A 144,179-nucleotide genomic window follows, 5' to 3' on the forward strand; every position below is an offset into this window, starting at 1 on the left:
TCCACGTAAAAGGCCCCATTCCAAAAACAACCCAACAGCCGTTGCTTTCTGGATGCACCGGCAACAACCTGAACGCCGCCTCGATGTCGGTTTTTGCTAGCAGCGCCCCCGGACCCGCAGCCCGCACTAACCCCACCGCCTTATCGAATGAGGTATAAACTACGGAACACAACTCGTGATCAATCCCGTCATTTACCGACGAACCTTTGGGATACGATAAATGTTGAATCAAACGAAACTTTCCGGGCTCGCGTTTAGGGACAATACCCAAAGGGGACACAACTAAATCTTTCACCGGCGACTCCACAAATGGCCCCGACATGCGCCCCAACGAAACTTCTTTTAACAACTTTTCCGACACGACTTCCGCATGCAAGTAAGCCGATTTTAAATTTCTCCGCGTAACCGGAACCTCATAAGGAGGCGGAGGAATAACAAAACCAACACTAAACCCTTCATAAAGCAACTTAGCTGCCGCCCTATCCGGATACTCATTTAGATAAGGGGCCATCCTTTCCACCCTCACCGGCGACACCCCCTTGACCAGCCCCGTGCTGGTTCCCGGACCTCTTTTTCCGCAGACATTTTGCCGCCCCGTGTGATGCCCCATTACACTCGGAGCACACGTGCTTGAACTTGCACGTGGCCCCGAACTTGCACTGGCCGTCATTGAATTGCCAGCAAAACCCCGCCTTTCCCCCGCCGCTTGGTCCACTCTGACTAGTCTGGCCTCCCTGGCCACCGCTCCCGGGAAAGGGCTGCCTAACCGGAGCCGTAACCCGTAACCAGAGAGCAATATCCTTCTGGTCCCACCGAATCGCCGGCCGAACCGCCTTCCGCTGACGGAATTGCTCATCATATCGCAGCCACGCCTGACCCCCATACGCCCTATGAGCCTCCCCAATAGCATCAAAATAACAAAATAACGCCGAACAATTTTCCGGCGCCTTTTCCCCTATCACACTAGCCAATATGGCGAACGCCTGCGACCAATTAACGAACGTCTGCGGGATAAGCCTATACCGCCGCCGTTCCTCCTCGTCCTTTTTACTCTCATCCCGCTTGCTCTTATCCAAATTGAATTTAGCCAGCGGCAAGAGAGAAAAAATTTCAACATATTCATCTTTCCAGATCCGATCACGCACCTCCTGCTTTAAATGCGCCCCCAACGGACCCTCAAAACAAACATACACCTCCCCCCGAGCACGATCGTCCATGCGCACTCGATCGCCGTCCTTCTGTGCCTCAGTCTGCACCGACACCGCGACCGCCTCTCTAACCGCCACCACAGGACGCGCCTGCAACGATCCCACTTCCCTGGGGCCTTCCCAAACTACCGCAGGGGACACTTCCGTTACTACCGGCGCCGCGGCCCTATCCAGGCGCCCCACCAGCTCCCGTAAGCAACCCACTAAATCTGCCAAACCCGCTCCGTCGCGTCCGCCCGCGCCACTACCGGCCCCCGATGCTATGCTAGCAGCCCCCCCGCCGACACCCGACATAAAAATCGCTGGATAAGACAATAATGGAGTTATACACTCACCGGGCTGCACAGGCGCTGTGTTCCCGTCAGCCGGACCATCCTGACCTCGACGATAGACGTCCAGTTCACCTTCCTCCAGTTCTTCTCTCGCCGACGACTGTCCCTCCCAACGACCTCTTCGGAAAGGGGATGAGGACGCGCTGACCGATGGGCCGGCAACCTGCCGCCCGACCGCCGGGACCCAGACTTCCGACCGGACCTGTTGCCTCGACGTCGCTGCAGATCTAGTCGTCCGTCTAGACGATCCTGACGAAGCCTGCCCCCTGGCCGGAACATCACCATGCGGGGCGGCCGTACCTTGCTCTCGACATCTTACATCTGATGGGGGAGGGGTGACAGGGAGCCCGGCCTGCGACTCCCTGCTTACCGCCGGACCCCGTCGCGGCCTGGGATTCCTGCCAGGACGCAGGGCCTGGGAAGGGGCGGTCCTCCCAGCTGCCTGGCCTGCAGCGTCCGGGATCGGGCTCCCTCTGCGACGCCGTGTCCGCGGGACTACCTCCGGACTCAGGCGCTCTGGAGGTCGGGACCGCCGAGAGGGACGGGTCGACACAGCCTGCATCGCCGTCACCCCTGCTACCGCTCTCTGCCTGCCCAGCGCAGGAGCGGTTGTTGCCGACTCCCCCCCCGCCGCCATAGCCATGCTCGTAGGGGGGCCGGGGGAGGGGAGCCTGTCCCTTACAACAGACCCCGAACGCCGTGCCCGACGTGGCGAAACGGCGTCCGGGATCCGCGTTAATGCAGCCACGGTCTCCTCCAGCCATCCGGGACCGTGGTGCACAGCAGCGGCACGCAGCCGCTCTAAAATCAGGGCCTCTGCCATACTAAAAAGCCGGGCAACGGGGAGCTTTGCTTCTTGTGTATTACTCCTCCCGCTGCTTCCGGCTCAATGCCGAGAAACAGCGGGAAGCGCAGTAACGGCCCCCCCGTCCCCCCTAGCTCCTCCCCGTCCCTCCTTCAGCTCCTTCACCTTTCCCTCACCTCTTAACATTAACCCTTTCCCTACCAGGACGGTCATGTCGGCTTCCCTCAAGCCTGCAGCTGCGTCCAGCCTCTTCTTTACTGGCTGCCCTTGTTGTCAGTCTCCTCGTATATTTAGTTCTCTGTATGACTATCACCCGTTTTGACTGGTGTGCGCTTGCGCCCAGCTCTCGTGGTGATTGGATGCCTGACCACGGCGTCCCATTGGCTTGCTGCCATGCCATTCATCTTGGCGTGGGGGCTTGTCATTTGTGATTATCTGATTGGCCCAGAGGAGGGTGTTTGCCGCGACACGTCATGCGGACGTCATATACACGAGCCTTTATAGGGAGCAGTTTTTCAAACGCGCGCTCATTAGCCCCGTGTTATCCCCTGAGGACGCTGCTTCTGCAGCGAAACATGTCGGGGGGGCTAACGCCATCTTAATCCATCATTGACGGTCTAGTCATTGCCTATACCCGTGGGGGACTGTCTCTATGCACGGCAGTCTGCAGCTGCCGAATCAGTCTCTCCCACTGCGTCCAGCGTTGTACTGGGTACATGCACACTGACTCCTTGACACACACTGGCCGTCTCTTGATATAATTTTAACTCTTTAGTGTTGTCTGTCTGTTTGATACATAATAAAATTTATATTTTAACTGACTTTACTGACATTTATCGACTAGTCGACTGGTGGCTGGGAAATTGGGACTCTGTGCCCTGGCACATTTCTCTTCATTGTCTAATTATCCCTGCCAGCCACTAGAGGGTCTCCTTTTTGCCTTTTCATTATATTGCAGGGCCCGAACCCTTATCTATAGTAACTAATGCTGGGCTCTTCTTCACAAGACTGACGATGTCTAACATCACAACGTTATGTGCCACAGCATTTATAAGGTCCTGCCCCTGGTATCATGACGTATGCGCCACCGCACACAACATTCCGAGGCCAGCCTTCAGTCTGACGTCAGTCTTCTGAAGAAGAGTCGAGCGTTAGTTACTTTGGAGACGGGAACGAGCCCTGAAACATAAATGGGGCCCGTTCCTTTCTCCAAACAAACTTTAGGCAGCGGTGGTGGACACTGCCAGGAGGCGTGCCCTTGTTCTTTCTTTTTTTTTTTTGCCCCAGCGCCCAAGGAGAATAGGTCCCCCATGTAGAAGAGGCACCCAGACGAAAGTGGAGGAAAGAGAACACGGGAGCGGTAAGAACATAGGGGTCTGAATTTTTTGGAAGGGTCTGGTCTGGAGTGTAAATTAATTTAGGGGTCTGATTGGGGTGAAAAATTAAATTAGGGGTCTGAATTTAGGGGTCAGGTTGGGATTCTGACTTCAGTTAGGGCTCTGGTCTGGTGTCCGAATTAATGTAAGGGGTCTGATTGGGGGTGTAAATTAATTTAGGGGTCTGGTCTGGCGTCTAAATTATATTAGGGGTCTGGTCTGGGGTCTAAATTAATTTAGAGGTCTGGTCAGGAGACTAAATTAATATGTGGATCTGATAGGGGTTTAAATTAATTTAGGGGTCGGAATAAGTTTAGGAATCTGGTTGGTATCTGAATTAATTTAAAGGTCTGGTCGGGGGTATGAATTCATTTTTGTGTCTATGTAGGTGACATGTGTGCGATGTGTGGGAAAGAGATGAAGACTTAATCTAGACGTGCCGCGGCGGTGGTAGATCGCAGAGTCATGAGTGACTGCTGTGGAAAAGTAGCAACTTCACGGCAATGATTTTATTTATGTTGCCCCCCCTGCACACCTTCTATCTCCCTTTTGGCCTTCCACAGAGCCTCTGCCCATCTGTCTCCCCCCTGGCCCCACTCACATTCCTGACACTTTCTGCTCTCTTAGCCATCTCTCCCCTCACAGAGCCCCTGCCCCCTACTTTCTCCACCCTGCCCCTTCACAGAGCTACTTCCAGTCTCTGTCCCACCAATTTCCGTTGCCACCCCACTGAGGCTTTGACCTTCATGGTACCGGTATTCCCTAATAGCAGTGGCCTTTTTTAGCAGGATAATGAGACTACTACACTGCTAAAATTGTATTCAGGAATCGTCTGAGGAACAAGGAATCCGATTGAGCATCTATGGGATGTGCTGTAAAAACAAGTTCCATCCACGGACACCACACCCTGCAACTTACAGGACTTAAAGGATCTTAACGGGTCACAACTGTTTTGGCAGCACGAGGGGGACCTACACAATATTAGGCAGGTGGTTGTAAAGTTTGGGCTGAACAGTGCATGTACCACATACACTACAAAGCCAGGGGCAAACTGTAAAGGATCTGCCAGACACAGCTTCTGTGTCGACGCCCGTGGGTAATCAGTCTGCACCTGCTCCTAAGTCTGAGAGAGTGACACGATCTTCTACCAGTCAGGCTGGGAGGCTGAGGAGTGGGAGAGCCTATCACAGCCTGGCCAGACGGAGCTAGCTCCCGCCCTCTGTTTATTTATACCCGCATTTCCTGCTCCTCTTTTGCCTGTGATTCTTTTCTGTTTCCTGGCTCTGCTGCTCCTGCTATGATTATTGACCTTGCTTCATTTTTGACCCTGGCTTTACTGACTACGCTCCTGCTCTGCGATTTGTACCTTGTGCACTCCTGGTTTGACTCGGCTCGTTCACTACTCTTGTTGCTCACTGTGTTTCCGTGGGCAACTGCCCCATTTCCCTTAGCTTCTGTGTACCCTTGTCTGTTTGTCTGTCGTGCACTTATTGAGCGTAGGGACCGTCGCCCAGTTGTACGCCGTCGCCTAGGACGGGCCGTTGCAAGTAGGCAGGGACTGAGTGGCGGGTAGATTAGGGCTCACCTGTCTGTCTCCCTACCCCGTCATTACACAAACGCACAATTATACTCGAAGTGCCAACTTTGTACATGTACTGCATCACACATTTTTGCTTTGGGTAGTTTAGAGGTTACTGATAGTATTCCTGTAGTATTCTCGGTGGAATAATGGGTAATTCCCAGTATATCTGGTTGTCTGGGGTGGTTATGAATAAATATCTAATATCCATATACTACATCTAACACCAGAGAAGTGGATCCATGTATCATAATCTGAGGTGCGGAGTCTAAGGGATCTTCCTGTTTTTTTACCCTAGATCTCTGCAAGGAGGTATGGACTATTCAGAGCGAATTTTCAGGTTGAGAACCTTAGAGCAGTCACCGATTAGTGGCCGGCAGGAGAAGGCAAGGATGTAACCAGGAGATGGATCGATGCCAGGAGGTCGATCAACAAGTACAAGCGACGAATCCGAAGGAGCAAAGACAAAATCCAGAGTTAAAGGTCAAGATCAGGATCAATACAAATAAGTAGGTAGACAGAAAGTACCTTATACACACAGGCAAAGATGCTCCAGTGAATCTTCCCTTTTAAACCTGCTGCTTGCATGACGTCATCAGAGTGGGCCAGTCGCGAACAGGAGACTGTTACTGGATTGGGATGAGGTGAGTAAAACCCTGGAGGCCTAGGTTAGTTTAGCGGTTAAGACCTAATATTTCTGGTGATTTGGGATGTGCAGGGTTTAATGGAGGTGGGGTATAGCAGGAAAATGCACCTAAAGAGTAATATATTATATATTTCATCTAAGTAGTTCGCAATTTCTTTGTATGGGTCAGAGATTGGTCTTGATACAGAAATCTGCGTTTCCTGCTTCTCTTCACACAACTATGGAATGAAATTACGAAATTCTGACTGCTTGCAGTTGCCACTAGGAGGAGCTCACTGCATTGGGATTTATATAGCTGCCACTAAATTCTTTAATAAATCCATATGGAGTAAGCTCCCCCTAGAGGTGGCAGAAAGAATATTATCATTTAAAGGGGACTACTATTTCTTTATATCTTGACCATTTTACTATAAGTAAAAATAAGTTTCTAAATTAGCTTTATTAAAAATGATGCCCTGTTTATTACATTTTATATTTCCCCCTGGCTAGCCACATGTAAATATTGCAGCCGTGGCTCATCCCGTACATTGCTCCTGTATGGCATCAAGTCATCACTGTATGGTACTTATATTTGACACAGAGGATGTGCACTGTTAAACCAAATGTATAGATGAGGCAGTGGCAAACTTGAGCAGCATATGTGACAAATGTCGCTGATCACGTGATTACTTACCACTCCACTCTCCAGCACACACTTCCCTTGTAGCGGTTGCTCCATGTTTCTAGGTGATCGGTGCGCTCCCCTGGTGTCACAGACAAATCTCCATTTGACCCTGCTGGCATCCTTAGTAAACGTTATGCTTCTCTGACTTCCTTGGCATCTGACCTACCCTGCTGCTCCAGCTTTTGTTAATTAACTCCTTCTGTGCTGTGTTGATCAGGTATCTAGCAGCAGTGGCTGCTTCTATGGTGAGGTCATCAAGGGTTCCCAGCTAGTCTACTCATTTAGTGTGTGAGTGTCTAGTCTGCAGCCTGAGTATGACCTGGTTCTGTTTCTGACTTTGCCTATTCCCTAGCCCCTTGGATTGTCTGTCTGGTAACTCTTCTTCTACAATTGGATCCTGACCTCGGCCTACTTCTGATTTCGTTCCGGCTGTGTCCTTCAGTTTCCATGCCTGGTTCTTCTGATCATGACTTGTGGCTGTGACATCTGGCTCCATCTGACCACGCTCCAGTCCACATTTCACTTCTGCCTTCAGTCCTGTTGTTGCTGCAACGTTCCGCTGCCAACTGGGGATGTTGACTTGGGGACTGCCCTGCAGCAAAGATCATACCTCTTAGAAGGAGTTGAGGGTGAATACCAGGGATCCCTCAGACTCTGCAACCCAGTCTAGCCAGCGTCAAACCAGTAGAAGCCACAATGATCCATACTTCAAGTCTCGTGATATGTGACAACAGAGAGGTCTAAGCAAGGCCGGCATTAGTATAGATGGCGCCATGTGCGAAATTATCTTTAGTCGCCCAACCCCATCATAAAAAAAAATGCCCCATAAAAAGGTATAATGCACCCCACAGTATAATGCCCTATATAGTGCCCCCACACAGTATAATTCCCCTTTAGTGTCCCCTATACAGTATAATAATAATAATAATATTTTAGAATATAATATATTATAACACCTTTAAGGACACAGTATTTTGTCCTCTAATTGTGCCCACACAGTATTATGCCGCCTAAGTGCCACACACAGTATATTGCCCCCTGTGGTGCCCCTACACAGTATAATGTCCTCTTAGTGGCCTCCACACAGTATAATGCCCCCCTCCCCTGGCTGCCACATACAGCCCCCCCCCTTGTAGATAGTGCCATACAGCCTCCCTGTAGACAGTGCCATAATCCCCCCATCCCTCTTGTAGACAGTGCCATAATCCCCCACCTCCTCCTCCTTGTAGACAGTGCCATACAGCCCCCCACCTCCTCCTTGTAGACAGTGCGAAATAGATCCCCACACCTCCATCATGTAGACAGTGCCATACAGTCCCCCACCTCCTCCTTGATCGTGCCATATAGCCCCCCCCCATCTCCTCCTTGTAGACAGTGCCATACAGCCCCTCACCTCCCCCTTGTAGACAGTGCCCCCCAAACAAACATTTTTTTACACACCTAGGCCCCGTTCCCACAACGAACTGAACTGCCCCACCTTCAGGAATTTTGAGGCAGTTTATGAATCAACAGCGTTATTTGACTTTTTTTGAGCGTTTTTTTAAGCCGTTGAATGTAATGCAAAAGATGCAGGCAAAAAAGCACTCCAAACGAGCGCCTCAGTTATTTTCTGCCTCCTATAAATTTCAATTGGAGGTCAGAGGTGGAAACCACTTGAAGACCATCAGCCCTCACTCACAGTAAAATGACCATCAGCCCCCCACTCACAGTAATGACCATCAGCCCATCATATATGGACAGAGACATAAAGCACTCCGTTCATCCATTAGAGCCCTACGTCTGGGCATACGCCAAACATATCTAAAAACCACTATTCACTCGTTGCATTGCAAAATTGAATGCGCTATTCTATTCAGAGGGATACAGTACAAAAACGTATACCGTTTTGTGTCTTTTACTATGGAAGCCTATGATTGACATATGCCACTGTATGCCTTTACGGTGGCATATGTCACATATTTGCGTTGAAGGTATACTCATCAATATGTCACATCCATAAACTTTTCTCATCTAAATCGTTGACAAGCAGAAAGCTCATATGTGGCTAGCTATTGAGTTAAAATATAGCGTGGCTACGGGTCACTGGGTGGGTTTAAGGGTGTGGTAGACAGCATGGCACACTACAACTTTGTCTCCCAGGCCCAATGAGCCAGCCCTGCCATATCAAACTACAAAAAACTGGGTGTAGGGCTCTGCCATAGGTGTAACTTGAAGCTCCGGGGCTCAAATGTCATATCTGTAAAAGGGCACCCCTCCTACCATGATCCATTTGTAATACTGGTGTATTTTTATGTGGCAGAGAAGTCTATGGGCCCCTTTAGACGACAGCAGGGCCAATGTGCAACTGCTACATAGGGTTGCCACCTTTTTTACCACGTGTAAACATATCCTAACATGGGAAAAGTGGTTGTGGTTTTGGAGGGCAAGGGCATGACATCACACTGAAGGGTACTCCCTTTCCCACTGCAATCTCCCACCAGCGCTAATCCTATACTTGACAGTCTTAAAGTTGTTGATGTCCCTAGGGCTGGGCGGGCCTGGCAAACAAAGAGTATCCGATCCAACTAAAAAGTTATTTGAATTAATGTCACTTGCTATTGCCTTAAAACATTTTTTACAGCCACCGGCCCTCCCAATATAAATGCAGTCTGGGTTAGTGGTTTACCGGCCTTACGGCAATCCTACTACTACCTCTGCACCCCCTGTAGCTATGTCCGTGAGCCTTGCTAATCTGTATTATATGCATTTGACAGACAAATAGAACACTGTGTAGTCCTGCATCTTATCCAATGTGTTAAAAGATCAGTCTGATGAGGACTCGCCTCCGAAGATTTTCACAAACATGAATCTTTTTTAACATCTTCCTCTCAATTCTCAGAAAAGAAGAAAAGATGCTATAGAAGGAAACCAGTTACTAGATATGGATTGTCTATTATAAATAATAGGTAAGACTGCCATCTAGTGGACAGAAATTCATAGACTATACATAAACAGATATGATCTCAGATTCAAACTTTTTAATTTGGAAAATAAAGAAATAGTGATTAGGTTAGGTACTGTGACATCCTGGGGACCACTTAGCTCATGGGATCGCCATCTCCCAGGTGAGATGGTTGGCACACATAGAAAGTTCACTCCAACTCCTTGAGTAAAAGGTTTAAACCAGCCGCAGCTAGCTTTATTGTCTTCACAACAGCAATCAGTGGTACAACAATAAACATACAAAATAAACCCTAGGCCGTCCAGCCTCTAACTAACACATTCAGTGTCCCTCACTACGAGACACTGAGTCTTGTGCCCAGCACCTCAAAACCTTCAGTTTTACCTCACACGGTGGTGGCTCTCACAGGCTAGCATGCCTGTCTTCCCCAGACTGAGAGCCCTGTGTGAACTGTACACACCTGAATTAAAGAGCCGTCTCAGGTGAAGCCTAACTAGGCTCATCAGACAGCCCAAGACATGCACTGTTTGTATGGAGTGGAAGCCGCCCTTCTCCTTCACACTCCAGCAAACCAGGCCCTATTCCAGGCTTTACACCCAAGCAATAGCAGAGAAAACCCTCTCTGCTGTACATGCTCCCTGGTTGCTTAAAACCTGAGTTTCTGCACTGTCCAGTAGCTGTACTGCTACAGTACTTACTTCTTTTAGGGTGACTACATGTCGCTGTTCAGTTTGTTTATGACTGCAAATCTGAGCAAAAAACTGTGCAGACATCAATGAGCATGCTGGACCGGTATTCGGCTGCAGCACGACTGTTATGTGTGGCCTCATCCTCAAGCCAGGGCTGCACCTAGACTTTTTGTAGCGCTACTGATTAATTTCAACTATTGAGCTACAGCTGCAGTCCAAATAAATACATTGCGTTTCATGTAATCTTGTGGACTGCAGCTGTCACTCAGTTGCGCTACAAAAAGTCTAGGTGTGGCCCGGGTCTAAAATCTAGCAGGACATCAGACAGGCTCTAACAGGATTGTTCACAGTTAAAGGGAAGCTCTATAAAAAATAAGAAGCTTTTCCCAAGGGTAAAAGAATAATGTACATAAATATGGTCATTTATTACAGCGTCTTTATTTTATTTATTTGTTTTTTTGTTTGGTTCATTTGGGCTATTGTATAGCAACAGCCCTATTATACATGGGCTGACTTGGCTTTATTAGTCAATTGGGATACATTGGTAATCCTGCCACGTTAGGCTCTGTTTACATTACGTTTGAGCCTTCCATCCGAGGAATACATGGGATTTTCTGCCCCTTTCCCTTGAAAGCTGGAAAAATGCAAACCAAAGAGGCCTAGCCGAGTGATTCTACTACTTCATTCTTGTAAACAGTCAAGAGTGTCAGCCCCTGGACACCCGCTAATATAAACCTATGACATGTCTCTAGAACCTTATTGAAATTACAGTAATAATTGAATACATTGTTCTAGACTAGTCATCGGGGCCAGGGTGGGGTGGAGTGCGGCATTACTTTGCTGTATAACAGTCATACTATTTTTCAAGGGGCCAAGCTGGAAGTGATGCATAAAGTGCATATAATCTCACTTTACAATTCTGTTCAGTTTCATTTTATAATATATCTTTACAGTCCCTTGGTTTCCATTGAACCCGCTGATCTCGGTTGGATTGTTTGACATTATTATGTGTATGGGGGTCTCCCAACTCTCAACTAACGGCAGACCTCGGGGGACAGAAGGATTCTTCTTGCACACTTTCCCCATTGAAATAAACATGCACACTCGACTGAGCCAAGTATGCATGTTATTGGTGACATCAGGAGAAATAGTAGCATGGCAGCTTTATTTGCTAAAATTCTGGCAGCCTGTAGTCACCACTATTGCAAATGGATGTAGCGCCGACGGGCGCAGGCCACCGGCATCTCCCCTCCCCCGAGTGGCTGCAGCCATCAGTTAGTATATACTCACCGCCAGCGTCTCCCTCCTTCCCTGGGATGCGGCCTGACCTGCCACCTGCTTCTGGTGCCCGTAGGGTGTGCACTCTGGTGGTATCTTAAAGGGCCAGCACATGCACCAGTAAAGTGTCCCCGGCATATCTCTGTACACTCAGGGCTATATAGTTGGACATTCCCACCGCCCCAGTGCCTGAGAAACGTTGTACTAACCTTGTGTTATCCTGCAAAGGTTCCATATCCTGTGTCTGTTACCAGTCGATATCCTGTGTCCGTTACCAGTCGGTATCCTGTGTCCTGTATCCTGTGTCCTTTACTTGTGGGGCCACTGCCTGTATCCAGTAATCCAGCACCAGCCTGAGTCCAGTAATCTGGTATCAACTTGTATCCAGTATTCCAGCTACCTGTTGCCTACCTGTATCTGCTGCCAGCTACTACTCTCCTCTGTGGAGTAGTCAAGAGGTTAGACAACACAGTGGACGTTACAATGGATTTATGCAGCTCCCATTGAACTCAATAGGAGCTAAATAAATAATTATGCACTGAGCTCTCCCTAGTGGCGTCTTCCATATGATGTAGTTGGCAGTACACAGAGTTTCTCTTGCCGCCATGAGTCATGTTACACACATGGGGTTCCCTCAACCCTCCACCTCCAAACTGTTAATTCCCGTGACCAACATTGCTGGCGAGAGGCACCATCCGGTCTCTGCCTACCTGGACTCTGGCTCTGCAGCCAATTTCATCTGCCAAGACCTTGTGAATCTTCTTCAGTTGCCCACTGTCCTGCTGGAGAGGCTGTTGATCGTTGCCTCGGTAGATGGACTGCCATTGCCTGCCCCAGTTTTGTCAGTGACCAAGCCATTAAGACTTCAAGTGGGAGCTTTGCATTCGGAGCTCATCTCCCTGTTTGTCCTGTCCAAGGCCGTCAACCCTGTGCTGCTGGGTTTGCCTTGGCTCCGTCTACACGTCCCAGTCCTGGACTGGAACTCTGGAGAGGTTCTCCAGTGGGGTCCCAAGTGTCTCGACCGCTGTCTGGGTCATATCCAGCCACCACAGCCTCCCCCGCATCAGTCATTGGCAGGATTGTCTTCTTGTTACTCTAAGTTATCTGATGTCTTCAATAAGAAGGAAGCTGAGACCTTGCCGCCACATCGAGCATATGATTGTCTGATCGACTTGGTTCCTGAGTCGTCCCCTCCTCGCGTTAGAGTGTACCCTCTCTCTTTGCCAGAGAACCAGTCTTTGTCCTACATTAAAGAGAATTTGGAGAGAGGCTTCATTCGTAAATCCTCATCCCCGGCCGGAGCCAAGTTTTTCTTTGTCAAGAAGAAGGATGGATCCCTCCGACCCTGCATTGACTACCGAGGCCTCAACCAGATCACGTTGAAGAACAGGTATCCATTGGCGAGTGGAAGACTGCTTTTTTTTTTTTTTTTTATTATATATTTTTTTATTTGTATTGATGTAAAGAAAGCAGTATCAAATACAACAGTGTAAACAAAATTGGATAGGAAAATAAAATTTGTACATTACAGTGATCCTCCATACAAAGTTCAACACAGTATAACAACAATAGAGAATGAGGACACATTTAACTGAATTTCTAAGGATGTCCTTTGTGTTATACGAACATTGATGTGGCTATTTTCAGCTCGGAATGTACAGTAATGAATAAGAAGCTTCACTTTATGCTACTTCCCACCGGTATCCTCTGCATGCATAATGTAAGAAAAGGTTTAAACAGTTTTAACATGACAATAGACAGATATTCAAGGGTAAGGAGAAGGTAAGGGAAAGAGGAACCTAGGAGATATCATATTCTACCTATTGTATCCAAGAAGTGTACAGTGAGAGCATTGAACCATATCATGGTGGGCTAGAGGAATCATACATGTTCCACGGCTTCCACACACTTGTAAAGCATTCCATGCGATTGTTCAGTGAGGCTGTCAGTGATTCCATTCTCCTAACTTCTCTAATTCTGTTATGAAGGGCAGTCAGCGTAGGAGGAGTAATGCGTTTCCAATGAGCCGCAATAAGACATTTTGCGGCAGTGAGTATATGAAGAAGCAATCGGGACCGGAGTTTTCCCCAACCCCTGGGTGGCACATTGAGAAGATAGGTCAGAGCTTGCAATGGGAGTCTATCCTCCATAACCTTATGAATATGGTCTCCAACCTCCCTCCAAAAAGGGCGCAACAATCGACAGTCCCAGAAGATGTGAGGAAGGGTCCCCATGTCGCTGCGGCATCTCCAACATCTATCCGATACCAAAGGAAAAATTCGATGGAGGAATTCCGGAGTGTGGTACCAATGCATCAAAATCTTATATTGGTTCTCTTTATAGGCAGCACAGAGGGATGACTTCGCCGCTTGGGACCAGATGATTTGCCACAGCGACATGGGGAGCTCCCTACCCAGGTAAGTCTCCCACCTAACCATGTATCCATGCTTGGCAACTGCAGGAGACGAGCTGGAGAGGATAGCATATATCGCAGATATTAAACCCCTAGTTGAGACGGTCATTTTACAGAGCATTTCAAAGGGTGTGGGTTTAGAAAAACAAGTGTCAGCTAGCAGAGAATTGGCATAATGGGTAATTTGTATATAACTAGAGTTATCTGGTAAGTTGTATTTAGATTGCAACGTTGGAAATGGTAAAATAGTTCGCTGACAGTGGTCTACAATGTCGGCAAAATAGAATAGACCAGCTCTTGACCAAGGTTGGGTCATTCTTGCAGTAAGGCTCTCGGGTAAGGAGGGATTAAATAAGAAGGGTGTCATTAGGGATTTTAAGGAGGACAAAGAATACTTCATATTAGACAGTTTCCAAATATTCCTAGTGAACGTCATTGAGTTAAGGAGGGGCATCGACAGAGTATCTGCAGCTCAAGACCACAACAAAGCATTCGAGTGTGTAGGTGCGATCCATAGCTTCTCAATCTCAGTCCATTTGTTATATGCTCGTAACGAGGTCCAGCATCGGATCCTACGTAGATGTACCGCTAGGTAATATCGATAGACATCTGGGACAGCTAAGCCACCCGATGTAACAGTCGAAAGCATGACTGAGCATGAGATTCTATGCCGTTTACCCGCTCAAATGTATTTCAAGAGAGTCGTTTGAAACTTGCACATATCCTTTCGTGGTATAGATACCGGAAGCGTTTCCAAAAGGTACAGGTATTTTGGCAAAATAGTCATTTTAACCGCAGACACTCTGTCGAAAAAAGACAGGGGCAGGACAGACCACCTAGATAAAAAATGTATGTCTTGAAAAAAAGGGGCATAGTTATATTTATACAGGGAGGAATAGGAGCTAGAAATCTAAGTACCTATGTATTTTATTGTGTCCGTTTTCCAAGTATACTTAAAGGAGGACTGCAGGGTCGATATAAGTGACGGGGTAAGATTAATCGGCAAAGCTTCCGTCTTAGAATTATTAATCTTATATCCCGAATGGAGACTATATTCCCTTAGGACCGAATGTAAGTTGGGCAAGGAAATTTGTGGGTTGCGTAGAGTCAGGAGGACATCATCGGCAAATAGGGATATTTTGAATTCCCTATCTCTTACCATAATTCCCTGAATATCCGAATTTCTCCTGATACAGGAAGCCAATGGCTCTACGCATAGCACAAACAGGAGGGGGGTTAGAGGGCAGCCTTGACGGGTACCATTGAAGATAGAAAGGTGGCATGTGGTAATTTTACCATTGCATTCGGGGAGGAGTATAATGCACGTATCGCATTAAGAAAAGGGCCAGAGATACCTAACGTTGCTAAGGTAGCGAAGAGGAAGGACCAATCTAACCGATCAAAGGCTTTCTCGGCGTCTAGACTTAAAAGTAGGCCCGGTGATTCTGATTTATTGAGAACGTTTATCAGGTCTATAGTACGTCTAGTGTTGTCTCCCGCTTGTCTATGCATAACAAATCCCACCGGATCCTTGTGGATCAACCCGGGTAGAAGGGAGCCCAGCCTATTAGCCAGAATCTTGGTAAATATTTTTAAGTCCGCATTCAGCAGAGATATCGGCCTATAGTTAGAACAATCAGAGTGGTCCTTCCCCGGTTTAGGAATAACCGTGATAAAGGAATGAAGCATAGAGGAGGGGATCTTCTCCCCCGACAGGAAGGAATTAAAGAGATCTAACATGTGTGGAGATAGAGAGTCCTGAAAGACTTTGTAATATAAATAGGAGAAGCCATCAGGGCCCGGGGATTTACCATTAGGGAGATCTTTGACAGTATCCTGTAGTTCTTCTAATAAAATAGGTGCATTGAGCATAGCGGCATCCGGCGCTCTAAGGGTAGGGAGAGAGCAGGATTTTAAATATTCCGAGAAACGCTGGGTTCGGGTACGGGGTCTGTAGGGAGTTGAGACGGGAGAGAATACAACTTTGTATAATATTGGTAGAAAATATTGGCCTGCTGGGTAGGGTTGAAGAGCAATTGATCTTGCGAATCTTTAAGCGCTGACGGGGCCGAGTGTGATTGTTTATTACGCAGTTGTGCTGCAAGCAACAGTGTGCCTTGTTCCCCCGTTCATAGTACCATTGTTTAGTGTATAATAGTAATCATTCCACCTTGGCTACAGAGAGATCCTTCCATTTACTCCGTGTCTCAATAATACGACAGAGAGTGGATGTAGAAGGAGACAGGGACATTTTGTGTTCTAGGGTAGCAAGAGTCGCTGTCAGGTCTACCTGCTGTTGTTTCGTGTACCGTTTGAGGCGAGAGGAAATAGAGATACAATGCCCCCGGAGAACTGCTTTATGGGCTTCCCATATCGTGGATAACGTAGGGACGGAGTTTTTGTTGAGGGTAAAATATGAGTCAATGTGAGTTTTAAGAGCCTCCCTATGTATCGGGTATTTAAGTAACCTTTCGTTTAGTCTCCAGTGACATTGTCTAATATGCCGTAAATCTGCACGGAGGTGAAACACAATCGGTGCATGATCCGACCATGTGATAAGGCCAATGTCAGCTGAGGATGTTGAGTGTAGGCCCGGTATGTTACCCAAAAATAAATCTATCCGAGTATGAGTATTATGCGGGTGGGAATAGAAGGTGTATTGTTTAGCCGAAGGATTAGTGACTCTCCATAGATCATATAATATATATTTATGGATCAATCGGCGAAATGCTGATGTATGTCGGCGTAAATCCGATGGTGGCATGGGCGTAGTGAGGGACTGCCTGTCCATCACGTCGGAGAGGGGGAGATTAAAGTCTCCACCTATGATGAGAGTGCTGGACGGGAGGCGGGAGAGTTTGGCGAATACTTTCTCTAAAAAAGGGACCTGTAAGGTGTTCAGGGCGTATACATTACATAACGTAAGAGGAACACCTCTCAGTGTCCCCACAAGAATAATATACCTTCCTAGCGGGTCCACAATGGACTTACTAACTTGCAACGGGCAATCTCTAGAGACCAGAATTTCAACCCCGGCCTTCTTCTTATTTTGCATAGCCGTATATACCAATGGAAAATGGGGCATGGCAAATTTAAAAGAACCCGATCTGTCATGGTGCGTTTCCTGGAGGAAGGCAATATCCGCCTTCAAATATTTCAGTTTTCAGAGCGCCAATCTCCTCTTGACATTAGAGTTTAGGCCCTTAACATTCAAGGAAACTATATGCGCCATGACAGATCCAAAAGCAGTAAATCAAACATTAATATAAATCCCGAAGAAGGGGCCAACCTGCATCTATAGCGGGATGGTAGGAGGCTGCAGCTCATCTCCAGCAATCCAGTTCCATGCTTACAAATATATCTCCTAGTAGAGAACCAGATTCCAAGGAAAGAAGGGGAGGGATAGGGGAGACACAGACAGAAAAAAATAAAAATAAAAAAAATAATAGCAATAAACACATATAGTGACATTGCGCTATCAAGTCAATCAAGTGACTATGAATGGAGATTACATTCCATATGAAGACTAAGAAATTCAAGAAATTCCAATGCAAAACCAACAGTGAGAACACTAGATGCATGAGATGCACTAGGAAAATGTATCGTCTCCATAGGGGATAAGAACCCCTAGAAGTCGATGTAGTCGGAGCCAAACTTATCAACCCTTGCTCCAGGAGCGGCCAAATCTGATATGACTTGGTGTGATGGCCCTCCACAACAACCTACATGAGTAAAATACAAAGCAAAAGGAAATAACACACAACATAGAAATAAAGAAAAAATTCAATGCGGTCTGTGCACTGGTCAGTGCAATTACGAGTAATAGCCTCCAGGAACAAGATCTTCATCTCCGGGATGGAGACTTGCGTACGCTGTCGAAAGTAGAGCCCCTTGGTATGGTGGATTTCTTCTTTGGTGATACTTTGTGGCAGACAGGCGGGGGAGGTGGCGGGGGTAGGGTAAGATCCCAGCTAGGTAGCTTCGGTGCTGGAATATCCAGAGTGGCACAGAAGGCTTGTACATCCATAGGTGACCTGAGAACTGCAGAGCGTCCATCTCATCTGGCTGTGAGACTGAATGGGAATCCCCAGCGATATAGGATGTTAGTATCTCTCAGGATGGAGATCAGCGGGAGTAGTTGTCTCCGCTTGTGTAATGTAATCCAAGATAGGTGAGGTAGCAGTTGGATAGTAGAGTCTCTATATTCAATGGCACGTTGATTTCTGGCTTTAGCCATAATGGTTTCCTTCAGCTCAAAGTCCGTAACACAGCAGATGATATCTCGAGGTAGGGTCGAAGCCCCTCTTGGCCGCAGGGCTCTATGAGCTCTGTCTAACTTGATAATATGATCAGCAGGCGCTCCTATAACAGTATTAAAAATGGTCGTCAGAACATGTTTCACATTTTCATCATGTGTAGCTTCAGGTACACCTCGGATCCTGATGTTATGGCGCCGACCCCTATTGTCGAGATCCTCCAGATGATTATGGTAATCAGAGAGAGCCGTGTTTTGGGCCACAACCACGGATTGTAGTCGGGAAATATATTGGCGAGTGGAGTCATGATCTTCCTCTAACGTCTCCATTCTATGTGTGACTTGTACACTACCGTTCAAAAGTTTGGGGTCACCCAGACAATTTTGTGTTTTCCATGAAAACTCACACTTAGGGTATGTGCACACACACTAATTACGTCCGTGATTGACGGACGTATTTCGGCCGCAAGTCCCGGACCGAACACAGTGCAGGGAGCCAGGCTCCTAGCATCATACATATGTACGACGCTAGGAGTCCCTGCCTCTCTGCAGGACAACTGTCCCGTACTGTAATCATGTTTTCAGTACGTGACAGTGGTCCTGCAGCGAGGCAGGGACTCCTAGCATCGTACATAAGTATGATGCTAGGAGCCCGGCTCCCTGCACTGTGTTCGGTCCGGGACTTGCGGCCGAAATACGTCCGTCAATCACGGACGTAATTAGTGTGTGTGCACATACCCTTAGGGTATGTTCACACGGCAGCAGGCTTTTACGTCTGAAATGACAGACTGTTTTCAGGAGAAAACAGCTGCCTCGTTTCAGACGTAATTGCTCCTCCTCGAATTTTGCGAGGCTTCTCTGACAGCCGTAAATTTTGAGCTGTGCTTCATTGAGTTCAAATTACGTCTGAAAGAAGTGTCCTGCACTTCTTTTGACGAGGCTGTATTTTTACGCGTCGTCGTTTGACAGCTGTCAAACGACGACGCGTAAATGACAGGTTGTCTGCACAGTACGTCGGCAAACCCATTCAAATGAATGGGCAGATGTTTGCCGACGCATTGTAGCCTTATTTTCAGAGGTAAAACGAGGCATAATACGCCTCGTTTACGCCTGAAAATAGGTCGTGTGAACCCAGCCTTATATTTATCAAATGAGTTGCAAAATGACTAGAAAATATAGTCAAGACATTGACAAGGTTAGAAATAATGATTTTTATTTGAAATAATAATTTTCTCCTTCAAACTTTGCTTTTGTCAAAGAATGCTCCATTTGCAGCAATTACAGCATTGCAGACCTTTGGCATTCTAGCTGTTAATTTGCTGAGGTAATCGGTAGAAATTACACCCCATGCTTCCAGAAGCACGTTCCACAAGTTGGATTGGCTTGATGGACACTTCTTGCGTACCATACGGTCAAGCTGCTCCCACAACAGCTCTATGGGGTTGAGATCTGGTGACTGCGCTGGCCACTCCATTACAGATAGAATACCAGCTGCCTGCTTCTTCCCTAAATAGTTCTTGCATAATTTGGAGGTGTGCTTTGGGTCATTGTCCTGTTGTAGGATGAAATTGGCTCCAATCAAGCGCTATCCACAGTGTATGGCATGGCGTTGCAAAATGGAGTGACAGCCTTCCTTATTCAAAATCCCTTTTACCTTGTACAAAGCTCCCACTTTAACAGCACTAAAGCAACCCCAGACCATCACATTACCTCCACCATGCTTGACAGATGGCGTCAGGCACTCTTCCAGCATCTTTTCAGTTGTTCTGCGTCTCACAAATGTTCTTCTGTGTGATCCAAACAACTCAAACTTCGATTCGTCTGTCAATAACACTTTTCTCCAATCTTCCTCTGTCCAATGTCTGTGTGCTTTTGCCCATATAAATCTTTTCCTTTTATTAGCCAGTCTCAGATATGGATTTTTCTTTGCCACTCTGCCCTTAAGACCACCATCCCGTAGTCGCCTCTTCACTGTAGACGTTGACACTGGCGTTTTGCGGGTACTATTTAATGAAGCTGCCAGTTGAGGACCTGTGAGGCGTCTATTTCTCAAACTAGAGACTCTAATGTACTTGTCTTGTTGCTCAGTTGTGCAGCGGGGCCTCCCACTTCTCTTTCTACTCTGGTTAGAGCCTGTGTGTGCTGTCCTCTGAAGGGAGTAGTACACACCGTTGTAGGAAATCTTCAGTTTCTTGGCAATTTCTCGAATGGAGTAGCTTTCATTTCTAAGAAAAAGAATAGACTGTCGAGTTTCACATGAAAGCTCTCTTTTTCTAGCCATTTTGAGAGTTTAATCGAACCCACAAATGTAATGCTTCAGATTCTCAACTAGCTCAAAGGAAGGTCAGTTTTATAACTCCTCTAAACAGCAAAACTGTTTACAGCGGTGCTAACATAATTGCACAAGGGTTTTCAAGTGTTTTCTAATCATCCATTAGCCTTCTAACACAGTTAGCAAACACAATGTACCATTAGAACACTGGAGTGATGGTTGCTGGAAATGGGCCTCTATACACCTATGTAGATATTGCATTAAAAAAACAGACGTTTGCAGCTGGAATAGTCATTTAGCACATTAACAATGTATAGAGTGCATTTCTGATTAATTTAATGTTATCTTCATTGAAAAAAACTGTGCTTTTCTTTCAAAAATAAGGAAATTTCTAAGTGACCCTAAACTTTTGAGCGGTAGTGTATGTCCTGACGTATGGCTGCAATGGCAGCACTACAGGTGTCTTTCACCTCTGCTATAAGGGATTTGAAATCCTCTCTAGTAGGAAGCTGGCAGAGGAGGGAGTGCCAGTCTTGTCTTTTAGAAGAGAGCCATGCCTGAGAATCTGAGTCCCGGCCACATGGTGGTGGCAGGGTCAAGATGGAGGGAGTTTCCAGCTCCGAGTCACGTGCCGATCTCCTCCGGTCTCTAGAACGTTTAGAGGAGAGGGGGATCTCGTCCCTTTGAGGTCTCGGAGGTTTAGGTAAGAGTGGAAAATTCTCTAGGGTGAATGGTAAGTCACTGACCTGAGAGTCTCTGTGCTGTGAAGAGGTGTCCGCCAGGAAAGCATGCGGTCCCTCTGAGCATGTTAAGGGGACATCCAAAGATGGCGGCCGGTCGACCACGCTGTCATCTCCAAGTCCCAGGACGGGGAGCTGCGCAGCGGACGGAGACCTATTTAGCTCCGGTGAGAGGGATCGTGCCGAATCTGTAATGGGGTCCCCCTCCAGAGGTTCCGACGGACACCAGGAAGCCTGTGAGGCCATATCCAAAGGAGGCTCTAGTAATGGCGTCTGTTCCGCCTGTGGGTCTGAGCGGAGGAATGCGTCCAGAGTCCCAGTATTTAGCACTCCTGAGGGTGCCAACTTACTCTCTGGCTTCTTAGATGTGCGTTTCACCATCTTGCGGGTGTATTGGGAGGCTAAATCCAAGATTAACCGCAGTTGTGAGGTTGATTAGTGGAGGAGCTCTGAACCGTGCGTCCTACTCCATCGACATCCGGGAACCTGTGATGGGCATTATGAATACCTAGTTATGCCCTTCGGCTTGTGTAACGCCCCCGCGGTTTTTCAAGAATTTGTCAATGACATTTTTCGTGATCTCCTTTATGTTTGTGTTGTGGTGTATATCGATGACATTGATTTTTTCCTCAGATCCAGTAACTCATCAGAGTCATGTCTGCCAGGTGTTGCTTCGTTTAAGAGAGAATCATCTTTATGCCAAGCTGGAGAAGTGTGTGTTTGAAAAAAAGTCTCTTCCCTTCCTGGGCTACATCTTCTCCGATCAGGGTCTCAAGATGGACCCTGAGAAGGTAAAGGCTGTCCTTGAGTGGCTACGCCCTCAAGGCTTAAGGGCCATACAACCCTTCCTGGGATTCGGCAACTTCTACCGGATGTTCATTCCCAACTTCTCATTTTTGACAGCTCCTATCCCTACCCTCACTAAAAAGGGTATGAACGCCAAAGTGTGGACTCCGGAGGCAGAAGCCGCATTTGAATCCTTAAAAAAAGCCTTCACGTCAGCCTCTATTCTTCACCACCCTGATGTGTCCCTACAGTTTTCGTTAGAGGTGGACACTTCCTCTGTCGGTGCTGGTGCATTGTTGTTCCAGAAAGGTTCGAAGGGCAAGACTGTGGTGTGTGGCTACCATTCTAAGCTGTTTTCTTCCGCAGAGCGCAACTACACGATTGGGGATCAGAAGTTACTGGCCATCAAGCTGGCTCTGAAGGAGTGGAGACACCTACTGGAAGGCGCATTCCATCCTATCCTGGTCTTCATGGATCACAAGAACCTGACCTGACCTACATACGGACGGCCCAGCGGTTGAATCCTCGTCAAGCCAGGTGGTCGTTGTTCTTTGCTCGGTTCCGGTTCGAACTCCACTACCGACAAGAATGAGAGGGCCGGTGCCTTGTCTAGAGGACACTGTAGAGTCCCCACAGAATATCATTGATCCTTCCTGCATCTTCTCTGTAAACCCTCTGCAACTTAGAGACATTCGTCTGGGAAGGACTTTTGTGCGTCTGGCAGTCAGAGGAAGAATCCTTCGCTGGGGTCACAGTTCCAAGACCTGGTCGTAAGACCCAAGATCTAATCGCCCGCCAGTTCTGGTGGCCCACGCCGCACAAAGACGTCATGGACTTTGTCTCCTCATGTACGGTATGCACAGCAAATAAAGTTGCCCACTCCAGACCAGCTGGTCTGCTCCAACCACTGCCTGTGCCCATTGCTCCCTGGCAGCATGTTGCAATGGACTTTGTCACGGACCTCCCTCTCTGCGGGTTGCAGTGTGATCTGGGTGGTGGTGGATCGATTTCCTAAAATGGCTCATTTTTTCCCTTGACTGGTCCGCCTTCTGCTGCGCGATTGGCCGATCTCTTCATTCAACACATCTTCCGTCTGCACGGCTTGCCCCTGCATATTGTCTCGGACCGAGGGGTCCAGTTCACCTCGAAGTTTTGGAGATCACTCTGCGGTCTCCTTGGTGTAAAGTTCGACTTCTCTTCAGCCTATCATCCCCAATCCAATGGGCAAGTCGAGAGGGTTAACCAGATTATGGAGAACTATCTGCGTCACTTTGTTTCCAGACGGCATGATGACTGGGTGAAGCTGCTCCCGTGGGCAGAGTTCTCCTACAATAGCCACACTAGTGAGTCCACCACCTCCAGTCCATTCTTAATCGTCTACGGCCAACACTCTCGAATACCTCTTCCTGTCTCTACTATGTCCCAGGTACCTGCAGCTGACTCTACCTTCAGGGACTTTCTGCAAATATGGCAACAGACCCGATCTTCTATTCTGCTGGCGGTGGACCGCATGAAGAGAAAGGCAGATACAAGAAGACGGGCTCCTTCTCAGTTTCTTCCAGGTACGAGGGTCTGGTTGTCTTCGAAGAATATCTGGCTGAGGGTGCCGTCCTGCAAATTTGCCCCTAGGTTCCTCGGACCCTTTGAAATCCTGCTACAGATTAACCCGGTGTCTTACAAGCTGCGGCTGCCTCCTACCCTCAAGATCCCTAACTCCTTCCATGTCTCTTTGCTGAAGCCCGTGGTCCTGAACCGCTACTCCAGGACTCCTAGTTCTGCAGTGGCCCCTGGCGGCTCGTCAGGGACTTTCGAAATAAGGGAGATTCTGGCCACCAAGAAGGTGGGAGAAAGGACGTTTTGTTTGGTGGATTGGAGGGGGTTCGGTCCAGTAGTGAGGTCTTGGGAGCCAGAGGAGAACATCGATGCACCTGTCCTCATGATGAAGTTTCACTCCCGCTCTGGTCTCAAGAAGAGGGGGGATACTGTAACGTCAATGGTCACGGCCAGTCGTTCTAACTTACCCCTCGACGGCCGTGGCCATGGAGATCTGTGTTCTTTGCAGCGTCGTCCCCCAATGAGGCACCGACGCTTACTTCCTGGTATCGAGACGGTCTCCCGCAGGGCGCGCGCGCCCGCGCGTGCACGGTCTTAAAGCGCCAGTGCGCGCATAATTGCAGGAAGTCTGCAATCTAGCCCAAAATGCCACTGGACTATAAAAAGGGCTCTGCCTCTTGTTCTTTGCCTGACCGTTGTTCGTTACCCAAAGTTTGTCTTGCAAATGTCTTCTAGTGTCTTCCAGTTCCCAAGTGTTCCCTGTTCCTGTATCCTGTATCCTGTATCCCGTGATATCCTGATCTAGTGCCGTGCTGAGCGGTTGTCATGTTGTGCTGTATTCCACGCCTGTTTCGCTACTCCACGCCTGACGTCTTCCTGCTGCCTGGTCCCAGCCGAGCCTGCCTTGCTACTGTCTACATTGCCTCAGGTACCCTTTCTGGACTATAGACTCTGTACTATACCTGTTGGGCAGCTGCCATCCCGCTTCGCGTTACGGCCCAGTGGGTCCACACCCCGCATTGTGACACAATCCTGGCTGCATTAATGTTTTGCTATCTGGTCGGAATTAAATCTCAAATTCTTGGATAATATACACATAAGTATCCAGATGGAGCAAAGTCAGATTCTGTCAGTATTTGGTGGCTGTAAATGCCTATGACTAAAGGCTCCATTGTGTACAGGTGTTAAATTCCCAGCAGAGACAATGTCTATTATAAGCAGTGGTTACTTGTGTTTTGATTTGGATGTTCCCTGGTGAACTACAGTCAGGTGCCCATAAATCTGCGGCACGGTTACTACATGATTAACCGCAGATCCTCATCTTACAGCTCGCTATGCATGAATTATATATCTCTATGCAGCTAAGAAAATGAATCTTCCTTCAGTTAAAGACAAGTCGAAGACCTTAAAGGGGTTATCGGCTTTGGACAATCCCCTTTTGTTAGAAGGGTCCCCAGAAGATAAGCTGATCACAGTGTGATCCATTGCAGCTGGAATCTGTGAGGGAAATGACGCATTACACAGTTCCCATTGAAACTAATTCTAAACCAATCTGTTTCAAACTGATTGACGTTTGCTCCATTGTTGTAACACATATAGGACTGGTTGTCCTATCGGTACAAACGCTTTCCATATACTTTATTAGGGCATAAGTATGTCAAAAGGGGCAGTTCTCCACATGGGACCCCTCTATGTGTCAGAATGCTCTGGCGGTCTCGGCACGTCCTTGAATTAAATAGACGGCCTCTGCAGGGAAATGCGTGGCTCACCGCTGCTTCCCCCAGTGATAACAGCTGATCGCCGAGGGTGAGGGTGAGGGTGAAACCGGACCACTTCTTTTTTAAATGGGGTTCATGAGACTGCAACATTTAAAAAACAAAACAAAAACTGGTCGGATGTGGGCAAATTGTCCAAAGTATAGATAGTTGTGGTTACATAGTTACATAGTTAGTACGGCTGAAAAAAGACACATGTCCATCAAGTTCAACCAAGGGACGGGAAAAGGGAAGGAAAAATTTCTACACATAGTAGCTAATATTTTTTTGTTCTAGGAAATTATCTAACCCTTTTTTAAAGCCATCTACTGTCCCTGCTGTGACCAGCTCCTGCGGTAGGCTATTCCATAGATTCACAGTTCTCACGGTAAAGAAGCCTTGTCGCCTCTACAGCTTGAACCTTTTTTTTCTCCAGACGGAGGGAGTGCCCCCTTGTTTTTTGAGGAGGTTTTACAAGGAACAGGATTTCACCATATTTTTTGTATGTGCCATTAATATATTTATATGAGTTAATCATGTCCCCCCTTAGTCGTCTTTTTTCAAGGCTAAATAGGTTTAATTCTTTCAATCTTTCCTCATAACTTAAATTCTCCATGCCCCTAATTAGCTTCGTTGCTCTTCTTTGTCTTTTTTCCAACTCCAGGGCATCCTTTCTATGAACTGGAGCCCAGAACTGAACTGCATATTCTAGATGAGGCCTCACTAATGCTTGGTAAAGTGGCAATATTACATCCCTGTCCCGTGAGTCCATGCCTCTTTTAATACACGACAATATACTGCTGGCCTTTGAAGCAGCTGATTGACACTGCATGCTGTTATTGAGTTTATGATTTACAAGAACACCCAGATCCTTCTCAACAAGTGAATCCGCCAGTGTAGCTCCCCCTAGGACATATGATGCATGCAGGTTGTTGGTACCCAGATGCATAACTTTACATTTATCTACATTAAACTTCATCTGCCAAGTGGACGCCCAAACACTTAGTTTGTTTAAATCTGCCTGCAATTCATGAACATCTTCCATAGACTGAACTATATTACATAGCTTGGTGTCATCTGCAAAAATAGAAATAGTGCTATTAATCCCATCTTCTATATCATTAATAAATAAGTTGAATAATAGTGGTCCCAGCACTGAACCCTGGGGTACACCACTTATTACCGGGGACCATTCAGAGTAGGAATCATTGACCACAACTCTCTGGATACGGTCCTTGAGCCAATTCTCAATCCAATTACAAACTATATTTTCTAAACCTATAGTCCTTAATTTACCCATTAGGCGTCTATGGGGGACAGTGTCAAATGCCTTTGCAAAGTCCAAAAACACTAAATCCACAGCGGCCCCTCTGTCTAGACTTCTGCTCACCTCTTCATAAAAACAGATTAGGTTAGTTTGACAACTTCTGTCCTTAGTAAAACCGTGCTGGCTGTCACTTATAATACTATTTATTGTCACATAATTCTGTATATAGTCCCTCAATAGCCCCTCAAACATTTTCCCCACGATGGATGTTAAGCTTACTGGTCTATAATTACCCGGGGAAGACCTAGAGCCCTTTTTGAAAATAGGCACCACATTTGCGCTGCGCCAGTCCCTTGGCACTATACCAGTCACTAGAGATTCTCTGAATATTATGAAAAGGGGGACAGAAATAACTGAACTAAGCTCTTTAAGAATTCTAGGGTCTTTAAGAATTCTAGGGTGTAACCCATCTGGTCCCGGGGCCTTGTGCACATTTATTTTATTTAATTTAGCTTGGACCATATCTACATTCATCCAATTCAGTATATCAACTGATATATTAACAGCACTGGCACCGGCTACATCAGCTGGTCAGGTAGAAAAGTATTGTACATGATATTGTTGTATTGTATTTGATATGGCTGTATTGTACTTGGTACTGTTGTATTGTACATTACATTGTTGTATTGTACACAGGGCCGCCATTAGAAATTTCTGGGGGACTGGGATGAGACACAAACTGGCAGTAGCTCCGTGGAGGGGCAGGGCAGGGACAGTATGTGGGCAAGGGCTCTGTCAGGGAACAAGGGGAGAGACTAGGTGGCAGGGGCTCTGTGAACCTGGGGGAGATGGCTAAGAGAGCAGAAAGTGACAGGGCGGGAGTGGAACCAGTGGGGGATATACAAACAGACAGGGGCTCTGGCTCTGTGGAGGGGCAGGTGGATGGGTGGCAGCATAAATAAAAGCATTGCACTGAAGCTGCTGCTTTTACACAGCAGAGTCACTCACAAAGTTGCAGTGTGGACTGCTGCTTATGGCTCCTGCAGATGCAACGATCTTCCACCGTGGCGTCACACCTTGACCAGACCCCTAAATTAATTCAGAATCCCAACCTAAACCCCAAAATTCAGACCCCAGACCCCTAATTTAAACCCAGAATAAGACCCATAATTTAATCTACACCCCCAATCAGACCTCTAAATTAATTTGAACCCGAGGCCACCCCTTTTCCACCACTTCAGTCTCTGGGCGCCTCCTCTTCTCTTCGGGCGTCTCTTCTTCCTGGGCGCCTCTTCAAACCGCGCACCAGGGCCCTGCTTCACAAGCCCAGCCAAAAAAAGAAACAAGGGCCTAGCTAAAGATAGAAACAGGGGCCCGCACTGTCCATGGCTCAAAATTAAAGGTGTTTTCCCATCAGGGACATTTATGACATATCCACAGGATATGTCATAAATGTCAGATAGATGCGGGTCCCACCTCTAGGTCCCGCACCTATCTCTAGAACGGGGCCCCCTAAAAACCGTTCTACCGCTCTGTGCTCCCGTTGACACTTGTGATTCCCGACCATGTAACAAGAAAATAGCGTCACTCGCTGAGCTACGCTGTTTCCGTAACTCCAATATTAGTGAGTGGCAGTTACAGAAGCAGCGTATCATGCGAGCTACGCTGCTTTCATAACAGCCATTCGCATCTATGGGACTTACGTCACCATACATGGTCGGAAATCACACGCATCAGCAGGAGCACAGAGCGGTAGAACGGAGTTTAGGGGGCCCCTTTCTAGAGATAGGTGTGGGTCCTGTGGATATGCCATAAATGTCCCTGATAGTAAAACCCCTTTAATATGGAGAATGGTACGGGCCTCATTATATTGCTGGGCCTGTTCCCTTTTCCTAACTAATGCTGGTCTATTTTTTAAAGGACTGATGCTGGGTAGCGCCACGACGCTATGTGCGGCAGTGCATATAACGTCATGACGCCGCACATAACGTCATGACGCTATCTGGCATCAGTCCTGTGAAGAAGAGACCAGAGTTAGTTAGGAGAAGGGAACGGGCCCTGTGCTGATGGCGGCCCTGATTGTACTTAATATTGTTGTATTGCAAATTTGCTATTGTCGTATTTGCTATTGTATTGTACTTGATATTGTTGTATTATACTTGATATTGTCCTATTATACTTTCGACTGTTGTATTGTACTTGATATTGTTTATTGTACTTGGTATTGTTGTCTTGTACATGATATTGTTCAATTGTACTTGCTACTGTTGTATCGTACCTGATATTGTTGTGTTGTTTTGTACATAATGTTGTCGTATTGTACTTGGTATTGTTGCATTGCACTTATTGTTGTTTAGTTTGTCTTTTTAGATTCATTCCCTGCTATAGTGGAGCTCCGTCCTTGGTTCTTCGTAGAGTAAGGGTATGTTCACACGCAGTGTTTTTAAACGTAATTCGGGAATTTTACGCCTCGAATTACGCCTGAAAAAACGCCCCTAATACGCCTACAAACATCTGCCCATTGCTTGCAATGGGTTTTACAGTGTTCTGTTCCCACGAGGTGTAATTTTACGTGTCGCTGTCAAAATACGGCGCGTAAAAAGACGCCCGTGAAAAAGAAGTGCATGTCATTTCTTGGGACGTTTTTGTAGCCGTTTTTCATTGACTCCAGTGAAAAACAACTTCAATAACGGCCGTAAAATACGGAGCGAAAAACGCGAGTTGCTACAAAAACGTCTGAAAATCAGGAGCCGTTTTCGCCTGAAAACAGCTCCGTATTATTAGACGTTTTTGGTCACTGCGTGTGAACATACCCTAAAACTATTATATTTTGGAGTTACCTCTGGGAATCTCTACATTTAGTGAAATACTGTGCAGCGGCTGGAAAATTGTAGGGTTGATGAACGAAACTATATCTGCAGAGAGATGAGCTTATAGATAAAAATAATGAGGAAGAAAGGGCATCTCTTTTGGTACCCAAGTCAGTTGTTTAAAAACGTTTAGTCCCTGAAGTTACACATGACAGCTGTTGGATGGACATTCATTTAATTGCCCCCCGCCTCTTCCCTATTTATCCCTAAAATTCCTATAAAGAATTCATACTCCCCATGTCCCTTCCACACACATGTAATTCTCAGTGTAGGGCCCTGTGTACCTATTGGGAGGCATGCAGTGATTTCTAAACCTCGTGTGATTCCTTGCTGCTGACATGGTCCTGGCCGGCAACTTTTTCCCCCATAGGGAATCATTGGGGTTGTGTGATGGTAATGGTAACCAATAATTTTACTGTGACCATCGCATGACCAAAATTTGCCATGGAGCCCTAACCTAAATGTTTCTGGAGGTTCTCAGCACTGGAGATAAAAAGGTAAGATCCTGGAAGCAGGAATTGATCTGTTTTCCTGTGAGATTGAAGAACACTACATTCAACCTAAAATGGAAATTCCAAATTTCTTTCAGGATGTGGTAAAGATCCAATGTATGATAGAAGACTCGGCCATGCTGGAATTCAGCATACTAATTTTTTGGGTATCTTGGGGACTTACTCCTCTTCGCTTATTGAAATAAACATGCACACTCGCCTCATCTCAGAAGTCAGGAGAGATGACTTCAACTATTTTACGTGTGTGCCCGTCTTATAATAAATAATAGGTGCAAAGTACACCCATAGTGGTAACTCCGATGGCCACTCACTTGATTAGTAGGGTGCACTTGTGTTTCTTCTTTCACTCTTTTGAGTGCACTCACTTCTGGCTGAGCACTAATATAGGGAATTTTTGGAGTGCATTTACATGACTTGTTTTTGGCAAAACCGCGGCCAATGACCAACCTAGTCTTATGGCTGCCAATGCAAGCTTTAGTGAAGGGAGGTCACTGGTCCCTGACCCTTGCAATACCTTCTCGCTCAGAGGGTTGTGGCATAGCTCGGGGGCCCTTTTCCTTTTGGAACAAGATTTCGTTGTGCACGCTGCATTTTTTATTTGGCACTTCAGTGTATAAAAGCAGAATTTTGGTCCTTAAATAAAAAAAATAGACTTTACTGAGCTGCATAGTAAAGGGTGATAAGACAAGTTTTATTGAAAAAAATGATCAAAGTCTAACTTTTCCCGTTTTTATTGTCGCAATCATTAACCGATCGCATGCCGTGTATATGTGTTCACCAGTTTGTATTTTTATGGGTAATTTAGATGTGTTTACGTATTGTTCTTATGGCTTTTTCCATTTTTTTATACCATGCAATATAAAAGACCCGGATGTCAAATACCTAGAGGGTGCAGTAACAGGGAGATTCCTAGGCAATCCCTTTAATGATCTCACTGGATTTACCATTCTCCCTGGCAGCGTGCTAATAACGTCAGGGAGAGTGATTCCTCTTCTCCAGCATATAAATAGCAGTTGGGTGTCCCGATGGATATCCATTCTCTATTCCAGTTTCTCTTTGTTTTCACTGCCATGATGAATGTATTATATTATGTCCTTTGCAATGAAATGTTACTACTGCATTAATCATTAGCAGGGTGGCACAGTGGTTTGACCTTATTCACACGACAGGGTTTCCCGGCCGTTTGACGGCCGTTCATAAAACGGCCGTCACATGGCTGCAGTAGGAACAATAGACCGCTAATGGGGCTATTCACGCGACCGATTTTTTGATGGCCAGGGAAACCCGGCCGTCAATAAATGGGACATGCCCTATTTTCGGCTGTTCTCCTGGCCACCCGGCTCCCGTAGAAATCTATGGGGCCAGGTAATACATGGCCATCACTGGCCGTGTCTTCCGTCGCTCACTCTCTCTCCTTCTCATCCTCACAGTGTGAAGTGCATGTGAGGAGGAGGAGGGTATTTTTTTGCTCCCTGTAGGAGCGGAATCCCCAATCCCTGGCCACAGCTTCGGCAACGCTGTGGCCGGGGATTGGGGATTCCGCTTCAGAAGTGAACGTCAGGCACTTCTGAACCGGAATCCCCGACCCTGTGGCCGGTGTCTCCGCTCCAGGAGAAGTCCCTGACTTCACTGTCCATATAAAACGGCAACACGGCCCGGAACGGAATCAGAACGGATGCAAAAAAGCCTGGAAAAACGGTCCAAAATGGCCATTTTTATCGTCCGACACTCGGACCCTGTCATGTCTATAAGGCCTTAGTCCTGAAGTCTAAGGGTATGTTCACACGTAGTCAACAAAAACGTCTGAAAATCCAGAGCTGTTTTCAAGGGAAAACAGACCCTGCTTTTCAGACATTTTTTTACCAACTCGCATTTTTCGCTGCGTTTTTCGCGCCGTTTTCGCTGCGTTTTTTACGTCCGTTTTTGGAGCTGTTTTCATTGGAGTCTATGAGAAAACAGCTCCAAAAACGTCCAAAGAAGTGTCCTGCACTTCTTTTGGCGAGGCTGTATTTTTACGCGTCGTCGTTTGACAGCTGTCAAACGACGACGCGTAAATAACTGGTCGTCTGCACAGTACGTCGGCAAACCCATTCAAATGAATGGGCAGATGTTTGCCGACGTATTGGAGCCGTATTTTCAGACGTAAAACGAGGCATAATACGCCTCGTATACGTCTGAAATTTGGCCGTGTGAACATAACCTTAGGCTTACATCCAACCATGGCTACATGTGTTTGGAGTTTGTGTGTTTTTTCCAATGCTGCTAAATATGTTAATGGTTTAAATAAAGGGTATAAAACATGGGCAGGACAAGCTCTTTATTGCCCAAGGTAAGGGTTTCGGTATGTGCCCCCCACTGTTGTTGCTCACCCTTTGATGCAGTCTTTGAAGCCACAACTAGGAGTGGATACAAAAGAAGCAGAATCTTTTATCTATATATTCCCATCCTTGAGGAAATTGATAATGCTTAATGTGCTGCAACATTTGTGTTAAAACATTTTTTTTCTAGTCCCGAGAGTAACAAATAACTCCATAACAGTGTTTGTCTACCGCAGATGCTCCCATACCAGTGTTTTCCTAATACAGATGTCCCCATAACATTGTGTGCCTGCTATAGATGCCCTCATATAAGTTTTTGCACCTGCTATAGGTGTTCCATAACAGCGAATACCTCCCGCATATGACCCCATAGCAATGTGTGCCTGATGCAGATGCCCCCACAACAGTCTGAGCCTACCACAGATGACCCCATAACAGTGTGTAACTGCAACAGACGGACGTCACATCTGTCTTCAAAAGCACCCTCATAACAGTGTGTGCCTACCATAGGTACCCCCTTTACACCACAGCAACATATTTTGGGCCGATAATTGCACAAGCACATTCAGGTTAGAAGGCAGTGCAATATCTCCTCTAACACAAATCTATTGGGGAGCACGTCAACGCATGGGATTTTTTGTGATTATAGCAGAAACCCAAATAAAGACGCTGCCCCTACTTTCTACTATCACAGCCAGCATATTGCATGTGAGCTTGCACTGCGATCTCGCCAGCGCAAGTTAACTGCATGGCGTATTCTACCTTAATAGGTGTCTTTTAAACCGATATGTTCGAATACAAAATAATATATATATATTTTTTACCTCAGATACTATTCGCAGACCGTTTCATCCATGCAACCCCCACCCAAAAAAACACACACCTGAACCGCACCATGTAACTATACCTTAAGGGTATGTTCACACGGCCTATTTTCGGCGGTTTTTCATGCCGTAAAAACGGCCGATAAATGGGAAGCAGAACACCTCTAAACATCTGCCCATTGATTTCAATGGGAAAAACGGCGTTCTGTTCTGACGGGCCATTTTTTTACGCGCCAGTTTTGAAAAACGGCCGTGTAAAAGAAAAAACGGCCGCGAAAAAGTGCAGGTCACTTCTTGGGAAGCTTTTGGAGCCGTTTTTCATAGACTCTATTGAAAACAGCTTCAAAAATGGCTGCGAAAAACGCAAGTGGCTTAAAAAACGTCTGAAATTTTCAGATGTTTTTGAGTTTGCGTGTGAACATACCCTTAGAATGGATTCACACATAGCATTTTGCTGCGTTTTTGGTGGCATTTTATGTTGCATTTTTTGTAGTGCGGCCAGATGTTACATTTTTTTAACAAAAACAATTCATTATAGTCTTTAGTGCAACTTTGTCATTTTTTTAATTAAAAAAATGTTTAATTTTTGAGATACAGCTTCTATGTATCCTGGATACACAGCTGCTGTATCCTGCGCTGAAACCAGAATCTGTCAGGTCAGCGAGACTGACGATTTCATACTTACCAACAGTCCCAAATTTGACGGGACTGTCCCGAATTTACAGAAACAGTCCAGGCAAACTACTGTCACGGGACTTGTCCCAGCAACTGCTACATTCAATTGTGTCTGCGTCCTTAGGACACAGATACAAATGAATACTATGGCAGAGCAGGAAACAATCTGCTTTCTGCTCGCCATTCACTCCTCTTGGAGCACCAGAATCCATGGCCAAAGCGTTGCCGATGCCCTGGCCAGGGATTCCGCTCATAGACGGAGCACCTGACTTCACTGTCCATATAAGGGCAGTGACGTCAGGGCAGGGCACCTCCTGCAGCGGAAACCCCGGCCAAAGCATTGCCGATGCTCTGGCCTCGGATTCCGCTCATAGTCAGAGCCCCTGACTTCACTGTCCATATAAGGGCAGTGATGTCAGGGCATCTCCTGCAGCAGAATCCCTGGCCAGAGCATTGCCGATGCGCTGCCTTGGATTCCGCTCATGGCCGGAGCCCGACTTCTCTGCCCATATAAGGGCAGAGACATCAGGGTACCTCCTGCAGCGGAATCCCCGGCCAGAGCATTGCCAATGCTCTGCCATGGATTCCGCTCATAGACGGAGCCCCACGACTTCACTGTTCATATATGGATAGTGATGTCAGAGGCTTTCCCAGAGAAGAAGTCCCAGAGCAGAGACTATACTAGTGCTCTGCTCCGAGACTCCTGCTCTGGGGAAGCCCCTGACATCACTGTCCATATATGGACAGTATGTCAGGAACAGAGCAGGAGTCCCAGGCAGAGTGCTAGAAGCGCCTCTGCTCCGGGACACCGGCTGGGGAAGCCCATGACATCACTATCCAATGTAATGTCCGTGGCTGTGGGCTGTCAGCTCCAACCTCCCCCTGACAGCCGCAGCCACGAGTCGGCAAGCGCTGGCCCCAGCCTCCTCCTCAGGAGACGCCAGCGCTCGCGTCCACTCACCTCAGTCGGATTCTGTGATTTGACCCGTGGTTACCCTGCACTATAAGAGGGGTCCAGCCCCCTAGTTCTATGCCTGAGCGTTGTTGTGTTCCCTAGTGTGTCTATGTGATGGCCTCCTAGTGTGTTACCTATTCCAGTCCCTGTCCCTGTTCCTAGCATTTCTTACATTCCCGGTCTAGCACTGAGCTGTGCCAAAGTCGTGCCGTGCTGCATCGACGTCTACCTGCTGCCTAGTCCCAGGCGAGCCTGCGCTTCTGCTGTCTGAGCTGCCACAGGTACCTATAGAACTATAGACTCTCACCTGCTCCCTATTGGCCAGCTGCCTTACCACCAAGGCAGTACGGCCCAGAGGGTCCACAGACCCTTTGTGACAGTACGCTCAGGCCATGGACCGCACTGGTCGATTCAAGACTATGACGACATCCCATGAGATGCGAGCGGATATGCTGGACCCCCGGTCTCGACAGGACCAACTCCTCCAGGCGTTGAACATTCTTGCACGTCGGCAGGAGGCACAAGCTGCTGTTCCTCCTACTACACGTCCTGGCAATGTTGATCCTCAGACTCTGTCTTTATTGCGGTCTCGATGGCCATCTTGTGCGCCTGTGCCCCCAAAGATCCCAAAACCTAGGGTTGCTTGGAGTGACGACCTTGGGTAAAAATGGACTTCCATCTAAATTGTCCATACCTGTGACCATAGTGTCCGTCGAGAAAACGCATCAGATCTCTGCGTATCTGGACTCTGTATCCGCTGCTAATTTCATCCGCAGAGATCTGGTGGACCTTCTGCAATTACCCACCACCCCTCTGGAGAGCCCGTTGACAGTTGCCTCAGTGAATGGACTACCTCTGCCAGAACCAGTTATAGATGTGACCAAGCCGCTGAAGCTCCAAGTGGGAGCCCTTCACTCCGAATTTCTGTCATTCTATGTCCTGCCCAAAGCTGTTAACCCTGTGTTGCTGGGCCTACCTTGGCTTCGACTGCATGCCCCAGTTCTGGGCTGGAATTCTGCAGTGGGGCCCTGAGTGTCAAGGTCGTTGCCTGGTGTGGATTCGTTCGGCTCAGCCCTCGCTGCCTAGGTCATTAGCAGGATTGCCGGGTCATTATGCTGCCTTTTCGGATGTCTTCAGCAAGAGGGAGTTGGAGACATTGCCCCCACACCAGGCGAATGACTGCCCTATTGAACTGATTCCTGGTGCATCCCTTCCCCGTGGTAGGATATATCCTCTCCTTGCCAGAGGCTCTGTCCATGTCCTCCTATGTGAAAGAGAACTTAGAAAGGGGCTTCATACGAAAGTCTTCCTCCCGGCAGGAGCCGGGTTCTTCTTCGTCAAAAAGCATGATGGCTCTCTTCGTCCTTGCATCGACTACCGTGGTCTAAACCAGATCACGGTGAAGAATAAATATCCGTTGCCACTGATCTCTGAACTGTTTGATCGTATATGTGGTGCAAATTTTTTTTCTAAACTAGACCTGCGTGGGGCTTACAACCTAGTATTCTCCAGGGTGATGAATGGAAGACTGTATTTAACACCCGTGATGGACACTATGAGTATCTAGTAATGCCCTTCGGCCTGTGCAATGAACCCGCGGTCTTCCAGGAGTTTGTGAATGACATTTTCCGTGACCTCCTCTATGTTTGTGTTGTAGTCTACCTTGATGACATCTTGATTTTCTCCCCAGATCCTATGACGAACCAGAGACATGTCCGTCAGGTTCTGCTATGGTTAAGGGATAATCGTCTGTACGCCAAGTTGGAGAAGTGCGTGTTTGACAAGGATGCTCTACCCTTCCTGGGCTACATCGTCTCGAATCGTGGTCTCGAGATGGATCCTGAAAAGGTAAAGTCTGTCCTGGAGTGGCCATGTCCTCAAGGCTTGAGGGCCATACAGCGCTTTTTGGGATTTACTAATTTTTACAGGCAGTTTATTCCGAACTTCTCACTGACTTCTCCTATCTCTAACCTTACTAAGAAGGGTATGAACGCCAAGGTGTGGACTCCCGAGGCAGAGTCCGCATTCAATAGCCTGAAGAGTGCCTTCACGTCAGCCTCTATCCTCCATCATTCGGATGTCTCTCTGCAGTTCTCGTTGGAGGTGGACGCGTCCTCTGTCGGTGCTGGTGCACTCCTGTTCCAGAGAGGTCCCAAGGGCAAGTCAAGGGTATGTGGATACTTTTCCAAGCTCTTCTCTTCCGCAGAACGCAACTACTCGATTGGGGATCGGGAGTTACTGGCCATGAAATTGGCTCTGGAGGAGTGGAGCCATCTACTAGAGGGCGCAGTTCATCCGATCTTGATTTTTACGGACCACAAGAATCTGACCTACCTCCAGACGGCCCAACGGCTGAACCCTCGTCAGGCCAGGTGGTCACTGTTCTTTGCAAGGTTTCAGTTTGAGCTTCATTATCGCCCGGCCGACAAGAATGTGAGGGCCGATGCCTTGTCCAAGTCTTTCGAGACAGAAGACTCCATAGAGAGTCCACAGAACATTATTGATCCATCTTGCATTGTCTCGGTCAATCCCCTGCAAATTGGAGATATTCCTCCAGGGAGGACTTTTGTGAGCCTGGCTGATCGTGGAAGAATCCTCCGCTGGGGACACTCCTCTAGACTGGCAGGTCACGCGGGGTTACGTAAGACCCGGGATTTGATTGGTCGTCATTTCTAGTGGCCCACACTGTCCAAGGATATTGTGGACTTCGTTTCTTCCTGTGCTGTATGTGCAGTCAACAAGGCCACCCACTGATCGGGGGGTTCAGTTTACCTCGAGGTTCTGGACAGCCCTCTGCGGACTTCTTGGCGTGAAGTTGGACTTTTCCTCTGCCTACCATCCTCAGTCTAATATTCAGGTTGAGAGGATCAACCAGATTTTGGAGAACTACCTACACCACTTCATCTCCAAGCAGCTTGATGACTGGGTGCAGCTGCTCCCATGGGCGGAGTTCTCCTACAATAATCACACCAGCAAGTCTACTAGGAATACACCGTTCTGCATTGTCTACGGCCAGCACCCACGAATTCCTCTTCCGGTGCCTGATACTTCTGAGGTACCCGCAGCTGACTCCACGTTTAGAGACTTTTTGCAGATCTGCAAGGCAGCCAAAAAATAATAGAATATGTCTCAATAAAAACTATTTTATTTTGAAAATGTTTTGGTCATTTAACACTGATTTTCTGCATATGTGTTTAATCATTTACAGAGAGGCTGTATGGCATCATCTACGGGTTGCTGTGTGGCATCATCTACAGGGAGGGCTGTGTGGCTCTATCTGCAGGGAGGGCTGTGTGGCTCTATCTACAGGGGGCTGTGTGGCTCTATCTACAGGGGGCTGTGTGGCTCTATCTACAGAGGGCTGTGTACGCCACTATCTACAAAGGGGCTGTGTGCCACTATCTACAAGGGGGCTGTGTGGCACTATCTACAGGGGGACTGTGTGGCATAAAGTACAGGGGTCTGTGTAGCATCATGTAAAAGCTAGGGCTGTGTGGCTCTATCTACAGGGGCTGTGTGGCACTATCTACAGGGGGCTGTGTGGCACTATCTAGAAGGGGGCTGTGTGGTACTATCTACAAGGGGCTGTGTGGCACTATCTACAGGGGGGCTGTGTGGCACTATCTACAGAGGGTACTGTGCTATCATCTACAGAGGGCACTGTGGCACTATTTACAGGAAGGCCTTGTGGCACTATCTACAGGGGGCACTGTGGAATTTTCTACAGGAAACAGTGCGTGGCAATAACTACAAGGAGCAGCATGTGGCACTATCTACAGGGGGTAATGTGGCATTATCTACAGGGAGCAGTGCGTGGCACTATCTACTGGGGGCAGTGTGGAGCACCATCTATAAGAGGCACTGAGTGTGGCACTAATCTATGCTGATTTTTACACTACCAGTAGTGGTCAGCACATATCGCCTAGCCCCAGTGATAAACTGAGACATCATCTGCCTGTATACAACCGGAAAACCAGAGAGATACCGGCTACCAAAATAGTTGTCAGTCAAACTAGTACAGAAATTTTTGTTTGTTCATTTGTGTGCAGAAATTCTGGTAAGCCACGCCCCATCAGATAAGCCACGCCCCTGGAAACATTTCAAACGTTGGCAACTCTGCAACTTCGGTGTCAGCGGGTCCTGCGTGTCTTCAAAGGTGTACATAGCCTTCAAAGTCTATAGTAAAATATCAAATGCACGACAAACACTGTGTTTTGGTTTGTGGGGTTTTTCGAGGCAATTTTGTAGACAGTGGTGTTTTATTCAAAAAAACCGCATGTTACATTTCAATAAGGACCATTCACACATTCACACACAGACGCCGTACACTGAAGTCAATGGGACGGGAGCCGTTCGCAGTCCCTATGGGACTGTGGCTGCCGTATTCCATGTCTGTATGTGTCGTTAATTGACACAGACAGAAATGGAACAAAAAATGGCAGCCCCCATAGGGAAGAAAAAGTGTAAAAATAAGAAAAAGTAAAACACAAACACACAAATGAATATAAACGTTTTTAATAAAGCACTAACATCTTTAACATATAAAAAAATAATTTGTGATGACACTGTTCCTTTAAGATGCAATTAGAACTGATCCGAAAACCGCATGTGTTTTTACTGCGATTTAGTGCGTTTTTCCATGCGGTTATGGTTCCTACCAGAATTGCATAAAATTGATAAAATGCACCATATCGCTGTAAAAACGCATGTAGTTTTCGGGCACATTTTTTGGTGTGGTTCTAACTGCAACGTGTGAGTGGACCCTAAGAGTGAGTTCACACAAAAATGGATTTATTTGTGGAAAATCCGCAGCATAATACAGTAGCAGCAAAGTGGATAAGATATCAATAAGTCTCATCCACACGCTGCGTCAATGATGAGCGGAAAAAAACGCTCAGAAATTGACCTGCGGTGCATTTTTTTTAATCCACAGCATGTCCATTGTATTTGCGTAATCGCTGCTTATTTGTTGTGGGTTTTCTCCATTGAATTCAATGGGAAGGTAAAACCTGCAACAAATATCAGATGTTTCGATTTTTGCAGCGGAAAAGCAGCGATTCCGCCACAAAAAACGGAACCCAGAAAAAAATATTCTTATACTTACCCAGAATTCTGTGCATCTTTGTCCAGGTCGGCGGCCTGGGATGACGTTTCATCCCTTGTGACCGCTGCAGCCAATCACATGGGATGAAACCTCATCCCAGGAGGCCGGGCTGCAGAGGGACGCGTCGCTATGGCTTTGGGTAAGTATGAAACGTAAAATTTGGTACGTTTTTTCTGCTGGAATTCTCTGCGGCGACCAGGGCGGATACGCTGGGTGCTTTTACGCTGTGCATCCGCCCAGTGTGAACATACCCTAAGAACGCATGTTACATTTCAATGAGGGTCCATTCACACAAAATGAACAAAAGCCGTATGTTTTTACCGTGTTTTTCAATGCGGTTGCGTCTCCTACCGCAATTGCATTGATAAAACACACAAAATCGCTGTAAAAATGCATGTTGTTTTCTGGTGCGGTTCTTTAGGCGTGTGAATGGAGCCTAATGCTTGCGTTCTTAGAAGCGGTTTTTGATGCAGTTTAAATATTCTGTGTGTCGGAAAAAAAACAACACAAAAATCAAATTAGGAAATGGAGATAAAATATCTGAAAAATGGTCTCACTTTACGGCCAGATAAGTAAAGTGCTTGAAAAGCAATTCCCTCATGTAGGATACATGGCGCGCACTTTACTACAGTACAGTAAAAATCTACTGTACGTGCTGTGCCCGCAAGAGAGTGCAGGGACTGGCAGGAAGGAGGAGGTGAGATCGTCAGGTAGAGGCCGCAGTGAGGAGGCGCCCAACCCCCCTCCTTCCCTCCCTTTCTCTCCCAGGCTGCAGTGCGCAGGAGGAGGAGGTGTAGTAGTAGCAGCACTTGGGCCGCCGCTCTCCTCCTCGCCATGTTGCAGTGACTCGGGCCTCCAGCAGCTTCCACACTCCGTCTATGCGGCCCGAGCCTCGCTCTGGAGCTGTCACCGAACCAGGCGGTGAGTAAGCGGCGCGCACAGTACGTGAGCCCGGGGATTGGGGAGGACGGGTAGGCCGCACTGGGCCCGGCATGTCACGGGAGGGGGCAGGCTGGTAGTGTGTGAGGAAGCCCGGGAGTCTGCGCTTCATAGGATGGGCATTGTGCTGTATTATGGGGAGGGGTCCCGGGGTGAGCGGACATAAGAGTTGTGTGTGAGGACTCCGCTATATTGTTCTCAGGGAGCCTCCATTATTACTTTGTCTGTGGCCTGCATGGCATCTAGTGGGGAGGGGGCTCCTGCTCAGAGGATGGTGCTGCCAGGAAGGCACTCGTGTTAAGGGTAATGACTGGGAGAGAAGTTGTGATTGATACGGAGTGGGCATCAGCTGGACAAGCTCTGACCTCAATAGACCCCTGGCAGAGAAGGGTGCCCGGTCAGAGGGGCGTTTTGTGGTGACTGGTGCCCGGCCAGTGGGGGTGCTTTCTGTTGATGGGTGTTTGGCTTCATTTTGGGAACGTTTTTTGGCACATAATGGGTATCTACCTTGCCCTCGCTGGGCATCTAGCGGGAATGGTCCCAAGGTGCGTCTTGCCCAGTTTCTAGGGGTGCCAGGCAGTTGGCGGCACAGTTGTTGTGTCTCATAGGCTCCTGCCTGTGATTGCCGATACTTTTTTCTGGAGCGGCCGCAGTCGTGGCAGGCGCGTTCTGACCGCTTGAATTTGGACTTCATTTAATTTCTTCTTCGTGCAGTCAAAATTGAACTGTGATTCTCTGACTTGGTGCCCCGGCTGCCCATCCTCCTGGCGCCTCCAGAGACTGACATCACTGTACTAGCCCGCTGAGGGTTGTAGTAGGTGATTGCACCCTTGGGCACTAACACCTTAGCAGGACATAATGATAAATAATCCCTAACATGAGGCTCCTACAAGCCGCTCGTGTCTGCTGCCGCATTCGTCGTCTGTCTTTTATACTTTTAGTATGGACGTGGATCACAACTTTATGTCCACCATTACAGCTCCTGGGATTGGGGGGGGGGGGGTCACTCTGCTTTCTCAAACTCCTGAATACCAAATCTACCTGGTGGTTGTTGCTCTGTAGGTAGCAGGGGAGCATATTATGGAATACCGTGGCAGATTTGCTTTTCAGGAGTCTGGGAAAGTAGAATGACCACCTTTCCTGAGCTATTATGGCAGTCGGTTTATCACCCAGCTTTCCTGGATGATGGCTGAATAGATTAAATATCTACACGACAGAAGGGGCGAGTGAGCGGTTTATATTTCCTGGCGGTTTTAGAGCGACGTGCTCTTTAACGTAAGGAACATCTGACGACGTCTCGGTCACATCACAGCCGTGCGCGCTGAATAAACAATGTACTCAGGAAAGCCATTCATCCTCTGTCTTCCTGTGGCAGCGCTCCCTGTACTTAATCTGCAACTCCCAACATTCCCGAACCGCCTGGGAGTTGTAGTATCCCAGCAGCTGGAGAGCCACAGGTTGGAGACCGCTGTTGTATATCATATCGGTCACACCTGTGTATGAAAATGTCTCTTAGGCCTTATTCAGACGAGCGTGTCCATTCTGCATCCGCAAAAAAACCATTTAATGCGTTTCAGTTCCGTGTGGTATCCGTGTTCCTTTTTTTTTTTAAATTTTTTTTTTCCTCATAGTTTCTTTAGCAACTGGTGCATGAAAAACACGGACAGCACACCGTTGTCGTCCGTGTGCTGTGCGTGTTTTTCACGCACCTGTTGACTTCAATGGGTGACGTTGTCCGCAAAAACGGACCAAAATAGGACATGCCGTGAGTTTCACACAACTGACGCGCTGCATGAAAAACCACAAACAAGTAAATAGCTTCATTGAATCGCATAGGTCCTTGTGCTGTCCGTTTTTTTTCATGGACAGCACACGAACGTATAATATGCTCGTCTGAATAAGGTCTTAGGACTGGAGAGATGGGGTAACGTCATGTGGGGGCAGGGATCTGGGGACTTTTTGGGCACTTCTATACGTATTTTAGTGCGTTTTGTCCATTGCGATTTTCATGCATTTCCTATCCGTCACAGTTTTCTCCCCCGAGGGGGGAAAATGACGGCCTTAAAAGTAACTCTTGTGACCTTATGGTGATTTTCCTTCATCCAGTGATCACTTGTGCGTGGTAGATGTTAGAGTTGACATCAGACAAATGTACAGTCAGACAACAGATGGGTTAATCATCTGGCATCGTGTTTAAATCTCATGTTTATGGTTCGCTTTAATCCGGCCTACACATAAGATAGCCGTGTGCCTGCCGAAAATCCAGCACGTCTGGACCTTGCTGCCCCCCTTCATGCGAGAAACAGCAGTCTGCACTCAGACACTAGTACATCGTCCGATCCCACCAGGCAGGTTCTGCGGACTGTAATTACGGCCAGTCATCCCATTGAAGAACACTATAGTCCCTCCTAGCGTGGAATCGTTGATCACAGGGAACAATAGATTGAATTCACTTGTCCCTTTAGGCCCTGTTCACACTGAGGTTTTTTTGACGCGGAAACCGCGCCGCAAAACTTCTCAAAAACCGCCCGAAAATGCCTCCCATTCATTTCAATGGGAGTTGGACGAGTTTTTTTACTGCGAGTAAAAAAAAACGTGTCGTGGTAAAAAGAAGCGTCATGACCCATCTTGAGGTGGTTTCCGCCTCCAAAACCCCATTTCAATCAGTCAGAAATAGGAAAAAAACGCCTCGACGAGTGTTTTGACGAGTTTTTGTCAAACCACTGTGCAAAAAACCGTCTGGAGCAGTTTTTGCAGGAGGAATTTTCCTCCTGCAAAAAACTCAGTGTGAACACAGCCATGTTCACACGCTTACTAAAAAAACGTCTGAAAATATGGAGCTGTTTTCAAGGGAAAGTTGTAGAGTCAATGAAAAACGGCTCCAATTTATGCTGCTGAATTGCTCTCTTCTGTTTCAGGATTTTCCGCATTGAATTCAATGGTGAGTTAAAACCCACAAAAAATAGCAAATGATGCGATTTTTGCGGCGGAAAAGCTGCGATTCCGCGTCAAAAATTGTAAATCAGAAAAAATTATAATTTTTTTATTTTTTGTTTCAAATTAATAAGGCCTCATGCACACGACCGTAGTGGTGTGCGCGGGCCGTGTCATATACGGCTCGGACGGATTGTTTGTGTGCATGGGGCCTTAAAAAGTCAATACTTACCCTCCAGGTGTTGCCATGGTGATGCGTTTCTCTGTGCTGCCCGGCCTCCTGGGATGACGTTCCATGCCATGTGACCGCTACAGACAATCGCAGATTGCAGCTTTATCACAGGAGGCCGGGCTGCACAGAAAACCGGGACCATTCACTACGACAATGCGTGCGTTGTAAGTATTGTAGTTTTTTTATTTTTTGTGTTTTTGTTGTTTTTTTTTACAGCACTGTTGTTGCAGCAGAGATTCTGCCTGAAAATCTCTACCACAATTTGGTGCTGTTTCTCGACAGGCAATTCCCTGCAGCTTCTAGGACGGATACACTGCGTACTTTTATGCAACGTATCCGCCCTGTGTGAACAAACACTTAAGCTGGCTATAGACTGGATAGTTGTCCACTGTCCTCCCAGCGTGCCAATAATTTACCTTCACATGTGGTTGGTCAGTAATGGGGCATGCACATGTAGCAAATTAAGTTTTATATGTTTCGACCGAGGGTGTATTCACACTGGGTGTTATTGATGTGGCATAACCACATATAATTACAGATTTGGCTGTGGGTTTTACCATAACTGGCAAAAAATGAACATACTGACGTGTATATTGGCTGCACACTGCGTTGTAAATGCATGCGTTTTTTTTTCCCCGCAGTGTAATAATGTGGCGCTCTGACGCACAAATACCGCCTTGTATAAATACACTGTTGTAGATAAATTCCATGATTTATCTTTACGTCTTTGAGCAACTTTACGTCGTGTTGACTTCTCAGGCTCATTGGTCACCTGGCTCCCGGGATTCCTCCAGCCCTGAGCTGTGGTCTATGTGAGGCAGTCGGGGAAGATCTGGACATTTTCCATTACACTGTTGTGTCTATGAGGTGAAGCACAATTCAAGGGTGGAGGAGGGGAACGGGTGTTTAACGATTGTGTAATTAGGGGGGGGGGGGTGGGGGTATTTTTCCTGCATGTCGTGTTTGCTTGCTGTGGTATGCACTTTAGGTAGAAACTTTTTTTTTTTTTTTTCTTGCCTTCCATCCTTTATGGGTATTTTTAAGAAATTCAATTCTAAAATAGATGTTTTTTTTTTTAAAATTCTTTTACTACGCCGGTTCACATCATCGTTTGGGTGCCGTTCAACCTTTCCGTCCGAGTAGCCGATAAACGGAAAGCCGAACGGAAACTATTGCTTCCGTTTGCATTACCATTGATCTCAATGGTAATGTTTCCGTTTGTTTCCGTTCCGCAAAGCGTCTTTTTTTTTTTTTGTTTTTTTTTTTCACGAAAACGATAGTTCTGTCGACTGTACTATTATTTCTATGGAAAAAAAACCCAGACTCTTTACGGAACGGAAACCAACTGAAACTGAAGCATTACCATTGAAATCAATGGTAATGCAAACGGAAGCGATAGTTTCCGTTCGGCTTTCCGTTGATCGGTTCCCGTGACGGAAGGGTTGAACCTAACCCGAGCATGATGTGGACAGGCCCTATGGCCGGATTCACACGAGCGTGTGCGTTTTGTGCGCGCAATAGGTCCATAAAAGCGCCGTGTGTCAGCAGCATATGATGCGTGGCTGCGTGATTTTCGCGCAGCCGCCATCATTATGACACTATGTAAACAGAAAAGCACGTGGTGCTTTTCTGTTTCCAAACATACTTTTTACTGCTGTTGCGCAAATCACGTGTGTCACACGGAAGTGCTTCCGCGTGCTGCGCGTGATTTTCGCGCACCCATTGACTTCAATGGGTGCGTGATGCGTGAAATACACACAAATATCGGACATGTCGTGAATTTTACGCAGCGGACATACGCTGCGTGACAATCGCGGACTGTCTGAACGGCCCCATAGACTAATATAGGTCCGTGCGAGGCGCGTGAAAATCACGCACGTTGCACGGATTTATTTTATGTTCGTCTGAATAAGCCCTAACTGACATTCTGCATACCGATTGTATGCACTTGGGCTCCCTGCACATGTAGCGGATTTTGTTGCATGTTAGGCAACATGCACACGACCGTATATTTGTCCTGGCGTAAATGCGGGTCCCTGGTCACACGTATTCGACCCGTATTGCACCAGTATTCACGGGCACATTTTTGGCTGCAAAATTGCACTGCAGTAATCGGCAGCCCTTCTCTATCAGTGCAGGATAGAGAGAAGGGGCAGCCCTTTCCGTAGTAAAAGAAATTGATACTTACCCGGGCGTTGTCTTGGTGACGCGTCCCTCTCTTGACATCCAGTTCGACCTCCCTGGATGACGCGGCAGTCCATGTGACCGCTGCAGCCTGTGATTGGCTGCAGCGGTCACATGGGCTGTAACGTCATCCCAGGAGGCCGGACTGGAGCAAGAAGCAGGGAGTTCTAGGTAAGTATGAACGTCCCTTTTTTTTTTTTTTTTTTTTTTTTTACAGCTTTATCTATATTGTGATCGGTAGCCACTGTCCAGGATGCTGAAACAGTTACTGCCGATCGTTTAACTCTTTCAGCACCCTGGACAGTGACTATTTACTGACGTCGCGTAATTACGGGTGCACACACTTAGTCACCCGTAATTACGGGAGCCCCATAGACTTCTATGGGCTGCCCGTGGCGTAATTACGGCCTGAAATAGGACATGTTCTATCTTTTTCAACGGCACAGGCACCTTCCCGTGGCCAATAGAAGTCTATGGGCCCGTAATTATGGGCCGTAATTACGGGAGTTTTTACGGTCGTGTGCATGGGGCCTAACTTGCAGTTTTTGATGTGGATTTCACCTACTGGGGTATGTTCACATTTGTTGTGCACGTTGCGGATTTTCCTTCTGGATTTGCAGTGTGGATGTCATCCACACGTTGCAGAAAAATCACACACAGAACATGCATGTTAGTTTATTATGCGGATATGCCGCACATTTGTTTGCAGAGATTACGCTGCGTATTCGCAGAAAATTCCACAGGTTAAAAAAAATAAAAGCCTATAATTACCACTTGTGGCGCTGCCTTAGTAACGTGTCCCTGCTCTCCCGTCTGCTCTGTGTCCAGACGCCCTCCTGTGATGACGTTCAATAATATGTGACCCTTGCAGCCAATCATAGGCTGCAGCGGTCACATGATTAAACGTCCCCACAGGAGGGAGTCTCCATTGATTTCAATGGTGAAGCATCCGATGCAAATGGTTTCCCTTTATCCCCGTTGTGTAATGTTTCCGTCATTGTGACGGAATGAATTGCGCAGTCGACTACTATATTGATTCCATCAAAACGACGGAACCCTTGCACAACGGAGACAAACAGAAACCATTTGCACCGGATCCATCAACCATTGAAATCAACCTATGGTTTACGTTTGTTTCAGTCAGGGTTCCGTTCTGAGGGAAAGCTCCGATGGAACGCCTAAACGGAGCCCTGACGAAGCCTTTCAATGAGTCATTCAGACGTGCGTAAAACTCGTCCATGTGCTGTGCATGGAAATCACACACAGCACACTGACCCATTGATTTCAATGGGGCTGTTCACACATGCAGGAGTTTTCACGTAGCGAGAGTCCTTTGCGTGAAACTCACTGCATGTCTTATTATATTGGTGCGTTTTCACGCACCTACGCGCCCGTTGATGTCAATGGGTGCGTGAAAACCGCGGACAGCACACGGATGCACGTTTGGCCGACCTTTTATGTAATGTGAATGGGCACCCTAAGATAAGCAGTTAGAGATAAGAGAAATAGAACATTTGGAATTGGATTTTAGCCCCTTCAAAATACATCTTCATTCTAGGAAATAAAAGAGAAATTTTGAAGACATTAACTTGCTCAACTATACAATGGCTGGGACACTGCAGTCCACTCTACCTGCTCTTGAAAGGTGATAGTGTTCAGTAGGTGGGAGATAACACCTCGCTACTGTTTACTGTCCAGTCTCTACAGGAGCCCACGTCCCTCCAGTTATTGGGATAACTAATAGCAGTATAATATGTTGCTTATAGCCGGCCTTTCGGGGTGGGGGACAGGGATCCGTTTCACGCCTATTTAATAGGAATAATTCTTTAGCAGGTCCTGACTACCCACTTTCTGATTATACCATCTCCCTCTTTTGGCCAATGTTGTGGGCGGATCATGTCACAAATTGTCTGTGTAAATCATTGCTTTCCTGTGGACCCGATATGTTTGGCTATAGATGCCACGTTTCTCTCCCATCTCTTTAAGTGATTTAAAATTCGTGTATTGCCCTTCAATGTGACAAATCTTAGGGTATATTCACACGCTGAGCCAAAAACATCTGAAAATACAGAGCTGTTTTCAAGGGAAAACAGCACCTGATTTTCAGATGTTTTTTTAGCAACTCGCGTTTTTCCGGCCGTTTTTGGAGCTGTTTTCAATAGTCTATGAGAAAACAGCTCCAAAAACGTCCCAAGAAGTGTCCTGCACGTCTTTTGACGAGGCTGTAATTTTACGCGTCGTCTTTTGACAGCGACGCGTAAAATGACAGGCAAACCCATTGACCGCAATGGGAAGATGTTTGCCGACGTATTGGAGCCGTTTTTTCTGGCGGAATTCGAGGCGTAAAACACCTCCATTACGCCTGAAAATAGGTCGTGTGAACCCAGCCTTACACTGATGGGTGTTCTGTCTGAAATTGGAGCGAATTTTTCCGTTTTGGAAAGTGGCAGATTCCTAAATCTTAGTACATTGCAATCGGGTCCACAAGCCGAGACCTCCGTGGGTCCTTATATTCTCTGTAAAAACGTATGTGTTTAAACAATCAAAGGACACACAGCTGTGGTCCATCTCCACTAAGGGACTGAATTGCGGTGGCTGGTTAGGGAGAATTTACATGCGACACATGAAGCTGCTCCATTCATCTGAATCCATTACACGCTGCAGAAACGGCCTCATCCAGATGTATAGGATGGGAGACAAATCTCCTGCGTGTGAATTCACTAAAACAGCTTTAGCACCTTTTGTGCTAAAACCAGTGCCCCAAATGTATGAGAACCTCATGAAGGATGTATTTATTTTGTGCCGCGGTTGGTGGGTTTACAGAAACTTTTTGCCAACCTCTCTCATTTTGGTGGACCTGGTATGTGATGTATGAGGGTATGTTCACGTGCAGTGGTTTCAGATGTAATTCTGTCAGTTTACGCCTCGAATTACGCCTGAACAAACGGCACCGTTACGCCTCCAAACATCTGCCCATTGCTTGCAATGGGATTTACGGTGTTCTGTACCCACGAGGCGTAATTTTATGCGTCGTTTTCAAAATATGCCGCGTCAAAAGTAGTGCAGGTCATTTCTTGGGACGTTTTTGGAGCTGTTTTTCATTGACTCCATTGAAAAACCATTTAAAAAACGGCCGTATAATACGCTGCGAAAAACATGGGTTGCTACAAAAACATCTGAAAATCAGGAGCTGTTTTCACTTGAAAACAGCTCTGTATTTTCAGACTTTTTTGAGTTTACGTGTAAACTCCTGAGGAGGCGCTGCAAGAAAATTGAGCACATGCGGTTTTGTTCCCCCACAGACCTGTAGTCCGCTTAATGTCGGGGACAAAGCGGATCAGGAACTAGTGGTTTTTGTTTTGTGGCTTTCTGCTATGTTTACCATGCTGTAAACCCCACTAGCAGCTCTTTTTCAGAAGCACATGTAGTGTATGTGTGTCACAGGGCAATATATAGAACGACGTATACAAGTTTTGTACTGGTTTCTCTGTAAGCTGTTTTTTTTCAGCCGTTTTGAGGTTCCTCCCTCTAGTGTTTCTCTTTTGTGTACTTTTAGATGATTTATGTACGTCTGACTTACTCTTGCTGCTATTTTATTGAAGCTTTGGGCAGAATTGGAGCCTCTGATGCCATGGATACCTGGGTTTGTGCATTGTTTGGATCTGTACCTGCATCTGTCTGCACATCAGGGTTGGCGGCTTCGCTGGCACGGTTGTGTAACGTTATGTTTACCTCTGTCAGCTTTATTTCTGGTGATATTGTGTGCGGAATATCTGCATCGTTTCCTCTGTCTGGCCGTGGCTCTTCTGAGAGGTTGTAATCCTGTGTGGCTTGAAACAAAGCATTTGTAGAGAAGGTTGACTTGGTTTACAAGCGTTTTGCCTCAGTATATGTGGCAGTGACGGGATTATCCCTTTTTTATTTAATTTGTGGTTTGGTTTTTTGTAAACGTTCTGTTTTTTGCTGTAATGCTCTTACACGTTAGGCCTCGTTAAGAAATGCGTCTGTTCTGCTGCGTCAGAAGAGCAGAACAATGAAAATACTTTAAGCGCTGATTCCGTTGCATGACTGACGCCATCGGTGCCCGACGGAACCCATTTATTTTAAGGGGTTTCGTCGGGTTTCCGTCATGGTGTCTGTCACTTTACTGGAAACACTAGCGCAGCATGCTGTGCTATGGTTTCCAGTATTTTCAGCCGTATCTGTGCTGGAGCCTCCAACGCAGATGTGAACAAGGCTTTAGCCCGTTGAGCTGCAGTGTAAAGCATGGAGAGGGACAGCACCCTCATCCTGGTCAGAGATGGTTGGTGGTTTTCAACCTACCTGTGACCTACCCATGCAGCTAATTTTAAGTGCTATGTATACTTCTTTTTATTTATTTTTATTGATCCTATGTATCTGTATTAAAAAAAATCAAGCAATATTGTTAACCCTTAAATGACCAAGCTATTTTTTGCCGTTTTGTCAATGTTGCGTTCTAAGTGGCATAACTTTTTTGGTAAATACGATTTTTTTTTTTTTAACTTCATTCTTTTTAGCGCTATGGTGTCCAAAAAACAACGATTCTGGGGTTTAAAATTTTTTTGTTACGCCGTTCACTGTGGGTCAAATAATGCTATATTGTAATAGTTTCGGACTTTTACGGACGCAGCGATACCAATTTTTTTTATTTTTACATTGTGCTTGGGAAAAAATGGGAAAAGGCATTTTTTTTTTTTACGCTCCTGAAAATGTATCTAACTCCCGCTCCAAACATCATCTCCTCCCGCATCCATGATGTGCTGGCATATCACGGGTCGGGAAGGGGTTAAGTAAGAAGCGGTCAGGGAGCCTGGCACGGCCGGGTCCCTTGACTGCCTATAAGACGCAGGGACTTTTTAGAAAGATTTATTCTTGCTAAAAACTGCTTCTTTTATAGTCGGAAACATACGGTAACTAGTTTTAGGGTGAATAAAAAACCAAAACACAATTCCGCTATATTTTGAATTTATGCCGTTCACCATGCGGCATATAGAACAGGTTGCCTTTATTCTTTATTCAATACGATTATGACGATACCAGATAGGTTTAGTTTTTTTTATGTTTTACTACTTTTTGTACACTAAAAATGCTATTAAAGGAAATACTTTGGTTTTTGCTTCGCTTTGTTCCGAGAGCCATAACTTTTTTATAATTCAGTCCATGTAGCCATATGTTGGCTCGTTTTTTTTTGCAGGACGAGATGTAGTTTTGTTTACTTTTGTACAATTTTGGGGTACATGGGACTTATTGATTAACTTTTGTTATATTTTTTGGGAAAGGGGATGGGGAAAAAAAGCAATATCATCCACCATGTGGTTTAATTAACGGTGAGTACATTATTTATTTTGTTCGTGTCTTTTATATATATATATATATATATATATATATATATATATATATATATATATATATGTGTGTGTGTGTTTTTTTTTCTTCTTTATACACTTTGACAAAATATAACTATTTATAATGGTATTTTTTATTTTAATTTTTTTACTGTGCAAAGGTCCTGAAGGAATTTTGAGGCAGATTTTGTGTTCCTACAGTAAACTCAGTGTGAACAGGGCCTAATTAATTTGTAATCCCACTGGGAATTTAAAAGGCCATTGTTTGTTATACTTCGCACAATGCCCAGCATCAGATGGAGTGGTGTAAAGCCGCCGCCACTGGACTCTGGAGCAGCGGAAACGTGTTCTGTGGAGTGATGAATCACGCTTTCCTATCTGGCAATCTGATGGATGAGTCTGGGTTTGGTGAATGCCGAGAGAACGTTACCTGCCTGACTGCATTGTGCCAACTGTAAAGTTTTTTTAGGAGGAGAGATAACGCTATGGGGTTGTTTTTCAGGGTTCGGCCCTTTAGTTCCATTGAAGGGAAAACTTAATTCTTCAGCAGGCCAAGACATTTTGGACAATTGTAGCTTCCAACTTTGTGGGAACAGTTTTGGGAAGCACATTTTCTCTTCCAGCATGACTGTGCGCCAGTGTACAAGGTCCATAAAGTCATGGTTGGTTGGGTGAGTTTGGTGTGGCAGAACTTGACTGGCCGCACAGAGCCCTGACCTCAACCCCATCCAACACCTTTGGAACTAACTAGAATGAAGATTGTGAGCCAGGCCCCCTCCTCCAACATCAGTGTCTGACCTCACAAATGCTCTTCTGGATGAATGGGCAAAAATTCCCACAGATGCTCCAAAATCTTGTATAAAGTCTTTCCAGAAGAGTGGAAGAGGTTTTAGCTGCAAAGTGAGGAACCAGCGCCATATTAATGCCTATGGATTTAGAATGGGACGTCATAAAAGCAACTGTAGGTGTAATGTGTAGGTGTCCCAATACTTTTGCCATGTACTGTATGTCTCTCCAGGGTTACAGATTACAAACAAACCCCTGTGTAATCATTTCCTTCGGTCATGTGATACTCCATTCTCTCTCTCTGCCCTCTCTTCTTTCTAACCTACAGACATTTGAGAACAGCCTGACACATCGGTCTACATTGGTTAATAGCTTTGTCTATTTTAATATGTTAAAATGTATTTTAGTAAATGGCGGTCTGCTTTGGACAATGCCTTTTTGTTAGGGTTCCTTGATGGAAAAACTGCTGCAGGGATCCCCTGCGATCAGCTGTAATCTGTGGTGGCTCCTGGCAGCAACCGTTTTATTCCGCTGCAGCGCCACCACAGGTGAAATTAAAGAGGCTCTGTCACCACATTATAAGTGCCCTTTCTCCTACATAATCTGATCGGCACTGTAATGTAGATAACGGTGGTTTTTATTTTGAAAAACTTATTTTTGAGCAAGTTATGAACATTTTTAGATTTATTCTAATTAGTTTCTTAATGCCCAACTGGGCGTGTTTTTAAACTTTTTACCAAGTGTGCGTTGTAAAGAGAAATGACCAATCAGCGTCATACACTTCTCTTACTTCATGTTTAGCTGTACTCGCAGCACAGCGTGATCTCGCTGTGCTGTCACATACTCCCACAGTAACTTTACTGAAGTGTCTTGAGAGTGAATAGGCATCACCTCCAGCTAGAACGCGATGTCTATTCACACTCCCGACACTTCGGTAAAGTTTCAAAAATGATAGTTTTTCAAAATAAAAACCACTGTGATCTACATTACAGCGCCGATCAGATTAGGTAGGAGATGGGGCACTCATAATCTGGTGACAGAGCCTCTTTAACCCGTTAGTGACCGGCCCATCGTGTTTCTACGTCGGTCACTAACGGGCCTTATTCCGATGCCATATACTTTTTACGTCGCGGCATCGGAATAAGTTAACTGAGCAGGGAGCTGTCAAATCTCCCTGCTCTCAGCTGCCAGAGGCAGCTGAGGGCTGGGAGCGTCCCTGCTCTGCCGGGTGAGATCGATATTAGTATCGATCTCACCCGTTTAACCCCTCAGATGCGGTGCTCAATAGCGAGCACCGCATCTGAGTGGTTTTGGAGAGAGGGAGGGAACTCCCTCTCTCCCCCACCGACACCCGGCGATACGATCGCCGAGTGTCTGTGTCTCCAATGGCAGCCGGGGGTCTAATAAAGGCCCCCAGGTCTGCCTGGAGTGAATGCCTGCTAGATCATGCCGCAGGCATGACCTAGCAAATGCCTGTCCGTGTTAAACGGACAGGCAGTAATACACTGCAATACAAAAGTATTGCAGTGTATTATAAATGCGATCGCAGAATCGCATATTATAGTCCCCTAGTGGGACTAGTAAAAAAGTTTAATAAAGTTAATTTAAAAAAAAATTTGAAAAACCCAGCTTTTCCCCTTACAAAATGCTTTACTGTTAAAAAGTTACATATTTGGTATCGCCGCGTCCGTAACGACCCCGACTATAAATCTATTACATTATTTAACCCGCACGGTGAACGCCGTAAAAAATTGAATAAAAAACTATGGAAAAATTGCTGTTTTCTGTGAATACTGACTTTAAAAAAATGTGATAAAAAGTGATCAAAAAGTCGCATCTACTCCAAAATGGTACCAATAAAAACTACAAGTCGTCCCGCAAAAAAAAAGCCCTCATACAACCGCATCGGCGAAAAAATAAAAACGTTACGGCTCTTCAAATATGGAGACACAAAAACAAATAATTTTGAAAAAAAAGCGTTTTTACGGTGTAAAAGTAGTAAAACATACAAAAACTACAAATTTGGTATCGTTGCAATCGTAACAACCCGCTGAATAAAGTTATTGTGTTATTTATACTACACGGTAAACGGCGTAGATTTAAGACGTGAAAAAGAGTGGCGAAATTTCAGGGTTTTTTCTATTTCCCCCAAAATAAAAGTTAATAAAAGTTAATCAATAAATTATATGTACCCCAAAATGGTGCTATTAAAAAATACAACTTGTCCCACAAAAAACAAGACCTTATACAGCTATGTCGACGCAAAAATAAAAAGGTTATAGCTCTTGGAATGCGACGATGGAAAAACGTAAAAAATGGCTTGGTCATTAAGGTCTAAATTAGGCCGGTCACTAAGGGGTTAAGCATTCGGAGACACACTTGTTTTATTTTATTTTTCATTGTCTTTAAACGCATGTAAAAAAACACCACAGGGATTTTGCTAAGGCTATGTTCACACAAGTTTTTTGCACAGTGGTTTGACAAAAACTTGTCAAAACCCTCGTCGAGGCATATTTTTCCTGTTTCTGACTGATTGAAATGGGGTTTTGGAGGCAGAAACCGCCTCAAGATAGGTCATGTCGCTTCTTTTTACCGCGACGCGTTTTTTTTGCTCGCGGTAAAAAAAACTCGTCCGCCTCCCATTGAAATCAATGGGAGGAATTTTCTGGCGGTTTTTGACTAGTTTTGCGGCGCGGTTTCCGGGTCAAAAAACTCGTCCAAAAACTCTGTGTGAACATAGCCTAAGACTGCCGTTTCGTAAGCAATTCTTCATATAAAAGTAAAATGTGCCTAATTTTAGGGGAGCGTGATTAAAATTTAGATGCATCTCTGGCTGCCTGCATGCCACAGTAAAAACTTCAGCTATAAGCTGGTGTAGATTTCTGCTATAATTTGCACCAGTTTCTGATGTAAATTATAGTAAATGTTTCTGGCCACAGAGCACGGTCTCCTATAGTTTTAAGCAGCGTGGACCGTCCATGCTGCTATTTAGTAGCAAAATCCGCTAAACAAGTAACAGAAAATCCTGCTCTATAATCCTTTTTCTATATAATTGAAGCTACACTGTAAGGCTATGTTCACACGGAGTATTTTGGGGGAGGAATATCTGCCTCAAAGCTCCAAACGGAATTTTGAGGCAGATATTCCTCCCCCAAAATACTCCGTGTGAATAGCAATGATCGCGCCGTTTTTCGCCCGCGGCCATTGAGCGCCGCGGGCAGAAAACACGCTTTCTCCTGCCTCCCATTGAAGTCAATGGGAGGTCGGAGGCGGAAGCGCCCGAAGATAGGGCATGTCGCTTCTTTTTCCCGCGAGGCAGTTTTACTGCTCGCGGGAAAAAGACGCCGACGCCTCCCATTGAAATCAATGGGAGGCGTTCTCGGGCCGTTTCTGCCGAGTTTTGCGACGCGGTTTCCGCGTCAAAAAACTCGGCAAAAGACCCCGTGTGAACATAGCCTAAGGCTGGTTCAGATGGTGCCTTTTTGGCATGCGTTTTTTTTGTTTATGTATCAACCAAAACAAGAACCAAGAAATGCACCATGTGAACCCTGGGTTCCCACGGGATGGATACGCTGTGTAAAAATCAAGCAGTGTATCCAACACGGAACCCGCAGGACTTTCCGTCCCAAAAATCGCACCACATTGTGGTGCGCTTTTTCGGACGGAAATTCTTCTGCGTAATTAAGTGCACATACTTACCCCCTCCCTCCTCTGATATCTGCTCTAGCCTCCCTGGATGATGATTCAGGCCATGTCAAGCTTCAGCCTGTGATTGGCTGCAGCAGTCACATGGGATGCAACGTCATTCCAGGAGGCCGTACTGCTGGAAGGAGGGCTTTCTGGGTAAGTATGATTCATTTTATTTTTTTCTGGCTTTACCGCAAAAGTCGACATGCTTGGCTTTCTGTTGCGGGTTTTGCATCTTCATTGAATTCAATGAGGAAAACCAACAACTGAAAATCAACAAAAACGCAAACATTAAATTCCGCACCGCAGGTAAAGTTAACGTTTACGCTGCGTTTTTTTTTCCCAGTGTGAGCATGAGATTTACTAAATCTCGCCCACTTTGCTGCTAAGGTAAACGCTGCGGAATTTCCTTACAGAATTCAGTTGCGGAAATTTTGCAGCGTTAATGCTACGTGTGAATCCGGCCTATTGGCCACAAACCAAAAGGCTGCACATGTAGGCAATCTCCCATTCCACTATAGACTTTAAACGTACATATGGCTGCAGCATTTTGGGGGGGGGGTGCAAAAAAAAAGCAACGAAAACGCTGTGTGTGAACCCAGCTTTACACATTTCTCATTGAAATCGATGGCATTACATGTAATGTGCAGAGATCACGGGTCCACTAGAGTGAGATCCTTGTAGCTGCTTGTCGCTCTGGTTAGTAGATGAGGGTCCTGAACCTGGGTCCCCCCCTATTCAATAATAACTTGCTGGGCATTACCAGTAAATAACGTTATTCTACTCTGCATGTGCCAGCTGTCCTGGGTGTTTGGATTTCTTCTAGTGAGGCCTCTTTCTTTCTCTTTCTCTGCCTCCATCCTCCAGTCTTCTGGGCAGTTCTGCAGAAATCAATACCTGCGTGTACAGTAGACATGAGGACTTTGCACCGTTCTTCGGCAGTTTTGTATATCTGATTTGACCTTCATGCACATTGAGGAATGGTGACTAAAGTTAGAAGCCATCAGTAGGTTTTTATGGGTGAATTCTGCTGTCCATCTTTTAGCTGACAGGCCACACGGTTTTTGTTTTTTTTCATTTAGGAATTTTGAGCCAGATTTTGACCTTCCTGCAAATTCTTGCCGTAATTTTCGCAGCGGTTTCCACGTCAAAATCGGTGCCAGAAAACTCAGTGTGACCTGGGCCTAACACACATCCTCATTAGTATCTTGCATCATAATAGTACTATCAATAAGAATAAACCGTTCTATGATTGTTAAATATACACAATAAAATCCAGGTCACAGATTAAAGTAGATATCGATTTGTAAAACATGAGAAAAAATTGTTGCGAAGTTTGGCTAATAGGAGCGATCAAATAATACACCATATAGTTAGGCGTCCGGTGTTTTTGAGGAGAGTGCTCCCCCTGCCCCCCTCAGTCGTGATTGATGACTGGCTGCTGTGGGTCTGTATGCACCGCAGTCCGTCAATCACTGTGAGGAGGGCGGAGGGAGCGCTCTCCTCATAAAGGCACCAGACTCATAACCATGAGTCCGGATTTAAGGGCCCTTTACACCGGCCGATTATCAGGCAAACAAGCATTCACAGACGCACTTTCCCGATGATTGTCCTGTGTAAACAGTATCGATCAGCCAATGAGCGATAAAAACGCTCTTTCATTGGCTGTTTGTATCGTTTATACAGCTTAAAATATTATCGTTGTTGGCAGCACATCTCTCTGTGTAGACAGGGACATGCACTGCCGACATGATAGAAATGTAAAGGGAACAGTGATTGGACTAATGAGCGTCCCCATCCATAGCTCCTTGTGACAGGAACAAACCAGCACCGATAAGTGAGCGGTCTCGTGGATCGGTGCTCGTTTACACGGCTCCTATTAGCTAAATGGCAAAATATTATTTATTTTTTTGTGTCGTTTTGTCTAAGAGGTTGGTCGTGTCCCCCTACTATGCTACTCTTATATAGAGCAGCATAGTCTGATGACAGTCGCTTTAAAGGGAAGGTGTCGTGAATTATTTTTTTTTTTTTTTTTTTTTTTTTTTAATCATATTGCTTTTAGTATGATATTAAAATACATTTTATTTATTTGTGTTCTACTTTTTACTATTCTCTATGGGGGCAAATACATCCCCATAGAGAATGCGAACGGGAGTCGTTCCATTCACTGCAGCGTACGCCGTCTGTGTGGGAACGGCGCATGCGCTGCTCCCACGCAAACCAAAACGAAGCTCGTTCGCAGAGCGAAATCCGGCGCCAGTTTCATGTGGAACGGAAGCCGCTGCCGGACAGTAAGATGACTACTTCCGGCCGCGGCTTCCATATGTTCAAGGAAGCGAAGGCGCAAGAAATAGGAACAGAGGGTGGCAGGAGAAGGTAATTTATGTTCGTGTATGTGATGTCTGTATTATGTTCGTGTTATACGGTCTGCTGAGCACTGTATCTAATCCTCCTACACTGTGCAGTCGCTCAGAAAATGGCAGCACACAGTGTAGGAGGTTTGAAGATTCAATCCCCCTCCTCCTGGCACTAGACAGAATAAGGGAGGGGGGATTGTGTGAGGACACTAGAGCGAGGGTATCTAGCCCAAATTTGCAGCATAAAGCAATGCGGTTGCTTTACCACATTGACCATGCTGCAATTTTGGGAACTGCTCCCTCTAGTGCCCAGCACATGGAAATGTTATAAATTAGAATCTAATTTATAATATTTCCTGACTTGTGAAAAAAATTAAAACAATGTGTAATCACTCAAATAATAATGGTTTAACTAAAAAAAAATTAAACATTTCTAGCGAAATTAAGGTGGTTGTACACTGGAAGACATAGCTCGTGTTTAACTAGCTTTAATAAGCGGCAAACGACATTACACCTGGTCGTGCAACGCTCATTTGCTCCGTTTACAAGGAGCAACGATTCTTAAGGGGATGAATGATTGTAACTGCGATCATTCGTCCACATGTATTTGTGTCATGTCGGCAGCACATCCCCTTGTTTACACATGGAGATATACTGCTGACGAGTGACACTTTTTTTGGTCGAATTAAAGATGCGATCAACCGATGAACGAGCGTTTGCTGTGCATTGATCGGCTGATCTTTGCCCTTTTTGTACCTGATCATTGGCCCATATAAAAGGGCCTTTTTAATCCTCCCCTATTGCTGTATCTTTACCGGGTTGCTGATGCTTTTACACATGTAGTAATCTAGTTTCTTAATGAATTTACAGCTTTGCTAGTGCTATGCCGGATATAACTAAATAAACACAGGGCTGCAGGCCACAGTCTTTGTCAGGTGTGTGGAATATCACATAGAAGCTATATATGTCATTTATAGCCCACAGCCCCCCATTCATCTGGGGGGGGGGTGGTGTGTGTGTGTGTGTGTGTGTGTGTGTGTGTGTGTGTGTCTATAGATAGATATACCATATATACACTCTCTACCAAAGTAGTATTTTAACAGGGAGCAAATGCAAACCCCATCTTTTCTAAATGACCCATTGGGTCCCACCCACTTTTATCTTCGAAACAATTGATATATCTGTCCTCTGATTGCACGGGTGCTGCCAGCGTACCCACGCGGTCAGCGGCAGGAGCACGGCTGCTATACACAGCCTGGTAACTGCCGGAGTCAAAGCGCGCTCCGTTTCCGGCAGTTTAACCAATTAGATGCCGCTGTCAATAGCGACCGCGGCTTCTGATGTGTTTGAGGGAGGGAGCTCCCTCTTTCACCCCTTCGGTGACCCTGCAAAGAAATCACAGGGCGCAGCCAGGGGCCCAACAAAGGCCCCCAGGTCTACCTTCAGCAACTGCCTATGGCCTAATACCAAAGCATTATATAAGCGATCAGCAGATCGCATGCTGAAGTCCCCTGGTGGGACTAAGAAAATAATGTAAAAGCAGTTAAATAAATTTTCTGAAAAAAAATTTGTCAAAATAAAATCCACTTTTTTCCCCCCCAAAAAGTGGTTTTATTTCGTAAGTGCCAAAACAAATAACACATACACATATATGGTATCCCCGCGATCGTAACGACTCTAACAATAAAATTAACATACTAATTAAACCGCCGGATGAACGGCGTCCAAAAAAAAAAACGCAAAAAGCAAAGGCAAAATTATTTTTCTCTCATTCCCCCCATTAAAAGTTAACCTATTAGTATATGTACCCCAAAATAGTACTAATGAAAACTACACCTTGGCCCGCAAAAATCAAGCCCACATACGGCCACATTGACGGAAAAACAAAAAAGTTACGGCTCTTGGAATGCGGCGATGCAAAAACAAGTAATTTTTTTCTAAAAGGGTTTTTAATTGTGCAAACGTAGGAAAACATATAAAACCCTTACATATTTGGTATCCCCGTAATCGTGCCGACCCATAGAATAAAGGTGACATGTTATTTATGCTGCATAGTAAACGGCGTAAATTTATAACGTGAAAATCAATGATGGAATAGCTGCTTATTTTCAATTCTCTCCTAAATTAAAGTTAATAAAAGATAAGCGATATATTATAAGCCTCTAAAAATGTTGCAAATAGAAAATACAGCTCGTCCCGCAAAAAACAAGCCCTTATACGGCTATGACGACGAAATTAAAAAAAAAAAAGTTACGACTCTTGGAATGCGACCGTGAAAAAACAAAATATAATCCTTGGTCATTAACGTGCAAAATGGCCCAGGCATTAAGGGGTTAATGCTTGTCCAGACAGCAGCCTCATCAAAGTGAAGATCCCTCTGTACAATTTCCAAGTCCCAATGTGGTTTTGCGACAAAGAAACCTGGCGTGTGTCTTGACACGATACGGGAGGCCCGATGCAAGGGACTGGAGGACAATCATCTGTGCAAGAAAGACTTCTATTAGAAAACAGCTCGGAGACTTTGTTTGTTACAGAGCGCGTCCCAAAGATAGCTAGTCAAGGATTCCCTGGGGGGCTAATGTCATTCAAGCCGCAGGGCACACCTCTCGTGTTTCCAAAACAAGGCACCTGTGTACTCTCCCCATAATACCTTATAGCCGTGCCAAAGAAAGAAGAGTCCACAAATAACAGAGTATATACAGTGGGTTTCTTTAATTTGCCACCTAGTGATCTGGAAATCGGCATTCTAGATTAACAGGAGTTTACCTGATAGTCAGGCACATGGATCAGGCGTCTCTCGACTCTCCAGTGAGTTTCGGGCTGGCGCTAGAGAGCTAAGCGCGCACACCATTTATTTTTTTGCACGTGGTTTAATTTTCGAGTCTGACAATGGGAGTATATGCATGGTCACATTGTACAAGAGACATGTTTTTGCGTGGGGTTGGTCGTTTGACTGATTGAAAATGTTACCTCTAGGGCATGTGCCGTCCATTCAATATAAGGGTATGTGCACACACACTAATTACGTCCGTAATGTACGGACGTATTTCGGCCGCAAGTAGTGGACCGAACTCAGTGCAGGGAGCCGGGCTCCTAGCATCATACATATGTACGACGCTAGGAGTCCCTGCCTCTCTGCAGGACAACTGTCCCGTACTGAAAACATGATTACAGTACGGGACAGTTGTCCGGCAGCGAGGCAGGGACTCCTAGCATCGTATATAACTATGATGCTAGGAGCCCGGGTCCCTGCACTGAGTTCGGTCCGAAACTTGCGGCCGAAATACGTCCGTCAATTACGGACGTAATTAGTGTGTGTGCACATACCCTAATATGTATGAAGGTTTAACAGGGTTTTCCCATGTGGCAAACCCTACTTCAATAAGAAGCTTTCTCGATTATGAGCTTATTGCTAGGAATTCAGCTGCTTGAAGCAATGGTGATCAGCGATGCAGCCGAAACCCTGCTCACTTGCGGCGGCTAATGGAAATAAGATTTTGCTGGGAAAATTGTGCGACCATTGGCCACTGCAAGCGAGCAGGGTTTTGGCCGCATGTGGACCCTGCTACCTGGGACTTACCCTACACCAGTGCATGTTGATTCTTTGTACCAGTTCTCTGCTCTGACTAATGGTACCTCAGTCCTAATAAGGCATACGGATAGGTGTTGTCTTGATGGGGCGACTTAGTTAGTCTTGCCATATATAGACTGTATTAATAGACATTACATCAAGGATCCTCCATATACATTAAAGAGGTTGTACAAGGTTAGAAATACACGGTCGCTTTCTTGCAGAAACAGTTGTGTTTAGAATCACAGCTCCGTTAATGTGAATGGGGCACAGCTGCAATACCACACACAACCTGTGGACAGCTGTGGCACTGCGTTTGTAAAAAATCTGCCATGTTTTCTAATCCTGTACAACCTTTAAAAAAAAAGTGAACCCCACTGAAAATCTCATGACTGTTGGGGGGCTGGGTGAATTTCATGCAGGTTTATGGGGTAGTTGGGAGAGATTTTTGGCATAAGTCCATCTAATGTGTGTGTCTTTTACTTATACTGAAAATACAGTGTGTTCTAGTGTCGTCTGTGTTTTGGCCGGATTTAGATGCTCTCCTGGGGATGAGGCCTTATGGGTATAAAGATGATTTTCTTTTGTTGGTCATTAGACGATGATATGAAATGTATATGTAAGTTTTGGCAAATCTCCATTCAGTTGGGTGAAGCAATCGAGGAAAACTGTAATGCGTTAGGCCCCATGTACAGGACTGTAAAAAAAATCTCTAATTGCGGACCGTGGATACCTTTCGTATCGCTACAGATAGGTGTCCGTGCCGTAGAAGCGTGCCGGGAATTATGGAGCATGTCCTACTTTTCGATTTTTATGGGCCATGCTAGCACGGCCCGAAAATGCGTCCCGCGGCCATCCGTGCCCGCAATCGCGGGCCGTGATTACGGGCACGGCTGTTTGCATGAGGCCTTATCGCTGGTCATATCTCGGATGATGTCATGAGGAGTGTGGAATCCAGCGTTCCTGCATGTTGTGACTCTGAACAGGAGGCTTTTGTTTAGTTTTCGGTTTGCTTGTATAAAGCCTTATTGTTCAGTGAAGAAATCCATTGCAAGAATGGCGGGGAGTTTTCTTTCTTTTACCTTGGGTCCTTTTCCAGTCAGCGGCTTCTCACTTCCTTTTTCTTACCTAGTTTTAGGTGCTACATCCTTTTTCTTTCAGGAAACTTGAATATTTGTATCACGCTTTTTTCCCCTCCTGCAGTAAAGCGGGCTGCACATGTAAACCCTTTCTGGCCACTTATTGTGGACTAAGACCGTCCTGCTTAGACTCTTTCCACCTGATGTGGTAATACATCAGGAATCGTTTAGGTATTTTTCCTATTTCGTTGTAGTGTGGTTCTTTCCTTTTTGCATAGACCTTGGTTTATCAGTCCCTTTTCAATAACATATTTTTTTTTTTACTTCAGGTGCCTATGTGGAATGAACATTCAATGCGCCGTAGGCATGAATGAAGTGGCTTGGCAAGAGACGAGAGGAATAATGCATGCCAGCAATGGGCAGGAGGTACTTGGGGTTGGGATCCCCTCTGGAGGAGCAATATCAGGGCCCATGGGAAATAACCCACATGCCATGCCTCCTGGTGCTACTGGCGCCCAGGTGCATCTTAGTGGCCGCTCTCAGGATGATGCCACGGTTGGATATTTCTTCCAGAGACAAGCTGGAGAACAGGTGAATGGCTACACAAATAAACACCGCTGGCCGACAGGGGATAGCGTGGAAGCGTCGGTAAGTCGTTTCTATTCCCCGATTTTTAAAGTGGTTGAATCTGGATTTATTATGTTTAAGGTTTCTGATGGTCTTGCACTACTTTAACACTCTGTCTCTACTGACTGGCAACTAAATAACAAGGGAATTACTATTTATGGCAATCCCGACCAACTTAGGCTGTGTTCGCAATTGCGCCATTGCTTCCATTTATAACAAGCCAGGTTCGTAGTATGGTGACTGACAGACCCCATTGTTTTCTCTAAGGCTTCTGTCATTTTGACAGCAAAAATAGCGCTGCATCCGGTGCTACTCCTACTGCCATAAGTGATGGGAACTTTAATGGAGGCTGGTAGTGCAGAATACCACTGTCATGCAGCAGCAGTAGAATCTTTCACCTGCCCATACATGTGCAGCATGTAACGGGCAGGGCTGCACAAACCCTGGGGCACTATACATTATTTTTTTTCTACCCTCCTCCGTTATTTAGATATTGGTGAAGTTATATTTGGCACCCAATATTTAAATAACCCCTTGAACTGTCAATGGGGCGTGTAACATGGCTGTGACACTGTCACAGCAAGAGCTAGAGAGAGGAGAGCGTGTGTGTGCGCGCGCACGCTCTCACTCTTCAGCTCTCGGCAGACAAGGGCAAGACTGATCTCTCGCGAGATCACGCAGTCTTGTACTTGTCTGCCGAACTGGCAAGGGGGCGTGTAATGGCAAGGGGGTGTTTCACTGCTACGGACAGCGAATGCGCGCCCTCCTTTCTCCAGCTCTTGCACTGTGCGTAGCAGAGACCTGCCCCCTTGCCAGTTCGGCAGACAAGTACAATACTGTGATTTCTCGCGAGAGATCAGTCTTGTCCTTGTCTGCCGAGCGCTGAAGAGTGAGAGCGTGCGCGCGCATGTGAACCCAGCTGTAGAACTGTTTCTTTAAGAAGTGTTTTAGAGCATGGTTTAAAAAGCATGGTTGCGGTTTTCCTCATTGCAGTCAAAATGGCATTTTTTTGGGCAAAATCATCTACCATGTGTACTGCATAAGGAGAGATGTCACATCGCTCAACAGTGCACGAATAGTAAAGACTACCTGCCAGCTCTCCTGTTATGTCTTGTTTTTTGCCCGTAAGTTAACAATTCTGGAGCATCTTTTTTAGCACTCTGCGTTGTCCTGTTCCTCTGTTGTTCCTCCTGGAAATATATGAATACATTGACGACTGGGCGTTGCCATTTTCCTTGTCAATAGGGTGTCTATGCACATGTTGGATCCAGGAGATACAAGCCACGGTACATGTCGCAAATACCGTGGGAAAGCAAGTTTGGCACGGCCACTCTGATCCTGGGATCGCTACATGATTTGGCCTTTGTCGTTCGCTACTGATTTTACGTATTTTGTTCAGTTGTTGCTTAGTTACTTTTTTGAAGTCCTATAGAGAAGTCTTTGAGAATAAAACGCCGTACCAAGAGTATGTTGCATTTTAGACGGAACGCCACTGACCACCAAAAAAGCCACAAACCAAAATACTCTGCATATAGCTTTTATAATAATTCACTATAGATCTTAAAGGGAGTCGGTCACCAGAGTGTCCATGTTAAACTAGTAACCGTGTATTATAGAGGAGACTAACCTGTTTCTAGCGCTTTATTTCATTTTCTGCTTACTGCCTCCTTTGTAGAGAAATATGTTAAGTTTATGCTAATAAGCATTTAGGTGCAACGAGGGTGTTTCTGTTGCCCCTAAATGCTCCTACGTCGCTCCCCAGTGATTGACAGGGACTAGGCAACGTAATCAGAGCGTCCATGCCTGGCTCCGTACCGTCTGTAATGCGTGCGCGTGTCCCTGCTCTTTCCTCGGTGCATGCGCAATATGACGCCCCAACCGGCACTACTGCACATGTGCAGCGTCCTTCTCTTTATTCGGCAGGCACGTAAATTGACCTGCGGAGCGTATTTTAAAATCCGCAGGTTGTAAAAAAAAACAAAAACGCTGCATAGAAACGCACCTATTTCTGCATCAAAATGTCAAAATGCACTATTAGGTGCAGATCTGCGGAATTGCCTGCGTTTATCTGCATTTTTTTAATGCAGATTTTCTGCACCAAATTCCGCAATGTGTGCATGTAGCATCAATGTGCGGCTCATTCACATGTTTGCTCTCTGAGACGTGTATACATGATTCTATGTACTGCTTCAAACGGACCACTAAACCTTATTTTATTATTTAGTCCCTGATTAGTGATGTTGATTTGGGACCAGTCCCACTTCTACAGTTCAGCAGCCAGTATGGACAATTCTGCAGTGGCACATGTAAACTCCCAAAATTCCCTTCTCTGCCTCTTATGTCATCTAAAAACCCCTGTTACTGTTCTGATTAACTGCTAAAGCAAAATGAAAATATCTGCAGATCTTCTCCGGCGCAGCCGCTGTGTGCCCTGCTTCCTATATACTGCTGCCCGGATCATCTGAATTCAGTTTGCTGGGGTTGGGTGAGGATATTGCATATTGATAGTGTTTCTGCTGTAGAGAGACTGAATGAAGTTACAGCCGTGTTTCTCGTTCCCAGGTGAGATCTGCGGATGACATGAATCATGACTTCCAGGCGCTCGCTTTAGAATCTCGAGGAATGGGCGAGGTAAGAGCCGCGCTCGCTGCGGGCTGTGTACTGTGTTGTCCATTGATGCTGCTTGTGCACGGAGAGCTGACATCCATTACTCCAATAATAAAATTATTTGTAAACTACAAGGAACCAAAGCGCCAGTGAGAGAGAGAGAAAAGATTGTCAGATTGACTTGTATACTGGCAGATTCCGGAGGAGCGTTGTAATAGAACCACTTGGATGGTACGGATTCTCCTTGTGGAGATGCAGCAGGTTGGGAATCTTCAAGGGCTTATCCAACTTTTAAACTATATATTTTAATAGTGATGTTATGGCTTTAAAAAAATACACTTACTAAGATACTTTCAATAGCAAAGATGCCCAGGAGCTGTTTTCTGCACTGCAGTCACATCGAGCACTATTTTACATCCAGGAGCAGTGACGTTTCATATTTTAGCTGGGTCCACAAAGTACGAAACGTCTCTACAGTACTCCTCAGAAACGCCCCTCAAACAGATAGTCACAGATAATTTTTTTTGTATCCAGCGGGGCGCACACTGAAGTCTGTATCCTCGGACCTTTCAGCTAATATGTTCCTATCACTGCAGTAGATAGTTTGTGTTTGTATCCTACTGTATAAGTCCTATTACTTGGCCCGATATGAGCCGTGAAAACGAGCGCCCATCAACGAGACGGCTAATTGATCGGCGCTGGTTTTCTCCTTTCGAAAGAAGCAATGATGGATTATGTATGGAGACAAGCGATCGTTACTACGATAGTGAACCCATACGTTTCCATCTTGTCGGCAGCGCATTTCCCTGTATCATAGGGAGATGTGCTGCCGATAAAAATAATATTTATTGCAGCATAATTGACTTAATCAGCTGATGAGCGATGGTTGTTCATCGGCTAACCGTTGCCCTGTTTGCACAGGGCAATGATCGGGAATGAGCGTTCAACTCTCGTTTGCCCGATCATTGGCCCATATAAATGGTTTTAAGTCTCAAGTGTCTGTCTGTCTTCCCCTGCCTCCCTTGCCCTCTCGAGATTCGTCTCTTCTGCTTAGAGTGACCCTAGCAGCTAAACATGGCTAAATCAATTCATAAACATCTGGCATAGTGCCAATCTCCTTTTGGGTTGCCAGGATCGCAGCAAAATGGTGCATTTTGATTGTTTCTTGTGAAACCAGCCAGAGTCTGTAGCTGCTGTGCCAAAGTGGACGTGTTTCGAAGCAGCTCCTGACTGTAGTAGGGGGGGGGGCCTTGAAAGGAGGGACTTGGAAGTAGGGATTCATGGGAAATGTAGCCTCCCCGCTTCTATTCAAAGAGAGGGGGCCGCTCATCATTCGGCAGCGGCACGTGTAAACAATAGTGCCACTGCCAACAATCAAAATACACGGAACAGCAAAAAAACAAAGAAATACTGACACAGTAGGCGTTAAGTAAAATTTTATAGGCATGAAGGTTTTAATCTTTTTTCAACAAGTTGGATAACTCCTTTTTAAGGGCAATGCTCCATGGGAAAAAGCTCTCCTTCAGAAAAAAAAGCCACCTATAGGTGACTACTCTGTAAGTCAATGTCCGAGTCTGTATAGAGACTTAAAGAGGCTCTGTCACCAGATTTTGCAACCCCTATCTCCTATTGCAGCAGATCGGCGCTGCAATGTAGATTACAGTAACGTTTAGTTTTTTTTTAAAACGAGCATTTTTGGCCAAGTTATGACCATTTTTATATTTATGTAAATTAGGCTTTCTAAAGTACAACTGGGCGTGTATTGTGTGTGTTACATCTGGGCGTTTTTACTTCTTTTACTAGCTGGGCGTTGTGTATAGAAGTATCAGCCACTTCTCTTCACAACGCCCAGCTTCCGGCAGTGCAGACACAGCGTGTTCTCGAGAGATCACGCTGTGACGTCACTCACAGGTCCTGCATCGTGTCGGACGAGCGAGGACACATCGGCACCAGAGGCTACAGTTGATTCTGCAGCAGCATCAGCATTTGCAGGTAAGTCGATCTTACCTGCAAACGCCGATGCTGCTGCAGAATCAACTGTAGCCTCTGGTGCCGATGTGTCCTCGCTGGTCCGACACGATGCAGGACCGGGGTTAGGAAGTGAGTGACGTCACAGCGTGATCTCTCGAGAACACGCTGTGTCTGCACTGCCAGAAGCTGGGCGTTCTGAAGAGAAGTGGATGATAATTCTATTCATACGCCCAGCTAGTAAAAGAAGCAAAAACGCCCCGATGTACGCACATAATACACGCCCAGTTGTACTTTTACTTTTAAACACGCCCAGTTGTACTTTAGAAAGCCTCATTTACATAAATATAAAAATGGTCATAACTTGGCCAAAAATGCTCGTTTTTAAAAATAAAAAAAACGTTACTGTAATCTACATTGCAGCGCCGATCTGCTGCAATAGGAGATAGGGGTTGCAAAATCTGGTGACGGAGCCTCTTTAAAGGCTATGTAAATCTTTTGAAAGTGAATATATATATATATTATATACTTTCAAAGTTTCATAGCCTTTAAGGCTCTATGTGGGCTTGGACGTTGACTTACAGGGTAGTCACCTTTTACGTAGCCTTTAAATCATAGTATGGATGCCACTGAAATCCAGTAAACCATCCACAGCATTAATATACAGCGCGGTTGTTCTAGAGTCGCACTGTAGTCTTCCTAAGATGTGCCAGAGATGTCTCTGGGGTTTTACGTTTGTGGTGTTTGTCTTTAGGCCAATTCTGTTTCATGTGGCTCTTTTGTGGAAATACAATAGGCTTTGTATTTTTTGTCCGGTTTATTGAACTGAAGTGCGGCTGTTTACAGTCTCCTAATGAGTTTGCGCTGGCGGTATTTCTACGTAGACCTCCCACTGTCAAATTTTTATATTTGATTAGTGTTTGAATCCCGTCTCTTTGTTTCTTAAAAAAGCTTCTACCGACCAAAAAGTTTTGGGAGCCCGAAGACCCGGCCAAAGATGGACAGAAAGGGATGTTTCTTCCTGATGAATGGCGGGAGAACACGTGGGGAGCGTCTCGTAAGTTCTTCAACTTCCTAAAAGTCTTGTTTTGTGTGGTTTTGGTTATCAATCTGTGTTGCTAATGATTTATTACATTGTGTTAAGATTTGATTACTTGTCCCCAGGTCCCCCTTTTTTTTTTTTTCTCTACTTCTATTCCAGCAATTAAATGACCTTAAAGGGCACCTACCAAGGAAATGTGTGGGTCTGTAGTGTATATTTCTTCCATTTGAGTTATGCTTACAATTATAGGCTCTAAGCCTTAAGACTGAAACCGGAAGTGTTGTCATGAACGCACATCGATTTCTCTAAACTTCAGTGTTGTCTTGGGGCGATGAGACCTGTCGTCAGGTGAGCCAGTCAGTTTGGACGACCGTGGACCTCATTACAGTGTCTGAGATGTCGGCGACCCTTGATACATCTGGTTTTCAGGTCACATATACACTCACATCTGCCACTGTTCAAGGCCGTTTGGGCGTGAACATTGATGTTAATTTTGATTTTGTTTCTTCGCAGGTATATAAATATATAAACTTATGCCAGTTTTTAGGCAGTGAACGGGGCTCCCGTTTTCCCATGTTATCACCTCCGTAATTAAATGAGCTCAAAGGGGATGTCTTATGAGGACCACCATTTTCCTATACGGGCATATGGACATCATAGAGAGGAGTCTCCCGTCTGGGCCCCCCCCCCCCCCCCCCTCGATTAGCCAGAGGAGATAGCTGCTTACGATGCCTTTTCACTATAGTCCGCCATGCAGGACAAATCTGACCAGACCATTAAAAATGTCTTCTAGACTATCACAGTGATCATTATATACTGTATTATTTTAGTCTTGCAGCTACATTTTGGTTAGATTACTCGGTATTAGCGTCACTACTGCTAATCTCTCTTAATGGACTTGGTGCGTCATATTGCCTAGCTCCATTTCCAGTTTTTCTATAAATGCTCGCTATGTATGAGCCTTTTATCCCTGAATACATGTCCCTATGTACAATCTCAGATTCTTCAGATTCCAGATGTTCTAAAATACTGTAGATAAGACTTTGTTGCATTTCTCCTGCATCACTTTAATTTTTAACTTGAAAAACAATGACGTTTATTGAAGCGTTACTTATTTGTTTGGGGTCTGAACTGTATAGTCTGCAGTGTAAAGAAATGACCATCCCTTCCCAATGACTGCTTATGAGATATTACACATCATCATTAGCAATGATTTCTGAGGATGGGCACAGTTTTAAGACTCATTTAAAGGAACACCCCATGAAAAACATTGTGTTATGCCTAATACTGGGTCTGAGTGGGTGGTCCATCACTCAAAGAACCCTAAAGATAGAAATCATGCACCGCCCCTCAGGCCATGCGCTAGGTATACAAGTGTATCCGTTCTTCCTAGGGTGTTCCTTTAAACCTTCCAAAAACTTCTAACGTGACATTTCAAAAGTTTTGATCGTGGGGGCTTCAAGCACTTCTGCCGCTTCGTTTTAGTGATCGGTGAGGGTCTGACATTTTACTATGACATGCCTAAGGTTCTTTGAAAATGTACCCTTTACGCTTTAAAGGTGTTCTCCATGCATATTATATTTATGTACTATCCTTCTGATATTGATTGCCTATCCTATCGGTAGGGGTAGTCTCCAGGCATCCCCACGATTAGTGGATTTTTTTTTATGAACACCGCAGCGCCTTCAGTTAGCTGATCGGGGTACTGGAAGTCAGACCTCCGCCGATCTGATATTGATGACCTATCCTAAGAATAGTCCATCAATATGAATTGTCTGGAGAACCACTTTAAAGAGGCTCTGTCACCAGATTTTGCAACCCCTATCTCATATTGCAGCAGATCGGCGCTGCAATGTAGATTACAGTAACGTTTTTATTTTTTAAAAAAGAGCATTTTTGGCCAAGTTATGACCATTTTTGTTTTTATGCAAATGAGGCTTGTAAAAGTCCAAGTGGGCGTGTATTATGTGCGTACATCGGGGCGTTTTTACTACTTTTACTAGCTGGGCGTTCTGACGAGAAGTATCATCCACTTCTCTTCACAACGCCCAGCTTCTGGCAGTGCAGACACAGCGTGTTCTCGAGAGATCACGCTGTGTCGTCACTCACAGGTCCTGCATCGTGTCAGACGAGCGAGGACATCGGCACCAGAGGCTACAGTTGATTCTGCAGCAGCATCGGCGTTTGCAGGTAAGTTGATGTAGCTACTTACCTGCAAACGCTGATGCTGCTGCAGAATCAACTGTAGCCTCTGGTGCCGATGTGTCCTCGCTCGTCCGACACGATGCAGGACCGGGGTTAGGAAGTGAGTGACGTCACAGATCTGCACTGCCAGAAGCTGGGCGTTCTGAAGAGAAGTGGATGATACTAGTAAAAGTAGTAAAAACGCCCCGATGTACGCACATAATACACGCCCACTTGGACTTTTGCAAGCCTCATTTGCATAAATACAAAAATGGTCATAACTTGGCCAAAAATGCTCTTTTTTAAAAAATAAAAACGTTACTGTAATCTACATTGCAGCGCCGATCTGCTGCAATATGAGATAGGGGTTGCAAAATCTGGTGACAGAGCCTCTTTAAGGCCTCATGCACACGACCGTAGCCATGTGCACGGCCGTGATTTTCGGGTCGGCCTCGGGGCGGAGTGACACCCGCGAGCTGCCCGCAAATTGCGGGCAGTGCACATGGCCACGGCCATTATTTGCTCTGAGCCTGGACCGTAAAACACGGCCGTAATAAGACATGTCCGATCTTTCTGCGGTCCGGGCTCCCGGGCCATGCACAGACCGTGACAACCACGGTCGTGTGCATGGCCCCATAGGAATGAATGGGGCCTCAATTCTCCTGTGGATTTTCGGGGGAATTGCGGCCGCAAAAGCACGTTCGTGTGCATGGGGCCTAAGATCCTAATCTGAGTGGGCCAGTTCTGGTGCAAAGCCCCTTTTTGAATAAGTTTATTTTGGAATTACAGGGATACTGCCATGTCACCTTAGAATTACAAGAAGTATTTCTTTCTCATGGACTTTCCCTCTAGTAAATGTGGAATATTTATTTGCAATACATTTCAGTTTCTCTTCACTGGGAGTTTTTCTTTATATTTCCTCACAGCCGACAAGCATTTACATGGGCAAAGATTGTGAAACTGCATTCTTACGAGTGCTCCTTCACCTGCCCATGTAAAAGACCCTTTAAAGGGGTTGTCCGAGATTTAATTACTTTGCATTAATGCTTTATAATTTATAAATGTAAATACATTTGTAATATACTTACATTTTCCAAAGTGGCCCCGTTTCCAGATCCTGTTGTGGGGTACTTGACTGGTGACGTCACTATCTGCACTGGCTCTAGCCGCTTTGTTGATCTTGAATTATTTGCCTGGTATACGACACGTCACTTGTGACATGCCATGTATGGGCTGTTCTGCTTCACAGCCCATAACGCGCATGCGCTGTCACTGCTGTTCTCGCGGTCCCTGCTGTTCTCGAGATAACAGCAGGGTCCGCGTGTGCGCGTTACAACAAAACAAGTCGATATACACCACGTGACAAATTACGTGTCTTATACCCGGAAAATAATTCAAGATCAACAAAGCGGCAGAGCCAGTGCAGAGAGTGACGTCACCCGTCAAGTTCCCCACAGCAAGATCTGGAAACGGGGCCACTTTGGAAAATGTAAGTATATTACAAATGTATTTACATTTATAAATTACAAGCATTAACACAAAGTCATTAAATCTCGGACAACCCCTTTAAATGCTCTCTGTATGCACACTGACACAGGGAAGGCTTGACCGTCCCTGATTAGGACCGCTCACTGGATTCATAACCAACGTAGAGCAGGAATTCAGGTCAAGAAATTACAAGTTCTATAGATTTTTGGGAAAAGATCAGTGTATAAGTCTGCTCGGCTCCTCCTGCTGTATAACCTACTTCATGCAGATAGAGCAAAGTCTTTAAAGAGGCTCTGTCACCAGATTTTGCAACCCCTATCTCCTATTGCAGCAGATAGGCGCTGCAATGTAGATAACAGTAACGTTTTTATTTTAAAAAAACAAGCATTTTTGGCCAAGTTATGACCATTTTCGTATTTATGCAAATGAGGCTTGCAAAAGTACAACTGGGCGTGTTTAAAAGTAAAAGTCCAACTGGGCGTGTATTATGTGCGTACATCGGGGCGTTTTTACTACTTTTACTAGCTGGGCATTGTGTATAGAAGTATCATCCACTTCTCTTCACAACGCCCAGCTTCTGGCAGTGCAGACACAGCGTGTTCTCCAGAGATCACGCTGTGACGTCACTCACAGGTCCTGCATCGTGTCAGACGAGCGAGGACACATCGGCACCAGAGGCTACAGATGATTCTGCAGCAGCATCGGCGTTAGCAGGTAAGTAGCTACATCGATTTACCTGCTAACGCCGATGCTGCTGCAGAATCATCTGTAGCCTCTGGTGCCGATGTGTCCTCGCTCGTCTGACACGATGCAGGACCTGTGAGTGACGACACAGCGTGATCTGGCAGAAGCTGGGCGTTCTGAAGAGAAGTGGATGATACTTCTCATCAGAACGCCCAGCTAGTAAAAGTATTAAAAACACCCCGATGTACGCACATAATACACGCCCCGATGTACGCACATAATACACGCCCACTTGGACTTTTACTTTTAAACACACCCACTTGGACTTTTGCAAGCCTCATTTGCATAACTACAAAAATGGTCATAACTTGGCCAAAAATGCTCGTTTTTTAAAAATAAAAACGTTACTCTTATCTAGATTGCAGCGCCGATCTGCTGCAATACGAGATAGGGGTTGCACAATCTGGTGACAGAGCTCTTTAAAGGGAATGTGTCGCTAGAATTATATATATTTTTTCAGTTAAACAGTTAGTATTTAAGTGATGAAACATTGTTTTCATTTTTTCACAAGTTAGGAAATATTATAAATTAGATTCTAATTTATAACATTTCCATGTGCTGGTCACTAGAGGGAGCAATTCCCAAAATTGCAGCATTGCAATGTGGTAAAGCAAATTTGGTGGAGACACACGCTCTAGTGTCGTCACACAATGCCCCCTCCCTTATCCTGGCTAGTGCCAGGAGAAGGAGGTGGTTGAATCTTCTAATCCTCCTACACTGCATTCGCTCAGAAAATGGCGGCACATAGCGTAGGTGGATTAGATACTGTGGTAATCATGCAGTATAACACGAACATAATACATACATAACTTACCTGCTCCTGCCGCCGCTGCTGACTCCGATCCTACTCCTCGCGTCTTCGCTGCCTGGAACGTATGGCCGGAAGTCGTCATCTTACTGTCCGGCCGCGGCTTCCGGTCCACATGAAAATGGCGCCGGATGTCGCTCTGCCGAAGACCTTCCTTTTGGACTGTGTGGCGTACGCTGCAGTGAATGGAACGGCTCCCGTTCGCATTCTCTATGGGGTTGTATGTGCCGTATTCCATCTCTGTATGTCTCGTTAATCGACACATACAGAGAAGGAGAAAAAAATGGCAGCCCCCATAGAGAAGAAAAAGAAAAAAGCAAAACACAAATAAATACAATATATTTTAATAACATAGTAAAAGCAAATTTCTATATAGAAAAAATAAAATTTTGTGACACCTTCCCTTTAACGTGACAGGTTACTTTATTAATTGATTGCACTACCTTTAGAAATAATTGCAAACTGACATTTCCATTGGATTTCCGTCACTTTGAGCATTTTAGCTTCAATCTTCTATGCAGGACCGCTTTCATTTAGAGACAAAGGTAGATTTTCATTCCGATAAAAAAAAACTTGTTCTCCTCAAATATCCGGCTCAGATGATGAAATGTGTGCGGATAAAACATTTATACAGAACTGCTTATCAGTTAATAAATAAGCACTTAAAGGGGGTTTTACACGGCGATTATCGGGCAGACCAGTGTTCATAGGACGCTCGTTCCCAATAATTGTCCTGTGTAACCAGGGCAGCGATCAGCAGATGAACGAGCAAGTTCTCGATCGTCTGCTGGTTGTATCGTTTTAATTAAGTGAAATATTTTCGTTGTCGGCAGCACATCCCCCTGAAATCAGAGAGACGCGCTGCCGACATGATAATAACTTATGGGGACGAGCGATCAGAGTAACTCGCTCTCGTCCCCATCTATGTGACAGGAGCAAATGAGCGCAGATCAAAGATGTCACGTAAAATGGCCTTAAGAAAAAAAGCTGCTTCAGAATTCCTCAGAAACGAGCGCCGAAGGTTTTTTTCCTGCCTCCCATTGATTTTAATGGGAACTCAGAGGTGGAAACCGCAGCAAGAAAGGACCTGCTGCTTTTTTCCCCCGCAAGCTGCTAAAAGCCATTTGAAAAAAAAAAGGCCTTCCTCCATTGAAATCAAGGGGGCGGTGGGGGGGCGGTGGAGGGGGGGGGTCAATTTGGGAAGTTTTCTGGCACTGATTCCGAATAGGCCTAATAAAGGATTTTTTTTTTCTTAACCCCTTAAGGACGCAGCCTAGTTTTGGCCTTCCGGCTCAGAGCCCATTTTTCAAATCTGACATATTTCACTTTATGTGGTAATAACGTCGGAATGCTTAAACCTACCCAAGCGATTCTGAGACTGTTTTCTCGTGACACATTGGGCTTCATGTTCGTGGTAAAATTTGGTCGATATATTCAGTGTTTATTGGTGAAAAATTGCAAAATGTAGAGAAAATTTTGAAAAAATTGCATTTTTCAGAATTTAAATGCATCTGCTTGTAAAACAGACGGTTATACCACCCAAAATAGTTACTAGTTCACATTTCCCATATGTCTACTTTAGATTGGCATCGTTTTTTGAACATTCTTTTATTTTTCTTGGACGTTACAAGGCTTAGAACATAAACAGCAATTTCTCATATTTTTAAGAAAATTTCAAAAGCCTTTTTTTTAAGGTACCTCTTGAGTTCTGAAGTGGCTTTGAGGGGCCTATGTATTAGAAACCCTGATAAAACACCCCATTTTAAAAACTAGACCCCTCAAAGTATTCAAAACAGCAGTTATAAAGTTTTTTAACCCTTCAGGCATTTCACAGGAATTAAAGCAAAGTGGAGGTGAAATTTGCAAATTTCATTTTTCTTGCTGAATTTCAATTTTATTCATTTTTTTTTCTGTAACACAGAAGGTTTTACCAGAGAAACACTACTAAATATGTATTTTCCAGATTCTGCAGATTTTAGAAATGTCCCACATGTGTCTCTAGTGTGCTCGTGGACTAAAAGACAAGCCCTAGAAGCAAAGAAGCACCTAGTGCATTTTGAGTCCTCTTTTTTATTAGAATATATTTTAGGCAGCATGCCAGGTTTGAAGAGGTGTTGAGGTGCCAAAACAGTAGGAATCCCCCAATAGTGACCCCATTTTGGAAACTACACCCCTCAAGGAATTCATTTAGGGTTGTTGTTACCATTTTGACCGCACAGTTTTTTCACAGCACGTATTTGAATTGGGCTCTGAAATGAAAAAAATGTCATTTTTTTCCAATAAAATGTCATTTGTGATCAAAATTTCTTATTTTCACAGGGAACAAAATACCCCATTTTGTTGCCCAATTTGTCCTTAGTGTGGCAATACCCCATTTGTGGTGATAAACTGCCGTTTGGGCCCATGGGAGGGCTCAGAAGGAAAGGAGCGCTATATGTTTGTTGGAGTCCAGATTTTGTTGGATTGGTTTTCGGGTGCCATGTCGCATTTGCAGAGCCTCAGCGGTATCAAAGCAATGGAAACCCACCAAAAGTGACCCCATTTTGGAAACTACACCCCTCAAGGAATTCATTTATGGTTGTTGTTAGCATTTTGACCACACAGTTTTTTCACAGCACCTATTTCAATTGGGCTGTGACATTAAAAAAAATGAAATTTTTTCCAATAAGATGTAATTTTTTACCAAAATTTCTTATTTTCACAGGGAACAAAATACTCAATTTTGTTGCCCAATTTGTCCTGAGTGCATCAATACCCCATTTGTGGCAATAAACTGCCGTTTGGGCCCATGGGAGGGCTCAGAAGGAAAGGAGCGCTGTGTGTTCTTTGGAGTACAGATTTTGCTGGATTGGTTTTCGGGTGCCATGTCGCATTTGCAGAGCCCCAGAGGTATCAAAGCAATAGAAACCAACCACAAATGACCCCATTTTGGAAACTACACCCCTCAAGGAATTCATTTATGGGTGTTGTGACCATTTTGACCCCATAGTTTTTTCACAGAACTTATTTGAATTGGGCTGGGAATGAAAACAAAATTATTTTTTTCAAATAATATGTAGTTTTGGCAGTAAATTTCTTATTTTCACAAGAAACAAAATACCCCATTCTGTTGCGCAATTTGTTCTGAGTGCCGCAATACCCCATTTGTTGTGATAAACTGCCGTTTGGGCCCATGGGAGGGCTCAGAAGGAAAGGACCACCATTTGGCCTACTGGGGATTTTCGAGTGCGAAGTCATGTATGCAGAAGCCCCTGAGGTACCAGTACAGTTGATACCCGCAAGAAGTGACCCCGTTTTAAAAACTACACCCTTAAGGCATTCATATAGAGGTGTAGTGAGAATTTTGACCTGAGACCTACACCCCATAAACTGTAATGTGGGTTCTCCCGGGTATGGCAATACCCTACATGTGGCTGTTATCAGCTGCCTGGACACACAGCAGGGCCCAGAGGGGAAAGACGTGGGGGGATAAGCTGTGTGGAGTGCATCAGGGTAAGTAAAATTGGGGTAAATTATAAACCAAGGGATGGATGATAAATTTTAAAACACTTTCATACAGAGCTCTGGTTATTCGGGACACGTGTCACATTGATATATTGCGTCATGCATTATCGCCCTCTTATAGCAGACTTTGCACCTCTTTTGACTTTTTCCCTTCTTGCCAGTTTGGGGAACTTCCGCTGGAAAGTGTTGCCGCCCTGGTACGATGCGTGTGGCCCCGCTTCCAGAAGTACTGGGTGCCCCCCCTTCTTGGTCCCTAAAGATTAGGTTCTTGATAATCACCTCTTGAAATTCCAGGAAAGTTCCCGTCTGGCCTGCACATCGACGTAGCACGTACGCATTGTACAAAGCCATCTGTATGATGTGCCCGGCCTGCTTCTTATACCTCACCGCATGGCGCTGTAGGGCTTCAGGGCTTGATCTTACAAGTCCATCCCTCCCATGTACCTATTGTAGTCCAGGATGCAGTCTGGTTTGGGGGTGGCCTTTCCTTCATATATCCTAAACCTGTAGGTATACCCGGATGCACTCTCACAGCTTATACATCTTCACGCCATACCTTGCCCTCTTACAAGGCAGGTACTGGCGGAATTGAACCCTCCCTTTAAAATGTACCAGGGACTCATCAATAGAAATACACTTCTCGGGGGTGTATGCTTGGGAAAACCGGGCACTGGAATGGTCTAATAGGGGTCTCCGTTTATACAAACGGTCAAAACTGGGGTCATCTCGGGGTGGGCGCGGCTCATTATCAGTATAATGTAAGAAGCGAAGTATTGCCTCATTTATTTATTTTTTTAGGTTCCAGTTCAGTTCTGAAGTTGCTTTGAGGGGCCCATATATTAGAAATCCCTATGAAATACCCCATTTTAGAAACTAGACCCCTCAAAGTATTCACAACAGCATTTAGAAAGTTTATGAACCCTTTAGGTGTTTCACAAAAATTTAGAGCAAAGTAGAGGTGAAATTTACATTTTTTTTTTGTCAGAAAATCCTCTTTATACCATTTTTTTTATAACACAAAAGGATTTATCAAAGAAACGCAAATTAATACGTATTGCCCAGATTCTGCAGTTTTGAGAAATATCCCACATGTGGCCCTAGTGCGGTAATGGACTGAAGCACCGGCCTCAGAAGCAAAGGAGCACTTAGTGGATTTTGAAGCCTCTTTTTTATTAGGCACCATGTCCGGTTTGAAGAGGTCTTGTGGTGCCAAAACATTTGGAACCCCCCAAAAGTGACCCCAATTTGGAAACTAGACCCCTTGAGGAATCCATTGTAGTTTTCTTGGGGTGCATGCGGCTTTTTGATCAGTTTTTATTCTATTTTTAAGTGGCGTGGTGACTAAAAAACAGCAATTGTACGATTGTTTTTTTTTTCGTTTTTTTTTACAGCGTTCACCGTGCGCTATAAATGACATATTCACTTTATTCTGCGGGGCGATACGATTACGGCGATACCAGATGTTTATAGTTTTTTTTTATGTCTTATGGCGTTTGCACAATAAAATACGTTTTGTAAACAATCATTCACTTTTTGTGTTACCTTATTCTAAGAGCCAGAACGTTTTTATTTTTCAATCAATAAATCCGTGCGAGGACTTGTTTTTTGCGTAACGAACTGTAGTTTCCATCAGTACCATTTTTAGGTACATGCGACTTTTTGATCTCTTTTTATTCCATTTTTTGGGATGTGAAGTGACCAAACAATTGTGATTGTGGTACAGTTTATTATTATTTTATTTTACGGCGTTCACCGTGCGGGATAAATAATGAAATAATTTTGTAGTTCAGGCCGTTACGGACGCGGCAATACCAATTATGTATAGTTTATTTGTTTGTTTATATATTTTTATTAATAATAAAGGACTGATAAGGGAAAAGGGGGGATTTTTACTTTTAATACTTTTAAAACTTTTATTTTCTTATTTTTACACATCTTTTTTTAACTTTTTTTTCACTTTATTACTTTGTCCCACTAGGGGACATGAGGGCAGGAGGCCCTGATCGCTATTCTAATACACTGCACTACATGCGTAGTGCAGTGTATTAGAACTGTCAGCTACTCACTGACAGCAAGCATAGTGGGTCCTGACGTTGTCAGGACCCACTAGGCTTCCGTCTATGGCATAGCCGGACGCCATTGTTTGGTGTCCGGTTGCCATAGTCACCATCGCCGGCCGCTATCGCGTAGCAGGCCGGCGATGGCAGCTTAACCCATAAAAAGCCGCGATCTCTATAGAACGCGGCTTTTAAGGGGTTAATCAGCGGGGACACAGCGATCGGTCCCCGCTGTAGGAGCTGTGACAGCTGCTGAACAAGACAGCAGCGTCACAGCTCCTGTATGTGTCGGGAGGACGGCCGAAATGGCCGTTACTCCCGAGACGTACTATTACGGCATGGAGCGCGAACGATACAGCTGCCATGACGTAATAGTACGTCAAGGAGCGGGAAGGGGTTAAAGTGAAGCTCCACCTTGTAAACTCATTTTAAAGGGATGCTCCAGGCAAGATTGACACACTTTTTCTTAGTGTAGGGCTTGAGGGGTGGTGCATGACGCGGGTTTAGAGCAAGAGGATCCCTGTTTCCTGTCCCCACCTCAGGACTTTTTTTTTTTTTTCTCTACATTTTTTTGCTCATGTTTTTGTTTAGGAAGTACAAACAAAACCCCAAAAATACAGACGTCATAAGATGCTATAGACAAGTTCTGTTTTTATTCTCTTGTAGACCATTCCATGTCGCAACCGATTATGGTCCAGAGGAGACCCGGACAAGGCTTTCAGGGAAATCATGATGTCAACTCTGTGCTGTCTCCACGCTCGGAAAGCGGAGGTCTGGGAGTGAGCATGGTGGAATATGTCTTGAGTTCTTCGCCGGCAGATAAACTCGACCCAAGATTCCGGAAAGGAGCCTACGTGAGTGTTGTATAGAGACCTGAAAGTGTGGATTTTCAAGAGGTTATTTGGTTCTTTAAAATGGATGGCCTTACCTCCGGATCGGCCATCCATATAAGACCGGTGGGGGCCCCCCTGCCGATCAGCTGTTTTAGAAATCTTCCGCATGCCTGGAAACCACTGCAGATTTTTACATAGTTTGCGGGTTTGTTAATACCCCATTTATTTTCATGTTGTACTATCCTTTGTTGCGTTATCCGCATACCAAAATTATGCTTCAAATTTGCTATGTACAGCCTTAGATTACAGCTAGACGTATATTTGGGCCTTTTCAGTGGAAACTCCATGCAGCAGTTGACTGAGAGATGGGACTGTTGTTTCTGCTGACTTAAGTAACTTGCAGGGTATATTTACATGGATAAAAAAAATGTGACGCGGATTTGCAGAAATCCGAGTCTGAACCTCATTTGAGCTGCTACTAATCCACTTGCGGGTGCGTGTTTCGCACGGAATCCGCGTCAAGATGTGATGTCACTCAGTGCAGTATTTCCAGCGTGAAAAAAAATTAGTACTGTTCCTCCCAGCTGCACGATTGCCGTGATGAGCATTTTGAATGGAGCGGCGGTTGTGCATTTCCATTGTCGCTCCATTTAATGTCTTTGGGGCTGACGGAGACAGCAGAGTACATTGATTGGCTGTTTCCGTCATTCACATAGACTTTTAAATGGTGCGGCAGCGGATATGCACCACTGCCGCTCCACTCTAAATCCTCCTCACTGCAGTGAGCAGGAACGGGGGTCCTATAGATTAATGCGGGGCCCCCAGCGGTCATAAATGTATCACCTATCCTGTGCATAGGGGGTAAATGATAACTGGGAAAACACCTTTAAAATAAAAAAAAGAATATCTGCATAAAATATTTAGATTGACTTATTACATTTGCATTCCGGTTGTGAGTTTTTTCCCAGTTTACACGACGTGGTTGAATGTTTATCTACAGGGTGCTAGAGACTGTGATCTAGATGGACCAGAGAAAGGAGAGCAGAAAGGTAAAGCTCCATTTGAAGAGGACAAGAAACGTGATCTCATGTCCGCTGATGGTGACGAAGTCTCCAAATTAAATGGCCGAGGACTTCCTAATGGGATCGATGCAGACTGCAAAGAATTTAAGTAAGCGTGAACATTTTATCCTTTTGAAGACTTGCACAAAAATGAAGTATTCCATCTTAGACATTTATGGCATGTCCATGGGATAAGCCATAAAGGTGTAACAGATGCGGATCCCAGCACTTGTTCTCGAGAGCAGGGGTCACCCGACTCTTCCCGTCGCATCCAGTTACTGAATCAATAGAGAGGTGGCCATGCATGAATAATGCAAACAGCCGCCCTTTATAAGACTAGGGCTCAATGTGACACGAAGGAGCTAGTAAAATCACCGGCGGCGTCAATCGTAAAAAAAAAAAAATTCCAAGGAATCCGTCCAATTTTTCAAACTTTATGCCATAGTGAAACGTTAAAGTCGGCAGCAAGACCCAGTAGTGCTACGATTTAATGTTGCCATGGAGCTATGGTTAAAGAGTTCTCACAATCTGATATTTATTTGATGTTAAGTTTCTTCTGTATTATTTGCCGTGATTAGAGACTTTTTTTTTCCTTTTGTGTGTGTGTTACATTCTAGTCGCACTCCAGGAAGTCGTCAATCTTCTCCAACAGAAATAGCTGAGAGAATTGTCCAGAACCAAAATGTGACTGAGGGGTTAGGGCAGCTTTCAAATCCTATGGTCAACAAGCCCCTCACAGATGAGTTTGCAAGTGAAGGACAGAACCTGGATGGCATAGAACAAGTTGGCTTGGATTCTCTGCAATTTGACTATCCTGGAAACCAACTACCAATGGACTCTGCAGGAGGTGGCGTTGGACTGTTTGACTACAACACCCAGCAGCAGGTTAGTCCTCTAGTCCTATTACTATTGGTTGCCTAATTTAACATGGCACTTTTTTGTATGAACTTATCAAAGCTTTCAATGCTCTGCAGGACTACCACTCCTGCAATGTCTTAATTTAGTAATGTACGTTTTTCCTGAAGCGAATGGATAATTGCGGATTTTGTTTTTTACCCCTTAGCTCTTTCAGAGGCCTAATGCATTAACAGTGCAGCAATTAAATGCAGCCCAGCAACAGCAGCAGCAACAGCAACAATATGCATTGGCAGCAGCGCAACAGCAGCACCTTGGTATGTGATTATTATTTTCATCTCCGATTCCATTAGTCTGTTGTATTCATATACATAGGTTACAGTGCCATAACATTAGCCTAAATATATTGTATGTCTAGGCCAATGTTAGACATAGTAGCCATTTTTTAACAATAAGCACTGGGTAGCCAAGGGGTCCCCACTATAACCCAAAGCTGCCCAATCACAGAGGGAACCCTTGGCAGATGAAGTCACCAGGATGTGATTTCTCGGCTAAATATGGTGGTCCGTGCTGACACGGAGGCAGCCTTTTTTTTTTTTTTTAAATGTATTTTAGGATGTATGGCTGCATGTTCTTGTCAATATTTCTCCTAACTCCTGTGGGCACGAACGCTGTGTCTTCAGGGGCATTTGGATGTTAATTTACTTAAGGAGCGGGTCAAGCTGATCACACTTATGAATTGTCCTCTTCATAGGTGATCAGGGTCGAACCACTGGGACCCCTCTCAAATGTTAGAATGAGAAGCCACAGTCCCATGTCCCTAAACCGGCTTTACTGCACTTAGGAGGAGTTTCAGCGGTTGAGCATGTGCGCTGCAGGTTTGCGATGATATTGAGTTCTCCTAGTCCAGCGGTTTTCGGGGATCCCATTGGTTTAGCACCCATCAATCTAACATTTATTCATACTTCTGCACTTGGAGCTTGTATGTGGCGCTGATGATTTGTCATCTAAGATCACGAATGTCTCTGGATGATTAAGCTGTTCTTTGTTTTCTGAATTGACGTGCTTCTGGCCTTTTACTCGTGCTTCATGTGTCATGATTTTAATAAAGCTTTCTTTGTCTTGCAGCAGGTATGTTCTCTGCAGGCTTGGCCCCAGCTGCCTTTGTGCCAAACCCTTACATCATTAGCACTGCTCACCCTGGCACAGATCCATACACAGCCGCTGGTCTTGCTGCATCTTTAGGTATGTAGGTGCATGTTAGGTTTTGCATTAGTCCCCTGTAATTACTTACTGACTAATCCTTTATTTACATGTACTATGCAATTAGGTCTTCTTTATATTGAACCCATTCCCTCAGAACAATTATCACATCAATTTTCTTTATAGAAATTAAACCTGTATTGCTAATCCATACTCCCCCTTTTTATTTTAATGCAATCGGCTAAGTGAGACCTCTATAAAGCGATCCTCTGGTCCCGCAGCAACATTTTAAATATGATGGGGTGTATGCAATAATATTACCTGGTTCCCTCCAGCTGTGCCCCCTCTGCTGTAGAACAGCTGTTTTAATGGCCCTTCTGTGTTCTTTGAACATGGCTGCTTCACTTCTTAGACTAAAAGTCTGAGACGCTCCCACTGTTCTCGTATTGGCTCGAGCTGCTCACGTGAGCAGGTCTTCCCAATCTGAAAACATAGGGAGTGTCTTCGGCTCGGTCTGGAAGCGCTGTGGCCGTTTTGAGACAACAGAGGGCACCAATGGCGGATCCACGGCATAAGTGTGCTGCTGGAGGGCACTAGGTGATATTACTCCATATATCCCATGATAATTTGGGCCTGAGACCGGAGGGTCACTTTAAGTGATAACTAATGCAGCTTTTTATCTGTGCTTCACAGGACCTGCGGTTGTACCACCACAATATTATGGTGTACCCTGGGGAGTGTATCCAGCTGGATTGTTCCAGCAGCAAGCTGCTGCCGCTGCTGCAGCCTCTGCCGCTAACAGCAACAACCAGCAGGCAGCATCACAAGCAAACCAGGGTCAGCAACAGGTAATGAATGAACTGACATAATTTAATCCAAATTAAATGAGTCATGTAAACTGGAAGTAAAACATTCCGCTAATGTGTGCATGCATTAGCATTCTCTGTGCTTTTCTTTGGCTGGGTTCACACATTGCATTTCCCCACCAAAATTCCACAATAAAGTACAGAATAATGTAATGGTAGTTAATGGGGTTTTAACAAAATCATATTGCAACTGGGCGTGTTCTTACTTTTTGCCAACTGGGCGTTGTATAGAGGAGTGTATAACGCTGACCAATCAGTGACTAATCAGCGTCATACACTTCTCATTGTTCCAGCCCAGCTTCTTTCACTGCACAATCACGCTGGAACAATGAGAAGTGTATGATGCTGATTGGTCAGCGTCATAAACATAAAAACACGCCCAGTTGGTCATTAAGAAACGAATTAGCATAAATCTAAAATTGCTCATAACAAGAGTGTCCTTCTGGCCACAGTTGGGCTGTCTTTTTTTTTTTCTTTCTTTTTTTTCCCTCGGGTGTAAAAACGTACTATGCTACGCTGTGCCGTTCTGAGGGATCCTACTAAAAAAAAAAAAAAAGTATACTGCATGGTATACTTTTTTTTTTTTTTTTTTTTTTTTTTTTTTAACATAAGGGGCTTCGTGTGGTGGATGCTACTGGAGTCCCCAGGAAGAGCATGAAGTAGCACTCACACCGGGGATTATATATGGACAGTGATATCAGGGTCTCCCTCTAGGAGTGTGGATTCCCTGGCCTAATTGTCTGCAACACACTGGCCTTGGATTCCAGTATATCAAAGTCACTCTCCATATATGGACAGTGATGTCTATCTCCTCCAGGAGCGGAATACCTGGGCAGAGCGTCGGCAGCGCTCTGGCAGGACATTCTCGCATTACAAAGTCGATAACGTCACTGTCAGTATATGGACCATGACGTCAAGGGCTTTCCCAAGGCAGGAGTACCCGGCCAGAGCGCTAGCAATGCTCTGGACAGGGGCTCTGTAGCTGAAAGCCCCTTGCATCTCTGTCCATATATGTACAGTGTCGTCAGAGGATTCTCCGAGCACAGCGCTTCAAGTACCGCTGTGCCTGGAGAGTCCAAGTGACGTATTCCACTGTAGGCCTATACGGTGGGATACGTCGCTACCTTCCGTCAAAGGTGTTCGTCAGGACTCCTCCCGATGTATACCTCCAACAGAAGGGTTAAAACTCAGTCTGAATCAGGCCTAACTCTGAAATTCATGGAGTCCAAGCCATGAATATTGAGTAAGAATATAAAAAGACTCCCTTCACTCGATGGAGATTCACTATAAGATTATTTTCTATGTAATACGTGGAGCCTTGAAATTATTGAGTAAACGCAAACTTATATCAACACATGCAGTCTTTGGCTATGTTCACACGGGGTCTTTTGCCGAGTTTTTTGACGCGGAAACCGCGTCGCAAAACTCGGCAGAAACGGCCCGAGAACGCCTCCCATTGATTTCAATGGGAGGCGTCGGCGTCTTTTTCCCGCGAGCAGTAAAACTGCCCGCGGGGAAAAGAAGCGACATGCCCTATCTTTGGGCGCTTCCGCCTCCGACCTCCCATTGACTTCAATGGGAGGCAGGAGAAAACGTGTTTTATGCCCGCGGCGCTCAATGGCCGCGGGCGAAAAACGGCGCGATAATTGCTGTTCACACGGAGTATTTTGGGGGAGGAATATCTGCCTCAAAATTCCGTTTGGAACTTTGAGGCAGATATTCCTCCCCCAAAATACTCCGTGTGAACATAGCCTTTGTTTGGGATTTTGAATCTGGTTCCATAGTGTATATTTTACAGTGTGTCAATCCAGCCCAAGTCGGTCACAGAGGCAAGTTACCTTGGTTAAAAATAATACAAGCAGCATTACCTAATATTGTCATGAAACCTGCTAACCTAACACAGTCCCATGTGACCATACAATACACTATTAGATTGCAGGTGAGATGTATAGAGTTGTAGAACAATTATTCTACTATATTTGTAACCAGACTAGTGCTATTATTTAACAAAAATTAATGTTTTTAGGTTATGCGGGCTGCAGCCAACCAGCGGCCACTCACTCCCAGCCAAGGACAGCAGGGACAACAGAATGACTCTCTTGCAGCTGCAAATTCTGCACTTGCATTCGGACAAGGTCTGGCTACCAGCATGTCAGGTATAATAAGTTCATATAGGCTTCTGGCTGTAATATTGCAGTGGTGAAATGTCTTCATTTTTCCTGTTTCAGGGTACCAAGTTCTGGCTCCTACTGCCTATTATGATCAGAATGGGGCTTTGGTGGTTGGTCCGGGGGCAAGAGCAGGGCTGCGCCTTGTGGCATCCACACCAGTCCTCATCAGTCCTGCAGCTGCACAAGCTGGTACGTGTATGTGACAGATTGCTGAAATGTTGCAAGTGTTAATGCATGTATACAAAAGAAGTACGGGTTAACCTGCTTCTGAGAATCAAATGTTATGCATGAAATTATTTGACTGATCTCGAATTCACCTTCTGACCTGCTATTCTTTCCTGACAGCAGCTGCAGCGTCTGCCACTGGTGCCAACAACCTTACAGCAGCCACAAATGGCATCTTCCGCCAACTGGCCCCTCAGCAGCAGCAACAACAACAGCAGCAGCAGCAGTCCCAGCCTAATGCCAACCTCCATTCCAGCTCATTCTATGGGAATAATTCCCTAAACAACACCTCCCAGAGTAGCTCTCTATTTTCACATGGACCTGGACAACCCGGAAACGCATCTCTTGGGTTTGGAAACAGCAACTCTCTGGGTGCAGCTATTGGCTCTGCCTTTGGAGGCTTTGGATCATCAGGTAAGTACCAGACGTTATGGTTAAGTTAACGTTGCGATGCTTTTATTGGAGAGGGTTTTGTAGATGGACACAAGTCCGGTTGTATTTTGTTCTCCTTCTACATGACAATTAGAAGACAGAGGTGGAAGCAAGTAAGCTTTTAAATGTTGTTCTACCCCATTTCACCAAAAGTTATTCTGCCATATATTTGAAACATCCGTTTTTGCTAGAATCTGTACCTTGTAATTGAATATTGTGTTTGCAACAATCATGTATCTGCTGCAAGGATCTGTATAATTAATACTAATTCCTAAATTGCCTATTCACAATAAATTAATCGACTTTTCCCAGAAAACAGATGATGGGTGTGATGGAGGGCTAGGCATTTTGGATTTCAACATGCCCAATCATTTGTTCTGTTAGATGATATGTATTGAAATTGATGGCCTATCCTTAGGATGTAAGGGCGCGTGCAAGTACGCACGGAGAGAAGAACCATGAAGAGGCTGCAATTGTCGTACGAGCGCCACAGCCGCTTCAGTCAGCTGACTGGCGAGGGTGCAGACAGTCAGACCCCCACCGATCTAATATATGAAGGCCTGTCCTAAGAATAGGCCGTCAATTTAAAAAAACAGTTTAATGCAAAGACTTGATAGTTTTTAATAAAATATGGAAATACACAAACTAATATTTATCATGATATGAATAATTTTCCTCATGCATTGCCCCACTGGACTTTTCTCAGCTGGCAGTGAAGAAAACCATGTGACTCTTGATTTTATTTGGTCTTTAGTGGTAAATGCTACAAAGTGTCACACCAGCAGATTTCCATTGGTCAGAACCGATATTTTTTAAAGATACTCTGTGACCACATTATAAATTATAAGTGGCCTATCTTCTACATGATGTGATTGGTGCTGTAATGTAGATTACAGCAGTGTTTTTTATTTAGAAAAACTCATTTTTGGCGGAGTTATGACCTATTTTAGCTTTATGCTCATGACTTTCTTAATGCCCAACTGGGCGTGTTTTACTTTTTGACCAAGTGGGCATTGTGGAGAGAAGTGTATGACGCTGACCGATCAGTGACCAATCAGCATCATACACTTCTCCCCATTCATTTACACAGCACATAGTGATCTTACTAGATCACTATGTGCAGCCACATACACACACACTAACGTTACTCAAGTGTCCTGACAGTGAATAGACATCACTACCAGCCAGGACGTGATGTTTATTCAGAATCCTGACACTTCGCTAACGTTTGTGTGTGTGATTTACAGCACAGCACATCGAGATCACGCTGGGCTGACATTTAAAGCGTAAATGACTGAGATTACGCTGTAAATGACAGCCCAGCGTGATCTCGCTGTGCTATAAATCACACACAAACGTTAGCGAAGTGTCAGGATTCTGAATAGACATCACATCCTGGCTGGTAGTGATGTCTATTCACGGTCAGGACACTTGAGTAACGTTAATGTGTGTGTATGTGGCTGCACATAGTGATCTAGTAAGATCACTATGTACTGTGTAAATGAATGGAGAGAAGTGTATGACGCTGATTGGTCACTGATCGGTCAGCGTCATACACTTCTCTCCACAACGCCCACTTGGTCAAAAAGTAAAACACGCCCAGTTGGGCATTAAGAAAGTCATGAGCATAAAGCTAATATAGGTCGTAACTCCGCCAAAAATGATCGTTTTTCTAAATAAAAAAAACACTGCTGTAATCTACATTACAGCACCGATACAATATAGGTCACTTATAATGTGGTGACAGAGCCTATTTAAGTACTATAGACAAAATGATAATAAAATAGTTTGGTTCACTAATGATAGTTTTTTTTTTTTTTTTTAAATGTTCAGTGTTTTAAGGCTGGGATGTGTTCTTTGCCGTGAAAATGCTGCAGTTTTGCCACTATTCGTGACAACTTGTTAACCCCAGCCTAATTATCCTACTTAAAGGGAACCTGTCACGTCGAACATGGTGTCCAGTTTTTCAGGAATTATGTTGTAGAACAGGAGGAGCTGAGCAGATTGCTATATAGTTTTGTGGGAAAAGGTTCAGAATAACTTGTAATCTATTCATTTAAATCAATGCACCTTGTGGGCTAAAGAGTCTAGTAGCCGGTCTCAACCATTGATTGACAGCCTTTCCTGGATTAGTATGCATACAGAGATGGCTGCTAATCACGGAGTTAGACCGCCCACTGGACTCTTAGTCAACCGTGAGTAGGAGGTTAAATAATTACAGGTTGTCCGGAACCTTTTCCTACAAAGCTATATATCAATCTGCTCAGATCTTCCTGCACTATAATGTTTCCCGCAAATAGGACAGCAGGTTTGACGTGACATGTTCCCTTTTTAACTTACATATGTATAGCTCCACAACAATTCACAGTTTAGATCTACGTTTACCGTGAAGGAACTTTTTTAAGTTTTCCACTTAACATACACGGCTGCATTCAGAATTCTGGTTAAAGAGGCTCTGTCATCAGATTCTCAAATCCCTATCTCCTATTGCATGTGATCGGCGCTGCAATGTAGAGAACAGTAACGTTTGGTTTTTTTTGTTTTTTTAAAACGTTCATTTTTGGCCAAGTTATGAGCTATTTTATATATATATGCAAATGAGGTTTGAAATGGACAACTGGGCGTGTTTTTTTTTTGTTATGTCCAACTGGGCGTGTTTTTTTTTTTGTTATGTCCAACTGGGCGTGTATTGTGTTTTTAACTGGGCGTGTTTACTTGTTTTACTAACTGGGCGTTGTGAATAGAAGTGTATGATGCTGACGAATCAGTGACCAATCAGCATCATGCACTCTTCTCCATTCATTTACACAGCACATAGTGTTCTTACTAGAACGATGTGCAGCCACACACACAAGTGTCCTGATAATGAATATACATGACCTCCAGCCTGGATGTCATGTGTATTCAGAATCCTGACACTTCTGAATCTTTTCTGTGAGATTTCCAGCAAGGGAAACGAAATCTCGTTTACCTCGTAATCTCGCGAGATTACGTGTGGTTTGCTGGAATCTCACAGAAAAGATTCAGAAGTGTTCAGGATTCTGAATACACATGACATCCAGGCTGGAGGTCATGTGTATTCATTATCAGGACACTTGATTCTGTGTATGTGGCTGCACATCGTTCTCGGGATGCTGCAGTGTAAATGAATGGAGAGGAGTGCATGATGCTGATAGGTCACTGATTCGTCAGCGTCATACACTTCTATTCACAACGCCCGGTTAGTGAAACAAGTAAACACGCCCAGATAAAAACACAATACACGCCCAGTTGGACATACGAAAAAAAACACGCCCAGTTGTCCATTTCAAAGCTCATTTGCATATATATAAAATAGCTCATAACTTGGCCAAAAATGAACGTTTTAAAAAAACAAAAAAAAAAACGTTACTGTTATCTACATTGCAGCGCCGATCACATGCAATAGGAGATAGGGATTTGAGAATCTGGTGACAGAGCCTCTTTAAATTTTGGAGAATCTCACTGCTGCCACCTTCTGGTTCAGTGCGTCTGTACAGATCATATCTTGCTACTGGTTATGGTGGTAGTCTACCATAACACTGCATTATATGGTCCCAGTTAGTCATTTGACTGCATTTTTTTTTGTTTTGTTTAATCTTTATTAACTTTTGGGTTGATTTTGTGTTGTTTTTTTTTGGGGGGGGGGGGGGTTTTCATACTCCGCATTTTGGATAAAAATTAAATTTAAAATTATATTTCTCCTAATTATCTTTGTACCATTACACTGATCACATACTGTAAGATCCCCTTAACGACCGGTGTATAGACTTTTTATGTTGGCAGTTCGCTGTAGTTTTTCGGAGGAGCAGCCTCTTCAAGTCAGCACTTCAAAAGAAGTTTTCCTGCATCGGGTTGCTAACAGCCTCGGGCTTCAGGGCATCGATCATAGACCACTAGCAGCGGTCTCGGATCATATTTAACCCCTCAAATGTAGCGGTCAATTGTAGTTTTAGAGGGTGGGGGCTCCGTGTCTCACCCCACCGGCACCCCACGATGCGATCATGGGGTGCCGATGGTTTCTATGGCAGCGAGGGCCTAACAGACCTCCAGGTCTGCCTTTAGAAAATGCCTGTTAGGCCATACCAGAGGCATGGCCTAACAGATGCCTGTCCGTTTTATACTGACAGGCAATAATACACTGCAATACAGAAGTATTGCAGTGTATTATAAAAGCGATCAGAAGATCGCTCAGTAAAGTCCCCATGCAGCACTAGTAAAAAAACGAAATAAAGTTTGTAATAAACAAACAATTAAACACCCACTTTTTCCCTTCAAATAATACTTCATTATGAAAAAGTTACACCTATTTGATATCGCCGCGTCCGTAACTACCTCAACTATAACATTATTGCATTATTTAACCCGCACGGTGAACGCCGTAAAAAACAACAATGCCAGAATTGCTGTTTTCTGTTCATCCTGCCTTCAAAACAATTTGATAAAAAGTGACATGTACGCCAACATGGTACCGTAAATACAGCAGATTTCCCACAACGGAATTTGTTGCGGATAACCCGCAGCATAATACAGTAGCAGCAAAGTGGATGAGATAAAACAAATTCCATCTACACGCTGCTTAAATACTGAGCCGGAAAAAAACGCTCAGAAAGTGACCTGCGGTGCAGAGTTTTATTATTGTATTTGCGTAAACGCTGCTTGTTTGGTGCCGTTTTTTTGCCTAGAATTCCCTGTCGCCACCGAGGCGGATGCCAGATACCGCGGCCCGGTACCAAATAATCTGCAGCCCGGTGTTGGTCCGCCGCCCGGTGGTTGGGGATCACCGCTCTAGAGCCAGAGAGACTCTTTGTAACTTTTCTCTCCACTTTGACCAAGAAATGAAGATCACATGTCCCGTAGATCCTTTATACCATACATTGGTGAGGGGTCTCAGCTGTTGGAACCACCCCACTAATTCTATATTTTGACAAAACTAAGTGATATCCCTTCCCCTTTCAATTTGGATTACAGATCATATCCACATATTTTATGATGTACAAATGTCATACAAATTGTGTGTACAGAACTGTATACTAGGAAACCTCAAGAAATACAACTACAGCGACCTATAATGTCCATGTCGGGCTCTGAAAGACACTTCTGCCTAGTTATGCTCTTGTCACTCCCAACATCTATGGAAGAAATGTATGGTGGCCATGTTGGTTGTCACACACTTTTCTTAGTCTGACACCTGTATATCTTTTTTTTTTTTTATCAGATGTTGAATAAATTTTGCTCTTAGTGTATGTTGGTTTTCTTCACTGTTCCATTTCTGTTAATTGTCTTCCAGATGCCAGTCTGGGATATTCCTTCATTAACACTGTCTCTAGTTTTCAATTTGTGTCTTTTTTTTTTTTTTTTTTGTTTTTCATTTTTTCACCCAGTTGGGAATTCGGCAGGTGGTAGTGGCTCAAGAAGAGATTCTCTGTCTGCTAGTTCTGACTTATACAAAAGGTCTGGCAGCAGCCTGGCACCCATAGGGCAACCTTTTTACAATAGCCTGGGATTCTCCTCATCTCCAAGCCCAATAGGTATGCCTCTTCCAAGCCAAACGCCCGGGCATTCACTAACACCGCCGCCATCACTTCCATCACATGGATCGTCATCCAGTTTGCATTTAGGTAAAGAAAACCTAGACTGTGCTGTTCTATGTGTGTTTGTGGTAGTGAACGTGCTTTTGTTTCGGTGTAAATGTGTCCATTGTTTTGAGGTTTATTTTTTTGTGCTATTGTTCTGCTTTGTATTGTTTATAGTGTATTCACAACATGTAGAGGTTTCTGTAATGTTGGTCTGGGCTGTAAATGACTTCAAGGCGTTCTTTTTTCCATGTGTCTTGTATACAGTGTTACTTACACAATGTTATTTGTAATGTTTTACTGAGGGCGACTATAAAGTTGTATGGCTTTATAGGTAAGTAAAAACCTTTTCCCTACACCCACTGTATGGATTCTTTTTATTTATTTTTCCCAATGCCACTAATTATCACCGTTGCCTTCCTCCTCCTACATGACACGTCACCTAAACATTTTATTACAGCAGCGGGCCGTGATTAGCCGATGCGGTCTGCTGACGTATAATCCGTATGTCATAACGCACAGAAGGAAGCAGGCCGTGACACTAGAATGAAGAATCCGAGAGAGATTTTTATTTTTATTTTTTTAGTGTTACAACTTTATATGTACCTGGAAAAGCAATATAGGGTTAAGCTCTGTTTTAGTCAAATATATGTAAAACTGTCCCATAGCAGTTTGGCTTTCCTTGCTCTGCCCTTTATATTGTGCTACATCCTTCTGAAAACAGGATTTTGCCCAGCAGCCCTCTCTGTATTAGTTCTCAGGTGATCCTATGACAATACTTCCTATAATGGTTGTAAGTGTTACCCCTGAGGACATTTTATGAAGTCAAATCTTATTTACACTATAGTTTGATAGCTTGACTAGTGGATGTGAATGGGGATTTGGGTCCACACATTGTCCCTACCCAGGTAGTAGTTCAATTGTGGTCGTCAAGTCTGTAAAATAAAGTACTAGTAATCCTGAGAAGTAGGATATCTATTTAGTCGAGAAATGTAAACATATTATTCATATGTTTGTGTTCTATTGAAAATGATTCCTTAACTCTTTAAAGTGTAACTAAACTTTCATAAAACCTTTGACATGTTGTAGTGACTTGTCGGAGGGAATCTGAGTGCTGAGACCCCCCACTGATCACTAAATTGAAGAGATGGACGAGCGCTGTGCCCTTAGTTTCTGATTGGCTCTCAGAAAGTCGTGCGAGCGGTGTACGGGCTCCATAGAAAGTCTGAGTCTTTACATTGCTCACTGGACTTTCCGATCAGAGACAAAAGGGGCATATCATTCAATGGCGCGCTTCCGTCCCTTCGTTTTAGAGATTGGTGGGGGTCCCTGTTCACGGATCCCCTCTGATCAAAACTTCTGACATGTCACTATGACAATTGTTTTATGAAAGTTGAATTACACTTTAAGGACCGCCCGTCTTATATTTATGGCGAGCTGTCCTGGTCCTTTAAACCTGTGCCACTGTACATTTATAGCACATGTTTAAAGAGTAACTAAACGTTCTACAAACTTCTGACATGTCAGAAGTTTTGATTGGTGGGCGTCTCCGTGCTCGGACCACCACTCTGACGTGTCACTATGACATGTCAGAAGTTTGTAGAACGTTTAGTTACCCTTTAAGCCCTCTGCTTGGCTGTCACAGACTGACAGAAGCGGATTCAACCGGTACAGTTTACTCTAATTTCCTATACATGGCGCTCAATGACTATTGTGTATTTTTTGAGTAAATATATTTAAAAAAAAAGGATTTTCAATAATTTTGCATCCACTTTTCACTTCGGCTCAAAAACTGCGTGTGAATACAACCTAAGGGTACTTGGTGTGAAGTCAGTTTATCTTTATGAAACCATAACGTGTATATTAATCGAGACACTATGTTCTATAGGAGGGCTGACAAATGGCAGCGGGCGGTACATTTCCGCAGCCCCTGGAGCAGAGGCCAAGTATCGCAGCGCAGCCAGTGGATCTAGTTTCTTCAGTTCCAGCAGCCAGCTATTCCCTCCTTCCCGCTTGCGATACAACAGATCTGACATAATGCCCTCCGGACGCAGCAGATTATTGGAAGACTTCCGCAACAATCGCTTTCCGAATTTGCAGCTCAGGGATCTGATTGGTCACATTGTTGAGTTTTCCCAAGACCAGCATGGATCCAGGTAAATTACTGCACACTAGGAATATTGTATACTGTACATTAGGAAGAAACCTTACAATCTATTATCTACAGCGTTTCCAATAATTGATCTGCAGATGCCTTTTATCCTAAATTCCTGGACTTAAAGGAGTATTCTGATGAATTGCTTTTGTAGCCTATCTGTAGGATATGCCATAAAAATCTCAGTTATACCTATATATCGGTTATACCTCAGGGATCCACACCTTTCAAAAGAATTGGGGCCCCACTTCGGGAAATTGGCGGTTTCCATAGCTCCCATAGACTCTGTCCGGCTTTTTCCTTATCAAGCCCCCCCCCAATCCCCTTTTGCAGGCGAGTTTAAATGTGCAATGGCAATCATGGGACCCCCTGTTCTTTTAGGGGAGATGTAAATAAACGTGGGAATACACCTTTAGTAAACCATCCTCGTTTACAGGATAACGGGTTCTATATCTGCATCTGATAGGACAATCGGTCGTCTTGGGTTGGGATCATGTCCCTGTCAGCAGGCACAAACTGATCTACAACAACCTGCATTTGCTACCGCATAGAAAAGACAGCCTAGCAAAAACAGCAGTGTGTCCCAGTGATGGTGATTATGGACAATGGTGCAGAATTAGATTTTTTTTTTTTTTTTTTTACCACTGCCCGGCTCTTATTAATGGTTTTAGTTCATCCAGGAATAGCCGTGTACATTAAAGCGTTGCTGTATTTGCAATGTCCTTGCTAAATTGCTAAAACATTTTCACGTGTAGACCAGGTAGGTCTGTTCTGTAAATTAATATAGTATTAAGACTCCTATGTTTATTCACCAGGTTTATCCAGCAGAAACTTGAACGGGCCACTCCAGCAGAGCGCCAAGTGGTGTTCAGCGAGATCCTACAAGCCGCCTATCAGCTGATGACGGATGTCTTTGGGAATTATGTTATTCAGAAGTTTTTTGAAGTTAGTGCCTTATTTATTGTCAATCGTGGTAATCAAATAAGGTGACGTTTTAATACAGAACATAAGCAACTCTGGCAATGGTCTATCCCATATCTCAAACATTGCGTCGAAGTAGACCTCCGCTTTGTGTCCTTCCCCTTGCCTATAGACCATAGATTAGACCAGACCTTGGCTTTTAGAGTCAGTGGTCTGCAGCAGGAAACCTCCTATATCCCACTCTCTGCAATGGCAGACCCTCATTTATCTAAGCCTGATTCCAAGTCCGTCCCCTGCAGAAATTGGAGAGATGGAACAGAGAAATCGAGAAAACAGATTGGCAGTAACAGGTTACATGCCCCACTGCCCTTCTCATTCATAAAATAGTATCTTGACTGTGCTCCTGAAGCCTTGTTTGTAGTAGTTTTATTGCAGTCTTTCGCTTTTTAGCTCAGCTGTTTGTGTCCCCGCTTTCAGTTTCAGGGACAGGAAGTAGCTGCCTGACCACTACTATTGTCAGCCATCTTGCCTCAAATGTGGCAATTTTCTCTGGGTGGATTTACTCGCTTCCTGCTCTCCGCTCTCCCTCCAAGGTCCAACCCTTTCCCTGTTAAAAAAAAATTATTGCCAGCCATATCCGCCCCAAGGGACTCTGTCACATGGTCACTCATACCACTTTTAGTTCTCACTGACAGCTAATCACAGTTAGAGAAAACCTCTCTCTACCATCGCTCTTGATTTAAATCTTTGCCTGAGACAGTCCCACACTCCATCCCAATATATAGAATATAAGTTGGTAAAAACAAAGGATGCAGAGAAGGTGTAGTTCAATAGTAACATCAGCGATGATGGAAGTAGCTAGCTTCTCTTTCTACTCCGATTTTCAATAGAAATCAGTATAGCTGGGGCACAACTGCATGATATGAAAGATAAAGCAAAGGAATTTTTTTCACATTAATACATGCTTGAAAGCCTCTTGCATGTTTGATGCAAATCACTTGACGGTATATTTCATTGTTTTGCAGTTTGGCAGTATGGATCAGAAACTGGCATTGGCAACACGTATACGGGGGCATGTACTTCCATTGGCTTTACAGATGTACGGTTGCCGGGTTATTCAAAAAGCTCTTGAATCCATATCTCCAGATCAGCAGGTAAGTGGTGTTCATTATACATGATCTGAAGGTACTTTCAACGTAAGCGGTTTTTATGCTTTTACGTTTCTAGACTTAATTAACTTATGGTATTTCAAATAAGAAAAATAACACTTTTATAAGGACAGAATACTGAATTTGTACCGGTTAATTTTTCTTTTTCTCCAGGTTATTTATTATTAGTTTGATTCAGTTCCGCACAATGTAATCCCCCCCCCCCCCCCTCCCCATCATTGTAAGCAGTGCTGATCGCAGGCTAAATCACATTGTCATGCACTTGACCCCACGGCCTTGTTAAATATTGCTACTTGCATCCACAGTATGTTTCTTAACGCAAACCTGTTACTTTTAGCATGCGGTCTTACCTGAGGGCATCATTCTACAGAGCAGGAGAAGCTGAACAGATTTTATATATATTTTTCATGATAACTTGTAATTTGTTCATTTCAGTTGCTGCTCACTGTGTGTGAGAGTCCAGTGGGCAGTCCGTCATTGGCAGCTATTTCTGTATGCATACTAATGCAGGGTAGGCTGTCAATCATCAGTTGAGACCACCTACTGGACTCTTAAAGAGGCTCTGTCACCAGATTTTGCAGCCCCTATCTGCTATTGCAGCAGATAGGCGCTGCAATGTAGATTACAGTAACGTTTTTATTTTTTAAAAACGAGCATTTTTGGCCAAGTTATGACCATTTTCGTATTTATGCAAATGAGGCTTGCAAAAGTACAACTGGGCGTGTTGAAAAGTAAAAGTACAACTGGGCGTGTATTATGTGCGTACATCGGGGCGTGTTTACTACTTTTACTAGCTGGGCGTTGTGTATAGAAGTATCATCCACTTCTCTTCACAACGCCCAGCTTCTGGCAGTGCAGCACTGTGACGTCACTCACAGGTCCTGCATCGTGTCGGCACCAGAGGCTACAGTTGATTCTGCAGCAGCATCAGCATTTGCAGGTAAGTAGCTACATCGACTTACCTGCAAACGCCGATGCTGCTGCAGAATCAAGTGTAGCCTCTGGTGCCGACACGATGCAGGACCTGTGAGTGACGTCACAGTGCTGCACTGCCAGAAGCTGGGCGTTGTGAAGAGAAGTGGATGATAATTCTATACACAACGCCCAGCTAGTAAAAGTAGTAAACACGCCCCGATGTACGCACATAATACACGCCCAGTTGTACTTTTACTTTTCAACACGCCCAGTTGTACTTTTGCAAGCCTCATTTGCATAAATACGAAAATGGTCATAACTTGGCCAAAAATGCTCGTTTTTTAAAAATAAAAACGTTACTGTAATCTACATTGCAGCGCCTATCTGCTGCAATAGCAGATAGGGGTTGCAAAATCTGGTGACAGAGCCTCTTTAAGTCCACTGTGAGCAGGGATTTAACTATATATCGTTTTGTTGGAATAGATTCAGGATTACCTTTAAATTATTGATCAGTCTGCTCAGTGCCTCCTCTCTATAACATAATGCCCGCAGATTGGACACCATGCTTGACAAGTTCCATTTAACCCCTTAACGATTGCTGCATCGTGTTTTTACGACAGGGGACTTTTAGTGATGAGCCACTTTTTTTACGGCAGCGCTTCAGTAGAGGATTGTACTGCTATGTGCTGTACAATCCCAATGCTCAGGCTATTCCTAAAAGCTATGGGCATCCGGGCACAGATCGGAGACCAATAGAATTTGTCTCCAATTGTTTAACCTCTTAGATGCTGCTGGCAATAGCAACCGTGTCCTCTAAGTTGTTTGACAGAGGGAGGGTTCTCCCTCTGTCAGCCCATCAGTGCCAATGCTTTACTATGGCAGCCAGGGGTCTAGAAAAGACCCCCATGTTTGCCATAAGCATCTGCCTATTAGGCTGTGCTAGAACTAACTAATACTTTAAAATACTATGGTGGAGATTTATTAAAGACTGGCGGATCATATGAGAGTCTTCGTATACAGATCGCAGGAGTAAAGTCAGAAAATTCAATAAATTCCCCACCAAGCTTCTTGCTTATATTGTTGGGGACACAGCACCCTGGTCCTTGCCACTAGGAGACTGATGTTAGGTAGGAAAACAAGTGTTGGCTTCGCCTAGGCAGACCATTCTCTTCACACAGACACTGAGCTAATCCGTTTTGGCCTCGGGTCCATAGAAGGCAGATACGACCTGCTTCTCAGTTCTGCTGCGCGATTTCTATTTTAGTTTTATTTTTCTCCCTCTAGGTTCATGGTGGATTGTCAATCTATTCAACATCCTAGTCCACCCTCTGAGGGTGTTCGGAAACCAGGCAGTATACTCCACTGTGCTTTCTTTATTGCTGGTCACCTAATATTTGCTTCTGCAGATGGCATGCCGGTAACCCTATTATACTGTATGTAAGAGGTTACTGCAAAGGAGACCCTACTTCCTTTTGGGCGGTGTGTCTCTTGCACAGGCGTTAGCAGCGGTAACCACCATTCTCTTCAGACTCGCGTTCTGCCCTACGCCCAGCATTCGCCCCCTCCTGGGTCAGCAAAGCTTGCTCGGTATGGGCTGAACGGCTACATCAGGGCATCTCTGAGGGATCTTCACAGGAAGACCTGACTGATCTGGCTTCTCAGCTTATCCATGCCTTAAAATTCCTATGCGAGGCATCTTGGAGTATGCCCATTTTGCTGTTAGAGCAACGACTAATTCGGTGACCATTCAACGCTCAGTTTGACTAAAATCCCGCTTCTAAAAGGCACACAGTGGTCTACCTTTTACTTTTTTTGTGCACACTCCATGGTTTCGGATGGAGTCCTTGTGGTCAGTGGTGGCCTTGTTGGAGCAAGGCAAGTTCCTTTCCTCCCTTAACATTTAGGATACCTACTTCTACATTCCTATTGCAAGAGCTCACCAGCATTTCCTCCCCATCGCTGATGGTTTTCACTATTTCCAATTTGTCACCCTCCCATTCAGGCTTACCACTGGAGAAGCACCATGAGTCGCCACTATCTTGGTGAAGACCATGAGAGCCATGGTCTTCACCAAAGTAGTGGTGACTCATGGCGCTTCTCAGTATCAGGGGAGTTGCTGTTATCGCTTTCCTGGATGACCTTTTGGTAAAGGCCTTCTCCAGGGAGGAAAATCTTTGCAGCCTACTGATCATCCTGGATGCCTTGAGTTTCTGGACTAGACTTCCTGGGCATGATTTTCGACACCAGGTCATCTAGAGTTCTCCCGGTGGATGCTTCTGCATGGGTGTCCCGGCCAACGTGGTGTCAGCCTTCGAGGCCACGTTCTATTCTCCCTTTCAAACGCGACATCCAGATGACCGTCCTCGCATGATGCAACAAATCCCAGGATTCACTGAAAGCTGATTCTCCTACCTCCATGGGTTCGCTAGGAGTTCCTTTGGTGAGAGACATCCCCAGCCATTTCCATGGGTCGGTTGTGTTTTCCTTCCTTTCTGCTTGCTGGTCATCCCAATGGATGACTGCTTCTGAGGCTTCGGGGTGGTGTACGGCCACCTCACGGGCCTCTGTTCCAGGGACGAAGCACTGTTGGCGATCAATCTTCTGAAATATAGGGCTTTATTCCTGGCACCTTCATTGAACGCCTTTTCTCCAGGGCCGTTTACTCTAAGTACAGTCCGACAACTCCATAGCAGTCGTCTAGCTCAATTATCAGGGTGGCACCAAGTCATTTCAGAGACTTGCAGTCCACATTACGAGTTTGTTCAAATGGGCAGCAGCTCAATCGAGAGTCGAGAGAAGCTCAATCCGGGGAGAGCATGCTTCATCCAGATATTTTCATCAAAATCTAGCAACGGTGTGGCATTCCAGACGTTGACCTCTTCGTCTCGACTCAACCACATGCCAGCCTATGTAGTCAATGCCCTGGTCACTCCTTGGGACAGATTCTCTCTTATACCTCTTCCCTGCTCTTCTGATCCTGCCCAGAACTCTCAAGCGCATCAAGGCGAAGTGCATTCCAGCCATCCTGGTAGCCTCAGACTGGCATCGCTCAGCTGGACTGGTCCATCTACTCCCGGACGCTCCTTGGCACCATCTGCTGCGGCATGACCTACTTTCCCAAGGTCCGCTATTCCATCTTACCTAAGCTATGTTTATCAACTTGAAGCCGCTTTTCTAGGATTCCGTGGTCTTTCCAAACTTGCTATTTAGACTGTTGAAGGCCTGAAAACCTCAGTTTGCTGAAGTGTACCATAGGATGTCGAAGGCATATTTTTTTTTTATTGGTTTCAGCAATGTAATTTCCATCCCTAGGATAATGTCTTTCCCTCCAGAACTCTGTATAGAGTAAGGTTTGGGTCTGGTTTCAATGAAGGTTCAGGTTGTTTTGTTGTTCTCCTTGTGCTTTTGTTTTGTTTTTGTACACTTTTATTGAACCAGCTGATTTTCTCATTGTCTGGGAGTAGCAAGGCTTGACTGGGCGTAACAACATTTTTTTTTTTTTTCCTACCTAGTGTTAAAGAGACTGTCACCACATTATAAGCGCCCTATCTCCTACACAAGGAGATGGGCGCTATAATGTAGGTGACCGTAATGGTTTTTTTATTAAAAAAAGATCTGTTTGCGCCACTTTATTAGCGATTTTAGATTTATTCTAATGAGTTGCTTAATGCCCAAGTGGGCGTGTTTTTACTTTAGACCAAGTGGGCATTGTACAGGGGAGTGTATGACGCTGACCAATCAACATCCTTCACTCCTCTCCATTCATTTACACAGCGCATAGGGATCCTGCTAGATCCTTATGTGCTGTCTTATACTAACACATTAACGTTACTGAAGTGTTTAGACAGTGAATAGACATTCCACGGGATGTCTATTCACAATCCCTGCACTTCGTTACTGTTTCTGTTTTAGTTACAGCAGAGGACGCGTAATCTCGCGAGATTACGCTGTAGATGACGGGTTACAACGAGATTACGCTTCCTCTGCTGTAACTATCACAGACAGAGTAACGAAGTGCAGAGATTGTGACTAGACATCCCGTGGAATGTCTATTCACTGTCTAAACACTTCAGTATCGTTAATGTGTTAGTATAAGACAGCACATAAGGATCTAACAGGATCCCTATGCGCTGAGTAAATGAATGGAGAGGAGTGCATGATGCTGATTGGACAGAGTCATACACTCCCCTGTACAACGCCCACTTGGTCTAAAGTAAAAACACGCTCACTTGGCAACTCATTAGCATAAATCTAAAATCGCTAATAAAGTGGTGAAAACAGATCGTTTTTTAAATAAATAGCATTACTGTCACCGACATTATAGGGCCGATCTCCTTATGTAGGAGACAGGGCACTTATAATGTGGTGACAGAGCCTCTTTAATCTCCTAGTGGCAAGGGCCTATACCCATTGTGCTGTGTCCCCCAATATATAGAACAAAAAAGGGATTTTATGGGAAGTACAGAAATCCAATTATTTCAAAGCATTATAGAAGCGATCAGAGGACGGCTGCTACAAGTCCCCTGGGGGGGGGGGGTTAACATTTTTAATAAAGTTAAAGCAACCATCTGGTTTTAGGACGAAATTATAAATGCTATGTGGAGTAATATCTGGTGCTCTCTAGTTGTGCCGTGGATCCGCCGTTTGACTGTCCCCTCTGTTTTCTTAAAATAGTCTGAGACTCTCTGGTCGAGTAACACACACCCTCTGTTCATGGATTGGACAGAAATGCTCATGTGGTCAGCTCTGACCAATCGAAGAAGATGTGAGTGTCTTAGGCTCTTAATTTAAGAAGCGCTGTAGCCATTTTGGGACAGCACAGAGGGGACCAAAAAACAGCGGATCCATGGCAGGGGGCATAACTGGAGGGCACCAGGTGATCCTACTCCATATACCCTATCATATTTAAAATGTTGTTGTCCTGGGAACTGAGGGTCACTTTAACTTAAAAAAAAGAGTTTACTATAAAATACATATATATTTTTGGTATTGGTGCAATTGCAACGACCCATAGAATAATATGAACTTGTTAACTTTACTGTGCGTTAAACAGAACCCCCCCCACCCATAAAACCGCTACATTAATGGAAAAAAAAGTTATAAATCCAATATTGCTGTCAGAAAATACTTTTTTTTTTATATTTAGTTTTTTTTAAATAAAACCATGTTTTTATTGTGAAAAATTACTAAAACGTAACAAGCACCGACTAATCCTGACCAAAGTAATCATCAGTGTAAATTGCCACAAAAACCCCTTTAATCGTTGCTTCTGAGGAAATCGTGTGATCAGCACCGTATATATCATCTATTTATCTCTTCTCTTCCAGAGTGAGATGGTGAAGGAGCTGGACGGACATGTTCTGAAGTGTGTGAAGGATCAGAATGGAAACCACGTGGTTCAGAAATGTATTGAATGTGTCCAGCCGCAGTCCCTCCAGTTTATTATCGATGCCTTCAAAGGGCAGGTGTGTAGTATCTCTGCCCATTCCCCAAAATGTCTTCGGGATTAAGAACCTCATATTTAGGCCTGATTTACACGAGCGTGTGCGTTTTGTGTGCGCAATAGGTCCATAACAGCTCCGTGTGTCATCAGCATATGATTCGCGGCTGCCTGATTTTCGCGCAGCCGCCATCATTATGACGCTCTGTATGTTTGTAAACCGAAAAGCACGTGGTGCTTTTCTGTTTTCATTCATAGTTTTTACTGCTGTTGCGCAAATAACGCGCGTCACACGGAAGTGCTTCCATGTGCTGCGCATGATTTTCACGCACCCATTGACTTCAATGGGTGCGTGATGCGCGAACAACACACAAATATAGGACATGTCGTGAGATTTACGCAGCGGACACACGGTGCGTGAAACTCACGGACAGTCTGCACGGCCCCATAGAATAACATAGGTCCGTGTGAGGCGCGTGAAAATCACGCGCGTTGCCCGGACGTATATCACGTTCGTCTGAATAAGCCCTAACCAAGTGGTTCTTGCAAATAGTGAAGATAATGGACAAATTGAAAAAGGGATGTGTGTGTAACATTTTTGTTACATATTTCTTTTACATCTGTCCTAGTCCATTGGCGTTTGGAATATGCAAAAATAAGAATTAAAAAATCGTAAAACCATAATAAAAACATGTATGAATATAGTTAAAGCTAGTTTTAATGATTTGGGAATAAGTGACGTGTGATTTATGCACCTTTTTAAGAGGTGTTGTGTGTCTAGGGCTCTGCTTGTGTCAGACATTTAGCTACAAACATGACTATTTATGTTTTTTTTTTTAACAAAACATTGCATTTTTACCGCATAATTGTAGGAAGGCGACCATGTGTGTAAAGTGCTGGGTGGCATTTTAACAATGTGGCAGGTGTTTAGTTTCAGAAAATATAAGGTGGGGGGTATAAATTTTATTTGTATTTTATTTATTTATTTATAATTCCGGTTTCATTTATATTTGAGTGGGAAAATGGTCAAAAAACCGCCGGAACTGAAAAGACTAGCTTTATTTATTTACAAAAAAACTCAGTGTGGTTTTATTCAGTAAGAATAGGAGCAATTTTGAATTAAATGTAAAGGAAAAAAAATACAAAACTCCCATCGCACATGTCAGAGATATTTTAATATCTTTATAAAATGTGAACCTAATAAATGCTGCAGCGACACACAGAACGGAGTACGGACGCATATAAAGAGTTTGCCTGCTGCAGTCGTGTCCTTCCGTGTCAACATATAGAAAAACCCTTCCTGTGAGATGTCCCGTGTATTACACAAATTGGGATTGAGGGATGGGGGGGGGGGTAACCATGTACTGGTGGAGCACCTCTGCAATGTTTACATTACATAGGTTGAAAAAAGACCGGTCTATCACGTTCAATCTTTCTTAAGGCCTCATGCACACGTAAGTAATTACGGGCCCATAGACTGCTATTGGCCACGGGTACCTTCGGTTTGCTTACGGGAAGGTGCCCGAACCGTTGAAAAATATAGAACATGCCCTATTTCAGGCCGTAATTACGGCACGGGCAGGCCCCTTAGAAGTCTATGGGGCTCCCGCAATTACGGGTGGCTACGTGTAAGATGTCTAAAGTTGCTTCAAAAACTTGTAACAAAAAAAAGTTAATACTTACCCAGAACTCCCTGCTTCTTCCTCCAGTCCGGCCTCCTGGGATAACGTTTCAGCCCATGTCACATGGACTGCCGCGTCATCCAGGGAGGTCGTACTGGATGTCAAAAGAGGGACGCCGTCACCAAGACAACGGCCGGGGTACAGGCACGGGTCCGTAAATACTGGTGGAATACGGGACAAATACGTGTGACAAAGGACCCGTATTTACGGGAGGAAAAAAATAAGTTTGTGTGTATGAGGCCTTAACCAATTTGAAAACATTCATTGCTAGATAAAATATAACCCTCAATGCCATTTGTTATTAGATAGTCATCTAGCCCTTTTATAAATGCTGACATCGTATCTGCCATTACTACCTCTTGGGGTAGGATATTCCATAGTTTGAATACTCTAACTGCAAAGAACCCTTTCCCCTCTGCTATGCAGTTGATTGCCTGTTAAAGAGAGACTGTCACTAGTTTATTAATTCCCTGTCGCCTAACTAATCTAATAGGCGCTTTGCTGCTAAGTACAGCGTGATATGTTTAAAAAAAAAACTTTTATTGTTTGCATAGTTATGAGCATTTTTCTAAATATGTTAATGTGGCTCCAATAGCCAAATAGGAGGTGACTCTTTCTTTTCACTCTGGGTGGTGTAATGTCTTCTGTATGACGCTGTTTGATCATTATACAGCTTCTCCCCCTTCCCAGCCCAGCAAAACCACGTGATCATATAGTATACAGCTTCCATTCCTGACTGTGTTTCAACTTGTGTTACTGCCAGTTGTTTCACAGCTAGAACTGCTGGTGTGCTATGAAAGATGAGAATCTCCTCTTTCATGTGACTCCAGAACCGCTGTTCTAGCTGGTCCACAGCCGGAGATATGGCTGTTTGAAGTGATTCCCCCTTCCCACCAGCCTCAGTCTCTCATACTGTGTGAAGCAGCTTCATGCTGATTGGACAGCGTCAGAGGCTGTGAGGTAGCTCCACCTCAGGAGAATCGCTGGTGGTGACACCCACTTGTCTAATAAAGGCTCATTTACATATTTAGAAATCAGCTCGTAACTTTAAAAATAATAAACTTCTTGGGACACAAATATCACTAGCATTATCAGTGTGGCAGGGCCTATTCGATTAGCTAGGGCATTATTAAACAAGGGCATTAAACTAGCGACAGATGAATGCCAGGGCAGGGGGCTTTATCAATATTAAATTTGCTCAGACGCAACTGTTCCTTCTGTGTTAAGTATGTAATAATGGATAGAGAACCTTTAAAGGGGTTTTCCCATGAGGGACATTTATGACATACCCACAGGATATGTCATAAATGTCAGATACGGGTCCCACGTCTGGGACCCGCACCTATCTCTTATTATGGGGACCCCTCAACCCTGTTCTAGCTTTTTGAGTTCACGCTGCCTGCCGGCCACTTACTAATTACATGGTCGGGAGTTACGGAAACAGCGTAGCTCGCATGCTACGCTGCTTCCGTAACTGCCATTCATTACTATGAACCGTAGTTCACAGTCATAAATCACACTTTTCAGCTACAACACATGGCAGTAGAATGGAGTTTTGGGGGCCCTGTTCTGGAGATAGCTGTGGGTCCCTGAGGTGGGACCCGTATCTATCTGACATTTATGACACATCCTGTGGATGTCATAATTGTCCCTCAAGGGAAATCTCCTTTAATTACTGTCCCCCTGAATATCTGGCAGTGGCAGCTCATCATTTCTCAGCCCTTTCTTAACCCTTTCCAATTATAATTCTTTTAGAGGGCAAATATTATTCTTTTTGGCATTTCTATATTTATAACAATTTTTGCTACTTAATGTTAGCGCTTTTTTATTTTTATTTTTTGCAGCTAACTTGATTTTATTTTTTCATTTCCTCTTGAGATTTTTGTAAGCTTAAAAGCTTTTTCAAAGTCCTCAGCCTTCAATATTATAAATGCTTTTTGTTTTTGTCATCTTCTATTCGGTAATTCCCCAATCAGCCATATTGGTCTCCTTTTATTCCTAGACATTTTGCTACTAGAGGGTATACATTTACTACACAATCCATGTAATATATCTTTAAAAACTCCCCATTTATCTTCAGTATTTACCAGTACATGATCCCGGTCTGTGAGACGAGGGTTCTTCCCTTAGTTGATTGAATTTTGCTTTGCTAAATGCTCCAGGTTTTGTAGCTTCCCTTCGTATTGTTTTAATAAATATTATTTCAAAACTTGCCATATTATGGTCACTTGCTCAAGTGCTCCCGGACCTCCATATCCGATCGAGTATCTGGTCTATTAGAGAAGACCAGATCCTGCACATTATCCCCTCTGGGTTGGGATATCGACCAACTGAGAGAAATAATTGTCTTGAATTACGTTTTTTGCCTTCTCCATTGATACTTACCCATAAGGACGCCGCATTGTCACAGGCTCACCGATTATCCTCACTAAGCACGGGTCTTAGGCTGGCTCTTGTCCAGCCAAGTTTCTGATATTCCCGATACATCTTAATCTATGTCGGTCTTTAGAAGTTCCAACTTATCAATTTTATTTTTACAAGAATTCTTGCATTCGCCGGAATACATTTGATATTAGCAACACCTTTATTTTTCTTAGGTCCACATTTATTCCTAGTCCCCTCCCCACTTGTCTCCCTAACCCCAGCTCCTACTAAATCCCCAGTAACCCCTGCTGTATCCAACTTGGCTCCTCCAGCCTTCTAACAATTCCTTTCCCCCAGCACATCTGCGGCCTGTCCGTACCGTGGAGCATGTATCTAACAGAAGTCAGCCCAGTTCTCCAGAACCCGAGACCTTCCTTCCCACACCAGTTTGTAAGCCACTTTTTTAACTCCCTAAGCTCCTGCTGTCTTTCTAGTGACGCTTGTGGCATGCTCCTGCTGTCTTTCTAGTGACGCTTGTGGCGTGCTCCTGCTGTCTTTCTAGTGACGCTTGTGGCATGCTCCTGCTGTCTTTCTAGTGACGCTTGTGGCGTGCTCCTGCTGTCTTTCTAGTGACGCTTGTGGCATGCTCCTGCTGTCTTTCTAGTGACGCTTGTGGCGTGCTCCTGCTGTCTTTCTAGTGACGCTTGTGGCGTGCTCCTGCTGTCTTTCTAGTGACGCTTGTGGCATGCTCCTGCTGTCTGTCTAGTGGCACTGGTAGGATATCTCAATACACTACCTTCGAGGTCCTAGGTTTCTCTGAGTCTTCAACTTGTCTCCTACTTCCTTAAAGAGAACCGGTCACCAGCATTTCACCTATTGAACCAGCAATACCTGGTGGTAGTGGGTGAAAAATAAATTTTATGTAGCCCTGTAATTATCTTCTAAGTCGCTCTGTACCTTTTTCATTTTCCGTTTTTTAGTGTTCCCGTGCCGTATGCTAATGAGCATGGGTCATATCTTCGTTTGAAAAGTTATGTCTTCATTCCTCAAGCCTTTTCGAGTTAACCCCCGCCTCCTTACTTTTGCTTGACCGCTCCTCGCCTCCCCCAGCATACACGAAATTCCGCGCTTACACATAGATGTTCTGGTGCATGCAGACAACGGGACGCCATAGCGGCGCATGCACGGTAACTAGATTTGAGGCCCGGACGAAGCAGGGAAGGGTGACGAACTATACATGACGGGTTATATGCCTGCTATCTCAGACGGGTTTTCGGTATTCAGAGCGGGCCAGTTTTCGGTGGTGTGCGGGCGTAAGAAGAGGAACGAACAAAACTGATTATTGCCATGAAAGGCGCAAAAGATTTGCAGACCGTTATTTACGGTCGGAGGAGGAGTTTAGGAGAGGGGGATAGCGGCAATTAAATTTTGACACCAGTGAGCGGGGAGTAGAGTTCAGTAAGTGAAATGCTGGTGACAGGTTCCCTTTTTTTAAATAATTTTTCTCATTAATATCATTGGGGGACACCGCACCATGGGTACAGGTCTATTACACTAGATAGGGGGAAAAAAAAGTGTCTTAACAGACAGTGGCTTATTCAATTGTTAGCCTATTGTCCGTAGGAGGCAGAGAGGACCTGCTTCTCAGGTCTGCTACAATTTTTTTATTTTCGTGTTATTTATTTTCTTGTCCGCCTAAAAACAAGCCCTCATACGGCTGTCGACCAAAAAAATATAAAAAAGTTATGGCTTTTGGGAGGCGGGGAGTGAAAAACGAAAATTAAAAAAACAAATGCCTTGGACTTCAACGGGTTCATAAGAATGCAGTCCATGTGGTGCTTTATTTTCCGTCATTACTGATGTGTGTTCTAGGCATGTTGCGGAGTCCTGCTGGTAAAGTACATTGCTTTCTTCCCTAGGTCTATGTTCTTTCCACTCATCCTTATGGCTGTAGAGTCATACAGCGTATTCTGGAGCATTGTACGGTCGAGCAGACGATGCCTATTCTGGAGGAATTACATCAGAGCACCGAGCAGCTGGTGCAGGTAACGCTTATCACTCCTATTACTGGACTATGTGTAATCCTGAATACTGTTATACACCGGCTTCACTATGTTTTGTCTCCAAGCAGATCAAGGGCAGCCGGTGTCTAAAGTTTACATTCAGGATTTATAAGGCTCCGTTGACGTTTGCGTCTATAGAGTCTTTGATGGCAATGCATAAAAAAAATCTCCTGCACTCTTATGGCTACAGGGAGCAAGGATTTAAATAAGCGTTATCCTGAATCTTTTTCCACAAAATCATCTATCGATTTGCTCAGCTCCTATGACTATAAAATGCTGCTAGCAATTCAGACAGCATGTTTAACGTGACCGGTTCCCTTTAATGGGCACCATTTTACACATTCTGTCTCTGTCTGTCTATCTATCTCATATCTGTCTCTCTCCATCTATCTATCTCATATCCATCTATCTATCTCATATCCATCTATCTATCTCATATCCATCTATCTATCTCATATCCATCTATCTATCTCATATCCATCTATCTATCTCATATCCATCTATCTATCTCTCATATCCATCTATCTATCTCTCATATCCATCTATCTATCTCATATCCATCTATCTATCTCATATCCATCTATCTATCTCATATCCATCTATCTATCTCTCATATCCATCTATCTATCTCATATCCATCTATCTATCTCATATCTATCTCTCTCTCTCTCTCTCTCTCTCTCTCTCTCTCTCTCTCTCTCTCTCATATATCCATCTCTCTCTCTATCTCCATCTATCTCTCTATCTCCATCTATCTCTCTATCTCCATCTATCTCTCTATCTCCATCTATCTCTCTATCTCCATCTATCTCTCTATCTCCATCTATCTCTCTATCTCCATCTATCTCTCTATCTCCATCTATCTCTCTATCTCCATCTATCTCTCTATCTCCATCTATCTCTCTATCTCCATCTATCTCTCTATCTCCATCTATCTCTCTCTCATATCTATCTCATATCTATTTATCTATCTATCTCATATCTATCTCTGTATAAAAAATAACTTTGTAAATACATTTCATAACTTACCTGCATTCATAAATCTGCTGGTGGTCATTGGAAATAGTCAACAAGCTTCTCACCAGACACACTCCTAACTACTTAGCTGCGGTAATTTGATGTAATGGGACAGTGAACAAACCCTAATCTGGGTATGATTTAGGTTCAATATATGATAATTATTGCACAAATTAAAACTTTTTATGTAGATATTTATAGGCTATTCTTTAGTCACTGCTGATCACGAAGACTTAATCCATGTCTCACATTTGTAATGTCGTGTTGCAGGACCAGTATGGGAATTATGTCATCCAGCATGTACTAGAACATGGCCGATCAGAGGACAAGAGCAAAATTGTGTCTGAAATCAGAGGAAAAGTCTTAGCATTGAGCCAGCACAAGTTTGCCAGGTAAATTCATCATCTTTCATTAAAAAATAACCACCCAAAACAAAAAATGGTGGATATTGGCAGCCTCTGACTGTCCATATGAGTGTGCAATGTTGTCCGCTCTGTATTAAATCCTCACTTTGTTTTCCTCGTCCCTCAGTAATGTTGTGGAGAAATGTGTCACTCACTCGTCCCGTGCGGAGAGAGCACTGCTGATCGATGAGGTTTGCTGCCAGAACGATGGTCCTCACAGTGCCTTATACACCATGATGAAGGACCAGTATGCAAACTACGTGGTGCAGAAGATGATTGATATGGCAGAGCCTGCTCAGCGCAAAATCATCATGCATAAGGTGAACACATTAAAGTTATATCCATTTTCTATGATGGATTCAGCAGTAAAGCAAGCTTACACATTTTGAAGATAATGGAGATTTATTAAAACTGCTGCAAAAATAGTGGAGTCGTTACTTATAGCAACCAGTCAGATTGCTTCTTTTCAAAACGGCCTCGGAAAAAGAGCTTGAAGCGAATTGCCTGCAATCGGCAACTATTCCACTTTTCTTTTGCACCAATTTTGATAAATCTCCTTCAGTGTGTGCTGAATTGTTAAGCTGTGTCTAACATGTGGTGGGAAAACATCCAGTCAAATTTAAAGCCTACCTTTTTAGTGATCAGTTTTAACTTCTCCTTATGGGGTAAATTTAAGTTTCAAATTTGAAATAAAAAAGCTTTATGCTGTTTATTAGCTTCATTCGCTTCCAGGCTGCACACTCCATTCATTTCAATAGACTGAGGCATTAAGAATTACTGCAGCCCTCCTTCCTCCAGGCTTGGGGGACGCATTAAGGTAGAAAGCTAAAATAACTTTAACATCTTACCCAAACAGTGAATTACAAGATGTCCATGTGTCTGTAGCGAGAACTTGCAAGTTTTCAAAGTCCTGTAATCTCAGCAGCATAGGCACTAATTCAAGCAGGCAGTCTTTTTGATTTTCCTCTTATTTTTGCTCCCCTCTTTTCTCTCTCTTTTCACTTTTCATTATTTTTGCTCTTTACATTATCTCACCGTTTACTTTGCTCGCTCTCTACTGTTTGAGAGAGCAATTATTACAGGAGTGAATTTACAGGGTAGGAGTGGAGAGTCTAATTGAAAGCTATCCGACTAGTAGGCAGAGTGACCGGGCTGCAGCTCCACTGTATATGTAACAAGGCAGACAATGATAACTTCCTATTAGTGAATTAGGAAAGATGAGAGATCTTCAGCACAAATGGCTTATCTTAGGAGGAAAATGCATTCGTGGGGATCAAAGAGTACTGGAAATTATTTAGTTTTTTTTATACTGGAGTTCTTAAAGGAACAGTGTCATCACAAATAATTTTTTTATATGTTAAAGATGTTAGTGCTTTATTAAAAACGTTTATATTCATTTGTGTGTTTGTGTTTTACTTTTTCTTATTTTTACACTTTTTCTTCCCTATGGGGGCTGCCATTTTTTGTTCCATTTCTGTGTGTGTCGATTAACGACACATACAGACATGGAATACGGCAGCCACAGTCCCATAGGGACTGCGAACGGCTTCCGTCCCAGTGACTGCAGTGTACGGCGTCTGTGTGGGAGCTGCGCATGCGCCGCTCCCACACAGTCCAATTCGAAATTGGCGCCGTCCGGCGCCATTTTCCTGTGTACCGGAAGTCGCGGCCGGACAGTAATACTACTTCCGGTCGCGGCTTCCGGATTTGTGCACTTGGACCAGCGGCAGCAAACGGAGCGGACGGGCCGGAGGGAGCCGCGGCGGCAGGAGCAGGTAAGAGATTTCAATGTATGTTCGTGTTTGTGTGTGTTTACTACTGTATGTAAACCTACTACACTGTGTGTTAGCTCAAAAAATGGCGACACACAGTGTAGGAGGTTACACCGTTCAAACCCCTCGTTTATCCCGGCACTAGCCAGGATAAAGGAGGGGGGGGATGCTGAGAGCTCACTAGAGCGAGAGCTTTTTACCCAATTTTGCAAAGCTGCAATTTTGGGGACAGCTCCATCTAGTGACCAAAAATGGGTAGTATTATAAATTAGAATTAATTTATAATATTTCCTGACTCGTGAAAAAAATAAAAAAAATTTGAACAATGTTTAATCACCCACACACTAAATGTTTAATTTTTTAAAAAAAAACATGTTTTTCTGGCAACACATTCCCTTTAAGTAGCTTTTGGTTTGGGGTTTTCTTAATCTGAATAGGTTAAAATGATGTGCTAATTCATTTTATAATACATCTTTTATATAGGTGTCGGAACAGCGTTTTTTGTTTCAGATCTTTAAGTTCCCTACTTTCCCTTCACACAGACAGTAAATTACAGAATTCTGGCAGCTTCCACAAGAGTCCACTTAGGAGTTTACTGAAGTTTGCAGTACCCCCCCTTAGTGGTAACTACATGTAAACCGAACGAATTTTATCATTAACCTCCGTGGTTGTGTGAAGGGTAGCAGGTGATTTGCAGCTCCAACTCCTATAAAGATATATTGTAAAAGTTCAAACTAGATAAAACAAGTCGATTCATGTACGTGTAACATGAGTGACACGATAAACAATCAGTGGTTCTTACTGGGCGATTTTCTTATTTGTGCGCTGTTACCATAATCCTTTAAAATATAAAGTATACAGCCCCTGTAAGGCTATGTTCACACACAGTTTTTTTTACGCTGAAACCGTGCCTAAAAACTAGTCAAAAACGGCCCGAAAATGCCTCCCATTGATTTCAATGGGAGGTGGAGGCATCTTTTTCCTGCGAGCGGTAAAACCGCCTCGCGGAAAAAAGAAGCGACATGCCCTATCTTCGGGCGTTTACGCCTCTGACCTCCCATTGACTTCAATGGGAGGCAGAGAAAGCGTATTTCGCTGTGCTTTACGCCCACGGCGCTCAATGGCCGCAGGCGAAACATAGCGAAAATCGGCGTGCAGGGAGAGGAAAATCTGCCTCAAACTTCCAAACTGAATTTTGAGGCAGAAATTCCGCCTGCAAAAAAACTCTGTGTGAACATAGCCTAAGGCAGGATTGCCTGCAAAGGAGGTCAATGTACTGTAAATCAGGGGGTTTAAAAGAAGATCTCAGAAGAATTGCAGCTGCCATTGTAAAACGTATCTAGAATTTCTTAGGGAAAGCTCAGTCCTAACTAGCATTGAAAAGATCCATTACTTATTAATTGTTCACAATAACAAATGTTCTCTCTCTCTCTCCCCTACTAGATCCGACCACACATCACAACGTTACGTAAATACACGTATGGTAAACATATACTGGCTAAGTTGGAGAAGTACTACATGAAGACTAGCAATGACCTGGGGCCAATGGTTGGACCATCAAATGGCATGCTCTAGAGAAAGCCAGAAATTAAGAAGAGTCCTCGCATTACACCAGTCATGAACGAGGAACCTTCCGACTCTCGCACCTCGCTTCCTCTTACATTAGCCGACGTGTACCACACTATTTATTGTTATCCCACTTGAAATCTCTCTGTACATTTGGGGCTTCCCTCCGGCCACCGTGGGAGTCTTACCCAGCCGCCTTGCTAGTACAAAACCAGAGCCTGTAAATGATGTAATTGTATGAAGCTGTCACATATTTTGTAAATTTTTACCTTGTAAAGTTCCTGTAAAAAGTGGTAGTTTTTAAAGGGAAAAGTACAGTATTTTAATAATGCTGGTTTGCCGGTCGGGTCAGTCTCCCATGAGCTCGGAGGATTCATTTGTAAATAGAGTTCTTATCTTATTTTGTGACACATTCTCCTTTATTGCTTTTTTTTATATCTTTTTGAACTACTTTTCAAGTCTCTTTCCACAGGCATGTAGGCACATACAGGACCGCAGTTTAGTCCGCTACCCACACAGTCAAGGTCCTATATCTGAAGAGAACCTGTAAGCTCACCTGACGTTTCTGTTCTAGTAAATGGTTGTATTCGCCCCAAAAAAAATACAAAAAAATTTCTGTAGTCTTTTCTTAGTTTAAAACTCTGTGTTGTGCCGCCCTTCTGGACAACTGATTGTTACCATTCCCCTTGTCAATTGGGTCTTGTCCCTCCACATTTTGACACCGACAACTATGATTGGACAGCACCAAACTGTGTAGGGACACCCACCATTGATAATGGGAGTGATATCCAGTTGTCAATTTATTCGTACATTTCCAGCAGGAAAAGCAGAGGAACTGCACAACACTGAATATTAGGTGTTTATGGGGAATACAAGTATTTTTATAATACAGAATGGACAGGTCTTCTTTAAAGGGGTATTCCCATCTTGAACATTTATGGTATATACACAGGATATGTCATAAATGTCCGATAGATGTAGGTCAGAAGGGCCCCCCGTTCTAGAGATAGATCTGATCTGCATCTATCGGACATTTATGGCATATCCTAGATAAGTTTTGGCCCTTCAAGCTGAGACCATGTTCATAGGATGACGGCTTAGGGACCAGCAACGTAACTAAGGCATCATGTTGGTAGCAATGTTTTGTCTGTCTTAGATAACCCCTTACTTTATGGGGGTTGTGTACCCATTGGATTACTTTGAGAGCTGCATCGGTTGAGGCTCAGGACGACTGTGGGTGTCTATTTATTAATTTCAGTGGACGCCATGTAATTCTTTAGTTAGAGCAGTGACACAACTGAAAAACAGGGTGTCCCCCCCCCCCCCCCCCCCCCCCCCCCCCATAAAAAACCTGTATTCAAGAGTGCCACGGTTTCTGGGGAAATTAATTAAAGCAGACCTTTTTTTTTTTTTTTTTTTTTTTTTTTTTTTTTTTTTTAAATCCCAGACCACTATTGTCCAAGAAGTGTGGCCCTAGATCAGCGGCGTCCCTGCTATTACCCCATAGAGGTCCGTCCATCCTCGGTGACCTCACTGTTGCTATTAATTCGTAGGTTACGTATCCCAGAATAGCTGCTCATACCACACAATATCTACTTAGACTAGGTGTGTAAGAACAGGACACACAAAGATTTACTCAATCCTCTAAAGGCAATGGTCTGCAAACTGCTGCTCTTCAGCCTTTAAAAATGACAATGACCTGCTGGGAGTTGTAGTCTGCAGGTTGTGGACCACTGTTCTCAGTTGAGAATGGATAAATACTGTTATTAGCTTCCTAGCAACATGTAGCAGAGCTGAACAGGCTTTGATGTCCTGCAGTACATGTATTGATAGGTCGATCACACTTTACTGCCTGTTGGAAAGACGTGTGGATACACAACAGCTGTGATATTTTTTTTTTTTTTAATTATATTTTTTCTATTCATTCTACAATAATTTCCCCCCGCGACAAAAGTGATAACACGGCAGCCGATGTATGAAGCTGGCTAATGTTTTTTTTATTTTATTTTGCATTAAATCTATATGTACCATCAGAGGCTGTTTATAGTAATAAAGGCCGAATTACTCTTTCCCTTGTACCCAAAGTGAAAAAGGGATCTGGTGCACAAATCATGCAGATTACATTCAACAGAGGCTTCAATTCATTCCTCTGTTAACCTCAACCCCTGAGGCTGCTGAATAAAATGATATCCAGAGCCTTTCGATTCACAGATAAAATACAGGAGTCGTAAAAGACGACGACTCAGTTCTGTTTCTTGTTTAGCACCTACTGAAGCACTGACGATGAATCATTGCTTAGCTCTGCAGTGGTAGTTAATGTTATGTTTATTTTATGTACACAATAGTGTGAAATATATAGATATTTTTTTTTATTTTATTTTTTTTAAATCTTTTTTGCTGTCATGATTAGCCAAATCGTATAGATTTAGATAGTGGATAAAAGTCCCTTTTGCGCATGATAATAAATATATATATATATATATATATATATATATATATATATATATATATATATATATATTCAAATGGCTTTCTGTTTGTAATTTTTCCTTCTTGGGTTCATATATAAATATCTGCTTTGTATTGTATAAGTGTAACTAATGAGTAGTTGACCGTTTACAGTCTCAATGTTTAATACAAGCCTTGCTTATTTTGTAGTTGGTTGTACAGATTGTACATTTGTAAACCTTTTTTTGCTGTACATGTCACTTCGTTTTAACCTCTTCATCTGGGAAGGGGCAAAAACTTTTTGCATTTTAGTGTACATTTGGGTGTCTCTATATTGCCTTGGCAAATAGTGCTGTATAATGTAAATTTCTTTTCTCTAAATCAAGTGGTTTTGTTTTTGTTTTTTTTAACCAGTCTTTCTACAGCTTGGTAAAAAAAAAAGTCTATATAAATATATAAATACCAGCTATCTATTTATCTACCGCTGGAAAACCCGTTCTTGTTTCTACACCGTGGCTCGAACATGTTGATAGGAATCAGTGCCGTACATTGTGCTTGGTGAGTAGAAATTCTATATATATGTTCATGTATAGAAGTTCTGTTCACACCGGATAGCCTCGCCAGTAATAAGGCCAGTGGCTTGCTTTGTATAGTACTGTATTTTTGATTCGCCTGCTCAAAGCCAAGAGGAAAAAAAAAAACCTTATGTAAATTATTGTCAATTTTGGTGAACATACAACATTGTATCAATAATCTATAGATGTACATTTACAAGCGGCCTTATGTACATTTTCCAATGATCTTTTTAAAAGGCAGAATTGTGACCACATGTGTATAATTAAAATACTTTTTAATCCTTTCGTTTGTTGTATTTTTCCTTCAGTTCAAACGGCAAGGGTCTCCTTGATCATCTGCCTGGAAGGGGTCTTGACAGAAATGCTAGAACGTGAATGTACGCTTTTATTATCAACCTTCTGTGTGGATTCATTTCTGAATAGATCTTGGTAGCGTTTTAAAGAGGCTCTGTCACCACATTATAAGTGGCCTATCTTGTACATGATGTGATCGGAGCTGTAATGTAGATTACAGCAGTGTTTTTTATTTAGAAAAACTATCATTTTTGACGGAGTTATGACCTATTTTAGATTTATGCTAATGAGTTTCTTAATAGACAACTGGGTGTGTTTTACTTTTGACCATGGATGCTGTAAAAAAAAAAAAAAAAAAAAATAAGCAATAGAAGTTTTCGTGGCCTAATTAAACTAAATTCAGCAGAAAAAAATCTCTGGGATCTGAATGCTCACTTTACCCCTAGATAAATTCTTCTATTCTTTTTAGGGCTGTAGTTTCCCAAATGGGGTCACTTCTGGGGGGTGTCTACTGGTTTGGTCCCTCATGGGCTTTGCAAATGCTTCACGACACCCAAAAACCAATCTAGCAAAACTTGAGCTCCAAAAGCCAAATTTCGCTTCTGAGCCCTCCCGTGTGTCCAAACAGCCGTTTATTGCCACATATGGGGTATTGCAGTAATCGGGCGAAATTGCTTTACAAATCTTGGGGTGCCTTTTCTACTTCTTTGTAAAAATGTATAATTTCTACGTTTTATTGGAAAAATATAATTACAATTTTTACAGACTCCACTAAATTCAGCAAAAAACCTGTGGGGTTAAAATGCTCGCTATACCTCTTGATAAATTCCTTGAGCAGTGTAGTTTGCCAAATGGTGTCTTTTTGGGGGTGTTGCCACTGTTTTGGCCACACAAGACCTCTTCAAACCTGACATAGCGCCTAAAATATATTCTAAGAAATAGGAGGCCCCAAAATCCACTAGGTGCTCCTTTGCTTCGGAGGCATTTGCTTGTCAATTAGCGCACTAGGGCCACATGTGGGATATTTCAGAGCAGTACCGGAGCAGAGCATCAGCTGATGCTTTGCTCAGGGGACTCCAGTAGTGCTGCCAATGTAATTGTCCATATATGGACAGTGATGTCGGCAGAAGTTGTGGAGTCCCCAGGCAGAGCATCAGTTGATGCTTTGCTCGGGGACTCCAGCGATGGGAAACCCCTGAATTGACCAAACATGCAGTGCTTGAGTCCCGAGCATAGTGCTAGCTGATTCTCTGCTCGGGACTCAAGCAATAGGTAATGATGTGACAGCCCCTTGCGGTTATGTTCACGAACAGCACATGAAGCAAGAACTCAGTCACGTGGGGCCGTTTCGGAGCGTCATCATTATTAGAAAAGCTCCAGCACTTCCTGAGTAATTCATGAGGTTTGAACTGCACCATTTAGTATAGAATTTTTAATTAAAGTATGTTAGTAAGTTACTTGGTTTCACATAAATATATTATTGGGTCCCTGGATAACCCCTTTAAAGGAGCCAGCCAGACCAAGGGACTAGGCCTCAGAATTTTGCAGCAGTCTCCAGCAACTGGTTCCTCCGACTTGCTGAGATGGATACAGGGGATGGAGCATGGAATGATCCACCAGGATAGTCAGTCTAGATGTCTTCATCCTAGTGGATGGCTTGTGTGAGTATATGGCTGGAATTTATATCCTACTGTATATCTTGTTTGTTACATTGGGGGCACAGACCGTGATATATGCCACTAGAAGGCTTGACACAAAGAATTAAAAAAATAAATCTAGCCCCTCGTAGAGGATATACCCCGCCTACGGACACTGAGCCTTTTCAGTCTTTACTTGGTGATCACACTACATGTTTTCCAGCAGAGTAAAAATAATCCTAGCTTTTTCTGAGAAGTATTTTTAGCCAAGGAGGAGTATGTCATTTGTGGTAATTGAAATAAAAGAAACAGGAATATGTGGTGTTAATAACTCGCTGTTTCTGCAGGGAAAAATTACTATAAGGCTTTTTTTTGTTTGCGGCCATTGCATCTAATGCAAGAACCACGGGCAAAAAACACGCTCAAAGCGCCGTGGGTTTTTCTGCTTCCTATTTCAATTGGCGGTCAGAGGTGGAAACCTTTTTTTCTCGCCAGCGGTCAAAAACTGCCCAGGAAGTAAAAGTCTCTGCCTCCCATTGAAATCGCTGTGCGATTTTGGCCTTTTCTTGGTGCTAATTCAAATGCAGTTTTTGTTTCAAATTGGGCGCTAAAAAAAACTGTGTGAACGGACACTAAACCATAACACGGCTTCCATGCATTGATAGCGAGTTCAGGTAATTCTAAGCCTTTTTTTTTTTTTTTTTATATTACACACTGAACATAAGGCCTTATTCACACGAACATGTTATACGTCCGTGCGACGCGCGTGATTTTCACGCGCATTGCACGGACCTATGTTGGTGAATGGGGCTGTTCAGACTGTCAGTGAATTTCACGCAGCATATGTGCGTGGCGTGAAACTCATGACGTCCTATATTTGCCTGTGTTTCGTGCAGCACGCACCCATTGAAGTCAATGGGTGCGTGCAAACTGCGCTCGGCACACTGAAGCACCTTGCGCAACAGTAGTACAAACAATGAATGAAAACAGAAACGCACCACGTGCTTTTCTGTTTGTAAACATAAAACCAGAGTCATAATGATGCCGGCTGCGTGAAAATCATGCAGCCACGCATCATATGCTGATGACACACGGACCTTTTGCGCGCGCAAAACGCAGCGTTTTTTTTTCTCCATTAGAAATTAATGTGCAGCAACGTCCGCTGCAATTTTCACAGATCCAGTCAAGCTGCGTTCACACGTCACGGTGAAAATGCATTTTTTTTTGTTGTTGCCTGGAACAGTGCCAAAACCGCACAATTTTGCCGCAATTATTAGTAATTGCGTCAGAAAGATGCGGTTTTGCCCCAATTCGTGGCAAAAAAACCAACACATTTTTACTGTGAACTTGAGTAAAAAAACACGAGTGAATGGGTGAGGAGGAGAAAGAGACCCCCTGTAGGGAAGTGATGGTGTCAGCAGCAGACATGGAGGAGGGGCAGATGACCCTAGAGGAACACACTGCTGGGCAATACACAGGGGCATATAAACACGGGCTGGGAGGAAAAGGGTGATAAATGAGGATGAGGCAATCGAAGAAGTGAATTGATAGCACAGGGAAAGAACCACAGGGGTCCAACTTCTCACCTCCAGTGCACCCTCCTGTGAGGACTCTGACCTGGGCGCTGTCAGATCTGCCTACCTCTTCCTCTGTCCTTTGCGGGTGCTGCCCTGTGGCTCCTAATAAAGCCACATAGATGCCCGGACATACCTTAATGCAGGGGTCTCAAACTCGGCCGGGTAAGTGGGCCGCATATAGAAAAAATGGGAAGTTGACGGGCCGCATTACTTTCAAATTTGATACAATACAAAATTATTATTAATCAATGAGTTATTTGAACTACAATAACACTATATTACTATAATAATACTACAATACTACATTACTATAATAATACCGGTAGGTTTAAAATTTGAGATATTTCTCCACGTGCTTATTTCAACAATCCAGCTTTCCAGTTTAAGTGTCGCTAAATGCAGTCCGGAGGCTCAGTTCGCAGCGTTTGGCAGACACACATGTCAAGATTGGGCAGCCCCTTTTTGGATGCTGCCGCAGTGCCCTCGGTGGATGCTGCCACAGTGCCCTCTGTAGATAATGCAACACACCCCTAGATAAGGCCACAGTGCCCTCCGCAGATGCTACCACAGTGATGTCAGCAGGGCCGCCATCAGGAATTTCAGGGCCCCCTACCGTGGCACCGCCTGTTAACGGTACTCCGTCCAGCACTATATCATGGTACATCAGGGGGGGGTATTAGGAGTACTGATGTGAGAGGCCCGGCCAAACCTAATTGAAAGGGGGGCCCGGCAAACTGCCGCGACTTGCCTTTGGTAGAAAAAAAACAGGCCCCTGCAATGGGGCCTGTTTTTTTCACCAAAAGAATGTCATGAGCTGCGGGCCCCCCTTTCAATTAGGTTTGGCCGGGCCTCTCACATCAGTACCCCTAATACCCCCCTGATGGCGGCCCTGGGTAGCATGGGGGTCGTCATGGGGGCCGTCAAACACCGCCGCCCGTGCGACCGATCACGCGCACCCGCAAACTCCCGCGCATGCGCACCGGCGACCGCCTGGAACCGCGCACCGAATTTTGAGGCAGATTTTGACCTGCCCACACTATCTTGCCGCGTTTTTTGCCTGTGGCGATTGAGGACAGCAGACAGAAAACGCAGCGAAAAATGCATTTTCTGCCTCCCATTGATTTCGATGGCAGGTCAGAGGCGGAACCGCGGCAAGAAAGGACGTGCTGCTTTTTCTTTTTTCCGCGACTGGCTCCCATTGATTTCAGATTAAATCAATGGGAGGCGGTTTTGGAAGTTTTTTGGTGCTGATTCTGACGCAGTGTCCGAGTCAATATCAAGGCCCAAAAACTGTGTGAACTGGGCCTTATTGTTAGGGCTTATTCAGACGAACGTGTAATACATCCGTGCAACGCGTGTGATTTTCACGTGCCTCGCGCGGTCCTATGTTACTCTATGGGGCCGTTCAGACTGTCAGTGATTTTCACGCAGCGTGTGTCCCCTGCGTAAAACTCACGACATGTCCGATATTTGTGCATTGTTCGCGCATCACGCACCCATTGAAGTCAATGGGTGCGTGAAAATCACGCCCAGCACTTCCGCAGCCGTATAAACTATGAATGAAAACAGAAAAGCACCACGTGCTACAAACATACAAACAGAGTGTCATAATGATGGCGGCTGCGGGAAAATCACACAGCCGCGCATCATACGCTGCTGACACACGGAGCGGTTATGACCTTTTGCAAGCGCAAAACGCCACGTTTTTGCGCGTGCAAAAAGCACACGCTCGTGTAAATCCGGCCTTAGGGTAGGAACACACTAGGCATGAATGCTGCAGATTTTATGCAACACATTTTAATGTGGATAATCCGCAGCGTATCACAGTCGCAGCAGAGTGGATGAGATTAGAACAAATCTCATCCACACGCTGCAAAAATAATGGACCTGCAGTGTGGCTTTTTGGCTTTTTAAGCCGCAGCGTGTCAATTTATTCTGTGGAATCGCTGCTCCTCTGTTGTGGAAATGCTGCGGTTCTGCCGCAAAAATCACACATGAGAAAAAAAAAAAAGGCACTTTTTAAAATTTATAAAAAAGTTTAGACTTGCCCCGGCCGTAGTCCTGGTGACGCGATCCTCTATTCTTAGCGCAGCTCGGCCTCCTGTCATGACGTTTCATCCCATGTGACTGCTGCAGGTCACATGGTCTACAGCGTCATCCCAGGAGGCGGGGCTACGTTCAGAAGAGAGAGACGTGTCACCTAAACTACGGCCGGGGCAAGTCTAAACTTTTTTTTCCCTACAGGATTCACGCAGCGGACACGCCTCACGAAACCTGCGCCACTATTTGGTGCGGTTTTGCTGGCAGAATTCCCTGTGGCTACCGGGGCGGATAAGCTGTGTAGTTTTACTCAGCATATCCGCCTAGTGTGTCCCTTATGATGTCCCTCCTGGAGCTGCTGCCGGTCTCTAAATAGGCAGTTGGTTCAGTAGAATTTGGAATTATTTTTTTTTGTGAACCAGCTTAAAAAAATACAAAACTTTTGTGTTAGGGCCTGTTCACATCACCGTTCGCTTCCGTTCCGTCTGAGGTTTCTGTCGGGTGAACCCCGCAACGGAAAGTGAAAGTGACAGCACAGCTTCCGTTTCAGTCACCATTGATCTCAATGGTGACGGAAACATCGCTAATGGTTTCCGTTCGTCACCATTCCGGCTGGTTTTCGGACGGAATCAATAGCGCAGTCGACTGCGCTAATGGTGATGGAAACGGAAGCTGTGCTGTCACTTTCACTTTCCGTTGCGGGGTTCACCCGACAGAAACCTCAGACGGAACCCCGGAACGGAAGCGAACGGTGATGTGAACAGGCCCTAACACAAAAGTTTTGTATTTTTTTAAGCTGGTTCCCAAAAAAAAATAATTCCAAATTCTACTGGACCAACTGCCTATTTAGAGACCGGCAGCAGCTCCAGGAGCGACATCATAAGGGACACACTAGGCGGATATGCTGAGTAAAACGACACAGCTTATCCGCCCCGGTAGCCGCAGGGAATTCTGCCAGCAAAACCGCACCAAATAGTGGCGCAGGTTTGGTGAGGCATGTCCGCTGCGGGAATCCTGCAGGGAAAAAAAGTTTAGACTTGCCCCGGCCGTAGTCCTGGTGACGCATCTCTCTCTTCTGAACGTAGCCCCGCCTCCTGGGATGACGCTGTAGACCATGTGACCGCTGCAGCAGTCACATGGGATGAAACGTCATGACAGGAGGCGGGGCTGCGCTAAGAATAGAGGATCGCGTCACCAGGACTACGGCCGGGGCAAGTCTAAACTTTTTATCAATTTAAAAAAGTACCTTTTTTTCTTCTCATGTGTGATTTTTGCGGCAGAACCGCAGCATTTCTGCAACAGAGGAGCGGCGATTCCACAGAATACATTGACATGCTGCGGCTTAAAAAGCCAAAAGTCACACTGCAGGTCCATTATTTTTGCAGCGTGTGGATGAGATTTGTTCTAATCTCATCCCCTCTGCTGCGACTGTGATACGCTGCGGATTATCCACAATAAAATGTGTTGCATAAAATCCGCAGTGTTCATGCCTAGTGTGTTCCTACCCTAAGGCCGGATTTACACAAGCATGTGCTTTTTGCACGCGCAAAAAACGTGGCGTTTTGTGCATGCAAAAGGTCATAACAGCTCCGTGTGGCAGCAGCGTATGATGCGCGGCTGCGTGATTTTCGCGCAGCCGCCATCATTATGACACTCTGTTTGTATGTTTGTAGCACGTGGTGCTTTTCTGTTTTCATTCATAGTTTATACGGCTGTGGAAGTGCTGGGCGGGATTTTCACGCACCCATTGACTTCAATGGGTGCGTGATGCGCGAACAATGCACAAATATAGGACATGTCGTGAGTTTTACGCAGCGGACACACGGACTCACGCTGCGTGAAAATCACTGACAGTCTGAACGGCCCCATAGAGTAACATAGGTCCGTGCCAGGCGCGTGAAAATCACGCACGTTGCACGGATGTATTACACGTTCGTCTGAATAAGCCCTAACAATCAGGCCCAGTTCACAGAGTTTTTGGGCCTTGATATTGACCCGGACACTGCGTCAGAATCAGCACCAAAAAACTTCCAAAACCGCCTCCCATTGATTTAATCTGAAATCAATGGGAGCCAGTTGCGGAAAAAAGAAAAAGCAGCACGTTCTTTCTTGCCGCGGTTCCGCCTCTGACCTCCCATCGAAATCAATGGGAGGCAGAAAATGCATTTTTCGCTGCGTTTTTTGTCTGCTGTCCTCAATCGCCGCGAGCAAAAAACACAGCAAAAAAACGCGGCAAGATAGTGTGGGCAGGTCAAAATCTGCCTCAAAATTCTTTAAGGAATTTTGAGGCAGATTTTTTTTTGCCTGCAAAATACTGTGTGAACAGGGCCATACATAAACAGCACTTTGAGATAATTTACTCACCGTGTCAGAAGAGCTGCTCCCACTCAAGTCCTCTTCCGGCGATGTCTTCCAGGCGAGGTCTTCGGTCCAGACGTCCAGTCCTTCACCTCCAGCCAGGCTCCAGGTAAGTTTTGTCCATGTGTGTCCGCGGCTGTGCGCGCTTCGTTCGCGGGTGCGCGCGCGACCGATCGCGGGTGCGCGCGCGGCCGATCGCGGGTGCGGGCGTTCGTGGGTGCGCGCTCGCGAGTGCGCACGCGCGGGAGTTTCCTTGTGCGCGCGATCGGGTGCGCGCTGCGGGCAGACTGTTTGACGGCCCCCCATGACGAGGGGAGGGGGCCCGCAGCAGCAGCAGCAGCTCACGACATTCTTTTGGTGAAAAAAACGGGCCCCATTACAGGGGCCCGTTTTTCCTACCAAAAGAATGTTGCGGCAGTTGCCGGGCCCCCCTTTCAGTTAGGTTTGGCCGGGCCCCTCACACCACTACCCCTAATACCCCCCTGATGGCGGCCCTGGATGTCAGTATCTTGTCCAGAGCTGGAGTCCCGGAGCAGAGCCGCTTCTAGCACTCGAACTACAGTAGATTTATGACTGGAGCTCTGGATTTGTTTGGAGTATGGGACCTGATGTTACAGTACAGTTGTGACTGCAGCACTGGATGTGGCTGGAGTATAGCACATTATATAATAGTAGAGTTGTGACTGGAGCTCTGGATTTGTTTGCAGTATAAAACAAGATGTTTGCATCTGCATCTACTGATCTTGCAGTAGAGTTGTGAGTGTAGCTGTGGATGTCTCTGGAGTATAGTACATGATGTTACAGTAGAGTTGTGAGTGCAGCTCTGGATGTGACTGGAGTAAAGTACATGATATAATAGTAGAGTTGTGAGTGCAGCCTGGGATTCCAGCTGTGCTCCTGACATCACTGTCCATATATGGACAGATTTCAGGGGCAACCCCAGAGCTGGAGTCCCGGGCAGAGCGCTAGTAGGCTCTTCCTGGGACTCAAGCTGTGCTCCTGACATCACTGGGACTCCTGCTCTGGGGAAGCCCCTGACATCATTGTCGATGTATGGACAGCGATGTCAGAGGCTTCCCCAGCGCAGAGCCTATACTAGCGCTCTGCCCGGGACTCCGCTCTGGGGAAGACCCTGACACACTGTCCATATATGGGCAGCGATGTCAGGGAATTCCACAGAGTCCCGGAGAAGAGCCGATACTAGCGCTCTGCCCGGGACTCCTCTCTGGGGAAGACCCTGACACACTGTCCATATATGGACAGTGATGTCAGGGAATTCCACAGAGTCCCGGAGCAGAGCCTGTACTAGCGCTCTGCCCGGGACTCCGGCTCTGGGGAAGCCCCAGACATCGCTGCTCATATGTGGACAGCGATGTCAGGGAATTCCACAGAGTCCCGGAGCAGAGCCTGTACTAGCGCTCTGCCCGGGACTCCGGCTCTGGGGAAGCCCCAGACATCGCTGTTCATATGTGGACAGCGGTGTCGGGGAATTCCACAGAGTCCCGGAGCAGAGCCTATACTAGCGCTCTGCCCGGGACTCCGGCTCTGGGGAAGCCCCAGACATCGCTGTTCATATGTGGACAGCGATGTCAGGGAATTCCAGGGTCTCGGAGCAGAGCCGATACTAGCGGCTCTGTGTCCCGCGGGCCGCAGATGACAGCCCCAGGGGCCGCGTGCTTGAAACCCCTGCCTTAATGGTTCAGTCTGTTGGTGCCTGACTGGTGTCATTAGAAACTACCCAGCAGTGCTGCGTTTGCAGTACGAGAATTAAAAAATGTACATGAGCGCTTCTGGGAACATCATCTTATGTAATTCTAATACCTCTCATGCTTTGCCGCCGGCACTCTCGTCCTGCGAAAAGGGAACTTGGTCTTAAGAATACGCATGAGATTGATTTCCAGACGTTCAGGGACATTGAGGGTATGTTCACACGGCAGCGTCCGTAACGGCTGAAATTACGGGGATGTTTTCAGGAGAAAACATCCCCGGAATTTCAGCCGTAACGGCATGTGCAGGCGCTTGAACGCCACGTCCATTACGGACGTAATTGGCGCTGCTTTTCATTGGAGTCAATGAATAACGGCTCCAATTACGCCCCAAGAAGTGACAGGTCACTTCTTTGACGCGGGCGTCAATTTACGCGCCGTCATTTGACAGCGGCACGTAAATATACGCCTCGTGTGAACAAACAAACGTCAGCCCATTGCTTTCAATGGGCAGATGTTTGTCAACGCTATTGAGGCGCATTTTTCGGACGGAATTCGGGGCAAAAACGCCCGAATTACGTACGTAATTAGTGTGTGTGAACATACCCTTACAAGTGTCGATGAGGCCTGTAGAGGCGTTATTGCAATCTCTGTGCAGGAGGCCGAAACTTCTAGTCCAGCAGGGTCTTTACTTTTTTTAAAATCTTCTACTAGCTGGGAAACAGGGTTAACAAGGTCTCCCTGTTGTCCCCTCCAAGGCATGCGCATAGTGTAAATTCTACTGCGCTGTTGTTCTCCCACCTATAAAGAGAGCAAGTGGGACAAAAGCGCCAACTCTTGTTGCCCACCAGCCTAAGGTGCAGCCCTCCTCCCCACTGCGCTTACGAGCGTTACCCTTCATCTGAGGGCAACTCATTGAGGGGGTGGGCCTGTTGGTCCCTAATTTGGATGGACTGTAAAGGTAAGTTTTATTTCCTTGGTCCCTGGCCTTGCATAGTGTAGCTCCCACCTCCCTGTCCGTCCTCACCCCCCCCCCCCCCCGAAGGGTCCTTCAGACCATCCAATCCAAACTAGTCCCAGCCTCCTTGTGAAAGCAGACGTCCATCACTAGGCACCTGACTGCCATCTAATTGTTGCATTTTGGGGGCGTCGCCTATTCCTTCCACTCTGTCAGTCCTTCAGTTGTGCAGGTACTGCATGGGACACATGACACAGTATTGCTGCCTATTCCTCTAGGACAGCGTAAAAACACTACAGGAATTTGGTAGGACCAGCCCTTGGCCTCTCCTTTTTCAATACAGGTTCCCTAACCTAAGGGCTTATTCACATGAACGTGGGGAAACTCGGACGTGAAAAACTGCAGTTTTTCACTTCCCGAGTTGCACCCTTGCATGTTCCCTTTTCACGGATCCCTATAGACTTGAGTCTATCAGGGGATCCTTAAAAACGGAAGAAAATAGGACAGGTTCTATTTTTCAACAGACCATTCACACGGTCTGTTGAAACAATGGCCATGTAAACGGCCCCATTGAAATACATGCATCCGTGTGACGGCTGTTGTTTTAACGCTGTCACACGGACTTATTCAACGTTTGTGTGAATAAGCTCTTCCGGAGCAGTTGTTTTTTCTACAGATGGGGTACTTTGCCTAGCAGACTTGGGTAACTTGGCAGCCATTACCCCCTTTCTTAAAGAGGAGTAATTGTCCAGCTGTGCAGTACCTAAGTGGACTCACTAGTTCTCTCACCTTATTTTTAGATAGTGTGGTGATCCCATCTACTGCAATGTCAGACCCTAGGGGAGAGTCTTACCGCCAAACAAAAATCACCTTTAATTATTCTTGCTCTAAATGCAGCACAAAATTTTTGTGTGGTCAACCGACTTCCTTATGCGATGTATGCCGCCCTCTTGGCCAAGCAGCTGTGGCCCGGCTCCCCTGCCACCCCTAGCATTGTCCACACCTGGTACTGTGAGGACTGAACTGGACTGAGCCCTATTCTAGGACCGTTGGTGACCTCGCTAATATCACCTAGGCCATGATGGATATCTTGGTTTGCCCTTGTGATCAGCCATCTCTGTCCACATCTTTCTCACGTGGCAAATCCTAGTAGCAGGTAAGATCTTCACAAATGACTTTGGTTTCTCCTGTATCTTATTCACCTCCCCGAGCCCTCCCAGAGATGTGGTGCGCTGCTTCCTCCCCTTCCAGGGAGGTACTTTCAGAAGGGCTTTTTGAATTGGATCTGGATGACTAAAAGTTCCCAAAGTTATCCTCTTGTGTAGAAAACCTCATTAAAGGGAATTGTGACACCTTATAGGTCACTGATCCTGTGCCTTCACCCGTGTCTGTATCATTTCTCCATCCTCAATGGTCGCAAAAGGTGTGGAAACATCCCAACAAGAAGTTTTCTAATTCCAGCCGTTTGAATTTGTCTGATAGGTCTCCCTAAAATGGTGTTAATCACCAGTGGTGGACCCTCCACTCTTGTCTGTCCATGACTACTACCTTCCTTATGGCAGACGCAACTTCATTCCGCTACCCTTTTGATCGCTGTGTGGAGTCTTTTTCCAAGTCTGTCTTTTAGGCCACTGGCTGCGCCTCACGTCCACGTTTTGCTACGACCTGGGTCCGCAGAGCTACCACTGAATGGGCTTGTCAACTTCGTCACAGTCTCCTCTCCCCAGTTTTTCCGGAAGAGTTGCTTGATCTTTTCCCATCACATATCTAATGCGTCAAAGTATTTATGTGAGGCACCTTTCCAGGTTCCCGTCTCTTCGGGACCCAACTTGGTGAAATTATCTCTGAAACTAGAGGTGGAAGAGTACTCACTTACCCCAGAACAGGGTCGAATGTGCAACCCCTGCCATGGAGAGCGGTCCTAGTTTTCAGTTCTTTCCTGGGTTCACCAGCACTCCATCTTCCAGACAGCCGTCCCACCAGGACCCTAAGGCCACGTCTTCCTTCAAAGCTCGTCCTTCCTGGTGCCCTCGGCCTCAAACCGCCACGGCTTGGGCAGGCAAGCTCAGCTCTGCCTGAAGGTGTGCCTCCGCTCAATTTAGTTCAAGTGGGAGCGCAGGGTTCTGTGTTACAAGGACGTCTGGCTTTCCCACATTTCGAATGCCTGGGTCCTGGAAGTGGCATCCTCAGGGTAACAAAATCAAATTCGCCAGCCTTCTTCACAAGCGTTTCTTCCACTCTGCTCCTCCTCAGTCTCCCTCCAGGGTAGCTGCCTTTTTTCATCATCCCTGTACCTCCACATCAAAGATTTCAGGGGTTTTGCTCCTACCTTTTTGTCGAGCAAAAAAAGAACAGATTCAGGACCTCAAGCGTCTCAATGCGTAAGTCATGGTCTGGCATTTCCATATGGAATCCTCCCTCTAGAACAAATGGGAGTTTATTACCTCAGTGGACATCAAGGACGCGTACTTACACATTTACATTAGTCAATCTCACCAGTGCTTGAGGTAACTCCTCACCATTACTAGTGTCAAAAATATTTTAATTATCTTTATATGTGTGAACATATATTGCTTTAAATGGACAGTTGAGTTGTCACTAAAGCTCAAAGATCTGCTTACAACAGCCGACAGAGGGGGATGAGTATTCTATTCTAAGACTTCGGCCACATGACCTAATGACCTTGTAATCAGCTGATACAAGGGCTGACATGACAAAACCCCAAAACACTTGCAATCCATTTAAACTAAATATATATGTTAAGATAAGGAACATTGGAACTCTATGTTTTACCATATGTGGTATGTATATGTGTAAGCATGAGGGTAACACCTTCACTCTCTCCATTATAAATAAAGATACATCTGCCCCCCATGGCAGAGACTGTTAGAACACTGACGCTGCATGTCATGGTCTCCGGCCGGCCTCTCTCAGATCCACCATTGAGAGGGCATTCATTAATTTGGAACTCATAGACAAATGCAGATAATGTCCAACGTTAATGGACAATGTAAATTCTGCAGCGACACTAGTTTGTTGTTTTCCATTTGGTCTAGCGAGAGCCCCAAGGGATTTCACCAAAATGCTGTCTGTGGTGATGGCGCTGCTTTGGACAAAGGGTTTTTCAGTCACCCTGTACTTGGATGACATCTTGATCAAGTTGTCTACCAGGGAGTATAATGTGGCTGCTCTCCGGATCACCCTGGATACTTTGTTCCAATTCAGTTGGATCGTCAACCACTCCAAGTCTCGTCTATCCCCCTCCCAGTCTATTACTTTCCTGGGCGTGGCCTTCGACGTTGCCAATTGTCACCGCCATGCATTATCCAAATCACCACGGTGGGACTCTAAGTCCTCATGCACACGACCGTAGTGGTGTGCACAGTCCGTGATTTGTAGTGTATTAATTTCAACGTGCCTGGACCGCAAAATGCGGCCATAATAAGACATGTCCTATCTTTTTGCAGTCCAGGCTCCCGGGCAATGCAGAGACCATGGAAACCACGGTCGTGTGCATGGGCCAATTGAAATGAATGGGGCCGCAATTCACCCGCAGATCTGCGGGTGAATTGTGGCCGCAAAAATGGGCTCTCCAGGGGTTTTCGATCATATTTGTGCCAAATGGGTCAGGCCGGATGTGGACTTTATGGTGACTAGGTTCAATCACAGGGTCCCCTGCTTCATCTGCCAATACAGGAATTCCTGAGGCCTACGCAGTAGATGCTGTAGTGGCTGTGTGGATTCGCTTCAGTCTCCTGTATGTATTTCCTCATCTGCCTCTCGAGGATTGTATTCTTCCTCCCTTTCAATTTTCTCATTCTACAGTTCTTTATTCCCTCCAGGGTGACTTGGATCAGGGTCTTGCCCTTATCTCTCTTAAAGGACAAGTGCCATCACTTTCCATCGTGGTCAGCCGCCTGTTGGCTTTAAAGTCTGATGTTAGGACCTTACTACAAGGGGTTGCTCACACGGCTCCCTCTCAATGGCTCTTGACTCCTTCATAGGATCTCAACTTGGTTCTGGAGGTCCTACAATCTGCTTTATATGAACCTCTACGAGAGATCTCCTTTTGCCTTTTCTTGGAAAGTGGTTTTCCTGGTGACAGTAACTTCGATCCAGAGGACATGCGAACTGGTGGCTCTGACCTGTCATTCTCTGTTCTTGTCTCTTCATCAGGTTAGGCGGTGCTCCGCACGGTGCCCTCTTTTTTACCCAAGGTCGTTTTGTGCCCCTCAACTGAATGAGGACATCGTTCTGCCGTCCTTTTGTCTGTCTCCCACTCATCCGAGGGAGCATTCTCTCCGCAACCTGGATGTTGTCTGTGCTTTGCGGACGTCTTTGCATAGGTCGGATTCTTTGTTTATACCCCAGAGGGTCCCAGGAAAGGATTGGCCCTCGAAGGCCACTATCGCTCGATGGATTCTGATGGGTATTTGCAAGGCTTACTTTGTTTGTGGTAAGGAAACCCCATTTCGGATTATGGCTTACTCCACCAGAGCGGTTGGGGCTACCTGGGTTGTGCGCAATCAGGCTTCTGCTCAGGTGTGCAAGGTGGCTACCTGGTCATCCATGCAAACTTTTGTCAAGTTCTAACAGATGCACACCTTTGTTTCTAAAGATGCTTCACTTGAATGCAAGGTCTTGGAGGCATCTGTGGCGTAGGTGACCATGTCCTATTTCCACCCATGGGGACTGCTTTAGTATGTCTCACAGTCTGTCTCCCTTGATGTAATTAATGAGAAAACAGAATTTTTTTAAGCACTCGCCGTAAAATCCTTTTCTTATCCAGTTCATTGGGGGACATAGTCAACCTTGTTTGTTCAAGTTTCTCTTGTTTGTATGTTGGATGGATTCTCCTCTATTGTTCAGTCTTTGGGTATGTTCACACGCTTAGCAAAAAACATCTGAAAATACGGAGCTGTTTTCAAGTGAAAACAGCTCCTGATTCTCAGCCGTTTTTTAAGCAAACTCGTGTTTTCCGCTTGTTTTTTTACGGCCATTTTTGGAGCTGTTTTTCTATAGAGTCAAAGAAAAACAGCTCCAAAAACGGCTCTAGTATAGAAAGTTATGATGATGGAGAATTGGATTCGGATTTATCTGACTCATCTGATGCAAATGCCAAATGTGGTAAATCCTTTTTCCACCAAAGGATACAGAACAGCTTCTAAAAGCTTTTAGGGGTACCATTAAAATTGAGGAGCCTAAAAAGTCCAATTCAGATGACATGTTCGCAGGGTTATGTTCCTGGAAATAACATGTTTGTTTATGTTTGTGATGTATGCTATACAGTGGCATTCGTCACCCATAGGCTCCCATATGTAAACAAATAAAAGTATATTGCGCGGTATCCATTTGTGTTTTATGGCATAGAGTAGGTTACTAAAAAAATAAAAACTATACCGACTTACACCAGCCTGACGGAGGCCAAAAGGACACTCTTTTTGTCCTCCGTCAAGCTCTCAGAGCCCTATGGAAACTTTTAGGATGTACGTCGGGAGCTTTCACGACGTACTTGCTAAACGTAAGGTGAAAGCCCTTGTCTGACTATAAGAAAGCCAATGTCACTACTAGACCAGTTAACATCTTGCATCCCCGCGGTGATGTGGGCTAATGTTTATTCTCACCTCCAGCAGGACAATCTGTGCTCCCTACTAATTCTTCTGGATTTCTCTGCAGCGTTTGACACTGTAGACCAACAACTTCTGCTCAATCTGCTCAACCCTATTGGCCTTAAAGAGGCTCTGTCACTAGTTTAGTAATGCTGAATCTCCCAGCTAATCTAATAGGCGCTGTCACACTGATAACGCTAGTGAAAATTGAGTCCCAAAACGATTTATTTAAAAGTTATAAGCTTTTTCTAAATATGTAAATGAGCCTATACTTGACAATTGGGCATCACCACCAGCGATTCTCCCGAGGTGGAGCCGCCTCACAGCCTCTGACCTGTCTTATCAGCATGAAGCTGCTTCACACAGTGTGAGAGACTGAGGCTAGTGGGAAGGGGGATCACTTCAAATAGCTATATCTCGGGCTGTGGACCACCTAACGGTTCTGGTGGCATAGGAAAGATGAGATTCTAATCTTTCATATGACACCAGGATCCCAGTTCTAGCTGTGACACAACCAGAGGTATCATCAGTTAATAACACAGTCGGGGATAGAAGCTGTATACTATATGATCATGCTCTGTTGCTGGGCAGGGAAGTGGGAGAAGGTGTATGATGATTGGAAGGCGTCAAACAGAAAACATTACACCGCCCAGAGTGAAAAGAAAGAGTCCCCTCCTACTTGGCAAGTATAGCCAAATTAACATATTTCAAAAAATGCCCATAACTTTGCAAATAATAAATGTTTTTGAAAATAAATTACTCTGTAGTTATCAGCATCATAGCACCTATTAGATTAGTTAGGAAATAGGGCATTAATAAAGTAGTGACAGATCCTCTTTAAGGACAATGCTATCTCTAGGTTTTCTTCCTATCTGTCTGACCGCTCGTTCAACGTATCATTTGTTAGTTCTACTTATTCTTCTCTTCCCCTTGCTATCGGAGTTCCTCAGGGATCAGTCCTGGGTCCACTCCTCTTTTCTCTCTACACAGCCCCTATTGGACAAAGTATCAGCAGATTTGGCTTCCAGTACCATCTCTACGCTGATTAAACCCAATTATATACCTCTTCCCGTGACATCAGCCCTGCTCTAATACAAAACACCAGTGATTGTCTGTCCGCTGCCCCTAACATCATGTCCTCTCTCTATCTGAAACTGAATCTTTCTAAAATGGAGCTCCTTATGTTTCCACCATCCACTAACCTACCTTAACCCTTTAAGGACGCAGCCTTGTTTTGGCCTTAAGGCTCAGAGCCCATTTTTTAAATCTGACATATTTCACTTTATGTGGTAATAACGTCGGAATGCTTAAACCTATCCAAGCGATTCTGAAATTGTTTTCTCGTGACACATTGGGCTTTATGTTAGTGGTAAAATTTGTTCGATATATTCAGTGTATATTTGTGAAAAATTTCAAAATTTAGAGAAAATTTAGAAAAAATAGCATTTTTCTGAATTTAAATGCATCTGCTTGTAAAACAGATGGTTATACCCCCTAAATAGTTACTAGTTCACATTTCCCATATGTCTACTTTAGATTGGCATAGTTTTTTGAACATTCTTTTATTGTTCTTGCACGTTACGAGGCTTAGAACATAAACAACAATTTCTCATATTTTTAAGAAAACTTCAAAAGCCTTTTATTAAGGTACCTGTTCAGTTCTGAAGTAGTTTTGAGGGGCCTATGTATTAGAAACCCCCATAAACACCCCATTTTAGAAACTAGACCCCTCAAAGTATTCAAAACAGCATTTAGAAAGTTTTTTTTAACCCTTTAGGCATTTCACAGGAATGAAAGCAAAGTGGAGGTGAAATTTGCAAATTTCCTTTTTATTGCTGAATTTAAATTTTATTCAAATTTTTTCTGTAACACAGAAGGTTTTACCAGAGAAACACTACTAAATATGTACTGTCCAGATTCTGCAGTTTTTAGAAATGTCCCACATGTCGCTCTAGTGTGATACTGGACTAAAACACAAGCCCCAGCAGCAAAGAATCACCTAGTGCATTTTGTGGCCTCTTTTTTATTAGAATTTTTTTTAGGCAGCATGCCAGGTTTGAAGAGGTGTTGAGGTGCCAAAACAGTAGGAATCCCCCAAAAGTGACCCCATTTTGGAAACTACACCCCTCAAGGAATTCATGTATGGTTGTTGTTACCATTTTTACCACACAGTTTTTTCACAGCATGTATTTGGATTGGGCTGTGAAATTAAAAAAATGTAATTTTTTTCCAATAAGATGTCATTTTTGATCAAAATTTCCTACTTTCACCGGGAACAAAATACCCATTTTGTTGCCCAATTTGTCCTGAGTTCGGGAATACCCCATTTGTGGTGATAAACTGCCGTTTGGGCCCATGGGAGGGCTCAGAAGGAAAGGAGCGCTATGTGTTTGTTGGAGTCCAGATTTTGCTGGATTGGTTTTCGGTGCCATGTCGCATTTGCAGAGCCCCAGAGATATCAAAGCAATAGAAACCCACCAGAAGTGATCCCATTTTGGAAACTACACCCCTCAAGGAATTGATTTATGGTTGTTGTTACCATTTTGACCGCACAGTTTTTTCACAGCCCGTAGCCTGTATTTGAATTGAGCTGTGAAATTAAAAAATTAAATTTTTTTCCAATAAGATGTCATTTTTTATCAAAATTTCTTATTTTCACAGGGAACAAAATACCCCATTTTGTTGCCCAATTTGTTCTAATTGCGGCAATAAACCATTTGTGGTGATAAACTGCCGTTTGGGCCCATGGGAGGGCTCAGAAGGAAAGGACCACCATTTGGCCTACTGGAGCTTTTCTGGTGCTAAGTCATGTATGCAGGGGCGTATTACAATGAGGGCAATATGGGCAAGTGCCCGGGGCCCGAGGCTAGAAGGGGGCCCATTTCCCCCCCCCCCCATGTTCTCCCTTACCGGCTGTTAAAATTACAGCCGGTTCAGAGAACCAGAGTGAAGCGGGACTGCTCACCCAACCAGTGGCTAAACACTACACTACGCACTACACAATAAAAAACTTACTATAGTAACGGGAGCCGCGGCCCGTTACTATAGTAACGGGAGCCGCGGCCCGTTACTATAGTAACGGGAGCCGCGGCCCGTTACTATAGTAACGGGAGCCGCGGCCCGTTACTATAGTAACGGGAGCCGCGGCCCGTTACTATAGTAACTACAGTACTTACCTTCCTGTTTCCGGTGCGCAGCGCATGACGTCACCACCATACTCAGTCAGGACATCCGCCGCGGCTGAAGAGCAGGGTAAGTTTGATACCCCTTCTGCTTGAAGCTGATGGCTTGGGGTCCGACTCCCAGGATCCCCGCCAATCACCTGTTTTGAAGGGGACGCAGCGCTCCTACGAGAGCTGGTGCTTCTCTTCATTCCGGTCACTTGCTCACACTGAATCCGTGTGGGCGATTCACAGTGTGAGCGAGTAAGTGAAATGAAGGGGAAGCAGCTCTCGTACGAGTGCTGCGGCCCCTTCAAAACAGGTGATTGGGGGGTCCCGGGAGACGGACCCCAAGCCATTAGCTATTGATGGCCTATCCTGAGGATAGGCCATCAATGTTTAGGGACTGGACAATCCCTTTAAGCCTAGAGAGCCCATGCAGGCTTAGAGGGCCCATGAGACAGGATCACAGATTGTGTGATCCTGTCTGCTGGGCCCTGTATCTAAGCTAATCACATGGTAGGCTTAGATACAAGGCAAATGTGTGATCCTGTCTGTTGGGCCCTGTATCTAAGCATCTTACATAAGCACATGGTAGGCTTAGATACATGGCCGATGTGTGATCCTGTCTGTTGGGCCCTGTATCTAAGCATCTTATATAAGGGTAGGCTTAGATACATGGCCCATGTGTGATCCTGTCTGATGGGCCCTGTATCTAAGCCTACAACACGTGTTACTAATCGTTTTTTGTGTGTTTTCTTACAGGTTCGGCCGTTGGACTACCTTGGATTCCAGGACTACTTCGATGACGGCGTTTTTATTATCAATAAAATGGTTAATGAGGGTTGTCTGGGTGGTTTTTATTTCAATAAAATATTTTTTCTATGTCTTTGTTTTTTAAACTTTATTATTACCGCCTTAGTAATGGACGCCGGCTGATTGACAGCGTCCATTACTAAGGCGAGGCTTAGTGTTAGCCGATACAGAGGCTAACACTAACCCCCATTATTACCCCGGTACCCACCGCCATCAGGGGTGTCGGGAAGAGCCGGGTACGATCCAGTACCTGACCATCTGTAGTGATGGTCGGGCAATGGGGTGGCCGCAAGCTGGTATTATTAGGCTGGGAAAGGCCAAAAACTGGCCCTTCCACCCTGGTAATGGTAACCTGCTGCTGCTTTCTTGTATCTGGCTGGTTATGAAAAATGGGGGGGACCCCGCCATATACAACAGCAGCAGCCTAGCATTACCAGGGGGGAAGGGTCACTGGTTTTGGCCTTTCTCAGGCTGATATTACCAGCCTGTGGCTGACCCGGTACCCGACCATCACTTAAAGAGACTCTGTCACCACATTATGGTCCCCGTATGGACCCGGTACCCGACCGGCTCTTCCCAGTACCACTGGTGGCGGTGGGTACCGGGGTAATAATGGGGGTTAGTGTTAGCCTCGCTGCCTGCTAACATTAAGCCTCGCCTTAGTAATGGATGTTGTCAATCAGCCAGCAGCTATTAATAAGTCGGTAAAAAGTAAAGTTTTAAAAAATACAAGGACATAGAAAAAATATTTTATTGAAATAAAAAAACAAACACAACCCTCATTAACCATTTTATTGAGAATAAAAAACCGCTGTCATTGAAGTCGTCCTCGAATCCGACGTAGTCCAACGACCGAACCTGTAAAATAACACAAACACACAAAAATAGTTAGTAACACATAAAAAAGCAAAACAACTCTTATACTTACCTTTTCTGGGTCCAGCGCTGGAACCGCAATGTCAGCGAGCTGGTCCCTGTATCTAATCCTATCATGTGTGATACTGTCTGTTGAGCTACTGTATCTAATCCTATCATGTGTGATACTGTGCTGAGCCACTGTATCTAATCCTATCCATACACACACACACACACACACACACACACACACACACACACACACACACACACACACACACACACACACACACACACACACACACACACACACACACACACACACACACACTCAGGAGCTTAGTGTATAGTATTATTATATTCAGGATTACAGTGTATAGTGCTAGTATTATACACTGTACTCCTGAATATAATAGCACTATACACTGTAATCCTGAATATAATAATACTATACACTGTACTACTGAATATAATAATACTATACACTACGCTCCTGAATATAATAGTACTATACACTGCACTCCTGAATATAATAGTACTATACACTGCACTCCTGAATATAATAGTACTATACACTGCGCTCCTGAATATAATAGTACTAAACACTGCGCTCCTGAATATAATAGTGCTATACACTGTGCTCCTGAATATAATAGCACTATACACTGTGCTCCTGAATATAATAGTACTATACACTGTGCTCCTGAATATAATAGCACTATACACTGTGCTCCTGAATATAATAGCACTATACACTGTGCTCCTTAATATAATAATACTATACACTGTACTCCTGAATATAATAGTACTATACACTGTACTCCTGAATATAATAGTACTATACACTGTGCTCCTGAATATAATAGTACTATACACTGTGCTCCTGAATATAATAGTACTATACACTGTGCTCCTGAATATAATAGTACTATACACTGTGCTGAATATAATAGTACTATACACTGCGCTCCTGAATATAATAGTACTATACACTGTGCTGAATATAATAGTACTATACACTGCGCTCCTGAATATAATAGTACTATACACTGTGCTGAATATAATAGTACTATACACTGTGCTGAATATAATAGTACTATACACTGCACCCCTGAATATAATAGTACTATACAATGCACTCCTGAATATAATAGTAGTATACACTGTGCTCCTGAATATAATAGTAGTATACACTGTGCTCCTGAATATAATAGTACTATACACTGTGCTCCTGAATATAATAGTACTATACACTGCACTCCTGTATATAATAGTACTATACACTGCGCCCCTGAATATAATAGTACTATACACTGCACTCCTGAATATAATAGTAGTATACACTGCACTCCTGAATATAATAGTACTATACACTGCGCTCCTGAATATAATAGTACTATACACTGTGCTCCTGTTATAATAGTACTATACACTGCACTCCTGTATATAATAGTACTATACACTGCACTCCTGAATATAATAGTACTATACACTGTGCTCCTGAATATAATAGTACTATACACTGCGCCCCTGAATATAATAGTAATATACACTGCGCCCCTGAATATAATAGTACTATACACTGCGCCCCTGAATATAATAGTACTATACACTGCAGACCTGAAAATGTGCCCGGGGCCCATGGTACCCTTAATCCGCCCCTGAGGTACCAGTACAGTTGAAACCCCCGAGAAGTGACCCCATTTTAAAAACTACACCCCTTAAAGAGACTCTGTCACCACATTATAAGTGCCCTATCTCCTATATAAGGAGATCGGCGCTGTAATGTAGGTGACAGTAATGCTTTTTATTTAAAAAACCGATCTTTTTTCACAACGTTAGGAGCGATTTTAGTTTATGCTAATGTGCTTTCTTAATGCCCAAGTGGGCGTACTTTTACTTTCGACCAAGTGGGCGTTGTACAGAGGAGTGCATGACGCTGACAAATCGGCATCATGCACTCCTCTCCATTCATTTACACTGCACTAGCGATATAGATATATCACTATGTGCAGCTACATACACAAGCCCTAACATTACTACAGTGTCCTGATAATGAATACACATGAAATCCAGCCTGGACGTCATGTGTACTCAGAATCCTGACACTTCTGAATCTTTTCTGTGAGATTCCAGCAACGGATACGAAACCTCGCGAGCATTAAGAAAGCTCATTAGCATAAACTAAAATCGCTCCTAACGTTGTGAAAAAAGATCGGTTTTTTAAATAAAAAGCATTACTGTCACCTACATTACAGCGACGATCTCCTTATGTAGGAGACAGGGCACTTATAATGTGGTGACAGAGTCTCTTTAAGGCATTCATCTAGAGGTGTAGTTAGCATTTTGACCCCACAGGTACTGTGTAAGGGCTTATTCAGACGAACGTAAAATACGCGCGTGCAACGCGCGTGATTTTCACGTGCGTTGCCCGTAGCTATATTAGACAATGGGGCCGTGCAGACATGGCAGCGTTTTTTGCGCAGTGTTGCTCCGTTGCAAAAAACTCACGACATGTCCGTTGATTCAGCGTTTTCAACGCATCACGCACTCATTGAAGTCAATGGGTGCGTGAAAACCACGCATGTCGCACGGAAGCACTTCCGTGCGAACTGCGTGTTTGCGCAACAGCTGTCAAAAGGATGAATGTAAACAGAAAAGCACCACGTGCTTTTCTGTTTCCGAACATCCAAACGGAGTGTCTTTGCGATTAGCGAACCCCGACAACCGAAGCTAACTTCACCGGGTTCGGCCAAACTCGTTTTGGCCGAACCCGGCAAAAAAATTTCCGGTCCGCGACGTCGGGAGACATTCACTGTGCATGGTGCTGAAAGAGTTAAACTGTTTCAGCACCATGGACAGTGACTTGCGATCCCAAAATACATGAACCTGTAAAAAAAAACGAAGTTCTAACTTACCGATTACTCCTGTCTCTTTCCTGCAGTCCGACCTCCCGGGATGACACTTCAGTTCAAGTGACAGCTCCAGCCAATCACAGGCTGCAGCGGTCACTTGGACTGCCGCGTCATCCAGGGAGGTGGGGCCCGATGTCAAGAGAGGCGCGTCACCAAGGACGCGTCACCAAGGCAACGGCCGGGAAGTTCTCGGTAAGTAGGAACTTTATCTTTTTTTTTACAGGTTTTTCGCTGTTGTGTTCGGCATTCACTGTCGAGGGTGCTGAAAGATTTAGCTCTTTCAGCACCTTGGACAGTGACGGGCGTCGACAAGCCTCATCTCTATGATGCCGGCTGCGCGAAAATCACGCAGCCGCGCATCAGACACGGATGACACACGCAGCTGTCAAATGGTGTTTGCGCGCGCAAAACGCTGCGTTGTTTGCGCGCGCAAAAACGCAACGCTCGTGTGAATCCGGCCTAAGTGATAATGCGCAGAAGATGGTGCAGTGTGAGATTTGCAATTTTCTATATATCTATGCCATTTCAGTGTCCAATATATTGTGCCTAGCATGCACCACCGGAGATATACACCCCATAAGCTGTAATGTGGGTTCTCCTGGGTACGGCAATACCCTACATGTGGCTGTTATCAGCTGCCTGGGCACACAGCAGGGCTCAGAATGGAAAGATGAGGGGGATAAGCTGTGAGGAGTGCATCAGGGTAGATTAACAATCTAAGAGATGTATGATAGATTTTAAAACACTCTTTCATACAAAGCCCTGGTTTTTCGGGACACGTGTCACATTGATATATTGTGTCCTCCCTTATCCCCCTCTTATAGCAGACTTTGCACCTCTTTTGACTTTTTCCCTTCTTGCCAGTTTGGGGAACTTCTTCAGGAAAGTGTTGCCCTGGTACGATGCATGTAGCCTCGCTTCCAGAAGTACTGGGTGCCCCCTTCTTGGTTCCTAAAGATTAGGTTCTTGATAATAATGTGCACGGCCAGCTTCTTATACCACACCACACCGCATGGCGCTGTAGGGCTTCAGGACTTGATCTGACAAGTCCACCCCTCCAATGTACCTATTGTAGTCCAGGATGCAGTCTGGTCTAGGGGTCTCTGTACTGGTACCTCGTACAGGTACATGGGTACTGGTGTGGCCATGTATTGTTGTCAATACAAGGACATCTCTCTTGTCCTTGTATGTGACACACAATATGTTGCTGCTAGAATGTGCCCTGCTCTCACCCCTTCTGAGTGTTTGCCCAGAGTCTTAGGGAGGCCTCAGATTTTTTCTAGCAGTGCCGCATGCCGCAGGACTTCTGGAAGCGAGGCACTTGAAGAGCGGAACGCTGGTATAAAAATTATCCAGGTAGAGGTGGTAACCCTGGTCCAGCAGTGGGTGCACCAAATCCCACACAATTTTTGCATTAACTCCCAGTAAGGGGGAGGGGAATTCTGCTGTCCTTCCCTTCATATATCCTAAATTTGTAGGTATACCCTGATGCACTCTCGCAACAGCTTATACATCTTCACACCATACCTTGCCCTCTTACCCGGCAGGTACTCGCGGTATTGAAGCCTCCCTTTAAAATCTACCAAGGACTCATCAATAGAAATACACTTCTCGGGGGTGTATGCTTGGGAAAACAGGGCACTGAAACGGTCTAATAGGGGTCTCCGTTTATACAAAAGATCAAAACTGGGGTCATCTCAAGGTGGGCACTGCTTATTATCAGTATAATGTAAGAAGCAAAGTATTGCCTAATTTTTTTTTTTTAGTTCCAGTTCAGTTCTGAAGTTGCTTTGAGGGGCCTATATATTAGACACCCCCATCAAACACCCCATTTTAGAAACTAGACCCCTCAAAGTATTCACAACAGCATTTAGAAAGTTTATTAACGCTTTAGGTGTTTCACAGGAATTTAGAGCAAAGTAGAGGTGAAATTGACATATTTCTTTTTTTTGTCAAAAAATCCTTTTTATTCCATTTTTTCCTGTAAAAAAAAAAGGTTTTACCAGAGAAACGCAACTCAATACTTATTGCCCAGATTCTGCAGTTTTGAGAAATATCCCACATGTGGCCCTAGTGTGGTAATGGACTGAAGCACCGGCCTCCGAAGCAAAGGAGCACCTAGTGGATTTTGAGGCCTCATTTTTATTAGGTACCATGTCCGATCTGAAGAGGTCTTGTGCCAAAACAGCGGAAACCCCCCAAAAGTGACCCTATTTTGGAAACGAGACCCCTTGAGGAATCCATTGTAGTTTTCATGTCATGCATGCGACTTTTTGATCAGTTTTTATTCTATTTTTAAGTGGCGTGGTGACTAAAAAACAGCAATTCTACTATTGTATTTTATAGTATTTTTTTTACAGCGTTCACCGTGTGCTATAAATGACATATTCACTTTATTCTGCGGGGTGATACGATTACGGCGATACCAGATGTTTATAGTTTTTTTTATGTCTTATGGCGTTTGCACAATAAAATACTTACTGTAAAAAATCTTTTTCTTTTTGTGTTGCCATATTCTAAGAGCCAGAACTTTTTTATTTT

General features: G+C 44.8%; 1 protein-coding gene across 4 annotated transcripts; it reads left to right on the forward strand.

Annotated features, from left to right (window-relative positions):
* Positions 1-40,503: 40,503 nt before the first annotated feature.
* On the forward strand, positions 40,504-116,025 carry PUM2 (pumilio RNA binding family member 2). 4 transcript variants are annotated; one of them, XM_075861057.1, is made up of 22 exons: positions 40,504-40,738; positions 63,282-63,600; positions 66,142-66,210; positions 69,106-69,211; positions 80,648-80,835; positions 81,815-81,984; positions 82,493-82,760; positions 82,939-83,047; positions 83,859-83,975; positions 84,627-84,781; positions 86,826-86,955; positions 87,028-87,159; positions 87,316-87,609; positions 93,030-93,266; positions 95,110-95,377; positions 96,192-96,321; positions 97,323-97,451; positions 103,709-103,846; positions 109,787-109,912; positions 111,218-111,339; positions 111,479-111,671; positions 114,567-116,025. In XM_075861057.1, the coding sequence occupies exons 2-22, from the start codon at positions 63,295-63,297 to the stop codon at positions 114,696-114,698; spliced, it is 3,519 nt and encodes a 1,172-aa protein (XP_075717172.1). In that variant the 5' UTR covers positions 40,504-40,738; positions 63,282-63,294; the 3' UTR covers positions 114,699-116,025. The 4 variants fall into 4 exon arrangements, with proteins under 4 accessions (XP_075717172.1, XP_075717174.1, XP_075717173.1 ...); XM_075861059.1 differs by having other exon boundaries at positions 87,319-87,609; XM_075861058.1 differs by having other exon boundaries at positions 83,862-83,975.
* The last annotated feature ends 28,154 nt before the right edge of the window (positions 116,026-144,179 follow it).

Source organism: Rhinoderma darwinii, chromosome 4 (assembly GCF_050947455.1).
Source record: "Rhinoderma darwinii isolate aRhiDar2 chromosome 4, aRhiDar2.hap1, whole genome shotgun sequence".
Taxonomy (NCBI): domain Eukaryota; kingdom Metazoa; phylum Chordata; class Amphibia; order Anura; family Rhinodermatidae; genus Rhinoderma; species Rhinoderma darwinii.

Excerpts from the sequence above, each read along its gene's own strand:
- PUM2 (XM_075861057.1), top strand. The coding sequence starts at position 63,295 with ATGAACATTCAATGCGCCGTAGGCATGAATGAAGTGGCTTGGCAAGAG. Across the intron at positions 82,761-82,938 it reads ACTACAACACCCAGCAGCAG|CTCTTTCAGAGGCCTAATGC; the intron begins GTTAGTCCTCTA and ends TTTACCCCTTAG. Across the intron at positions 96,322-97,322 it reads TTATTCAGAAGTTTTTTGAA|TTTGGCAGTATGGATCAGAA; the intron begins GTTAGTGCCTTA and ends ATTGTTTTGCAG.